Genomic DNA, 144,179 nt, shown 5'->3' on the forward strand with positions numbered 1-144,179 from the left:
AAAAAAGTTATTATGATTGTGCAATTTTTTTGGCAATTTCCTTGCATTGATTATATAATAAAAAGTGAAAATTTAAAAGAATATAAAAATATTGAAAATAAAAATAGTAAAAATAGGTGCCTTTTTCTCATGAAAGTTGCCTTATACATATACTTGTACCTTCTCTCTATTAAAAGAATATTCCAAGTAAACTGAACTTATTTTATTGACATACAGCCGTTCATAAGGATTAAACACGTACATCTCCCAAAACTTAGTTTTCTTCTTACAAATACAACATTTCTATAAATGCCAAAATATAGATGCATGTATATCTATATGAATATAGAGATATCTGTGTGATCAGCGGCTTGAGACAGTATTAAAGTTCAAGAAAAGAATGACAAAAATAAAGCAGTTTTAAAGCTATATAAAAGCAGAATTAAATTTTAAGAAATGGTATCTTCTTTAGAGTTTAGGTCTTTGTTACTCCTTTAAAGTTTTAGAAATTACATTCAAACTTAATAAAAAAAAATTAAAACTTTGAAATGAAACAACTGAAATTTGAAATAAAATGTGACAATCGTTTTCTAGTCCTTTAATAGTTTCTAAAGAAATTCGAAACTAGTAGTACGTTTGTGAGAAATTTAGATTATATCGATAAGTGAAATCATTGGTAACTACTGACATGCAGCTGATAATTAGTAAGTGTGTCAGTAGTCTGATAGAAAAGTTAAGTAATTTAGGACGAGGTGGAGGAATTTTGAAATAATTATAGCTAACAAGTTTTTAAAAAAGTAATGTTTAGTCTATTATTTTGTAGTATTTTATATCAATTGGAAAGAAATATGAATCTTTAAAACTACATCTGAGTAAACTAGTAATCTGTGTAATTAGTTCAAGTGACGACAGACGATATTTTTCAGTATTTGTATAAGCGGCTGATAAATATAGATAGATAAATAATAAATAATCAATTATTAATCTAAGTATTTTGTAAGACTGTGTGTGTTTGTGTGTGAGCTTACTAATATTAGTTAGTTAAGTGTATAATTTTTTACTCAATCAATTTTCCAGTTATGTGTTTATATTTTATTTTGATTCATCATAAAAAGTAGTAATTAGCTAATTTATTAAGTAAGTAGGTAAGTAGAAGTAAATAAGTAATGATACTATATTTTGGTGAGAAAGTAAGACAGATCTTCCTGAATCAATTAATCAATCGGGCTCGTAAGTTTTTCATTGAAAGACACGTTTTGCTTATTTTAGGGATTATACTGTTAAATTTACGCGTTGACGCTTCTGTTACTAGAAGTTGTTGGAGAAAACATACGACTTCTTTACACGACGTCCCTGAGTGCTCCCTACTGATTACAATACCAGCATAGAAATTATTTTATTGAGACAAATGCTAGACTGACTTTTTATAAACTTATAAAGGTTAATAGATTCACGTCATATACGTTAATAAAGTAGTTTTTCCAATACTTTATTTTCTAACTTTGATTTTCCTTATTTTGTTACCTTCATGGTTTTTAAATGTTGTTTAGCATTCGTTTATTTTGTAGGTTCATGCGTTTTGGACAAAGTATGTATTTGGCTCTTTTTATATATTACGATGAAACATTCTAGATTTCAATGATATTAGGGTGGAGTGGGAGCTTTTTTGTTAAAAAAACCAAACATTATTATCACTGGCTTTGCAAAAAAATGTTTGTTTCAAAGGTTTGTAGTATATTTTTCTACGTGATATAAAGTGACGACAAACTGATTCCCGAGTGCTGGTTATGACTGCGTGAACCAACATTCCCTCGGTACATGTATGTCCGTATTCTTAAATTTGAGTTTGAAATATATAACAAAGAAAATTTTACTTAATAAAATTGAATTATATAACAATAGATAATAAAATGTCGTGTAGATTTAAATCTGCATATTTTCTTATGTCAAGGAATTTTAATGTTAATTGATAAGGGGTTTCAACACTTCTTGTATTATCAAAGACTTTTGAAAGACCACACGGTAGAATAATAACCACATTCAGATGTTAAGATGTGTTAATTGATTTAAGAATGGAAGCGTTCTTAGACTGAATTCATAAATCAGTTTTAGTATTCACATTTTATGTTTTAAGTTGACTGTTTTGTGGGATTTTTCGATGCAACGAACCTTCCAATTAGGTGTTTAAGTATATTTTAAGCAAAAGTGAAAATAAGAAAGTATTTGTCAATACTGATGTACCTATGCTGACATTGAATGCTTTAAAACATTTGTGTACAAATAAGGAAAACACACAGAGTCCGAAGAAGCACCAGGGGTTGAGAATTGCAGCGGCCGAATAGCGAATACTGAGTATCTGTGTTTGAACGGCTTTTGACTAAAAAATACTTTATGAAACACAAAATAATATGATAAGAACTACACATTTAAGCAAATGTTAATTATTGCTAAATTATTCATGTCCGACGAAATTGAAAAAGAAATTCCCTGAAGACCTTTGCAAAATGCCTGTTCATTGCTGTGGTTTCACATACAGATGGGAAACTTGAATTGGAAATTCTAGCATACTCTTACAGAAAATTAAGTCTCTATAACAAAATAAGGCAAACTCTTATAGGCAATAGAGTCTCAATAACATAACAGGACATACTTAATAGACAATAGTCTCAATGACATAACAGGACATACTCCTATAGACAATAGTCTCAATAACATAACAGGGTGTACTCTTAATATCGATAGAGTCTCAATAAAATAACAGGACATACTCTAATAGACAATAGTCTCAATAAGTATACAGGGCATACTCTTATAGACAATAGTCTCAATGACATAACAGGGCATTCTCCTATAGACAATAGTCTCAATAACATAACAGGACATACTCCTGTAGACAATAGTCTCAATAACTGATGTTGCTGAAAATAAGACAAACAAGGATGGACAAAAGGGTACTTAGATATTCGTTGAGGAGACTTCAAATCCGATTCCTCATATATGAATTCAGTGTTTGTTTTTCGTTAGGTTTTTTAAGTTCATACTTTGTATCAAAGGTCCAGTATCGATTAATTAATTGACGAAACGTTTGTTAGAATCAATTTGGTTTCCTAGGATATAATTGTTATTTTTCAAAAAATTTATAGGTGTTTCTATTTTTAGAGACTACGTAATGAGATCCAATTATGATAGATCAAATCTTGTCGATTGAAATCAAAAGATTTTAAAGATTTTATTTGAAGGGTTTCCAAGGAAATGTCAAAAAATTATTTTCTATTAATTGATTTTTCAGTTATATTCAAAGCCTATTTACTGTGAACTAGATAATTTAATGTTTAAGTGACAACTTGATGATTAACATACAGCTCATTTTTTATTCATATTGCAAAAAAAAAATTGATTTGTCATTCAATGCATACCAAAACTAACCATTTAAAATCCAATTGTTTACTGAGACATGACATTGTACATTTATTCACTCCGTCCTTAAGTTTCACACAGATTTGTTTAGTTCATGATATATAATTTCAATTTTGTGCATTAAATTTCTATATTATAACTATATGAAAGGCAAGCTTTGATTTGTGAAATTTACACATTTTCCAGAACTTTTATTATTATCATCAGTTTTTACAATTTAGTGCATGTTAATCATATTATCGCATTGTTCTATTCTTATTCATTGTAATTCTTTGGACAGGTGCCAAATGCTAAAACTAGAATTTTAATAAAGGGACCTAGACACGATTTGAGCTCAAAATTGTGTTTGTAATATTTTATTTTTAAAATATAATTTGATAAAATTTGAATACTAGTATTAGAAGTCAAGTTCCAAGCTAGATACAGTCAAGAAATCATTGTTGTGTATACGAAGCTCGAGTGTTATATAAGTGTAAAGGAAAGAAATTGCCATTTATATGCCAATATGACTCGTGGCAAACAAGGGGACAGATTCAATGCCTTCATTATTATAATGATAACAAAAGAAAGTAACATTTGATTGAAACTTATACCAATACAATACATATGTAAACAATAACAAGACTCGAGCTTTGTTTGCAAAACAAAGAATTTCAAACTTTGTGTCTAGCTTGTAACTTGGTATTTGACATTCAAATTTTGACGATGCATTAAAATTACTCATATTTACAAAACGGGATCGCGGAATTAAGTACTCGCGTAATATAAGGAATTTACAAAATTAAAAATGGAAAAATAAAAAGAATAGTTTGAGCTCATATTGGGTCTATGTCCCTTTAAACATGTAGGAAACGTCTTCACATAAAATGTACAGTTTAATTATATTAACATCAGATGCATATGCATGTGCATACAGTAAATATAACATTTCCTCTCGGAGACTGTACATGTAGGCAACATGGTTTCATTATTTGTCTGAAGTGAAAAAAATACTTTCACATTTGTAAATGTTTTTCATAACATTTCATTGAAAATGACAGTCTAAACTCGATATTTTAACATGTTTCTCTGAAGATGATGTTACGTTAGATCTTTTTCTTGGCTAATCTTATTTGGTAACACAAAAGGAATTTATATGATACTAAATTTCAGAGCTGTAGGCCTCTCTTACTACAACTCCTGACCATACCATAGTCTAACTTTGATTATTTTCACTGATGTGGATTTCAAACAAAACTGAAGCAAAAACTATGCACATTTAATTCTTTATAATATGTACCTATATGTATAATATGTAGAATGAAAGTTTCATTTTTGAAATGCTGGAACAAGTGGATCCTCACCCACACACTTCATTCTCCAACCAATGTTAATGAGTCCATTCGAAGGAGGGGGAGGGGTACGTTATTTTTGTTGTATGCATGGTTTGTATCATTTTGATTTTGGTGAGGCGGGGTTTATTTTTGTTTTTGAAAGTTTTTTAAAAAACTTTATCAATTATTATTTTATTTCGGGAGGGGTACATTTTTGTCTCTATGTGATTTTTCTACTTCATTTACGAACGTGATTAAGGCGGTGATTTGGTGATTCTTCTCGTATAAATTACACGTCTTTCTTTTTAATATTAATGAGGAAGACCTTTGCTCTTTAGTTCATAAACACATTACAATGTATATATTTATAATAAAAAAGGGGAGCTATGCAAATTTGAATAACTGGAATTTGAGATTTTCCTTTCGGAATTTTAAGAAAAATTATATCATTCTATAGCTGTGTACACCAAAGAATACAGTATATATATGGGTTTTTTTAAGTTCTTGTCTGCTTGTTTAGATTCTTGATGAATAAAAATATTTTCATTCGATATAAATATATGATATTATAATTTCACACCCCCCCCCCTCTACTTGAACTGATATGAATGGATTGCATTTCACGTGTATTTAATGCTTTGATTCAATCCACTCCAGAATTACGCGGCAGTGGTGAATAAGAGCTTACTGAGGAATGATCGGGGGTGGGGGATACCAATCCCTGGAATTACACACACATCTTCATTAAATATTCATATGAATTATGACGTATGTAAATGGAACCAGATCGACGTCCTCAGATTTTTTTCAACTCTCAAGGTTTTGTAACCTTAAATGGATCCATCAAGTTTATTTACTGGCATTTTATCGAAGATGCATTTCTTCTCTGAGTAACTGAAATAATGCTAAATAGTTTGTTTTTACTTCAGAAAAACAATTCCATGATATTAGTGACTAATATTATAAACAATGTTAAAGGTACCAGTGATCTAGTTGTGATTAGGAGTCATAAAACATATGTGATACATATATGGCAACGGGGGGGGGGGGGGGGGGGGGGGGGTGTTGCAACAGAACCTTTCTCTTATATTCATACACATGTATATGGTAAAAAATAAAAGTAAAATAATTTATATAAGATGGATGACGAATGGATTTGAAATTTGAGGTTCGACAAGGTATAAAGCTTTCTATTTTTACTTATATTCATTATTATCTATTGATCCATTTTTGCGGAGGCTTGTATTGTTATTTTGGGGTAGGTCTGGTCCGTCCATTTTGAAAATTTGAAAAGGATGTTACGTGCGTGTTTTTATGTATAAGTGAAATTACTTTGCATGATTTTAGAAGAGCACTCTCCAGAGGACGTGTAACCACATGGTACCTACATGTAGTATACATTCCTGGTTATATATGAGGGTTCTGACTTCTCGGGGCCCTACATGTGATTTATGTGAACCCAGTGTCTTTGATAAATACTTGAGATGTTTTTCCACGTGCTTTGCACGTCAGGCCCTGAGTATGATAAATCAATAAAATGATCGAGCATGTATATTCTGGGAATCCGGGCTGTTCCAGTCACCCAAGTGTGTGTAAGGTTAATAAAGCTCTGCCCTAATTGTTTGGTTTTTATAAATACATTTTTTTAAATTAGACTTGTTAGAAAGTACTCAGGCATTACTCAGGGTCGGACCCAACACATTAAACAAGGAATGTTTTCGTTCAGGCAGTACTCGCAGTAGGTTCCCCATGGGATCAGAGCCAAACTCCATGGCGAGCTAAACATTTAAAAATTTATACGTATATATATACCGTGTCTTTTTATTTAACTTTTTATATATGCGAAAAGATCTAATGCCAAAACTTCCGCATAAGAAATTAATTAATTCATAGGACCATGTCATCGTGCCTTCAAATTTTAAGAAAAATGTTTGCTGCGAGATAACCGTAAACCCCCCCCCCCCCACCCCACCCCACCCCACCCCGTGTCTGCGCTGCGGAAGGGGGGGGGGGGGTTCTCCCCAACCCCACCCCACCCCCCTTCTAAGTAGACAGTAGACCACTACATGCGTGGCTCCAAAACATATTTCTAGGGATGTCCGATATTTCAGTTTCCGGGGGTGGTTAGGTACGAATAAAAAAGGGACGAATTAACTTCACACATGAGAGGCAAAGTGAAAGTAGGACAGGGATATGTCCAGTTTGGTTGCGTTTGTTCTCAGCATATTTTCTGAGGACGACAGGGACCATTCTGACACGTGTAACGGTACTCATCGAGTGTGGGGGAAAACCACCAGGTACGTGCATTTAAATCTGTACGTGCTGCTTGCCGGATAAATCCAGTCTTTCTACGCGGTCCTAGCCGAACTAGGTTACCACTGTATCAGGTTATTGTTACTGGTGCAAAGCGGGGCAATGTTTTTGTTTTAATGTAAATATATCAGTACAATTTAGGCTCATGATGTGTAGTTTTTGTGCTATCTTTCACGTGAAATTAGATGCATAGTTACAATGTTACAGGTACAATGCGTAAGCGGACAACACAGGTACATGTATAGGTTTCTTTGTGCAGATTACAAAGCTAGATCAGTATGGCTAAAAAGTATGTAATTGTATCCTTACTGTTCTATAAACTTGGTTAAGGGAAACTTGATTATATGTCTGTAAATGTTTGGTTGAGGTTTGTACCGAAAAAATTTATAGGCCTTGCGCAGTTAAAAGCACACAGCCTCTTTATGGAAAGCATTGTTACTAATCGATGGCATGGAAATTTGTTTATGCAAATCAATCAATCTGGATGTCAGTGTGCTTTGTATAGTGGATTATTTTTATTGCTCCAATTTTAAGAAATAATTTGTTTTTACCATTCTTTTGAATATTTATGCTGAAATAGTAATTTGTTAATGAATTTAAATTTAAAAATTCAGCGAAGAAGTGTCAAAATAGAAATGTAAGTTTGCTGAATTGCGGTTATGTTTCCGTGTAAGAATTAAGTGCACTGTAAAATAAATGTCACTTGGGCCTTGCTTTATAATGTATTCAGAAGTTGTTTATTTGGTGAGAGAAGTTAAAACCTGTGTAATGGATCAACCATCACAACGCTTAGCAAGAATTACTATGTACCATATCGCCATTGGTTTGTTTTAATTAATCATGATTAGTATATATATTTTCATTGGTGTGTATTTTGAAGATTTGAAATTTCCACAACCAATAGGCTAATTGGAAAGTACATTCAAGAGACCATGATAATCATTCATCACTGGTTAAACCTTGTCTGACATTTCTGGGCTCTTCTCCACTGGGGTCTGATATTTTTGTGTTTGATCTTTGAAACCCAAAGTGGTTAACATGCATAAAAAACCGATGTGGATACAATGTTTTTAATCAACATACATAGCAGTACCTGTTGTTTAGTTGTTCCACAAAAGACAGATGAAAAGATTTCAGGCAATGAATTCCAAACACTCTGTGGTTCTTGATTTATTGTAGGGATCTCTTGCGTGTCTTCAACAAATTCCAAGATGGCAATGAGCGACTTCCAATCCATCTTATCCGCGATGTGTTCAACAGCATTGGCCTGTATCCATCCAACTCTCAAGGTAACACCGCCTGACCACTGACTCAGAATCAGAAGGTGCTGAGTGGGAATCTGATGGATGTCCTCTCGGCGCATTGTCAGCTTTCATCCCCGTCCACAGACCGCAGCGCAGACCTCATTATCATACGCCCCAGTCCTACAGCTTTTTGCCTTAGGCTTAGATTTATCATAAAACTAACAAGCAAAACAGCCTTCACCTCATCTATATACATGCATTATTTTTTACCTGGTACTTAAATTTTACACAAGATTAGATATTGCAGCAAATTTTTATGAAATATGATATAAGAGTGCTGCCCTATTAAGTACGTATTATTCTATATTCCTGGAGTTTTTGCAGTGTTTTCCTAGTGTAATACCAACACATATCTGCAATTCAAATGTCGGGTCAGTTGTTGATAGATTTATGACAGTGTAGGTTGTATGTCGTTGGTGAGAAGAATTACGAAGACAAGGTAGGGGAGAGGGTTGTTTACGTGGAAGGTCAGAGGTCAGCAAGGTTAAAAGAGGCCAAAGCACCTTAAACTCTCCATCAACCGAACCCATAAATGTCAATACGTCAATTCAATAATACTTTTTGATATGAGGAATTTTTTTGTCTATATCCCTACCATCTAATGCCGTGGCATTTATCATGGTAGCAAGATTGTCAAACAACTATGTTTTCTACACTTTGTTAAGTGATGGAAAAATATCTTAGTACCTGTGTACCTATAGAATGTTTGTAGGGAGAAAATTGAATGCACTTTAGAATATGCTCTTTACATTGATAAATGTCTTGTTTAAAGCTCAGTAAAAGATAGTGAAGTAAGTATTTAATGGGATGTTTGTTTGATCGTTGAGACCAACAGAAGTATTTATAGAAGGCATTCCTTCTCAGCACTGCTCGAAATCTTGTCTGTTATGAATCCCTTTTTATTTACATTTGTATAAACTGTGTAGGAGCCTTCATACTGCAGTTCGTAAGAACCAGGGTGGATGTCACCTGTCACCTTGACTTAGTTTTGGAGGAAAATCACCATTTTCATGTTCATTTAAAACCTTTAGCTCACTGACATAATGTTTAACTAATTTTATTTTATGATTTATTACAAATTTAGCATTTACATATAATAAATACATTGAATGTTGACTAAACACATTTCACTAGCTGTGTGTGATACGTTGGTTGCAATAGCACTTGCTAGAACACATATTCAATGACTAAAACTTAAAAGACCTGCACCAATTTTTGTTACAAAAATTCTGTCACAAAATCAGAAACCATTCCTGCTTGAGTTTACTTCGAAATGTTTTGTCTGAGCATTGAAGCTTGTTACATGTATTTAAAAGTCACTAGCACATTTACAATGTTCTTATAAGGACTATTAATTTTACATCATGAATTTGCTCACTACTGTTTTAGAGCCAGTTAATGGTGTTAACTTTAACTTGTTGGATATGTTATTGATCTGTCCAAGACCAGTTGTTGGGTTGTATGTGATCTGTGTGGGGCCACTGAAAGGGTTTACTTTGTTTGGGGGCATTTATTGAAGTTAGCTATAAGGTTTACAAGTCCGAGATTTGTCTCGGAGCCTCTCACTTGTGTTGGCGGCGAACAGCCAGGTATAAAATGATCTGCGGTGTGGTCGACATGTGATAATTTTACACGATGGAAAAATCTACGGTAGGTCCCAACGATGAACAGGTCTGCGGGGTTTTTATGTTTTCTTATTCTTACAGGTGCTTTTAATCAGGCTTTCAATGAATTGTAAAATAGCTGTTTAATATTTCGTAATGATGCAAATGAACAATGGAATTAAAAAACTTTTAAATGTGTATTCGAGCTATAAATAACTCTAGAAATTTATTAGAATGATCGTAAATTTTTTAGTCAAGAGAGTTGTAAATGCTGTAATTTAGTAGTAAAATTGTGATAAGAGGAGAAGTGGACTATAATATTTTATGAATTCTATAACTGCTCTGATTAGTTACCATAGTCATTAAGAATTACAATACTTACTGTTGGTCAATTAGACCATTCTCCAACCATCTCAGTCGTGGGATTGGATGCTAAGAATAACTGCAGAGTTACCTGTGAAAGGTAAAAAAGATTTTGACAGGTGCTTGTCTCATTGAGAATGCAGGAATTTGGAATCACTTATCGTGTCAGAGTTCTACGTGATAATGCTATTACAACTGGTGTTAGACCCACTTTCTTGGTATAAATTCCCCGCCGGCCTGCTTGTACAGTAAATCTGTACAGACGGGCATGACTGCAGGTAGGGGCCTGGTCAGAGCCCACTGTTTTTGTTATTGTTTTTGTTATGTATCCCGACATTGTACCTGTACGTGTTTTTGTTTGTGTTTTTCAGTCTTTGAGATGGTGCAGTGTGCAGTAGAGTATGGCAGCCCCTGTGAGCCAGATCACATAACATTCGGCGAGTTCAGTATACTGGTCACTGAGCTCCAGAACTACTACAGCAAAAGGTGGGTTTATAGGAGGGGATCTGGCTTTATCAAAAAGAGACTGAAGGTGGGACTTAAAAGCAAAAAAAAAAATAAATAAAAGTGGGGCTATAGCAAAAAAATATCAGAGAGGGGATTATAAAGCATGCTCAGTTTAATGCAAACAGTTTTAAAGATTAAAAGCATAGTAATTATATCATACAGAATATAAAATTTTATTTTATAATAAAGTTTATAATGGAGATCAGAAGACAAAACTTATTTACATAATATTTTTGAATAATTTCAAAATACAAATACAGTTTATTTTAGAAGCGCTACTCGTACCATGCATCAGAAACTGTTATAATGGGGTGCAGATAAATGCTGTCATCTCATTTTTCTGTTTTCTTTCATTTTTTTTCTTATTTATTCATTATGAAGTGCAAATAATATTTTGATTTCTGACATTGCTTTGAGTCTTAATTTTTTATAATAGTGTAATTTAAGTACACAGCTATTTGCACTTTGTATAATTCACCCGAAAGGATTTCATGTGTATTCTGACGCTGAAACTTTCATCCACAAAGTAAAAAGCTTGTCCCCATAAATACCTTGAGTAGAAAATGTGACATGTCGACGTAATTTGTCATTAATCAAGAAGGAGGCAGCATTTTTATGTGGTTAAATTAATCTATCGCTGTGTGACATCAAGAATCAACCATGTGTCACAGAATATGTTTATATATATCGTCCCTCTTACTCTCACTGTCATAATACTGGAAACTCGCGAACTGTAACAATGGTTCACATAAAGTCTTTGTAAGTACTGTGTTTGTCTTGAAACGTAAATTTCTTAATTATTTTGTTTACTCTTTCAAAACAAATTATGAAATAACTGGGAATAAGTGTTGAAAATTTAATATTTAATTGTAATTCATGAGAACTTATTAAGATTTTTGTTTTCACTTTTGGTGTACTGGTAGTTTGAATAAATCAATAAGATAGTAATATTGTTTTAATGTTTTAAAATTATATATAGGCTGGACTAAATTTTAAATCTAACAATGTTTTATCAAACAATATATCTTTTTTGACATTTAATCTTGTAAATAGGGTCACAAGTGAAGGTGACTACGAAATCAAAATTAAACAGACATTGTGTAATTAACAAAGGCAGATAAGGGTGATATCACTATGCATGATATAGAGCATGAAACATGCGTGGCCGCTGAACTTTATAAAGCCAGTGAAAATGACATGATTACTTTATGTCAGGGTTGGCCCATTGGCGAGTGTGTACCCAGATTACACAGTTTGTTTGTCCCCAGCGTTTAAACTGGTGCTCCTATCTTTCAGACTCACAGCTCCCGTCCCTAAATCTCTGTACAAGGAGAAGTCGAGGGATACGATGGAATGCTCAAAGTGGAAACGAAAAGGTCAGCAAATTATTTTGTAGCACTGCACAGTCTCTTGTCAGACGTGCTAATTTATCTTTTATGGTTTGAAGTTTTGTCAATCTAGTTTGATTTTGAATTTTAAGTTAATTGTTAAGTGATAGTTTGTTACTAAAGGAAGGGAAATAAAAAAAAGTTTAAATTTAAAAAATCTTCCAACCTATTTTGGAACAATGATAGGAGAACTGAGAATACATTATATTCCTATAGGCCAACGATTGTCTTATAGTTATTCAGTTTTTCTTCCTCTATAAACTTCATTTCTTCCCTGTGTAAATTAAATACTCTGACAGTATGAATTGTTTGATCCAATGGATAGTATCTCTGTTGTTTTCTCTGATCCCCTTTTATTGATTTAGTTTGTGTTATCATTGATCCTCCCCTGTTTTTCTCAGATCCCCCTGTTAATATGGCGATCGTTTGTTTCAGTGTTTCTTGGTGGTTCCTGTAACCCCACGACATGGAGGCAGGAGGCTGCCATTCCATTCTATAAGAAAAAAGGAATTACATTTTATAATCCAGTAAGTAAATTTACCTCCTTCTTTTAAGAAATAGAGTTAATGAAATTAATTGAGGTCAATGATTTTAGAAAGGAGTTTTCCGCATAAATGTTCACATTTTCTCAAACTGTAGTATGTACATGGCATGGTCATGTTTATGGAGGCAAACAAGGAAATGTTAAATGAAAATTGTGAAACATTTGTAACACTTGTGGGAATATTTGGGACAATTTAAATCTTGATATTTAAGCTAAATCCTGTTATATTCACGTTAGACCCTGTAACTGTGCCATTATGGGGATTTCCAACAGAGTACTTTAGTGTTTTTTGAGTTGTACTCCTACAATTTAGTCAAAGAAGCCTGTCGTTAGGTTTTATTATTATCCAGTGTTTTGGTTGAGAAGTGACCTCGTGTCACATTCCTTACCATGCAGTGTTAAATCACAATTCAACTAGCCCCTCACCAACATGGACGGAATACTAATGTCAAAAAATAAGGAAACGTTCAGGGCTTATTTTCTCTTGACAGTAAAAAAATAAAAATCTAGCACTTGTTTATTGGTAGATGAACTCAATCTAAATTACAAATGAATTTTCAAATGAATTCAAAGCAAATGCAAATTTAATCTTGAAATCTTGAATTGTTTAATTTGGTATTCAGAAAATACAATTTTTTTAATTGGAATTTGACCTTAGGTTCATTCACTTCATATATATCTCAAAATTTATTGTAAACTTTCATTAATTTCTTTCCATTGTTTTTAACTATCATTGTTCTTCATTGTTAAACTTGCATGAAATTTTAAGCTTAAAACATTGTGTATGTTGTTACTCAATTAAAACACTGCTTTTTAACCATTATGATCTTTTTTTGCGTTTTATTTTAAGTTTTATGAATTTTTTCTGCTTCTAGCAAGTTCAAACATGGCGCCCAGAGCTAATGGAGTTAGAAGCTCAAGCTAAAGAGGTGAGTAAGGGGACAATATTGTACAATACACCTTTAAACAAATATGAAATATTAAAGCACTAAACTTCAATAAGCAAGGGAAATCTTAACCACTGCAAATTTATCATGGTTCACGATCATATAGACATTAAATACAGTAATAATTTTTGAAAAATGGTTTTATTTATACATCTGGTATATACCAATCCTTTATAATGACATTTATTTAAACTGATGAAGTTGCGTGATTTTTTTGTCATTGGGTCATCTGACTTTGTGAATAGATTCATTCAAATTTTGATTCATGAATTTAACCATAGTGCACAATTATCATTTATCAATGAAGTCACAAATTCTTGATATCCTAAGAAAAACTCATTCATAAAGTTCGTGTGGCCATTTGTATGTACTTGTGAAGGAAATATTAATTAATTCACAAGCATGCAAGTGATGATAGATTTCTGAGAAGGGTTCAAATTAATAAAGAAAGTTGATAAGGAAGTTTAAAATTGAAGCCTGATTGATATGTACAGACCCTCAAGAGTTAATCAATGAATTTTTATGTTGACCCCAGGGTCACACATGCATAATAAGATGGGAGCACAGTAGGGCTTTTATTCCCAGCTGTATCGTAGCAGCTAGCTGACCTGACAGGGCGAGGATTTCATGGAATTTATCGTCTTTTGTTTTCAGAGCGCTGAACTGCTACTGTTTGTGATTGACAACAGAACAAGGGCCGTGTCTTCCATGATTGAGACGGCATACTTAACTGGTAAGGATTCATTGTGTAGTTCAGCAAACACCTGTATTTGTATAGCTCTATTCTCCCTCTATGTGATGTTTCAAACCCATTATTTTAAATTCATCACCACTACAACTGTCAAAACCACCAAGTGACCCAAAAAGGTGAAATATTTAAGAACTTAGCGTTTAGTAAGAAAATAAATGTTTAGAATAAGGGCCTGCAAAGAAAATACATGTAATCATTCACTCTGCAGGCACCAGTAGAAGTTTTATACGAGACTGTAAAGCTATTAGAAGGGTGTTAAAATATTGTTGTTGTTTTGAGTTGATGACTGTTTTTTTGTATCTTAACAACCTTTTTCTAATTTTGTCAGCACGTGGCAGACAGGTGATAACTGTGATGGATGATTACAATTCTACAGAGGTCTACTTTCACCGAGAAAAGGTCACCTCAAAGTAAGGACATTTATACGTTACAGTCGGCCACTTAGATAATTCTTACCTAGGGGCTTTCCTTACCTAGGGGTTTTCCATGATACTTGAAACCTTTTACGTATAGGTTTTTTTAATGAAGGTTTCAATTTTCTATATGCAACCTATAGCTAGTTTTTCCATGTATTATTTCTAATTTTGGAAACACCGTCCCAGATTTTATACTCTTTCTTATTGCACTATTAATAATAAATCAAAATTGTGAATTATTTATGAGACTAATGAATAATTTATTAAAGATATCAAAAAGAAAATTGACAGGTGTTTCAATCATTGGAGAAATATTAATTCTCCAAAGCGATACATCGTTTTTTAATATTGCGTGTCATATAACTTAAAAGAAAAATCAGTAAAAGATTGATAGAAACACACCATGACTTTCATATTTGTTATAATATATGCGTGTCATAACAGATCGATCGTTGTTTGTTTTAGAGAGCTTGACGACATAATGAGAGGGCGACAAATTCTTGTGGATCTGATCGAGAGAAATGCCCTCCCCGTCTTCAAGGACATTAACACGGCCCTGAAGTGTTCAGCACATGTGTTACAAAAGGTACGCAGCACTCGTTTTTTGTCAGTGTCAAACAACTTGTTAAACCTGTACTGCAAATAGCTGAGACAATTAATTATGTAATTATGCACTGTTTTGTAATTTACAAACTTTATTTTCTATTTTTAGAATGTTCCTGTTTCTGAGCTTGGAAAAGAACAGGGGGCAGTCCCAACCAAATATGGCTTCCTTAAAGTGGGAGAAATTCTCTTGTGAGTAAAAAACAACATCTTCAGTACCCACTGATCTAAAGTTTGTTTTAGATTCTTAATCTTTTGTGTATACAACGTTATAACTGATTCTTTTTTTGTTTATGACAGACAACTTAGAGAAGCTTTCAACTCCATGAATACCTCCAATGATGGTAGACTCAGTCTCTCAGATGTAAGTAAAAAAAAGTACCCTCAGAGAATTATTGTAGTTATTTGAGAAACAGAAACTGAACAATTATCTCAATTAGAATTCTATCTATCATAATGACAATTTTTAATCAGTGGGAATGGTGTTTTATATCAGTGTCTTTTCCTGACAGATTTGCCTGGCTCACCGTAGCTGTATGGGCTACACCCTGGATGTAAACTGGCTCAGGAAGTGTGGCCACTGGGACGACAATGACACCTATAGCTTCGAGGAATTCTGCTGCATCCTTGCCGAGTACCACTCCCAGAAAAAGTCAGTCTGGAAGAGGCTCCTAGACATAGCCAGGAATGTGCTTCCATCAGGTAGAGACCCCGGACCTTCTCTGTTAAAGATTTGTAGATGTAGCCTGAGAGTCATTGATTGGGATAGAGAGGCAATTTGCTTATGTTGAAATTCTCTTGCTGTTTTAGGTGTGTCCCATAATTCCATGTTTGACTGCAACAAAGAATATGATTCGACCTTTGACATTTACTTGGGAGGAAGCTGTGGGGATTCGGAATGGAGAGATAACATCGCCATCCCCATGATAAGGTAAATTATAAACTTTATTGATTAAGATTTATATTAATTAATCAGGCCTGAATTACATAACTTGTTTTTGTTGTGGTCGTTTAGAACACGTGTTTACTTTAATACTTATGAATATTAATGTCAACAATTGCATCATCCATGATGATTAATGAATTGATGAAAATAACTTTTTATTTTGTGTTCACAGGAAGTACGGTTTGTCTTACACCAATCCAAATGTGCGTACTGAGTGGAAATACAAGTTCATCCCGATGCAGGTCGCAAACCGCGAAAAGTGTCGGGTTCTTCTGTACGTCATCACAGGAAAAACACGCTCCCTGTCCTCCATGATTGAGGTAAGCCAAAAAACTGGATCAAACGCTTTTGTAAAAGATCATTGGTAATGTTCTCAGTGAAATAATTTAAATAAGTGATTCGAAGTTTCCATTAAATTTTTTTTTTTTTTTCTAGGCTGGGTATTACATTGGGAAAGGTTGTAAGGTTGTTCTCTGTGTCCAGAAGATGGTGCCCGATACGTACATAGGAGGAGAAAAGGTAACAGTTGTCTCCCTATAATGATTTACATAAACTTATCAGCTGTCTAGATAAACTACTTTCACTGTCATTACTTATCTATGTAAACATATTGATGTAAATAAGATAATGAATGTAAATATGATAATCAGTTGTTATGACGAGATTAAGCTTCGCTATCTACTGGGGGTGAAGGTAAATGAAAGTGACTGATTGACTCTTACTTATCTACAGATAACCAAGGCGGCCGCTGATGACTACAATAGAGGGCGCTCCTATTTGATCGACCTCGCCAGTCGGGAGGGCGTCCAGCTGTTTGAGGACATCGGCGAAGCTGTGGAGTGTGCCATAGACAGTTTACCTGAGAGGTGCTCCGTCACACCTGTGTCCCGAGCGGGCACCCCTCAGAAAATCTCCCGCCCGAACACCCCTGTAAAAATGCGTAATCCCACATTGTAGAGACTTGTATAATCTTCGATTCCCCACCCCAGGGATCAACCCCTCATTCCGTGAGTGTATAACACTCTGTCGCCGCTGCTTCTGCGGCCATCTTGTTGTAACCCACGTAGCTTACGGCGCATGGAGCACTTCTGAACCAGACAAAGGACTAAAACTGTCGTTGTGTATACCAGAAGTCAGTGCCAGCTGCATGAATGTTTCTCTATCGGTTCTTCTCTGATTGGACTATCACATCTCATGATGTCCAGTAGAAACGAGACTAAATCTACCTCTCTCTCTCTCACAGTCTTATCTGTTACTAAGTAGGGAAAACAGAAATATAGAGAATCATTAAAGGGAAGCTACTCTTGGTATAGAAGTAGGTAATAAACTTGTTGATTTCTACAGTAGATGTAGACTGTCCATTCTATAAATCCACTAACAAAACGGGTCTTTGTATTTTAGTGTTTCTTTGTCAGCTCTTGTTTCATTTCTGTTATTTCAGGCAAAATTGTAAGGAACCATTTTTTGTTTTTCTTTCTTTTATTCTTTATATCATTTTATCTTGCTCAGGAAGTGACTTATGTTTTACTGTACGTTGTGTTGATAGAATAAAAAGCTATTTTGATTTACTCATCCATTTTGTTTTTGATTTGTAATATAACTCAGAAGGTACCGGAAGTGATCAAATAAAGAGAATTTGATCACATTTCCATACCTCCCCCAACACAATATATAATACAATAGCTAACGAGGTGATTGTGATTGGAATACAATAGACAAAGCCTCTAGTCAGTGACACACTTAGTCAGATAATGTATTCACCACTCCAAAGTCTTCCTCGCTGTTTAACCGATTTGCAGACATTTAGTGACGTTTCACTTTATGGTGGGTTGTTTTGCATATCATTGTATCTTAATGAAGATTTTGAAAAGATTAACAGATATTCAATTATGAAATAGAAATCAATTGATTACTATGCTTTATCAATTATGAAGAAATGTGGTAAAGAAAAATAGGAAATGACATGATTTTTGACAGGTCATAAATGCTTTTTTTTTTATTTCTTTAGTGCTCTCTTGTTGCTAAATGGCTTTGGTTTTTTGTTAATACAAAGAATCGTAAGATTTTCAAATAAACTTAAACGGAAGAAGTTAATGTGCATCACTCGCGTTCAACAATAGTATAAAGAACAAAGGGCAAAGTACAACGCCCTGTTTAACCCCACCGATGTTTAACCAATGGTGACCACGCTTATGGAGGGTTCTGGTTCTATGACGACTTGATCAGCTGACTTGAATGAATTGATAAAAAGTAATTTGTGGTAGCATGATAAAAACAAGTTTAACAATCCTACCGATGAAAAAATATGATTATATATTAAATTTTTATTTAAATTTCGTTGAACCAAATTGAAAGTTATATCTGTAAGGCATAGAATGTTTATGTGTAAGCATATATCATAACAAAATGTACAATTGTTAACCTCAACTGTCGATAGGCAATCAATCAATATTGATAACCATTCACTGATTACTGAATATTTAGGTTTAAAATATTATCCATATATAGATATAGTATAGAACAAACCGCTCATCGCATGAAATTATTAAAGGGGGCAAAAGTCATATTTTATAGCGTCACAATGATCGCTCATTATCATCATTATTACGCACAGTAAAAACAAACTTACGTAAATACATATATAAGAAATCATTTTAGGTTTTTCAAATGTAAATTTTAAAAAAAAGAGTTTTATTTCTTAAGTCCTAACTATGATCTTTTATAATGGACTAATGTTACCAGTTTTACCATTCCCCTGCTGTCATTTCTCATGATACGATAAAACTTACTGTATTCTTAAAATTTTACTTAATTCTTTATTGAAGTGTTGTTATTTTTGTAAAGACTCTTGCTTCCCCCTTCCTCGTGATATTTTTTTGATTTCGTTAGGTTGGTGGAATTTTTGAATACTTGGAAAATCTTTGATGTTACACTAGTGTTCTATGGGCAACTTCGTGACACTTCAAAAGTTTTGTGATTTTTTTTCTTTCTTTTTTTTAATTTTAGTTTTAAAAAACAGTTGGAGAATGAAAAAGCAAGTTGGAGAATATGATATGTTTCCCAAAGTAAAGATGTTTCCACAAATAATACAACTCTTAAAAAAAATTAACGCTAAACTACATGTATTAAAAAAGTCTAGATCGAAAGATTAGTAATGACTAGTTAATCCCAACATCAGCAAGAAATTCGCTCTAATTTTCTAAGCAGTTGTAAGTTTATCTAATTAGTGATAACCAATATCAGTCAAATGATGGCAGCGAATAGTCATTTGTTATCAGTGTCTACATGTAGTAACTAATTCAAATAGTCATTGGTTATCAGAGTGTACGTGTAGTAACTAATACAAATAGTCATTGGTAATCAGTGTCTACATGTACTGTAAATAGTCATTGGTTATCAGTGCCTACATGTAGTAACTAATGCCAATAGTAATTGGTTATCAGTATCTACACGTAGTAACTAATGCAAATAGTCATTGGTTATCAGTATCTACACGTAGTAACTAATGCCAATAGTGATTGGTTATCAGTATCTACACGTAGTAACTAATGCAAATAGTGATTGGTTATCAGTATCTACACGTAGTAACTAATGCCAATAGTAATTGGTTATCAGTATCTACACGTAGTAACTAATGCAAATAGTCATTGGTTATCAGTATCTACACGTAGTAACTAATGCCAATAGTAATTGGTTATCAGTATCTACACGTAGTAACTAATGCAAATAGTCATTGGTTATCAGTATCTACACGTAGTAACTAATGCAAATAGTCATTGGTTATCAGTATCTACACGTAGTAACTAATGCCAATAGTAATTGGTTATCAGTATCTACACGTAGTAACTAATGCAAATAGTCATTGGTTATCAGTATCTACACGTAGTAACTAATGCCAATAGTAATTGGTTATCAGTATTTACACGTAGTAACTAATTCAAATAGTCATTGGTTATCAGTATCTACACGTAGTAACGAATGCAAATAGTGATTGGTTATCAGAGTGTACGTGAAGTCACTAATTCAAATAGTAATTGGTTATCAGTGCCTACATGTAGTAACTAATACAAATAGTCATTGGTTATCAGTATCTACACGTTGTAACAAATGCAAATAGTCGTTGGTTATCAGTATCTACACGTAGTAACTAATTCAAATAGTCGTTGGTTATCAGTATCTACACGTTGTAACAAATGCAAATAGTCGTTGGTTATCAGTATCTACACGTAGTAACTAATGCAGATAGTCATAGGTTATCAGTATCTACATGTATTAACTAATGCAAATAGCCATTGGTTATCAGTATCTACTCGTAGTAACTAATACAAATAGCCATTGGTTATCAGTATCTACTCGTTGTAACAAATGCAAATAGTCATTGGTTATCAGTATCTACTCATAGTACCTAATGCAGATAGTCATAGGTTATTAGTATCTACACGTAGTAACTAATGCAAATAGTAATTGGTCATCAGTGCCTACATGTAGTAACTAATACAAATAGTCGTTGGTTATCAGTATCTACACGTAGTAACTAATGCAAATAGTCGTTGGTTATCAGTATCTACACGTAGTAACTAATGCAGATAGTCATAGGTTATCAGTATCTACATGTATTAACTAATGCAAATAGCCATTGGTTATCAGTATCTACTCGTAGTAACTAATGCAAATAGCCATTGGTTATCAGTATCTACTCGTAGTAACTAATACAAATAGCCATTGGTTATCAGTATCTACTCGTAGTAACTAATACAAATAGCCATTGGTTATCAGTATCTACTCGTAGTAACTAATACAAATAGCCATTGGTTATCAGTGCCTACATGTAGTAACTAATACAAATAGTCATTGGTTATCAGTATCTACACGTTGTAACTAATACAAATAGCCATTGGTTATCAGTATCTACACGTTGTAACTAATACAAATAGTGATTGGTTATCAGTGCCTACATGTAGTAACTAATGCAAATAGTCATTGGTTATCAGTATCTACTCGTAGTAACTAATACAAATAGCCATTGGTTATCAGTATCTACTCGTAGTAACTAATACAAATAGCCATTGGTTATCAGTATCTACTCGTAGTAACTAATACAAATAGCCATTGGTTATCAGTGCCTACATGTAGTAACTAATACAAATAGCCATTGGTTATCAGTATCTACACGTTGTAACTAATACAAATAGCCATTGGTTATCAGTATCTACTCGTAGTAACTAATACAAATAGCCATTGGTTATCAGTGCCTACATGTAGTAACTAATACAAATAGTCATTGGTTATCAGTATCTACACGTTGTAACTAATACAAATAGCCATTGGTTATCAGTATCTACTCGTAGTAACTAATACAAATAGCCATTGGTTATCAGTGCCTACATGTAGTAACTAATTCAAATAGCCATTGGTTATCAGTATCTACTCGTAGTAACTAATACAAATAGCCATTGGCTATCAGTATCTACTCGTTGTAACGAATGCAAATAGTCATTGGTTATCAGTATCTACTCGTAGTACCTAATGCAGATAGTCATAGGTTATTAGTATCTACACGTAGTAACGAATGCAAATAGTGATTAGTTATCAGTATCTAACGTAGCAATTAATGCAAATAGTCATTAGTTATTTGTATATGCGCGTATATTGAAAATAGTCTTGGTCATCAATATCTTCGTGTAGTAACTTATGCAAGTAGTAATTGATTATCAGTATCAACACGTAGTAACTAATGCTTTGTTAATTCGGATAGCAGTTATTTTTTTGTCTTAATTCTCTAGGCAAGTGTTCCGTATAAATTGTCCATAGCGTTCGTTGACTTCTGTAACTCACACATCCTCAAATTTTGTTAAGTTGTAATTAGAATGATCCAGAATAGTCTTGAAAACCAATTGCTGGAGAGGACAACTGTCAAACAAGTCTTTAAATGACCAGGAAACAAGATACACAAACTATTAAATTACTGAAATCATGGTACACCATAAAGCCGTGAGATCACGAGTGTAACTCTCCGTCATCATTATGATTTACACATAAATTATTAACCATCCCTTTCAAAATAGCATTTGTTTTCAAAATTGCTTAAAGTGCACCATTGTAAAAATGCTTGCCTATTTAACTTCTGATTTTAACGTTTTATTTAGAGCATCGTTAATGCTCTCTTGCATGACAGGTGATGTCTCCTTTATTGTTAATTAATTATTGCACACTAATAATGATATACAGTTTTTTTACGACTTGTAGATGTCTACCGAATATGATCACATGAAAAATACTACATGGATGGTTTGATAAATTGTATGATAATTTCGTACACCAGTTTTAAAAAATACTATTCAGAAACTATAGATAATACTATACTTAAAATACCGGGTATATACTCGCCTATCAGTTTGCTCGCCTTGGTTGGTAGGTCGGTTGTCTTTTTTTAGCTTGATTCCAAAAGGTTTTGCAGCCGATCCGATTATACGTCGGTACCAAAATTGTTTAACGGTCAATAGTAAACCAAAAAGAAAATCTTATAGGCGAATAATAATTAAAGGTTAGTATATATTTAAATAAAAAATGCTTTCTTTGGTGATTCATGAGGGATATCAGAGTTATGACTATTGCTGCGCAGGTGAGCGATTTGGACCCTGAGCCTCTTGTTTAGTTTTGTAAACAAGACTAAAGCCTTGTTTTTGTTTACAAGTTATCTAGCATATAAACAGAGTTAAACAGTTTATCTTGTTTGTATAGCGTCTATTGTTTATAGTTTTTTTCTTTAAAATACATCATTTGTAAACAAAAAACAAATGGCACGAACTTTTTACGTCAAGCATTATAAATAAAAAAGATTATTCATTTTAGATGTTTTAAACACCCTTGAAAAAATCATAAGTTTTCCATCTAGCTCAAATCCCGTCTATTTAACATTTAAGAATAAACTATCGAGTGGATATAGATTCTTGGTTCTGATCACATTTCCCAACTGTAATTACTCCATTCTTGGAATATAATTATATACTAAGAAATACAACTCCGGATGTAACTCTCTAACGAAAACTGGTGATTGGCACATGTACATGATTATTAGGAGAGAAATTGTAACTTTGAATAACTTAATATATAATAACATTGATTTGAATGACAAATGAAGGATCATATTAGACTTTGCTACAGTGCGTCTTCTGACGCTTTAAGGTTACCGACTCTGTACGTCACTGTTCACATGCATATATATGCGTTTCTATTGGCATGCCTGTGCTAATTAGGCAATGTTCATTAATTCCATTATGAGGTACCATTAATTTGCATTTCTTACATCTTATGTGTGACGATTTTATTCCATTTTATTTCCATTTGCACATGAACCACCATGACATCTTTTAAACTGGGGCACCTTATCATGCCGATATCAGATATGGTATGTATCTGTTCTCTTATTTTTATTTGAATATGTATGATTGTGTACATTGATGTTAACAGCAGCAGTATGTTGGATGCTAAATGCTATTATTATACTTTCATGTTAAATACTGAAATCTGATTGGTTTAGACGCAGTTGATAATCCGTTCTATTACCCTCAGCGTTAGCAACACACTTAGCAATTGGTAACACAACGAATTGTTACATGCGCGTAAATTATGCGCGTACGATTCGCCGTGGAATTCATTTCATTTCTATATAAAAGCAGTAAAAAAATCTCTAATATTAAGACATTCAGCATAATAAAACAAATAGTGCCTGTTTAGGAGGGTAACAGTTGAAACAGCTTCGCGTCGGTTGACAATGGTTTCCTCATGGTGTCAATTTCAACTGTTACCCTCCCAAACAGACACTATTTATATAGGGGTATCCGTTGCAACGGAAACAGAGATCAAAGACGAAAACGCAAATCATATCTACCTTAAAATATTGAACATGACAAACTTTAACTAAGTGAAGCAAAAATCCAAAACTTTCAGCTTTACAATTTGAACATTTTCCTGTATCTTGTCATAAAGCTCTTCATCTCAAGGAGATTAATAAAGCCTAAAAATGGCCACGGCAATCCAGCCCTTTTAATAAAATTAATGTTTAAGATTTCACAAGAAAACCAATATATTTAATGTGCAAGTAATCGGGTCATCCAGGAATTTCTACATATAATAAATCTGTCTAAATAAGTCCTCTCTCTCTCTCTCTCTCTCTCTCTCTCTCTCTCTCTCTCTCTCTCTCTCTCTCTCTCTCTCTCTCCTAGCATGTATACAATTTATATCGACATTTCATTTCTATATAGATATACTCCCTAGATATTTCTACCCAAACTGATATTCCCTTATCAAAGGATTGTTTTAAGAAATTCAAATAAAGATAAAAAAATATATATCTATAAAATTTTACTAATACTGAACTGTTGCTTAACGTTTAAATAAAAAGTAAAATATAATTTTGATTTCCGTTGGTTCTGACTTGACTTATTCTACTGGTGACACTAGTTAATAAATTTGCAGCAATTGTCTGAGATATGAACTTGTTCGTGAGACCCCCGTCTCGGCGTGAGGTGACTTATTAAGACACGAGGATGTACTCCATGCTAAGCCGTCCCAGCCAGAGCTATATTGATCCCGAGGATTCCACCCGACACTACACACTAAATTATCTAGTTCACAAAGCTCCGGTAATCCCTTCGGAAGGCTCCGGACTTTTTGACACACTCGGCATTAAGACAGGTGCGCTGAGTTGGCGGTGTCGGAACTAAATTGGCAGAACCATGGGCAGTAGTGATCTTACACGCTTTAAGTAAACATGGCAGTGCAGTAATTTCGACTCTTGGGTGCAAAGCCACATGCCACCTACCGAAATGTCTATGCACAATTGAGATTTAATTAAATGTGTTTTTTTTGTTCGCTTCAATATCGAAACCGCTTACGATAAATTTGCCGGATCACTGTCAGATCTAGTTACAGGGGGAAGCTAATTCGAGGAGGAAGGGAGACTGCACTGGGATTGGTCTGATCCGGGTAAGTCAGAAAGTAAAGTTTTACAGAATGTATCGAGGACTCGGGAGTTGAGGTAAGTCCAGAATTCACGGGAATACTGGTGATATAGCTATGATCATTAATATTAACATTAATGACCATGGTAAAATCCACCGACTCTCGGGATTGACTATAGGTAATACACGTATTACGCCCTGAACCTTAACATTATCGGGACCCTCAGTTCCTGGCTCGGGACAATGAGTGGAAAATTGGCAGTCGATCTGCCTCATCTTACGGTCAGTTCATTCATAGAATGAGGAATATTTGAACATCATTTACATCAACCTAATTTCATTTTAGAATGTGATTACCTTCACTCAATTGACTAGCAGCATTGTATACATGTATATGCAAGTTCTATCAAATGACAATTGTAATAATTTATCCGAAAACGTTATTTTGGGCGTACTTCGGTTTACGCAACAGCACGACTTGTAGATAAAGCCAGATAGCTTGGAATTACATTTCTATAGTTTATGTATTGATTCGAAAAATTCAAAGTCGAATGAAAAAAAAAACATCTTTGTAAGTAGAGCGTTTTGTAAATGTTTCAGAATCAATATATGAATTACAAGGGTTCTCCATCAACCCTGTATAATGTCCGGTGTTTTTGATCTTTTAGAATGCTCCTTCCCCTAGAATCTCGGGTATTGTTACTTCGATTTCGATTTCGTTTAATTATTTTATAGATCCTCCAGTTCGTGTCCGCGTCCTTTAATTACGCGCTTGTTTGTCCTCGAAATTATAAAAGAAGTTCAAACAATACAAAACACTCGAACAGAAATAAAACTTTTGCAGTTTAAAGATTTAGAATCACTGAAGATAAATCAGCACGTTCCTGGGTCGTTAAATACAATGGAATGACTTCTTTTCTGCTGACAATCCCTCAGAGAGAACGACTGCCTTTTGTCATCGAGGGCCACAACTCAATGACGGCAGTATACCCCGGGATTAACGGTCATATATATACGGCAAGATTTCGGGATTTATGTCCTGTACATTCCAAGGTATCCGGTATCAGTCTCAGATGGATGATTTAAGTTATTGGAAAAACGGGTATCCTGAATTATAAGATTTGACCCCGTTCCAATTATTCCTGATGTAAAACATAAGAATGAAGTAAACTTTGATATAAAAATAAGATTTAAGGCTATTGATGGGTCATCCCAGGTCGTGTTTCTCTTTATTCTTTTTGTTGAAGCTTGTTGTGACAATATTTACAAGTTAAACAACCGAAAGGTTTGAAAACACCTATTCAGAATGTAGGTTTTATGTAATTACACCTGTAACTGCCATGCAAGTGCTCTTACAAGCGAATACCGTACAATTGGATACAAACAGCTTGACACAGATTCCTAAGAAAAACATCCAAAGCCCAGTAAAACAGCAGGGAAGATTTGTTTACAATGCAATAAAAGGGGGGTTCCAATCGTTTAAATGCCATTTATGTTTTATAATTTTTTGGCAGTGAATAGAAACACATTAAAGTGTCTGTTATTAAAATATCAGATTCGCATAAAATTGTGGGACCATCGAGGAAATAATCTGTCTGTTTGATTAGCATTTCTTTACAGTTAGAAAAGAGGTTTAATGTCTTGTATCAGAATTTTATAAACATGCAACAACGTGTTGGTTTAGAGAAATTCACGCTAATGGAGGATACATTAGCGGCTTTCGTGCCTCTATACCATTACCTGATACTCCAACTTCACACAGTTTAATTACAAGGGTGTGTTTGTGCTAAATTTTTCCACTAGTGTCACTTGGAAGTAACGAGGTAAGTTGAAAGATTCTGTTCAAAAACCAAACGATTTAATTTATGTTTATTTTCATCAAAACTAAAATATAAAATTTTCCAGTAATTAACATTTCAATCAAAAGATGATAAAAGATAACGCTTCCTGTTTATTTACATTTAACTTTTAACCGAAGAATGAATATTGAAATTTTGGACTTATTGCGTTTGAATCATATTTAAAATAATACAAACAGATTAAAATGAAAATAAAGCACATGTAATGATAAACTTTAACTTATTTATCAAGACATATATGTGCAGTTGATTGTTAGGCATCATATATATAATTTTTTTAGCTTTTTCAAACGAATTTTTTTTGGTCGTTTTGGGTTATTTTACCGTATAAATAATAGTAATTACTTTAACAGTAGAGTGGACAGCTTTAGTAGATTCCTACTGTCTGAAACCTATTTTGAATGGTCTTTATCACTTAAGCAATTCTCGTTCTATCGTGTACCCTTGTACACAGAGTTGTCATTGAGAGCTTTTTTCATAATCTGACATGGCCTTGGATTATCTTATTTGTCTCATGTCTACTGACGTAATCAGTAATTACGCTAATCCCTTTCAAAAACATGTAAACGAAAACAGCTTAATTGGTCATTTAACGATTCGAAATTCAATAAACAAGATTTGTGCACGCTCTTACGTCTCATTTCAGGAGAGTTAAAGCTTACCCTACACCGTAAATCTACACCGCAGATCATTCCCTTACAGAGCAGTAATGGACACCGGCCGTCTGGGGGATGTCCGGCGGCACGAAAACAAAAACCGGAAGTTCATGTGCATCCTTAATCACATGGTCAAATCAAGATGGGACATAGTTGCCGATAGCTTAAATCGAGAACAAAACGAGATGGGCGTGAAACTGGAAAAGGCGGGAACTCTGTGGCGCCGGAAGCACGTGCAGCAGAGAGTTCTGCAGCAGTGTCTGAAGATGAGGCGGGAAAGCTTGGTCAACAGCAGCGCGTGCCGATACGGCTCCTATGGCGGGAAACCGTTGTACGCATTCTCAAGAGAAATGGATAAGTTTATAACGGACAATCACCCGAAAAAACGGCGGCAGCGAAAAGTGAAACAAGCACTGCTGGAGAGTATCGAACACGGCAAAATCCTGCCTCCAGACGAGATCCCAAAGAGAATGGACAAATTCTTCAGCAGTTGGAAGGAAAAGAAAGCTCAGGAATCTTCGAAACACACGAACTTTTTGTTGAACTTAGAGACTGGAGGAAAGACGTTCAAAAACAAATCAATTCCTCCCATTCGTGGTCTTGTTAATAACTTTCACAAGTTTACACTTGACGACGAAGAAGAGGGTGATGTCAAAAATAAGGAGAATGATGTGGAAAACAAGGATGTTGTTTTGCTTGAACCAGAGGGTAAGGAGAAAGTGGAATTAAACAAAAAAGACGGAACAAGCAGTGACAAGCGGAGGGTGTTAAAACTACCACCCGTCCAAACCTCAAAAGCCATGATCTCAATGTCTCACGCATAAAATGATCGGATCAGTTCCAGATTTACGCAACAATTTCTGATATATTTGTGATATTTTATATTTATCATGTTTTAACAACGATTTATTAATACTTTTGACGTTTGACATTATGTTTGATTTCAAAATGTATTCCACGATATTATCATGCTGTAATACGACAAAATCATTGGTGCTATGTTTCATGAAAGAAAAATTTGGTTTTTATACCCATTGTTAAGTTTTTATCTAAAAACAAATGGTCATCACTTAACACGTAAGTTATATTAAAACACAATTGAAATACTTTAGTAACGTTTTGTTCTTCATAGTAAAAATAATAAATCGTACTTTAACTTTGACAATATTAAGAACTGAATCCTGTTTTGTTTTACTCTGAATATCTTTACACAAATTTACTTTCACCGCAACTTCAGTTCGAAAAAAATTATCACTTTTACTTCAAATTAACATCCGTGTTCTTGTAAATGATCACTGATGTATTAACAACCGCAGCCTTAGTTACTGGACATTTTGGTCAAAAATCCACTTGAACACGTGGAAATAATATCCAAAAGTAAAATTCACTGTCTATTTAGATCGAGAGACAACTGCAACTTTCTGGAACTTGTAATCACATATAAGCAGTGACACCGGTAGACGATGGATGATTCCACACTCGTAATTCTTAATACAGACCAATGCATTGAAATTCATTGAATGATAACATCTTTGTTGTTAGCGATCACTACTCAGTTCTAAACTTTGCGTGTTTGATCGAAAATAAAGCGTGCATGTATATAAAAAGGAAGAGTGAACTTAAGCAAAATCATAATTGGCGTTCCGAATGGATTTATAATTTCAAGTAAAAGAAAAATGTCATCAAGTTTCTCTGATATAGTTATGTTCCTTGATGAGCTGTTTACACTGGGAGCAAGGTGTGGCCGACTTGGTGACATCACTTCCTGTCGACCGTGACGACCTGTCCGACCGACGACTCGCAAGTCGCATCGTGAACATGCTGCTAAAGGACATGAGAGTTTTCCCGTGGTAAAGTGGATGATACCGCTTAGACATCGGCACACCGAATCTCTCACAGGAACAACTTATCTCTGGAAGACGAAAAGCCGACTTCCGGTTCCGCCTCATCGATTTCCGGATGTTGCTGGACACCGTGGGCTGTAGAAGTCTCATGTCAATTTCGTGGACATTAGTTTGTGAACGAGATAGCGGTGGCATGTCATTGAATATGTCACTAATTTTTCGTGCACATCCCTGCCTTTTGAACCTGGTGTCGTCTTGTACCCGGGAAACCACCTCGTTAACCTCGTCGGAAGTATACTCTCGGAAAGCGGGGGCGGCCGGGAATTTCTTCACGCGGTTTTTGGAATACTTTAGGAAATCCACTAGTGTTCCAGGAAGCTGGGAGCGATGGAAATCTGTCTTTATTCCAGCTCCATTCCTGGGCCCACTGTAAAGATATTTCACATCGTTATCCCGGATGTAACGCGGCGTTGTGTGGAAGGCCATCTTGAGCTGTAGAACATCATCCAAGTACCCGAAACATGGCGATTGTGTTCATCATCACATTAATATAAAAAATCCGGGGAAGTTTACACCCACAAAGCACGAGGCAAATGAACGGAATCTTGTTAATTACACTGCCCATTAATTAAATAACAAGCACCAATACAATGTTAATTGTTTTGGAATTCTTCAAACTTCACTCTACATAGGCACTTGGACTATATCATCATTAAAGATCTGACAGCTCAGATGGGGGCATGCTTGTATTTTGGCGAGGCGTTTTATTTCTTAATTAATAAGGACCCGCACATAGACAATTAAAAGGCCCCGATATCTGTGTCAAGAACAAATGATTGTTCTAAAATCTGTTCGATCAAAGCAGCGACTAGATAATCAGACATTTTATTTCAACAAGAAACTGACTATAAGTCCTATATTTGATGCTGCATCAGTGTTTATCTTTTGACTACTTCATTCTGCATTTCACTGCATTAAGACTTAATTCTACTTCTTCAATATACAGTTTTTGCTTAAATACTTTTATCAATACGCATAATTTAACAAATTTTCACGTTGTTGTTGGTTTTTTTTTTGTCTTTATGTTTGTTTGTTGCTTTTTGGTGTATGTTTGTTGGATTTGGTTTAGCTTACTTTGGGTTTTTTTTAAATTTTATTTTGGGGGTGGGGGTGGGGTGGGTGGGGTATTATATAAATAGTGTCTGATTGGGAGGGTACTCAGTCACAGATGAAATTGACATCCCCGAGAAAACCAATGACAAACGACGCGAAACGATAATATCCCTGTTGGGATACATGTAGTATTGAACTGCATAATACACAAGGTTTCTGGGTGGATTACACGAGGTCAGCAGTTTAAGCTTTTTTATGGCAGGTTAATTAATTAAATACTTCGATGGTTTTTAGTGAACTAATTTTTAGTTAACGCTGTAAATGATCGGAAGGGTTTTTGACAAAGTTTCATCTATAACAAAAGTCCGGTAACTCTTGATTGTGATAGTTGTACATCCAGTGTATATGTATTGGAAATCTGCGACATTCAATTCCCTATAGATACACTTGCTTATTCTTGCGCCATGAGCACAAATATAGAAGTCACTACGCGTTTTAAATGCATTATTGAAATATTAGATGAACAAAATAAACATGATATTTATCGTTAAACGTAATGGACTATATTAGAGTTGAGCAAGTCTGTGGAATGTATTTTTTTTTTAAATTTTAAAGACTAAGAAATAAATTTATTTTTTTCAAAAATTCTCTAATGGTTATTGATAATTGTCAAAATAGCACGGACGCCAGAACCTCGGACAGACTGTTGACAATGATGCGAAGATATACTAACTGCTGCGCATGCCCCAACGGTCGCACAGTAAACCGATGTTGTTTATAAATATGCGCCATCGCAATCTACTCTATCATAATTTTTATACCGCAGCAACACTTAATGCAATGCAGATTAACCGAATACAATTAAAGGTATCACCACTATCAATTGCAACGTTACTTCACATTGAATATACAGATGTTGCGTCTTTACAAAATACTGTATTTACTGTATCAATTTTTTTTATTGCATTTGATATAATCCTTTTAAGTACACTGCATTTTATGCATACCATAATCTATGTGATTCATAACATTTCACTGCATCGATTCGTCTTACAATGTCTTCATACGTGTAATATTACCACAGTATTTTTGATGCATCCAGAGTTAACCTCTATAGATTCGCTCCCTACTGCAGAGTTGGTTGAGTTTCCTGAAATTCAAGTTTTATCTATACATTTCAAAAATTGAATCTTTTCATTTTACACTTGTATCTCGAGAAAAACATTTTTTGTGCAATGTCGAATAAAATATTAAATTCATTAAAATGTGTTTTATTTAAAACGCCGATTTGCCTCGCTGACATCCCTTTAAAAACATCTTATTTACAAGTTTTTATTTATTTTGATTCTATATATATATAAGAAATAAATATTCACGATTTTGATCCTTTGTCAAACAATGTGATCGAGATGAAGAAATTCGAGTACACGGGATTTTTTTTTGTGCAAACACGTTGTTTGTACACGCATAAATGTTCAATTTTTTTCTACTGACAAGGTGTGCTATATTACACGGGTAAAAATAAATATGTCGGTACCCAGGTACACTCAGTAATCAGAGTCATTAATTGTATTGCTTGGTCAAACCCGATTTGTTTGTTTTATGAATGGCCGTGTTGTAATCTTACAAAGCTATCTCTTTGACTGCGATCAAAGTTGTTGATATATAGTGTTAAACGATGAATTGGTTTTTAAATTTAGTAAAAAGACAAACCAGTCGCGCTACTATTTGCCTGCCTTTCAGAGCGAGAAACATTCTCTCCTCTCTTGTACTTCCTCCTATATATTATCCATGTGATTCGTGAATGGGGTATATTTAATGTAGGCCCATGGCGTTTTCTTTGACATACAGTAACATCTTGGGCAGCAGCTTGAAGAACATCTACAGTGGCGACCCAGCCACGGGAACCATCACGAGATCTGTCTCCAGTGACCCCCCACCGGTGAGTAAGGAGGATCAGTGTATCTCCCCCTCGGAACGGTTCCAGATCCGCCAGTCCCAGTATTGGTCCAGGTGGAACTCCCCTCTCCCACGGGCACCTGCTTACAGGTCTCTCCCACAAAGTGACGTCAGCCGGATAGTGGACAGGCTCGCCACCCCCATCAATAGGGACGCGGGCAACAAATTTACGGCGGCCCCCACCCCACGCTCCAAACAGTCTAAGACTTCTAGGAAGTTTGAACGTTCAACTGTGACGTCACAGCTACCGACTGTGTCCAGCGTGATCCGACAGAAGATCCGGGAGGGATACAGAAGCGGCAATCCTCCGGATATCCGGCATTCCTGTGATAGATTTGGAACTAAGGTTTCCCAGCGGTATGCACGCCCTAGATATTCTCTGTCCCTGGAGTCGGACCAGACGACCTCGCCCAGATAAGATGTGGGTGTAGCATCGGTGATTGAAGTGAGGCATAGTCCTGTATTGTGAATTGTTCTCAGTGAATTCTCGTTGATATCAATGGAAAAGGAACGAATCTGCGATAGTGTGATAATTCAACATACCATAAGATGAATTAAAAAGGTTTGATATTGTGTTCCTACACAATATGTAATCATCACCAAATAATGTCAAATAAATGCAATGAAAGACATTCACCTGAATTTATTTCTTATTATCTATAATAGTTTTTGAAATTAACAATTTACATGTACTTCGATGTTACTATTGATTAATGAAAATGAATGAAATTTCACGGGAGTTGTCGTAAGAAAGAAATTCCAATTCTAATGGATTGACAATGTCAATAAGCCATAACCTCTTCTATTTGCATATGTAAATCTGTCGCGCCGCTGATGATTTGGGTAAACATTGAAAAATCTCCCTATTTATGTATTCTTAGTGACCACTGATATACCATGAACATTAGAATTGCATGGAACCAGAATTTTTTCCAGAGGCGGGAGGGTATTTCGGATAGTTTTTTTTTTTTTTTTTTGGGGGGGGGGGTAACTTTACTGTGGGAATTCGATGTTTGAATTTTCAAGGGAGAAGGGTCCGTACACCCTACTCCCACTAAACTAAAGATCCACGGAAGTTGTACGCTTCTTTCCTAGATTTAAATCTACTAATATATTTATTCTTTAGTTATGATTTTTAATGGCCAGTCGGAATATAAAACAACTTAGATTGTTCCAGTTTTTTAGGTTGAATTTTGGTAATTGTTAAAATAGGAAAGTTAAACATACGGTGATATTTAAAATCAATCAATTGAAATTAAATTGAAAGTTATGCTTATTCAATTGAAAATAATAGAAAAAAAAAACAATAGTATAAAAATTGTAATGCTCATTTAAAGTCGTAAATGAAACCATTAAAAACATTTTTGTATATTTTTGACATTATTTTTTTTACTGCAAGTCCTGTTCTTGAATTTTATTTATTTACTTATTATTATTATTATTATTATTTTTTTTTTTTTGGGGGGGGGGGGATTACAGGCTTTAAATGATGACGCGTAAGCGCCATTTTCCCTTACCAAAGCCATAAAACTAAAAACCGTTCCATACATGTATAGTGTATTAATTTTGAATGCAAACACAGTACAGAAAAGTTATAACTTTGCACATATGACTGCATGAAAATAAAAAGATACATATTCATGCGCACTCGAACTGTACTCATCCTCGTCAAATTAAAAAAAAAATGAAAGACGTTTGGTACCTAAAGATTAAGGAAGGTAAAAGAATTCACTCAGTGCAACATAAGGTTTTTGTACACTATGAAAGAGGTGCGTGACTTACTTTGATAGTATTTTTTCTTCACTTGCATATCTTATCTATGTGCATTGTATATGTGCAACTACATGAATTTTATCAGATATATATGGCAAACTGAGTTTCGTTATCTTGATATGTGTTGAATATTCAACACAATAAAACATTCTTTAGTTGCTAAGACGTTCCTTCTTAACACAAATTCCTCATTAGAGGACCAGTAACTTCCGCGACAAGATGGCCGACCACATGGTCGTCCGTTTGACTGCATGCTTTTTCTGGATGTTTCCTCTTGCTCTCGAAGCTAAATTAACTTACATAGCTATACGACTTCCTCTAAAGGTAAGTGCGTTTATTTCATTACATCTCTTTGACCATAGAGGTCAACTTAGATTTTGGATTTTATAAATCATGACGAAAGAAACGAAAGAAATGTTTACCAGTAATGAAACAGTTGCACCTTTTGTAGTCAGTTGGATCGTCCTAATAAATTAGGATGTTTCTAGCGAAAGCCTTAGTCCTCACCCTTGGAAAAGTATCACACTACTTATAACGAATCATCAAACTGTCAAGATTTGTATATTTTGTTCACTGATCAAACTGAAGAGAATTTACAATGTATTAGACCCGTGAGCTTATCGTCTTTGTGGACAGGGTGAACAAGCCGCCCCCGGAGCTCCTTGGCCGTTACCGAGAACCTGGACCAAAAGTACCACACGACTGATGGTGGATCCTACAAACTTCCGGTTTGCGTCATCTATGACGTATTGTGACATTGTGACATCAGCATTTGATCGCTATTATAGAATACTCCAATTGGAAAAGGCATCCTCGCTGTCAGGACTGGGACAGGTTATAACGTCACTGAGTGTAGATGTCTCTAACAAAACATGTCCGGGATACCCCGATCCTAACATGGACGAATCGTGTGAGTAGTCTAGGAAACGGAACAACTTAGTCGTAAGTACGTACAATACAAAATGGATATCACCTTTTCTTTTATTGTTTTATTTTTTCAGACAACCTAACGATTGGCACAACATCTCGTTTGACCTCAGCCACTGTGTGGGGCGCACTAAGAGGTAACCGCTTTAGTCTGTGTAACATTGAAACTAAAGCTAAAAAATTCTAAACATGTAGGGACTGCGATCAGGATTTTATCTATAATGGCTAATATTAATATTTAGTACACTGTTAATGTCAATTAGATCAAGAATCGGAGTTATCATAAATATAAACAAAATTATCAAGAAAGGAATTCTTCTTGAATTTGATGATACGTCAAACCTTGACATTACATACATTGCTGTTTTGATACAAAAGGTCAAATTAATGTACGTTTTCTTACCAACAGGTTTAGAAACATTCAGCCAGCTGATTTACAAAGACGAACAGGAACAACAGGTACGTCATCTGTCAAATGACATCATCTGCGTGTCCCAAAATTGCCCAATAAACAGATTTATATATTTTCAAATTTAAAGTAAATTTTAAATATTTTGATCAAATGTTTCCCTTTTCCTGCAACCGTGTTTATGTTTGGTAATGTTTTCATTTTCTGACGATATTGCAGCCTCAGTTTGTTATCTTAATTTCCTTTCTTGACAGCTATTTGTAAACAAAACACAGATCATTGACCAGCCTCGGTTTCACTACCGTGGAATCATGTTAGACACTGCTAGACATTTTCTTCCGATGCCGATTCTCTTAAAGAACCTGGTGAGTATGAAATAACTTATCGAACTTTTTGAATGCAATAGAATTCATTGTCATACATGAGTACATGAGTTAATATTTTTAGGATGCAATGGCGTACAACAAATTCAACGTGTTCCATTGGCATATAGTGGATGACCAGTCATTTCCGTACGAAAGTGTGGAATTTCCGAAGTTGACAGAAAAGGTAAGTATGAAAAGTCTACAAATGGTACTTTTGTATATGTCCAATCCTGTCATATATGAGCCGTTTTTTTATTTGCATGTTTCAGGGAGCGTATGGTCCGAAGCTTATTTACACGCAGGAAAATGTAAAGCATGTGATTGACGAGGCTAGGTTACGGGGAATCAGGGTCATTCCTGAGTTTGACACTCCTGGACACACACAATCATGGGGAAAAGCGTTCAGATGTACGCAGATTTTTTTTAAAGTTTCAGAAGCATTTTAATATCCACCTAATTTCAAAATAACACCAACCCGATTTACCGCCTTTCAGCTCTATTGACGCCATGTTGGGAGGACGGCAAGCCGGGAGTTGCTAAGCCGAACTTTCATGGAGCGTACGAAATAATGGATCCCTCAAGGGACTCGACCTTTACTTTCATGGAGAAATTCATTGGGGAGGTTGTCAAGGTTTTCCCCGACCAATATCTCCATTTAGGAATGGATGAATCCTACCCGGCATGCTGGTAAATCCAATATTTGTTTGGTTTTATTGTTCAAAGCATATTGAGTTATGTTTGAAAGAATTACAATTAATAATATAATTTAAAACTATCTATTGTAAAAATTCTACTCTTATCTTCTCAGCAATTGGAGTAAATAAAATTAAAATAAAGCATTAAAAGTTATCATATGAAATATCATTTCCTTTCGGAATTTATGACAAACCATTTTGTAATACTGTTGCTTTAAACAAAGCATTTATATGTATGTACAAGCTTTTTTCTTCCAAAATATGAATAACAGAAGTTTGAACACCACAACTTTCTGTCATTGAAGTACATGTACCGAATAACTGTGTTACTTTACAAATCTTTGTTTCCGAAAAAAAAAATTAATTTGCAGCCAATAAAAAGGTAGCCATTTGTAAACATAAGTTTTAGTTTTATATCGCAATTTGTTTTCCAGGAAATCGAGTCCAAACATTACATCGTTCATGAAGGAGAACAACATCAGTACATACGTCCAGCTGATGGAGTTATACGTCACCAAGGTGCTTGATATCGTGGAGAGGACCAACAAAAGCTACGTCATCTGGCAGGACCCCATAGAAGACGGGACTAAGGTCAGCTGACTGTGCGTCACTTCCTGTTTCAGAAGACGGTTGTTCCAAATAAATTCGGTCGCAAAATTAATCGTGGCTTATTCTGAATTATATTCTTCTCAAATTTTAAATTGCTTTATTTACGTCTGGATAATTGACGGTCTTATTGATTATCTTGATTATCCAGCGTATTTAACTATCTATTCGATTGAACTAAGTATATTTCTCGTCACTAAAACTAAAGGCTGCAAATACATATATACATGAGTAACTTAAGGGAGGGGGCAAGAGGGATGTGCGCTGCTTCTTTCATTTTTTAGCGAAACGTTTTTCCTATAGTCCTAAATTTTAAAAAAAAAGCATTAAAAGAAACTGGTCTTCCACTTTATAAAAAGAGAAAAACGATGCATGCTACTTGCCAGAAATTTGAGGTTTACGTAACTGCTGTTTTACAGGCTAAGCCTGACACTATTGTTGAAGTGTGGCGGGGAAACTCCACCGTCCCCTGGCAGCACTACATGACCCGGATCGCCAGTCAGGGCTACAAGACCATTCTCTCCTCCTGCTGGTACCTCAACTATATCAGCTACGGTCAGGACTGGAGAAAGTACTACAAGTGCGAACCCCAAAACTTTACAGGTGAATGTGATGAGGCGTTACTGGTAAAACGTATTGTTTTAATGGCCGTAATGGTCGTAAGTGTATTTCCTACATCACTAAAAAGGAAGTAGATGTCTACTTGAAGAAATACCCCCCCCCCCCCCCCCGAAAAAGAAAATCATATCTTACGTGACTGCTTCGACCAATCCGATGCTCTTTTTCTGCAATCATTAAAATGCGTTTTAATAAAATACATTGTACTCAGGTAGCGCTGAACAACACAGCAATGTGATCGGAGGAGAGGCGTGTGTGTGGGCGGAGTACATCGACGGCACCAACATCCTGTCCACCCTCTGGTAAACACCACAATGTTTATCTTTAACATATCCTGCACTTATTAAATACTGGAATGTGAAGAAACCTGTCCACGATAAGTTATTGGTCACAACAGTAGTTTTATGTAATTATTTTTAACCAAGGCCACGTGCGTCGGCTGTAGCAGAACGATTGTGGAGTAGCCGTGACGTCACAGACGTGGAGAGCGCGAAATTCAGGTTGGATCAGCAGAGATGTCGAATGGTGAAGTAAGAAATTAAAAGTCTTTTTCATCAATGGATGGCCATTGTGAGCAGCTTTTTACACAAATTTACAAATTTTGTAGGTTTTTAATAGAAAACTGCGTAGTTTCGAATTATTTTTCCGAGCAGAATTTAACAGATATCTCAATGACAAAATTCATTCCAGTGAGAGTTATAACTTTTATCAGATGGTCAAAGTTCCTCAATAGACATTGTGTACACATTTTTGAGGACTTATTGTACCACCTCTCTTCCGTAGACGGGGAATTCCCGCCAAGCCGATTCTGGACGGCTACTGTGGAGATTATGAATTCGGATTTCCGGAGAGTATGGGGATCTACAAACAGGAGACACAAGAGGAGCATCCCAATACATCGGCCGGTTCACCTGTCTGGTCGAGCTCCTCCTTAACGTTTACTCTTTTGCTGATTTTGGCACAGAAAATAGTCCGCATATTTTATCATTTGTAGAAATACCTGGTAACATATAACATGTAACACTGTACATCAATAACAATACATTTTCATAACATATAACCAATGTTTACCTCAAGCTCAGTCAGCATTTCTACAGTATTTAATTTTTAATGATGTTCTACTAGTATCTACCCAAAGGAAAAGGGTATTTTTTTAATCACAAGGCAAATGACGTTCAAAGATGATCGACAAAGCATCGCTAAATGGAAATGACTTCTGCCTACATGTACATCAATTTGGTCAATATATGCACAATATTAATTTTATTTTCTTGGTCTAATTTGATGTATAGATCTATTGATTTGATTACAATTTGTGTCGCACAAAGTTGATTTCATTTCATTTTAGTTCTTATCAAAGGGCAGATCACTCTATCTGCAGTAGTGGGTCGTGTTTTTATTCTACAGGTTGTACATATATAAGGAAGGTAGACCTGCATATATTTGAGTTGAAAATGATAAATCAAAATAAAAAAAATAAAGTAAAGAAAAGACGACTAGTTTGTCGATATTTTTTGTTTAGCCGTTTCATGTGTTTAATATAATTGTTCATATAACGGAACAAGTCATGTTCATCATGAGGAAGAAAGAACGCATTTTTTTTCTTCAATAAAATAGTCTATATTTGAAAAAATATCTATATTGAAATATATTGTATTGAATAGGAATGTTAAATAATAATTTTATCAGAGAATTAATGGTATTTTACCGGGATTTCTTTTTTATTTTGAGTGCGCATTTTAAATTATCATTTTTTAAAATAAATCTGCGATCATTATTAAGTCAAGAAATTGTATTGAAATTCTTTATACATATTGTAAATTGCGTATGTTTACATGTAGACATTTTTGCTGTTTAATTATTGTTTATAAGTTTAACATAAAGGTAATAATAAATCTAAAATACCTGCCATCTTTCAGACAGTACATCACGTGCGTACCGAATAAATCTACCTGGGTGGCGCAGTGATAGCACACCTGGGTAGAGATACCTGTACAAATAGCCATTACTTAGTTGTATCCATTTAAAACCTTTTTTTATCTTGTTAGGCGTATCAATTTGTTAATATTCCTGAGTTGGCGAAATTCTAGAATTCTTCCCTTCCTCTATGTGTACCGAAGACATTGCCTTATTTTTATATATCAAACATCGTTAATCTATCATTAATTGATGTTCTAATTCATCATAATTTTGTCGGCTATTTGTAAGCCATCTTGTTTTATGCAGACTTTTTATTGACCAGTGACAACACAGTTACTCTTTCTACACCTGTAATTGTTCCAGGTATACAGGTATCTCCAGGTATACATAGGTACACAGACAGGTTCATATGCCTAATCTATCTCAGAAAATCTGTTTTAAAATTTGAAGAAAATCAATCATATCATATAGATAAATAAATATACAATGTACTTTGTCTATGTCTGGAAGCACCAACAAACTTAAAATTGAAATAATTGTTTAAGAAAAAAAATCACAAAGTATTGAAAACCAAGAAAAATGCGATCTACTATATACCAGTATTTGTCATTTGGTCAGCTTAAGGAATGTACAAGTTTTGTATAGATAGTTCGACTGTGAATGCCTCCCATCAGACAAGCCCTGATTAAATGTTGATGATTCCGGTGACATTTATCGGGCGGTGATTGAGATTTTAGAGTTAGGTATCAAATCCTGGGCAGAAATATTGACCAGTGCAAATGACCACAATAAAACCGCGCCGCTTGATCTCACCTGGACAGGTATCAAGGTCGGCGAGAGAGAGAGTGATCCCGAATTAATGGATGTTTATTTCAATATGGAGACTATATTTAACACCATTATTACAAATTTATTCACATGGTCATACCAGAAAACAATCATATTTTATTTCGATTGATAGATCGGAAACACGTATATATACCTAAAATATACTTACACAATGAATAAACAGACAAACAGGGGGACTAGGTAGATGCCCTATTGTTCAAGTTACATGGCTTTTTCCAAACCACATCATGATTAGGCCGGTGTATGTATTTTATACATGTATAAACATTGTTATATAAGAATCGTTTCTTTTTTCAAGCTATCAATTCAAATTATGTTTAAGATATGCTGTATCTTGTGCTATTAACGAATGCTTTGTCATCATGACTTTTAAAGAAATGAATGCTAACACAAAGAAACAAGTCCCAATGTTGATACTTAAAATCACAACTGGTCTTCGTATGGATAATATCATATAAATCCATTTCACAATGTTGTTCCTTGCCGGAATAAAATGGGTCTGGTTCTGATATTAGTTCGTGTAGTTCCGATGGGTTGACTCTCCATTAGGATGGGTATACCCGCCGGAGATTGGTTACTGAACATGTTAACTCCTAGATTCTGTCCCCGATTCCTCAGTATAGAGAGTCCTGTGTTAGGCGAACGGAATGGAATGGCCTGTCTATTAGTTTGTGGAACCATTAGGTTACTGGCCTGCACAGTGGTAAATTCCTCCGGAATTCTCGTCTCTATCGAGTTGATCATATTCAGCGCGCCCCCTGGTGGATCTGAAAACACGGAGAAACCGGAGTTCAGGTCTTGTTGTGTTTCGCGGAATGCCGGAAGAAGTCGATTATTGACGAACTGAGAGTTGCCGTTTCTGAGAACGCTGTTGCCGTCTTGACCTCTGGCTGTGGAGATAATTCTATCGTTCCCAAGCTGGGGATCTCTAAGTATAAACACAGTGTTATCGTTTCCATTTGTTTCCGTCGGTCGCTCCTGAAAAACGGGAAGGTTTCCAATAAAACGTGGTTCCGGCGGGAAAAAGTCACCTCCGTCGTCGCGCGGCGTCTCCACGAATGTTCCGTTCTCTAGAATCCTCTGTACGCTTCGGTTGGTGAATCGCGGGATAAGGGATCGGACGGTTTGCCGCGTTCTTGGAAACCAGCAGTAACTTCCGGTGAAGCTGTGGCAGCAGATTTGTGGTGCGTCACATCCGGCATCATCAAAACAGTCGACAGAAAACTGCTGAATCATGTTGACCCGAGGGTCAGGGCAGGTGCCCTCTCTAGGAAGGTCAAACACTGAAACCAGAACAAAGGACAGATAAAACAGTAAACCACCCTGTGTCTGACACAACACAGTAAAATGATACGAATCTGGTGATCTTAAAGAATAGGTGCTAACTGTGTGGCAGTTACAGTTAGTATCCCTCATAGCTTCCGATTACATATTGATGTTAAATGAAATGGGAAGAACAATTACAAAGTGTCTGAGTGTAGGACTAGTTGCTGTCCTCATAAGAGAGAGATGGGTACTGAAAACTTGTTAACAGTTCTTCCCAATCTGTATACAAGTAGAATTTACCATTGACACACGATGGCTCCTTCAGAAAACATGGACCTGACTCCCTACAGTTCTGATAGGAAAGGTCGCAGGTCTCCCCGAAATTACACTCCACGATCTGGGAATACACATACAATGAACATCTTAATTTACATGTAATCATTTTTATAATATCTCATGCAGAATCTTTTTGGTGCATTTTATAATAAATGAATATGATATGATTTTGTAAAAATCTTGTCTAAAAGATCATCACAAAAAACATCTTGTGTAAAGGTTTGCCTCGTTTTTAATTTATCCTGAGAAAGGTTTGTTGAAAAGCTCCATTTGTCAGAACTTGTGCTCAAACACAATGCATATTAAGGTATATATACAATAAAATATTATGTTCAAATTAAACCAAGCCCAATTTATAATTCGCCCAATGACAATAAGGACTAATGCCATGGGACGATAATTTTCCTCATACAGTATATCGAGGTTTTATTAGAATCCATAGGTTTACCATGGTCTGTCCCAGGTAAATTTCCGATCTTGAGAGTCAAGACTGATATAATATTCTTCATCGAATGTTTTATACGTTTGGTTTCATTGGTATAATCATTGATGTATAGATTTTTATCGGTGTTAAAGTTAACTTTACGATTGCAAAGAACATTTCAATTTTGCAGGTATGGTCTCGTGCATTTCACTGATACTAAATTAGGCTTGATAGCTCAAATGCAAAATATACCCCTTCCTATAAAAAGGGTGATATATATAAAGTGTTGACTATGAAAAGAAAAAAAATACTTACAGAACATGAATGACGGCGAACAACATTTATCCATGGATTTCGAAAACGGATTTGCGCATCACTTATTTGAATTAAACCAATAATCTACAAAATTAATTAGAAAACAAATTATGATTTCAATTCAAATTATAGAATTTAATTGTAAACGACGATTAATATAATTTTCCATTATAGAATAGTAACCTACCCACAAGCACCGACAGAAAACACCAAACCCCATCTTATTACACTCTGGTCTCCCACATGAACATCGTTGGCGCTCCGTCCGCTAGCGACGTGAATGTCGAGCCCGATGTCTATAAATGTTCCTGATATAACAGGATAATAAAACGGCCGGTGGACTGGGGGGAGTTCACTTGGTCTGTCTGGGGCGACCAATCACTTCCTCGTTACAGATCACAGGGAACCTTACATCGATGCTTGTTCCTTGCATTCTTACATGATATACAGGTTGCGACGACATTTCAATTTTTATTTGACTGAACTTAAAACGAATTGATAAACACAGCTCGACCATGTTTTTATTTTCCTGTCAATTTGTGATTGATTTAATTCCATGTTTTTTTTTTGCGATTAATTCATTTCAAACTATCATTTTTTTTTTTACCGCATTGGTTTTTATTTACTTCAACCAGAAGCAGATATTCACTTCATTTTTTCATATCATTGCTTTACTTAAACAATATATATTTGTATTTTCATAAAATAAAGAACAAACTTTTTGCCTGTCTTTATTTGGTAAAGTCGTTTCTGCAGTTAAGAGGGCTCGATAGTCGAGGCCATTTTTTGGTTTCTTTTAAAAGAAGAGCTCCGCAAAAAATGGAGGAAAAATCTCCAAATGTCAAAGGTTAGATTTATGGATTTTTATCATATACTTCATAGCTTAAAAACTCGTATGAAGCACTGACGGTTTATCTGTTGACAATCCACTCTCCTTCAATTGTACTTATGTATAGAGTTTCTACAATGGAATAATTTAGCTAAATATGTTTGCAGAATGTCCAATACACAGATGGGTATATCAGGTTTTCACACAATGATATTTGTGTATTTGAATCGTAATGCGTGTCAACACGTGTATCACCAATGACCCAAAAGCACTAATTGAACATAACGTTTGTGAACCGAAATGAGGACATAGGTTTTGAATTAAACTGACCTAGAGAGCATCATCGCTGGCTAATTACGGCAGGGCCCGGGGTCATGAACCGATGAATCGGATTACATCTAGTGGCGACATAACAATAAATTATCAATTAAACTCGGAATCTCTCTATTTACAACATGACAACACAAATACTAATTAATGTTCTAGCGACACCTTGGTATCCATTAAATGGACGAGGATTCCAAGAATGACAACTCGGGAAGAACGAAGCAAATCGGAGACCACGCTCTTTATCCCTCTTACCATTTGCCTGCGTTATAGAACGTCAGTAAAGTAACAGTCTACGAATTGTGTATGTTAATCAAGAGTATAGATGTGATATCAGGGGTGATCTCAACAGCGTGATGTAATGCATGTCCTGTTCAAACGAAGTGTTTGTAATCAACTGTAGAAATATGTAAAATGAATACTGTTTTCCTCAAAACTGATTGTAAATATGTTTGTATTTATTTTTCTCCTATTGTTTTTTGCAATTTAGTTTCATATTAAACAACATAATACCCTCCAATAATGTGGAGGAAAATAAAGAATATCTTACCTTATCTTAACTTATGACCTTTTTGTGTTTGTTTGGATTTCTTTGAATGCGGTTTTCAAAGAAACTCAGTATGCCTAAAATATTTCATAAATACAGTTATTTCTGCTCTTGCTCTATATCAAGTTTAATATTCGGATTGCATGACCGTGGTTTATTCTGTATTTGAACAATGATAAGATTTAAACTCTATACTTACACACAATCTAAAAGTTAGATTCAATAGATACAATTACCATAATTGACAATTGATTTAAACTCTATACTTACACACAATCTAAAAGTTACATTCAAAAGATACAAATTACCATAACTGTCATTCTGTAAAAAGGAAATTACGCTTATGATAGTATATATTCCAAAGAAAAATAATGTGTTTTGTCAAAAGTTTCGCAGTTGCTAACATCCTTTAAATTTTTTAATAAAGGGCCATTGTTCCAAATTTTAATGTTTGAAACGAATTTATTTTTCTACGGTGAGAAAATGCGACGGTCAACGAGGGTAAGTTGACGCCGTGGGTCGTGGTTTGTCAGAATATTGTCTGTTTCTACTTTAGGTGATTTGTTTACAAATTAAGTATGACGTACAAATTCACGTTCATTCATTCAAACATATGGTACATGTACATGAGGACAATACTGCAATATTATAATATAAATATGAATTATGCTAGCTGCAGGTCTGTAGCTTCCGGTCTGAAATAAAATCGGATGGAGGTCGTCCATCCGAAATTTTCAGACCGGGAGCTACAGACCTGCAGCTAGGATTATGCCAGAAATATAGACAAATGCATCAATTGGTAATAATCGGATAATGAACACAGTTAAGTAAAGAAGGGAGATACTATCACGCATATAGGCGCGTACGTGCATACTATTTCATCTTCACTCGAGCGCGCAATTCAAGTTGGATCAAGATAAGCTCTGTTTGCGTTATTTTTAAAAATGAATATTGCGTGTGTGTTGCAATCTACTTCCATAAAGTATTAATAGAATAATTACTGACTGTGACGTCAATTAAGAACTGAAGCAATTTATTTTTTGCAACGAAAGCATACATTATCCGAAATATTATAACCCCGTCTAAGGGAGGCAAAATGTATTTATTCAGATCGTTAAAATTGTGTTTTATCAAAGCAGAAAAATAATTGAAATTCGATGCTTCTTACTGGGTTTAAAATCAGTGTACAAACATGAGAAGAACTCGTGACAATTGAATAATAGCGGCTCGCTCGATTCTATGATCAATGAATTGATCTCCAACACTGCAAAGAATTATTGGAAGAATGGCAGGTTGAAACCATTGTTTATTTTGTTTAAGTGCACCAGCTCAATGTGTTTTTAGGCCAATGTTATCATCATGATTGTAAACTTTTGATAGCTTTTATCTGATAATAAAAACAACATTTATCACGAAATATGCAATATTTGATTCTAGATAAGGGAATAGATATCATGATTGTTCAAAGCAGATTAGGATTATCCTCACAGAATTACACGTATGACTTACAGTATAATGAAGAATTCTAACAGTAATATCTAAATGGTAATAGAATCTTAGTTTCTCTGCTTAATTAAAAGCTTTATAATTTACAAAGTTTTATATTTCAAAATTTCACTGATAAAATATAGAAACGACTAGAGTTTTTTAAAAAAAAAGGATGAGACACTCAGATTCAAATACATTGAACCCCAAACCCAAAGAAATCATGACTTGAAAAATGAAATTTCACAAACTGATGTAGACCAAAAGGTATTAGACGTTTAAGAATACTCAAAGGCTACTCTCGGCATTTTTGTGAGGTTGATATTTATGGACGAATCTGCATGGAAGAGTTGAATTGTGTATTGTCATGCCTCATCTGTATAATTATGTAAACGTTGTTAATTGAAAGATAGAGCACAATATTTCTTCTTGTTTAGGAACATTTTTGAGAAGTAAAATCTACCGACGTGTATTAAAAATTTAATTTGCAGATTCTATCTGTTTTTAATCATTAATGGAACATACATGTAAAAATGCTCGTCTCCGTTTATGAGTTAAACCATATGATGATTCTCCGATGGTTCATGTGGAAGTTGCACAAAAATACTTATCTGGCGTTAGCAGGTTATGTAAATTTGTCTGCAATGATCGCTACCTTTAGGTACCAATCAACCAGCAAAGGAAGCATTTTATTTCTTATATCTGCATATTTCCCTGAACCTCTCTTCAATTATCCATATAACGGGAGTAAATGAAGGTGACCTTCAGGGTCTTGTCGATAAGTACGCTGGAAAGAAAAGTTCAAAGAATGTGTGTATTCATCCGTGGATAAACTGATTGAAACTACGTGGTGAGACTCTGATTTAGTTTGTAAGTGGCTGTTTTTGGACACAATGAATTTTCTTGACATTTCTTCTTTTCATCCTGTCCTACAGCTTTTTCATTGATTTCTAACCAGATTCGTTTATTTGATTAACGTGTAATCGTTTTTAGCATATATTTATCTTTTGAATAACGAAAAAAGAAGATTTTTACCTCTACATTATGGTAGTCAACTTAAAAGTACATTGAATAGATTGTAATTTCAATTGAAGGCTTTATTAAATAATCATAATTTGCCCTTGGAATTAACTAAAATAGTGCTAATTTGATCCCAAGTTAACATTGGAGTTCAAGGGGGAAAATAAATTAAAATCTTATAATCTTTTAAATGTCTTTAAGTACAAGTTATCTTACAAATCTCCTGATCAAAAGTTGCATTAGCCTTTACTTTAAAAAAATGTCAAAACCCACTCAAAAATGACCGTATACATTTTAAGAAATTAACTTTTTCTTAATGTTTTGATTGAGAGCGGACATGACATTCTACATTCTCCAGAAACTGTTTGTCATTCTGATGTGATATGGTTCAGATCAATCAAAACTGTTTAATTCACATCAGATATACACGTACTACCTTTAAAATTAAAGAAAAAAATACTGAGCTGATTAATATAATGGTATTTATGCTGAAATAGATAAATATAACAAGGGCTTGTAAAAAAATGTCTATATGAATGCTTCTAAAAACTTTGACTGTACTTTTAAAGACTTCTTACCAATCCACTACATGTATTTGAATGTACAGATCTTTTCTCTCTAATCAACACCTATATCTGTACCAATAATTGATACATTGGAATTAAACCACAATATTTATAGTTGAGACTTTCCTGGGTTACGAGATTTTACTTCACACCTTTGTTTTGTGAACGATCCTAACAAAGTAGATATGTGGTAACTCTCTTAGTACTTTTGTAGTGCCAGTAGAATCTGTACCTTGTCTCAATACTTTTGTAGTGCCAGAACGTCGTAACTATATTAGTATCCTACGTAACGATGAACATAACCAAACAGGAACGGTCTTTGATGGCACAATTTAGATGTGGAATCCTTCTTCTCAGAGTCGAAACTGGTCGTTATCGAAATGAACCTCTTCAAGAACGTTATTGTGTTCTGTGTAAAAGCAATTCAATTGAAGATGAAAAACATTTTATTTTTCAATGCAAATTCTACGAAAATAATAGAAACTCTTTCTTTCACAGTATAAACTTAGATACAAACCTAGATGAAACTGTCAACTTAAATATCATTATGGGAAAAAATCAAAGTCAAACTGCCGAATATCTCAATTTGATTTATTCAGTTAGACAAAGTTATCTGTACAAATCAAAGTAAACTCATGCGCTCAATCAAATGTATATACTATATTTGTATATTCTTTTGTATATTCTTGTAGATTTCAAAGTGACACATAGGTCCAAAGGGCCGGGTATAATTCGATGATGTATAATATTGTATTGCAGTATACCTATGACACACACATTTCACTATAATAAAATATTTACTTACTTAGTACTTTTGTAGTGCCAGTACAATCTGTACCTTATCTCAGTACTTTTGTAGTGCCAGTACGTCGAAACTCTTTTAGTATTTTGGTAACGCCCTTACTATCTGTACCTTACCTACACGCTCTTCGAATTATAACTCATTGTCCAAGAAATCAAAATTTCTCGAAATATTTCGTAATTTGACAAACACAGATTTCTACAGTTCTTGTGCATTCAACATTTACGTAATTTCTTTGAGAAATAATTTATGAAACAATTAAAGACTCAAAAAACCATATTTTTCATTCATTAACATCTGATTTTATTATGTCTAAGCGATGTCATCCCTAATAGCTTTGCAAATATGGTTATGGGGGACTGAGTACGACATGATGAGAAGTTATAATAGGATGTGCTGAACCAATATGTGTTCTATTTCCTATGACGTTATGTGTTGATACATGTTTTTATTAAATTAATTATACAAAAGTGTAAAATAGAAAATCAACTCTATATCAAAAGAGATCTAGAGAAATGGGAATAAAAATTAATTTGAAAAAAACAATTTCGAGAATATTAACTTGCTTTGCTATGGTAACGAGGTCAGGGGTTAAGTAAATATACTTTGAACAAAAGTAATTTTAAACACGTCGTCGTGCTGTAATTTTCACAGAATAAAGCTATTAGTTAATGCTTATTTTAGATATATCTACAAGTTCAAGTATCTGTCGAAAGTCGACAAAGGAACTTGATTGCAACATCCCATCCTATTTCTACAACCTTTAACTTTGGAATACCTGCAAGAACATGCATAGAACAAACTCACCTGAGTAATGACGTTATCGAATCGAGTTCATATGCACCAGTACTTTCGACATCTGTTAAGTTAAAAGTCGAGCAAATTATAAAGTCATTAATAAAATGTTTTGGTCACGGTGTTTTGAATATTAGCAATCTTCCTTTATTTTCAGATGTAATCTTTTGGCATTTAAAGAAATTTACTACCATCGTTGCAAATGTTGAACAGGAAAATTTGCCCTTTTTTACACCGGCCTCATACCCAAGTCATGCACGCATATGATTTGAATTTTAACTAAATTAAATGCTGAAAAATGTAATTACACAGAACCTTGGTTTGAACATATTTTATTGTATATATAATATACAAAGGGTTCGACCACAAGTTCTTGCAACTTACTAGGTTCTCACCCAATTACAAGTAATTTGCAATTGTCATAAAACATGGTACAGGTATATACACATATATTGAAAAAAAAATGGTAAAGAACAAAATAGTATACTTATGTAAATCTGCGAGAATTGATTATAAAGTTCTGCACAGCTGTGAAAATTCTAACATTAGTTTTATAATCTAGGTTGTCATTACCCCATAGCAAAGTACAGAACCTTCACAAATGATGTTCAAAAGACTTATTTACAGACACTACCATAATCAATAGATGTTTTCATTTTTATACATGATTTTATTAATGCAATATAAGGTATAAAAAGAAAAAGAAGAAAATCCTGCAATTTCGAATTCATGTCAAAAGAAATGTAGAAAAATTGGAATAAAAATAATTCAAGAACAAAAAAACAATTAAGAGAAAAGGCCAGGGGTAAAGAGTATAGTAAATATACTTTGGTTAACTGCAGTATCTGTGAACGCTCTGTCATGTTGTAACTTCTATAGAATAAAAAAGTTAAATAAATACGAGGTTCACACATCTCAAAAAGTTCTCGTCTCTGTTAAAAATCGACAAAAGAATACGGATTGCAACATTCCATCTTATTTACATAACCATACATGCAAGAACATGCATGAGGAAATCTCACCTGTAAAAGGTATCATTAAAATGCTTGTTGAAAGCAGATTTTCTCAGCTTTTGTCATACGAATCCCAAAAACTCTGTTTTAAAAACATTTTATTGAAAGGGCTATTTCGAAGCATGTTTTTTTTTATTGTTTAGGAATTCCATTGAATATGACAATGTAACAAACACATTAGCTTTAATGATCTACAAGTAACATTAACAGACTATAATTAAACACCTAATTGTCTACGCATTTTTCCTATTTTTTCCCCGATTATGACAAAGAGCACACGGTGGGTGTGACCGGTCAGCAGAGGATGCCTATTCCTCTTATGCACCTGATCCTACTTCTATCTATTTGGAGGTCCGTGTTGCTCTGCTTTGAATTTGTATTTCGTTATATGGATTTTTTAGATGGTTGACGGTTTGTTATTGTCATTTTGTTCATGTAGAACTTGCAAATAACACAAGAGCTACTGTACTTATAAATATTAGTTCATTGACCTCATGTACCGTTCCATGGAATAAACTGAATTGAAAATTGAGTTCACCAGTTCTATCATTATGCAGTGATTGCTACCTTCATAACCCTACAAAATTACCAAGAAGCGTCGATACTCCAGGGTCTCAAGGACTGAAAACAATACTTAAGAGTCATTAAAAAATAATGCGTTAATGGGTCTAATTGATGAAATTTGTCATACAGTTCATAACTGTATGACGTGATTAATAGAAAAATGAATTATTTCTAATCAGAACAAAGCAAGTACAAAATGAAATATCAGGGACTGAAATTGTTAGCTTGTTTGAAATGACGGCTAAATTTCGAAACATACCACTCTGCAGATCTGACCATTGCGTAACTCTATCTTGTAAGGATATCTAATACATAGGTCTTCTTGCTTTTTAGAAGACACAATATAAAACAGAAGTGGGTATTTTTCAATAATTTCAATTAAAACGATACAATCAATCGCTTCTATCCTATCTGCACGAGTATCCTTAACCTTATGCACGGATGACCTTTATGAAAGAACTTCATGACTGAGTACGTAATCTTACGCACGCCGTCCATTGTAACATGGTTCTGTCCCGGTACAATGGTTTGTCTACCAGGTTATCCTATATCGACATCGTGCATTAATTTATTTAACATTGTATATATTCTTCTTTTTATAAAAAAAAAATATTTTCAACTACCGAGTATAATTCCCTTTATTTTTTTAGGGAAACTTAAAATTAATTCATAGCTCAATAGAAACAGCCAGGATGGAATCTAAACGCCCCGTTTATCCATTGGTCGAAACATGCAACCACGGACTTCACGAAATAACCATGAAGATGTCAGACTCAAATTCCCATAGGAGACGATTTCTTTAAGCTAATGTAATGATGTATATTAAGAACAATTTAGTGGATTTTAATTAATTTTTACAACCAGTTTACTGATTTGTTTACAGGAAGATGTAAAAATGAACAAAAAACGTGTTTTTTTAATGATTTGGTTATGAAGGTAGCTATCATTGCAGAATAAGCTTTTATTATTGTAATTTGAATAAATTATAGAAAATAAAATTAAAATAATATATAATTGTAACTGATGCTACAAATACAATACTGCCCAACAGTACTTTTTTTTATATTCTTCAGTATTAGTATCCTTTCGCACGGCATTCGCATTGCACTTAAATACACAAAGAAAATAATTCCAAAAAAATTAAAAAGCAGTTGGTCCTCTTAAATTCATTTATGGTAAATAGGTTTTAATATGTTCCTTCAAAGCTGGACAGATCATAATATAGTGATATTCATCGTTATTTTTACATCAATTACGAAATCCTACTTGGTTTAAATAAGCATCGTCTGTATAATTATCGCAAGACTAACTTGACGAATAATGGCTATTTTTAGCTTTTCGTAATTTTGGGTAATTGTAGTGTAAATCGTGACAGTGTGGTTACCCCACAGCAAACGGTAGTCTCGGAGACCCGTCCCTTCTTTCCCATGCCTCATACCCTACTGAAGCAGACAGAAATGGTAATTAAAAGTGCTGAAAGATGCAATATGTCAAAACAGTGCAGTTTAAAAATGATAGAGAGTCAATAAAATTAAATATCATCTTTTCAAAAAAGTTTCAGTGATTAAATGTATTACGGAAAGTTGATTTTTGTTGCTTCATGGTATAAAGTCCAGTAAAAATTAGATGAGTTTTTTGTTTTCTACATTTAGGTATTGCCATACCTAGATGGTTTGGGTGTAATGACGAAATTTACAGCAATTATTATTTTTCAAACTACTGTTGGATATACAACTGGGTTTAGCAATAAAAATAAATTGGCCAATACCGCTTTGACAAGCTCGGTAAAATTGCTTCGATAGAATCAATTTCATTATTTTGATAGTATAGATTAATTGAAGAAAACGATATATAGAAAAGTGAAGTTCAGTTGAATGAGCACCAACAATGGTGTACATTTCAGTGGATGCAAAGAATATGCATACGATAGAAAGATAGGCCATTGTCCTTCATTGATAGGATCTATCTTTAAACCATGCCGTGGTCCCCCAAGCAGAACTGGTATTGATTTGAGTTATTCAGGGTTCACTTTGCTTTTAGGAGTAAACTGCGCTGGTCGCAGTTAAAAGAAGAAGAATGACGACGCAGAGATACCTAATAGTCGCCGCAACACGTGAGTTTTGGCATACAGAAAATTTGAATGACTTGTTTTTAGTTAATAACGTTTAATTTTTTTTTTACCTGGGAACACCATTCCACACGTATGTGTGGTGCACTGTTACGGTATCCTAGTGTTGTTTACTACAGGTCTTCTAGACACAGGCATTTGTTTCTGTAATTAACCTCTACCCGAAAAGTATGATCATACTCTTTGGGGATAAACTTCACTGCAGAAACAAGGGCTTGTGGATAAAGAATTATGAATTGCAGATGAAAGCATAAAATGTTAAATGTTAAATGGATAAAAATAGAGAAATAAAATTAACTTAAAAAAGTGCCTTCCCACAGATGTTTATTCAAAAATAAAATTTTATTTTATTTCATAACACCAAATATTTTCTTTAAATAAACATTTGTAGGCAGACAATAATCATAGCATTTGTTATGATAACAAAGATAGCTTTGTTATCATAACAAATGCTATGATTATTACATAATTATTACTAATGCATTTGTTTACAAATAAATTATTTGCTGTCATAAACAATATTATTTGCTAGAATTACAAGAAAATTATGTTTGTTGAGAACAGTAAATTTCATTAAATTTGGGTTTAAAAATACATCTTTTAAGGAAAAAAATTGCACCTATCGTCTCGACAAATCTCATAATATTTATTTTCATATGAATGTACTACCCTGCCATATATGTTTTCTAGTAAAACATAGTATATTTCATTTTTACAAGCGAAACACGTCCCTAATTCTTATACCGGTAGTCTTACACAAAATGGAACTAATTTTTGTCATTGTACACTATTTCTAACCCCCCTTAAGACATAATCATATGCAGACTATGCCATACCTCTATTTGATATCACACTGTCCCATTTTTAAAAAAAAATTGATCCTTTATGTTTTTACCAATATAGATTAAATTATCAATATTGTCATCTAAATAAATCTTCAACTTTCTACAAGTTTAAAGGGTTTTACATCTGCAGTAAAACCACTTACCACTTGTAATATCGTCTTTGTTGTAAAAATAAATATTTGACAAAAACAGATAATCGATGGGAATCTTCATGTCTGATCTTCTTTTAGAATAAATCGATTTATATGAGACTCAATTTTTGGTATCGGTTTCGGCAATCGAAGATAAATCCTAATCTATAGTGAAAACAATCGTTACCTAAAAATTATATTTTGCCTAGCATTTTAGAATTTATTTAATCTACTTTTAAACATGCTAAACTAAAATAAATAAATAAATTGATTAAATACAAACAATTTATCATCTAACTTAATCAGAGGACAGAATTCTCTATTGTTAAATCTTTATACAGAATGCGCATTTAATGGAAATATTTAAATCACCTTTCCCGTGATATTAAAGATTCAAATATTTTTTTTAAAAGGAACTTGTTTTAAATTGACTTATTCAATATTTTTGCTAGAATTACTATATATTTGAATGAATAGTACTAAGTAGATGTGAATAGTTGGACTTAAATGATGATTATTTTTGCCTGATGATATACCAGATAAAACCAACAATTTTATATCAGCAATTCAAGCGTATTTTCAATAAGATCATATAGGAAATTGCATACTCTGGTAACTTGCAAAAATGCCTGGTAAGGTACCCTAATTTTTTGCAAGAAAGCTAGTCAAAGTAGTACACAGGCAATTGCGCCTCACGTGAAATTCACGTTAATTTCATGTGATAATCACGTGAAATTTTCACGTGAAATTCGTGTGAAAAGAGTACTCACATGAATTTCACCTGAATTTTTTCACTTGAATTTCACGAGAAAGGGATTTCACGTTAAAATTGTGTGAAAATTATGTGAACTTTCAGATGAATTTCACGTGAAGTTATTCACGTGAAATTCACATGAAAAATTTCACGTGAATTTCACCTCACACGAATTTCACCTCACACGAATTTCACGTGATTTTTCGGATGAAACTTCACGTGAATTTAACGTGAGCCACAATTGGCTGTGTTCATATAGTAAATCAATGACAAATTCCTGGAAAAGGTTTAAAAATTGAGAAACGGGTCGTCTAACCTTAAAAAGTATTACTATAGAACAGTTCAATTTGCGAATACAAAATCTCCAACAAAACGTCATTTCTATTAATGGAATAGAACTTGGTCACGCTGCATGTTTTTCAACAAAAAATGTTCTGTGTTGTTTTTACAATATTTGTTGTAATACATATTACGCAATGGGAAATATTTAAGAGACAATACCAAACATTAGCTTACTCTAAGAAATCATACACACGTTGATTATTAGGAAGATCGAAAAAAGAACTCATATATTGTTACGTTTGAAGAAATGATCATAAAAGGTGGGAGTTAAAAATTAAGATTATACCAGTGTCTTAAAAACACTCGTCCTAAACACAACACGGTTTTTTAAATATTTTACCAAAAGTTATGTCTTACGAAATATAATCTTACTTGGCATGAGAGAAACGCCGGGTAAAAGAAAACTTATCAAGGTGACCTCTTGTAGGAAAAAATGTCAATATGTTTATAACATTCAAAACTCTTTTCCGTTTCGTTATGACGTAAATTGATAATGCTTCATTTTAACACTTCATCGATTATAACAAGACTGTATCTTTATATAATTAGGTTTTTTTTTTCATTTCAGGCCTTTAGAAATCTAAATGTGTAAAGTTATTTGATATTTTCCTATATATTATTTATAATAATGTAAAACGAGAACCTTTGGTATCAACTAAAATATATTCACAGAAAAAGTAAGGATGATTTATGTAGATAAATTGTTACATTGTCTTGGTTGTCAAAAACCTTTTAAGTGTTGCACTAGAGCATCCCTCAGTGGATTAAGATCAGCATCATATAGTCATTTCGAAATCAATATGGATTGGCAAAAGCTCAACAGTCATAATATTGACAAGGCTTCCATAGTTTTCGTGTATTGATTTTCATGGCGATAACTGAAAAATAAAAGACATCGAAATAATTGATAGCGAGATGGATAATTCTTTCAATTATCAGAAAAATCTAATTTGAATGCCATGTAATATCGTACAATTGGCCTGGTGACCTCATTTTCATTTAGACCCATCCTATAGATATCTTGGTAATGGGGCCTTCCACCTTACCCGTGACTTGTCGTGTTTTAAAACATTTCGCAATCCTGAATTCTAGCCTTGTGTTCAATAACAGCCCTTTATTTATGTATGACTGCATTGACTAGATCAAAAGAAAAACAAACTAAAATACACCATCATTAATTAAAGCGCCGAGATCGTGGATTTATTTTTTATTTTGCAATGGAAAAATCGCATAATGATTCTTAACGGTAATTTCAAAATATACAGTTTTTGACACTATTTATCCAACTAACTGTAAAGAAAATTGTAACTTTTATCATACCTTGTTCTTTTATTAAATCATACCCTTTTAAAAGGATATTCAGTGTATTGATAGGAATTACGCAATATGTATATTTGGGGTCAAAAAATAGTGGCACAATTAGATATTATCACTGTAATTGATAATTAATACTATACGGTTATTATGTAACTGATAATCAATATCAATACGGTTTTTGTGTAACTGATACTCAATAAAACATGGTAATTGTGCAATTCATAGTCAATACAACACGATAATTGTGCAATTGATAATCAATACAATATGGTTACTATACAATTGATAATCAATACAATACAGTTACTATACAATTTATAATCCATACAACATTGTGCAATTGATGATCAATACAATACAGTTATTATGCAATTGATGATCAATACAATACAGTTATTGTGCAATTGATAACCAAGACAACGTGGCTATTGTAAAATCATTATCAATACAATACAGTTATTGTGCAATTGATAACCAAGACAACGTGGCTATTGTAAAATCATTATCAATACAATACAGTTATTGTACAATTGACAATCAAGACAACACGGTTGTTGTGCAATTGATAGTCAATACAACACGGTTATTATACAATTTATAATCAATAAAACATGGTAGTTGTGCAATACGGATATTATACAACTCATTTTAAATACAATACGGTAATTGTACAATTGATAATCAATACAACATGGTTATTATACAACTCATTATCAATACTATACGATAATTGTACAATTGATAATCATTACGACATGGTTATTATACAACTCATTTTAAATACAATACGGTAATTGTACAATTGATAATCAATACAACATGGTTATTATACAACTCATTATCAATACTATACGATAATTGTACAATTGATAATCATTACGACATGGTTATTATACAACTCATTTTAAATACAATACGGTAATTGTACAATTGATAATCAATACAACATGGTTATTATACAACTCATTATCAATACTATACGATAATTGTACAATTGATAATCAATACAACATGGTTATCATACAACTCATTATCAATACTATACGATAATTGTACAATTGATAATCAATACAACATGGTTATTATACAACTCATTATCAATACTATACGATAATTGTACAATTGATAATCAATACAACATGGTTATTATACAACTCATTATCAATACTATACGATAATTGTACAATTGATAATCAATACAACATGGTTATTATACAACTCATTATCAATACTATACGATAATTGTACAATTGATAATCAATACAACATGGTTATTATACAACTCATTTTAAATACAATACGATAATTGTACAATTGATAATCAATACAACATGGTTATTATACAACTCATTATCAATACTATACGATAATTGTACAATTGATAATCAATACAACATGGTTATTATACAACTCATTTTAAATACAATACGATAATTGTACAATTGATAATCAATACAACATGGTTATTATACAACTCATTATCAATACTATACGATAATTGTACAATTGATAATCAATACAACATGGTTATTATACAACTCATTATCAATACTATACGATAATTGTACAATTGATAATCAATACGACATGGTTATCATACAACTCATTATCAATACTATACGATAATTGTACAATTGATAATCATTACGACATGGTTATCATACAACTCATTATCAATACAATACGATAATTGTACAATTGATAATCAATACAACATGGTTATCATACAACTCATTATCAATACAATACGATAATTGTACAATTGATTATCAATACAACATGGTTATCATACAACTCATTATCAATACTATACGATAATTGTACAATTGATAATCAATACGACATGGTTATTATACAACTCATTATCAATACTATACAGTTAATGTCCATAGTGTGCAACTGATAATCAAGACAACACGGTTGTTGTGCAATATTGATAGTCAATACAACACGATTAAAATACAATTCATAATTAATACAATACAGTTATTGTGCAATTCATAATCAATACAAAACGGTTATTTTGTAACTGATAATCAATACAACATGGTAATTGTGCATTTTTTAAAATCCGGAATGATGAAACAAAATCAAAGGGAACATGAAAAGGTTAATGGATTCACATAGCTCTTGTATCACCAAGATTGAATATTTATCAGCTAGAACATATGTATAAATATATTGTTTTAAAGTATGCATAGATTATTAAAAGCCAAAACTAAATTTAAGCAAGATGTTTACTTTAAATAAAAAAGAAATGGTGATATTTCTGTCCAAAATACCAAAGAAGCTGTCCATTCAAGAACGAAGGTCCAGAAGGGGGTGGCAAATTCTTTTTTATAACATGAATGTGTAATAGAAGAATAGATCTTAATCAGAAAATAATTATTTTCTTCTTAGTATTGATAAAATGGGCATATAAAATTGAAGAAAATTACACAATTACACAATTTTCGGTTAGTACCTTTTCGTGAAACAAAGTAATATACAAATTGCAGTAAGCGGCACAAAGCTTATATTGATGATCAAGATGATTAATCTTATTTCCTATGTAGTTTGTAACACGAGATTTGATAAGCTAACAAGCCGGGTGTAAATTTTCGTACACCGGACTTGAGCCGGGTGTAAATAAAATGTGACGTCACAATGCAATTCTTGTTAACTTTACAAGTGCACCTATAAATCTTTGCGCAAAATAATGTAACGTTTAATGATGTAAATCAATAAATTATTTGTTAAAATCCCTCTTTCTTAATATTTTATTGGTATGAATAAATGGTTTTAGGCATAATTCCAATTCATATTAATTGATCGTCAAGTTGCAAAGCACTAGTAAAACAATATAATATCAAAATTTGTTAAACATAGGAAATAATTTCGTTATCAAGATCCAATCAAGAGTGTACTAGGATTAACTCCGGGTTGTATTCCATACACCATGAGGCCGCAGGCGGAAAGGTGTATGGAATACATCCCGGGGCAAATCCCCGTAACCCTTAATTAGACCTGGTTAACTAATATTATCAGTTGGGGAATAATCCACTAAACAGAATCCTATTTACATGTAAGAAAATATCAAATATTATACTCTTTTATCAAATATCAAATTTAGATCTATGTATCATTTTTGTGGTTCTGTTTAAATGTTAAAAGACAGAGAATTACAGGGACTAAATATTATACATTCCTTTCAAGAAAATAAATGCAAATTGTGTCAAAAGAAAAAAAAGGTTTGATTTCTATTTGTTTACACAATTGAAACGGGAAAAGTTTTTTTTCTACCTATTATGAACAACTCATTTTGCTTTAAATAAGATTAATCGATTTATAATTTCCCTATGTTATTTCAGTACTTGCAGGCTTAAACGTACTGACAGCTCAGTTACCACCTAAACCTGCCGATGCCTGTAGTAAGTACACAATACCAAAGATATATAAAAAAAAAACATTTTAAGAACGCAAATGATTCAAATACAGTAAAAAAGATATATAGCTTGGATAAAAGATGACGGAAAATTCTCCATTTAGTAAGCACTTCCCGTGTCTGTTACTGTGGACTGGGTTTTTTTTTTAGAGTTCGATAATATGACAACTGGCCTGCCTTGTGCCAAGGAGTGTCCGTGCTACAAGGATAGAGCACCGGGGGATTGTTTGTCTTTTGACGAGTTTGGAGCTTCACTAATTTGCGTCAACATCGAATCCAATGCAACTTTGGCCGCAGCATTGAATGAGACAAATGATGCCAAAGGTACACAAGATAACTGCAAACCACAAATATGAAACAATGAACAAACCATACATTGATCAGTAAAGAAAGAAAAAAGAAATGCATTTAATGATGAAATTTATTGACTTTTCAGTATTCGAGCCGTCATCTGTGATAGGCACCTGTTCCCGCTACGCTAAATACCTGGACACCTGGGCAAAACTGACCGATGCCATGAAGCAGAAAATCATCGCCTTCTTCTCCGACCCTACAGACACCAGTATCACGTATCAAGATGTCGACAAAATGCCAATCCAAGCCTTTGCTGCTATCAACGTAAGATTTAATTTCATACAAACAAACGCATGCGCGCCGGTATCAATCTCTATTTTAAAAGTCTTCGATAAAATTTTTAGAAAACCTTGTGGCGTAGTATTCTAATGAATGCACCAGACAGACTGAAGTTGTCCATTCAAATGAAAATCATGATGAGCAATGATTGCGAGGTCCACAGCATGCTCAAAGGTCTCAATTTTACAGATTTGTATAAGGTAAGATTTTTCACTTATATCACATACGATTTTTTTTCAAAGCAGGTTCATCTTTTATTTTTATAATTAATCGCAAATGTTGCTATTACAGATTAGTGAATCCAAATATGAAGTAGACTCTTCCATCTTTGAAGAAGACTTCTGTAAGGCTATTCTGCGCAACTGTTCTAAGGTGACTCCAGACATGTGGCTGTTCCTTAATATCAGCGCCCCCAACTGCTTTATCTACATCACACCAGAATGCTTTGGAATCAAAGACTTTGGAAATCACAGCTCATATGATTACTGGAGTATGCTTCTTCCTTATTATGATAATTATATCTATATTGAATACTTCATGATTACACGTTCTCCTTTGATATGCCTCTTAATGTATCCATATATGACTGCTATCTAAATGACATCGCTTACATTCGATTTTCTTTCAATAGATTACGATAAACAAGGCAACAGCTCCGGACTGCCTTGCCCTCGTGAATGTCCATGTTATCGGGGGGAACTTGCTGCTGGTGATCAGTTGGCTTATGACAGTTATGGGATCCCACTGCCATGTGCGAAGATAGACATGAACACCACCCTGTCAACAGCCAGGAATGAAACCTCAATGGCAATGGGTATGGCAGGCAATCATTAACTATATGGTGTTCAATTTATCAATACATTTTCATCGAACAAATCAGGTGGCAATTTTCTTTGGTAATTCATCAGTTAAATTTAATTTTTAATTTACCATCCCACATGCCTTTATTTGCAATTCAAAAGATTAAGATCAAACGGCGATTAATTTAGCATCGGTTTTATGTCCTCTGACACCTTTTATTTTCTACTTGATTTCGCAGTATTCGAGGCTTCCTCTGTGATGGGCACCTGTTCCCGCCTCGCCAAGTACCTTGACACATGGGCAAGACTGACCGATGCCATGAAGCAGAAAATCATCGCCTTCTTCTCCGACCCCACAGACACCAGTATCACGTATCAAGATGTCGACAAAATGCCAATCCAAGCCTTTGCTGCTATCAACGTAATCTCTATTTTAATAATATATTAAATAAGCACGATAGATTTTTTCTTTAACACAACTTTAAATGTACTTTGTTTCTCATTCCAGAAAACCTTGTGGCATGGTATTCTAATGAATGCACCAGACAGACTGAAGTTGTCCATTCAAATGAAAATCATGATGAGCAATGATTGTGAGGTCCACAGCATGCTCAAAGGCCTCAATTTTACAGATTTGTATAAGGTAAGATTTTTCACTTATATCACATACGATTTTTTTTTCAAAGCAGGTTCATCTTTTATTTTTATAATTAATCGCAAATGTTGCTATTACAGATTAGTGAATCCAAATATGAAGTAGACTCTTCCATCTTTGAAGAAGACTTCTGTAAGGCTATTCTGCGCAACTGTTCTAAGGTGACTTTAGACATGTGGCTGTTCCTTAATATCAGCGCCCCCAACTGCTTTATCTACATCACACCAGAATGCTTTGGAATCAAAGACTTTGGAAATCACAGCTCATATGATTACTGGAGTATGCTTCTTCCTTATTATGATAATTATATCTATATTGAATACTTCATGATTACACGTTCTCCTTTGATATGCCTCTTAATGTATTTATATATGATTGCTATCTAAATGACATCGCTTACATTCGATTTTCTTTCAATAGATTACGATAAACAAGGCAACAGCTCCGGACTGCCTTGCCCTCGTGAATGTCCATGTTATCGGGGGGAACTTGCTGCTGGTGATCAGTTGGCTTATGACAGTTATGGGATCCCACTGCCATGTGCGAAGATAGACATGAACACCACCCTGTCAACAGCCAGGAATGAAACCTCAATGGCAATGGGTATGGCAGGCAATCATTAACTATATGGTGTTCAATTTATCAATACATTTTCATCGAACAAATCAGGTGGCAATTTTCTTTGGTAATTCATCAGTTAAATTTAATTTTTAATTTACCATCCCACATGCCTTTATTTGCAATTCAAAAGATTAAGATCAAACGGCGATTAATTTAGCATCGGTTTTATGTCCTCTGACACCTTTTATTTTCTACTTGATTTCGCAGTATTCGAGGCTTCCTCTGTGATGGGCACCTGTTCCCGCCTCGCCAAGTACCTTGACACATGGGCAAGACTGACCGATGCCATGAAGCAGAAAATCATCGCCTTCTTCTCCGACCCCACAGACACCAGTATCACGTATCAAGATGTCGACAAAATGCCAATCCAAGCCTTTGCTGCTATCAACGTAATCTCTATTTTAATAATATATTAAATAAGCACGATAGATTTTTTCTTTAACACAACTTTAAATGTACTTTGTTTCTCATTCCAGAAAACCTTGTGGCATGGTATTCTAATGAATGCACCAGACAGACTGAAGTTTTCCATTCAAATGAAGATCATGATGAGCAATGACTGTGAGGTCCACAGCATGCTCAAAGGTCTCAATTTTACAGATTTGTATAAGGTACGTTTGTCCACTTATATAACATACGATTTTTTTTCAAAGCAGGTTCATCTTTTATTTTTATAATTAATCGCAAATGTTGCTATTACAGATTAGTGAATCTAAAGGTGAAGTAGACTCTTCCATCTTTCAAGAAGACTTCTGTAAGGCTATTCTGCGCAACTGTTCTAAGGTGACTTTAGACATGTGGCTGTTCCTAAATATTAGTGCCCCCAACTGCTTTATCTACATCACACCAGAATGCTTTGGGATCAAAGACTTTGGAAATCACAGCTCATATGATTACTGGAGTATGTTTCTTCCTTATTATGATAGTTTTATATTGTATTGAATATTTTATCACTATACGCTCTCCTTTGATATGCCACTTAATATATCCATATATGATTTAAATGATATTGCTTACATAAGATCTTCTTTCAATAGATTACGGCAACAGCTCCGGACTGCCTTGCCCTCGTGAATGTCCATGTTACCGGGGGGAACTTGCTGCTGGTGATCAGTTGGCCTATGACAGTTATGGGATCCCACTACCCTGTCCGAAGATAGACACGAACATCACCCTGTTAACAGCAAGGAGTGAGACCTCAATGGCAATGGGTATGGCAGGCAATCATTAAATATATGGTGTTCAATTTATCAATACATTTTCATCGAATAATTCAGGTGGCAATTTTCTTTGGTAATTCATCAGTTAAATAAAATCCTTAGTTTACCATCCCACATCCTTTTTTATTCAAAAGATCAAACGGCGATTAATCTTGCATCGCTTTTGTTATGACAGAGGTTAAGCATTTGAACGTGTACGTGTACGAGTACGTGTAACTAGGAGAATCCCCTAATTTTATGTGTATTACGTCATTATTTCTGCATAACACGTCATTCTACATGTTGTACAAAACGTGTAAAATCAAACTTTCCCGGAGGTGAATACTTGTAGCATTTTTCAAAATATAGACTTTGTGTATATGAAAAGTTGTTTTATGTAATGAAGACGATGTGTTGAGCACGACTCTGCTTTTCCTTTCATCAAATTCATAGAAGTATTGCATAATCAGTAAGAGAAAACTAACATGTTAAAAATGTTAAATCTAATTCTTTTACACATTCATTTACAAGTACAATTTATTTAACATAAGCAAAAATCAGTTCGTGTTCCTAAAATCAGTACATGTTAACATATTTGTACCCCTAGATGTACACGTTCAAATGCTAAACCCTTCTAATCTCTCTGACACCTTTTGTCTTGTACTTGATTTTGCAGTATTTGAGGTTTCTTCTGTGATGGGCACCTGTTCCCGCCTCGCCAAGTACCTTGAAGCATGGGCAAGACTGACCGATGTCATGAAGCAGAAAATCATCGCCTTCTTCTCCGACCCTACCGACACAAGTATCACGTATCAAGATGTCGACAAAATGCCCATCCAAGCCTTTGCTGCTATCAACGTAAGTTTAATTTCATTCAATCAAACGATCAGGTACCGGCGTCAAACTCCATCTTCATAGTCTTTGATTTAAATTTTAGAAAACCTTGTGGCGCGGTATTCTAATGAATGCACCAGACAGACTGAAGTTGTCCATTCAAATGAAGATCATGATGAGCAATGACTGTGAGGTCCACAGCATGCTCAAAGGCCTCAATTTTACAGATTTGTATAAGGTGGGTAGTGTGTATTCTCACATATTTCATTGACTTGATCGTGTAGCTGCTTATTACAAATTTGACCAAATGTTGCTATTACAGATAAGTGAATCTAAAGGTGAAATAGACTCTACCATTTTCCAAGAAGGCTTCTGTAAGGCTATTCTTCGCAACTGCTCCAAGCTGACTCCAGACATGTGGATGTTCCTCAATGCATCTGCCTATAGTTGCCTGCCTTATGTACCTCCAGACTGTGCACAACCACAAGACATGTTTTCATCATTAAGGAATTCCACAGATTTTAGTCGACCGCCTATGAGTACCGACGGAATGTCCCGTAGTTCTCCATTGCCCATGTTCTCTGGAAGTCCCACATTCCCTCCAAGGTCTTCTGACGTAATTTCGCGTAGTTCTCCTCTACCAATGATATCGGGTAGCACTCCATTCCGTACAATGTCTTCTGACGGAATACCGCGTAGTTCACCATTACCAATGATATCGGGTAGCACTCCATTCCGTACAATGTCTTCTGACGGAATACCGCGTAGTTCACCATTACCAATGATATCGGGTAGCACTCCATTCCGTACAATGTCTTCTGACGGAATACCGCGTAGTTCACCATTACCAATGATATCGGGTAGCACGCCATTCCGTTCAATGTCTTCTGACGGTATGTTATCGAGGACTGGTCCTATGCTCACAAGTCCACAAGGACCTCTACCTTCAGATAGCCCTCGTCCTACAGACCTGATGATGACCAGTTCTCCAATGCCTAGTGGAAGTCTTTCACCTCCTCGTGAAATCGTGGGCTCGAATACAGGGGAGATCCCACCTGCGGACTACTCTGTGGTTATGTACAGTGGATGTGGTAAGTGGAATTTCTCCATTGTTTTCGTTTGGTTTATGTTCTTATTTACCCGGTATTAGAGTTACTGCAATCTTTTGTTTTTGACAGATGCTGGTGCGGAAGGTCTGAGGTGTCCCAGTAACTGTTCAGACTGCTACCAGGGCAAATTGGCCACTGACTGTTATTCTTATGACAAGTATGGCAACTTTTTAGGTTGTCGGACATTTGCTGGAAATGCTACTTTGATGAGAGCTCTAAATGATACCACAGTCGCAAAAGGTATGTCTTTTGCCTCATTTGTAAGTGCAACTTTCATATGTTGATGAATCCGAATTTCCTTTAATACTGTTTAAGTTATCTAACGAAACAATTTTACTTCTTCCTATAGTTTTTAACGCAACTGCAGAAATTGGAACATGCTCTAGACTTAAAAAGTACTTGCGTAAATGGATCAGTCTTGACAGCGCTACGAGGGATAAAAGTATCCAGTTCTTGAAAGACCCAAAGTCCGTGTCAGACGAGGACGTAGTTGACAAGATCCCGGTGGAAGTCTTTGCAGTTGCAAATGTATTAAAAATCATTTATTACCATCGTTTTCAATTTTTAGTCAACAGTGGATGTGCAATAATTCTGAATTGTAAAGAATGTACATTCATAACTAAAAAGTAAAACAAATAGATAAATCCTTGAAAAATAAATGCAATTCATTATAATAATACCCCTGGGAGAATCATTAAAAAAACTTGAATTGCTTGTAATTTCCAACCGGTGTTCGAATTGTTCTTTTTTGTAGAGAACCTTGCTTGACAATGTAACACAGGAAGCGTCAATCAAACAAAAGCTTTACCTAGCAACGACATCTTACCTGTCAAGAAGTTGTGAAATCCAGGACCATCTCAAGTCATTCGACCTAGAACAATCATACAAGGTAAGTACTTTACTTGTCTTATTGAAGGAAACCTTTGCAATAGATTACCGGTAACTTCACGCTATGAGTTTAAAATGTTTGGTATTTTTCTAGGATGCGTTACAAGCGGGTAACGTAGACGCCAGCTACTTCAATACGTCTTTGTGTAAAGCATATATGGCAGGCAAATGCGACATCTCCATGAGTAAATGGCGGTTTGCTTTAGACAATGCCCAAGAATGTGTTTTGGATAAAGCAGTATGTCTGAAAGATGTAAAAGACGCAACACTCGACAGTCTCTTCACGTAAGCTTAACAATTGTCTGTATGTCTTCTTGTCTTAAGAATACACAATGATCATCACCATCTTCATCATCATTATCATCTGAATCAATATTATGCAAAATTATTACTTCCTAACAGACAAAAAAATCCTCTTTCAGGGTCACCTCAATAAAACAACTGTGTAACAGGACTGACGTAGAAGCCACAGCCCAGGACCTCTTTAGGAGGCGCATGAACTCCTACCTCGGCAATAAGACCACATTTGCATGTGATGCCGATTTTCTGCAAGTCATGAAAGTCTGTTCATTGGACCCCAAGTTTGTGATCAAGTTCTGCGATCAAGCAAAGGTTCTACTATATCTACTTTATTCTCTCTCTCTCTCTCTCTCTCTCTCTCATTTTTCTCTATTGCACTAACAACTAACAATCTCTTATATTACATGTATGACCGATATTCTTCAGATCCCCATGTTTTCACCGTCAGAAGAGCACGCTGACGAATGGAACATTCTCAAAGCAGAGGCTCTACAGAGCGCAAACACTGACTTCTCATCGCTAGACAAAGCAACCCTTGTATCGTTAGTATTGTCGCTATTTAAAAGAAACATCTTATATATTTATGTTTGAAAATTAAATGTTGATTGACGATATGATGGCATACTTAGTATAAGGCTTTGCTCATTTTTGATAAAAACTAACTAATTTATGGTCACGTACTATTACAATGAACACCCACCTCATTGTCTGTTAAACGGTTCATACTTCTTAATGCTGTGTTACCCGGTAAATCAAATTTATAAATAAGAAATGACTTTGCTTTTTCATTATTTGTAAATAAAAAAGCAGTACAACATTACATCATAATACAATAATTGGGTTTAGATAAGATTATACAGATGTCATTTTATCTCCTAAAGGTACTTACCCATTTCCAAATCGCTAATGAAGACTCTCGATAAAAGTACTCTGGATAAGGTCAAGGAGGCCGTATGTACTGATGACGTATTGGCAGGCGTAACGTTTAGCGAGGATGACGTAAGTCACGTCACGTGATAATTCTCATTGGTTGAATGTAATTGTCTCAAACGTGTTTAATTTCAGACACATTAAAGAGTTTTTATTTTGAAAAGAAAAAAAACTTTCAGTAAAGGGAGAACTGATTTTGCTGTGACTGAAAAAAAATTAAGGAGAAATAAAATAAGAGAGGATGTTGAGTACCGGTATATCATGTTTAAGTGCTGTGCTCTTTATAGATACGTGATGTTCTGGATGTATTGCTCACGAAAGGAGTCTTAAACAAAACTACCGACAAAGCTTGTTTAGTGAAATATGCTCCAATGGAAGTAGCAGACTTAATGGATGCGACTGATTTAAGGAATAACTATGACAACGGGAATCTGAATGTCACAAAGCTCACTCAAACTCAGGTAAATTGCGGTGCATAAATTAAAATTGTACTCAATCTCGGATATTTAAGAACATATAAAGGCATACGTGTGGATATCCATGGGTTTGTTTTAAAGTAAGAAAAAAATAATTAAAATTTATATTTTAAAACTATTTTCCAAAAATGTATTCACAGGAAAATAAAATTCAACAGAATTTTCTCAAACTTTGATTAAAATCGTTACTTAGACGTAGCCCATAGCTCAGGTTGATCTTCCTGCCATAAATAAGCTAAAGCTATAGATGTTAATGTCTTAAAAACATACGTGACACCATTCTTCATCTATACATATCAGGAATGCTATAGGAAATCACAAGTAAGGAAAATTAGATCAACCTCTAACAATTGTTGCTAAAATATTTTTCTCTTACTTTCAGTCAAAAGAAATTTGGGAGATGGTCAAAACAGAGGTATGTAAAATGATAAAAATTAATATTCCTATTAGGATCAGAGAATAGAGTAGTGATTTTGTATTTTACTAATTTTCTGTTAATTATTTTCATCATATAGTTGACCTCTGACACTAAAATCAAGGAGAACGCCGAATTAATTATTCGTCACGGTCCCAGCACGTTGGACTCGCTGGGTATCCCACTGACGAAAGACACAGCAAAGACGATCCTAAATGCCGTCAAAAACACCGACAATATCAACCCTGCCGTCAAAACGTCCGCCATGATGGCGGTAAGACATTAGTAACCTGTTACTAAAAATAGTGTCAAAAACGAAAATGGTTAAAGTTATACTTAAATCGCATTACCTTTGGTAACACAAACCACATTGTATGAGTAATGTATTCTAGTTTGTATTGAAAAAGAACATTTTGCACCTAGAAAGCTGCCATTTCTTTCAGGAAGTATATGTATAAATAGTTACTGTGACTATCACAAATTCACTGGTATTATCCAATTTATGATTAAACATTTCAATTATCGTTACTTCCCTATTTAATCCCATCGATAATATGTATCCAATAACTTACCTGTGTGATTTCGTTGATTGACCTGAATTGTTCTTTATAGTCTTACGATGACTCGGACCCCGCAGAATCATTGAAGATGATCATGTCTGCATCGTCTGAGGAAATGTTGAGCTTTTTTCCCATTAAGAAAATAATGAGCATTGCTCCAGCTAGCCTCACGGCCTTATGTGGTTCAGCCTTGACTGCAGATATTCCAAAAAAGCTGGTGAGTAATTTTTTTTATTAATAACAGAATCACTCAATCAATTTAACGAGGCCGAGTACAGAACGAGTACGCACGCTTTTGCGCAGCGTTTCATTTGTATTGTGACGTCATCTTTTTGCTTGGTTGACGCCATGGCGTGATAGTTTCAACTGCAGATATTCAGCGAAAATTGTTGAAAATATCTCGTTTGATGCGTAAAGATAATGTTATATTGTGGAATAAACATAAATGTCTCGAAGTATAAGCTATATTTGGGCTCGGGTCGAAATCGTAAAGAGGGTTCAGCAAGCCTAGTCCTCTGTCACGTTTTCTTAACCTGCCTAAATATAGCTTAATTCATATATTTCAAGACAGTAACCATGTATTTTATATAAATGACCCTTAATATGTGATGTTATATATTTATTTATTACTTAAATATGTCTGAATGTTTTAATAATACAATAAAGATCACCATTTCCCCCTTTGTCAAATATAAAATAGCCATAATCTGACAAATCTGGGAAATTGGGCATACAAATAACAACTTTGATAAGAGCCCTGGAACAAACCAGGAGGTAATAGGTTTTTTTTATTTGACCATTTGATGCCTTTTAGCAATAACTTTAATATGTAGAACAGAAAAAGAAATCCCTAGGGCAGAAGTTTTTAAAAAATGTAAAAAATGTGCAAAACTGATACATTTCAAGCAAAATCCCATAGGGTCCTATGTTAAAAATTATCATACTTTGAGATGACCCCTTAAACAAACGGTGTGGTAAATGTCTTATTTTTCTATCTTAAAATAATAAATATATCAGTACAAATTCATGTAAAAAATTTCATTCAAAAATCTAGGGCAGAACAAATTAGACCCGGCCTCGTTAATGACATAATCCACGGATCTCCATTAAAATAAAACAGATCAAAACCCTTCGTGAACGAATAGTCCGTTTACTAACTTAATTCGTTATTAATTATTTATATTTTAATCATCGATATTAGCAAATTAGGGTTAAATATTTTCAGACAAAAGCCTATATGATACAAAATGTTTACTTTGAGTTAAATTGCTGATATTATTAAAGCCAAATAAGAACATATGGCTATACAAGAATTAATGCATATTGCCAAAAAATTTGATTAAGTTGTCTAATAACCAAATCATTTCGTAATGAAGTAAGAGAAATTTGATATCAATGAACCCAGTAACACTTAGAACCTTATTATCAAGACCTTGAACTTTCGGTTGGACGTAGCTATTTATTTTTTGCGTCAAAACAAGTTAAAAATGACGTGGTTTCAAGCAAAATATGCACCGATTGCGTAGTCTTAGCTCAAAAGCCAGACAAATGTTGATTTCAAAGAGCCATGGCTGAGTGGCCAGCAATGAAATAGACAGACCTACGTCACATTGCTGTTTGACACAAGATCCAAAGTCCAAGCTCTTGTTAAAATGGTTCAAAACCAAAGATACCTGCCTCTTTTCTTTTGTACGTGGTTTATTCTTGTTAGTGTGTCTTGCTTCCAAAACAATATCTCTGCAATGAAGTAAGGGGGAATTAACATTCAAGAAACTAGGAGTGATACATGTACTCATGATCTACCTGACTCTTTACGTCGTCTATATGTTGCAGGGTAAAGCCCTGATGAACAAGTGCCAGGACGCAGGGACACAGCTGGATCTGTCCACCGTCACCAATCTCCTCCCTATCATTGGATCAGCCCCCAAGGAACGCTTCGATGCCATCGACACCAACAGCGCCGACTGTGCCTCCATCCTGTCCAAGATCGCCGAGTCTACATCTATCACGGCCGAGAAGGTACAGACAAACACAGTAACATCAACCAAAATTATTGTAGGATTATTGCCTACAGCGTGGTCGCCTCCTCATCGATCAAATATGTGTTATAAACTATTACTATACTATAGTTCCATGTTAAATACTGAAATCTGATTGGTTTAGACGCATTTGGTAATCCGTTCTATTACCCTCAGCGTTAGCAACACACTTGGCAACGGGTAAAACAACGAATTGTTACATGTGCGTAAATTATGCGCGTACGGTTCGACATAGAATTCACTTTATTTCTGTTTAAACACAGTAAAATTTTCTTTAAAATTAAGACATTTAGTATAATAAAATAAATAGTGCCTGTTTGGGAGGGTAAGTTTGAAATTGACATCCCTCGAAAACCATTGTCAACCGACGCGAACTCTTCACATTTGTTACATATAATGAATTGGGATTTATTTTGAATTGCACGTTACTCTGTACCTAAAATAAAATAAATATAATTTGCCCTATATCCCGACATAAAAGTGAGGGCAAAACAGTGCCAACAAATGTCATAATGATAAACAAAATTACCACCGATACAATCTTTCTTCTCAGTCAGTACCAGTTACCATCCACTCACAAGCACCTGACGTCGTTTAATATTAAATCCTAATCTTCATTTACCATTGTTTTGTTTTACCTGTAGTATGAGTACGTGTGCCAGAAGTTGCACACCTGTGTGTCCTCCTCCAATCTGGACCTGTCGGACGCATCCACACTCTCGGGCAACGCTCTGGCCTGCTTTAAGTAACTATTCATTTTGTCTTCCCAATGACTAATTTCAACATTTGTTTTTACTCCAACTGCATGTAAGCAAAAGTTTCATCATTTTGTATCTGTAAAAAGGTTGCAGTTTTTAAATACAAAATTCTCAGATTATCACATTATGTTTTTACTTGCTCCATGATCTTATACTTCTATCAGGAAAACATTTCCTCTTTTTGTTTGAATTGCCTTTTACGTGTGGATTGCATTTTCTGTGTTTCAACTTGACAGCAAAACCATGTTAAAGACTCTTGGAGGGAGCTGTTCAGACATCACCACAAAGATTTGCTCAGCTGACTTCTCCATCATGGACGGTAAATCAAGAAAAACAGACATCAAAGAGTACGCTTTGGAATGTGTAAGTATTGGATACCAAATTTAGCCTCACTGAAAAGAATTTTTCTATTTTTATGAAAGGATGAAAGCTGACAATTTTCTTTTCATATCTTTACTGTAATCTTTAATCTTTTTCGATGATGAAAATTTTATTTACAAATTTTTTTTTAATGAACTCTGTAGCTAAGCGTGTCTAGCACCCTCACTGAGTCCTCCATCGACAGCCTCGGGGACTGTGTGGAGCTGCTGGGAAGCACCGAGATTTCTAAGATGGACAAGTCTGCGACCAAGGCCGTCATCAAAGCTCTGTCTGGGAGTGGGGACAGGTTCACGTGCTGGACGATGGCTGAGAAATTCATGGCTAGATACTCAGCAGTGTAAGGCATTATGAAAGTGTTTTACTAATTTTTTTCATGTAAAAAACTTTTAAAATATTTTTAACTATGTGTGAAATTAGGAATATGGCATGAGCACGCGTTTAAAAGAAGAGAGCGTAAAATGACATCAACTGTAGTGTCCTTCTGACATATTTTAATTTTAGCAATAAAAAGTATAGTCATAGCAATATTTTATTGCTCAAATTAAAATATGTCAGAAGCACAGTAGCGCAATTAAAATACAACATTCAAAACAATTATCAGTGATTATAAAACTACTAGAAATAAATAATTCGTATTGATTAGATTTAGCTTTAGAGAAATACTAGACCATATTCGCCATACATCTTTCAACAATTATTTTCATATCATTACAATAATCATCATGTGATTGTCAATGATGTCAAGGGGACACTTGATATGACGTCAGAAGAACAGAATAATCTATAACAACCTTTTTTTGCTGGTTTCAGAAAAGGGAGCGACATCATATCGGTCACAGATATCATGGGCACATTCAACGATTGGACCGTTGGTCTACAAACCGCTGATTTCTCAAGCCTGGTAAGAACCACTTCCTGGAATTTGTTAAGAGGGCGGGATGGTAACGGCCATTTTAAGGCCATATTTACCTCCTTTTAGTTTAAATGAAAAGCGTAGTAAAAAAACATAGGAAAATATTAAAATTTTAAGTCAAAACACTTTTGGTTTTCTTTAGAAAATAAAAACAATATCAGTCAAAATATCCTTTATGGCAGTTTCGATGAGTATTTTTGTTCTTGTTTTACAGTATGTATATGACCGTTCAAGAAGCTTTCTTGTCATGTGGCATTATTTAATTTTCAGTCTGGTCTCTGCGACACCATATCTGCCATCGGTAAAAGCTTTAAGAAGAGGGGCGCCTTGAAACGCAAACTGAAGAAGGCTGGCCTTTTGACGGAGTGTAGCGAGGACTATGACGCCATCAGAACAGAGATCAAAGGTTACATCAGTGCCGCTCTCCAGGCCTGCTCCGCCTCCAGGCGCAGGAAGAGGACCACAGGTAAGGGATGTACATGTAGCTATTGGTTGCTGGACGCCACAGGTAAGGGATGTACATGTAGCTATTGGTTGCTGGACGCCACAGGTAAGGGATGTACATGTAGCTATTGGTTGCTGGACGCCACAACTTTTGTGTCATGTTAGAAGTAGGTCTGTTTTGTGACCGTAGGACAACTTTGCAAGATTTGGTGGTATCTCTGTGTTAATTTTGCTGACAAATCATATGGAATATATTAATGCAAAAGATGATGATAGCCAGTTGTATACATCATAGTAATAGAATATACTAGCTGTATATCGCATTCAATAAATTTATCATACAATTAAAAATATATCGTCATAATATAACGTCGACTGTCCTTGTTTTAATGTCTTCTCGCCTCTGTCATAAACAAGTATGATATAAAGCCGCATTTTACCATACGAACGTTTTTCCAGCCTCCATCACGTGTGCACAGTTGACTAGCATGGGAACCTCGATGCTGAGTTCACTGACCACATCCCAGCTGTCCGGAATCCAGGACACAGACTTCACCCAGTGCGCCAGTCTGCTGGGGAGTCCCACTGACTACAGTACAGAGCAAAAACAGGCCCTGGCTACAGTCGCCAAGCGAGCCACGGTAAGTGCCGCTTCTTCAGAGTGCAACTGTCTGGCAAACATATACTTGAATGATGTACATACGTATATAAGGCAAATCATTAAATTTAAGTAGGTGTTTTTTTTCCTAAAATATGAGTTTTATTTGCAAAGACAAAGCATACTCGAGTAATGTATGAAGTGTCATGTTGGATGCTTCATTAATTTATAAGTGTGTACAATACTTGTTAAATTCACTCTACTTAAAAGCGGTATACTGTTTCGAATTTATTTGAAATGTTTGCAGTAGACATTTTGATAGCGAGTATTTACCTTACAGGTGTACGGTGCCCCTAGCACTTGGTCATCGGCCACCATTCAGAGCCTCGGTTCTATTAACCAGGGACTGACCTCCACAGAGCACGACACAATGACCTTCACCTATGACGACATCGCTCAGCTTGGCGCGTTCTCAGAGTGGGAAGATACTCAGGTGAGATATAAACCAACAAATGATACACAGTAACACTTTTGGTTATGGTTTTAAACGTGTAAATTACATGCAAAAATAAAAAAAAAACAAAAAAACACTGAATAGTACAACAGACAACAACTCTTTTTGGTTTGAAGCAAACACTGTTGAATTGAAGAATATATTTGTACTTGTCTTAAAAAAGTGAGTCAAAGCGGATTGCAAGCAAATATGTCAGGAAAAAACAATGCAAATAAGTGTAACAGTCCTCGCACATAATAAATAAGTCAAGACTGTTGAGGGTTCGACTTGGCTTTATGTATTAAGAATTTTGACCCTGTAACAATTGCATAACATATATCAGGCATAAAATAACATAAAATAGACATGTTTATTATAGAATTTCTGATATACAATATCAACATTATCAATAATAATTAAATCAATTACAAGGGAGATAACTTTATATTACGTGCATATATTGTATACAAATATAAGCCTCCCAATATAAGACAATTACACAAAATATACTAATCATACCATTCTGTTGGAAAGGGCCTTTATCAAAAATCTTATTATTGCCATATGATGTAATGTCATATGAATCTGTAAATTTAGATATGATAAATACCTTGTTTTTGTAATAAAACAATATTAAAGGTGGTTGTTATCTCTTGAATCAATATGGCATATTTGAATTTTTCGATATATGCAGCTTAAGCGGGTGCAAAAATTCCACCTTGGCACTGGCATAATTATCCGGCACCGTGTAATTTACATATAAAATATCTTAGTGAGACAAGGTATTGTTTGCTTATTACATGTAACTTTATCTTTGATGTCTTACTTTATTCAGAAGAAATATGTGATAAGGAAATTATCTACTGCAGAATTACTAGGTAAACATTTTAATAAATAAATTAGATATATTGTTACTAGTATTAATAATAAACATATTAACTTACCAATACAGAGGAAATGTCAATTTTATATCAGTATAAGGTTTTTGTCAGGTCTGTCATAAATATACTTTGACTGCCCAAATCAAGATCATGACAAAGAGTAACCAAAATCTAAGAACTTTTGGAGGGAAAACCTTGCTAACCAATCCAAACACAGAATAGAAACTAAAACACCAACACGATTAAAAGACATATCTAATATTTGGCCATTACTTAATTATATACCTCAGACAGTTTCACTGACCAGCCAAGCACTATGCTTGACTGCATACTAATTGCTTAAGTAATATCAAAGACTACCTGATGTAGGTATAAATCTATTTAAATAACAACCTTGACTATGCAAGATATAATACACAGCATAATTATATTACTAGAATACATTATAATAACAATACACTTATCATATATATATATTATATAAAATGATTCTGCCACATAAGCAGAGGGGTTTTATCCCAAACTTATCAAAGATGTTTATGTACGTTTAGATTTTTGAACATTTATTTATAGGTCTATATGAAATCTTGTTTTCATATACTTTTTTCGACATATGAATTTATGTTGTTTTAGAAAACCACCATTTTCAGTAAATGGACAAAATCAAGTTCCATTTCAACGATCACATCATCTGAACTTCGTTCCCTGGGTCACATGACTTGCGCCATGACAACAAGTCAGATACAGCAAATTACCACGAGCGTTTACGAGTAAGTATTTGCTTCTTCATTACTAAAACACAAATGAATTTCAACTTTGTCATAACTATTTGATGATTAAGTATTTAGTTCTTCGTAATTAAAACATGTTAGTATCCACTGTGTCAAAGCACAGACAAAGAAAGTTTTAACTTCGTGAAAACTCAAACATAGATATTAATTAACTTCGTCACAGCTGAAAAATAAGTAAAATCATATCAACTTCGTCATGACACGGAAATAAGTACATGTAAGTATCTAATTCGTATATCTCAGACATAAATAAGTAATCACTTCGTCATAACTTAGAGTTTAAGTCTGTAAGGACCCCCCCCCCCCCACCCGTCACAATTCAAGTTTGAATTAAAATCCAGTATGTCATGATTCAGAAGGAGTCCATATTGACAACCGGTAGTTACGTAAGTAATTGAAGGTAAACGGTTTATGTTGGCCAAAGGATGGTACTCTCTAAGTCTTCTTTTATCTGACTTATTGTACTGAATCCTTTAAAAGCAAAATGTTTATTATTAAAAGGACACTCTTTGTAACCCAGTTTCCCATTTTCCACAATTTTCAGAGATTCCGCTGATAAAGTTGGTGAAGTGACAAGCTGTAGCGCCACACAGATGGTAGAATTCGTCAACCACGCCAAGACCGCGTACGGATCTACTGTCTCTAACTGGACCACGGTTCAAATCACCAACGTGGGAGTTCACATCGGTACCGAGACTTTTTTATACCATTGGGAAGGGGGGTAGGGCTGCTGAATCTAAGTTTGATCTTATAGAGGGTTGATTAAATGGTGTAGCAACATGTACCACATATGTATACTCCCTAACTAAGCCCACAAATACAATGATTATTGTGCATGAGATTTTCTGTTTACTCCGCTAGGTGGCCTGAGCAAGACAGAGATCGCCACGCTGACCGACACACAGATAGACGAGATCTTGGCCTCCCACATCACTCTTATTCCGTCCTCCGTATTCTCTGTGAGTAACCCCTTCCTACATGCTCAGGTGTCTTTCCAATCAATACATCACACTTGATTCACATTATTGTTTTGTTTGTGTCTGGTTTACATATCGCTTTCTGTTCAGGGCTTCACTGCCACACAGCTGAGGAATCTCAGCCCTGCTCAGGCCCAGGCCTCAACCACCACCCAGAGATCCACCCTCAGCGCCTCACAGATCTCGGCGCTGGAGGCTGCCGCGGGAGTATCATATACCAGCTCTAGCGGAGGTATATAATGATAATTGTAATTAGGTGATATAAAAGGGTCAAAAGTGTCCTTCATAATCATGATGAAATTTTTTTAGGAGAGAATCCGGTATTTTACATATAGATGACTAAGGTATACATTTTGTTTTCCAGTGGAGCGTTCGGTCCAAGTGTCATGGCTGGTTTTAGCTTTGACAGTGGTACTGAAGCTGAGCCTGTAATGGGGAGACAACCCATGTAGTAGTGAAACCAAAGAGAGACAACTGTGATATTAATGTTATAGACTAGACACCCGTGATTTTTTTTTTTACTTAAATTATAATTGTTGTAAATTCGTCATTTTAAATCTAAATAAATTACAGACGGTGTCGGCATGATGCATTGTGTTTTAACCGCTGGCGGTTGAAGCTCAAATGATTGCTGTATACTAGATGTCGCTTCGTTAAAAAAATAAATTCCAGAATTTAAGTAATTTCTTGCGTTTTGCTACTGATTACAATGTGAGACTTACATCAAGTTGATGACAATTGTATCCCAATCAGTAAGCATACGTGATGTAACAGTAGTTTCTGTGTCAATGATACAGTTGTTAGGTAAAAACAGCAGTAAAGAAATGACAGCACAATTTCTATAGTATACCGTCCAAAATTTGTCTAAGCATAGCATGTACCTGTTTCTCTGTCATTGAGCCCACAACTGTTGAAAAATAAAATATTTTTAATTATGGTTCTTTGTACTTATTGATTTTAGTCTTCGTCGTTATTAATATATGATAATTTCAACCAACCAATTGCATTGTAAATGCTTTTTGATGTAAGTTAATGTAATTTTACTTTACAATTGGGAATTAATGTACATCAAAAATTTATTTTAAATCTAATCAATAAACAGTACGGAATGGTAAAACTGAGAAATGAATGGCTTTACATTTTTGGGAGTTGATTTTAATGTCAGTTACTCAGACAAACCGATAAATCGAAAGTGAAACAGTGTTTGGACCTCGGCACAAATCATTGCTGCTGACAAGACTTAGTTCCTGAAAATAATCGATAAATTCGATGTAATGTATGCTAAAGCATTGTTTTTCAAGGAAACTTATTTATAAATACCTTGAAAATAGTCAGATTGTAAATGGTACGAACAATTTAAATATTTTTTGTAGTCGTATGTATTCCTACGCCAGAGTTCAATATATAGTCTCGTTCAACTCGACGCTCGGCTGTCTCCGTAAATCCTTGTCGGAGATTTACGGTGTCAGCCGAGCGTTTGGTTGAACGAGACTAGAGTTCAATATTGCTTGGATCCATACAATTTTCGAAAAATATTTCTGTTACTGATACATAGTTTGATCGAATTAAGTTTTATCTTTAAATATTATTTAACATGATTCATATGGGGGTTTCTCGACATTCTTGTCGAAAAAGTCCAAAAATTCATATTATAAAAATGTGCGTAATTCAAATTAGAAACTACATGTACTTGTCATGCAAAATAACATATCATTGATTTTGAAATAACTAAACATCGACAAAATCAACTCCCGTCAGTTCTTCAGGACTTTGATTTTACATTTGGTGTATGAATAAAGAGTACATGTAAGAACATGGCACAAAAATCCAACGTTCTTTTATCATTTATCTTTTATCTACTTAATGAGATATTTCCACTTTTTAGCTCACCTGAACCGAAGGTTCAAGTGAGCTTTTCTGATCACCCGTTGTCCGTCGTCCGTCCGTCCGTCCGTCCGTCTGTCCGTCCGTCTGTAAACTTTTCACATTTTCAACTTCTCAAAAACCACTGGGCCAAATTTAACCAAATTTGGTACAAAGCATCCTTATGGAAAGGGGGTTATAAATTGTTAAAATAAAGGGCAAAGCCCTTTTCAAAAGGGAGATAATTGCGAAACAGTAGGTTTAGGGTGCATGTCTTTAAAAATCTTCTTCTCAAGAACCACGGCACCAGAAATGCCAATATTTACACAAAAGCTTGTATATATAGTGAAGATTCTAAATTGTAAAAATCGTGACCCTCGGACCAAAACTGGGGCCCCAGGCGGGGTTCAAAGTTTAACATAGAAATACATAGGAAAATGTTTTAAAAATCTTCTTCTCAAGAACCACTGCACCAGAAATGCCAATATTTACACAAAAGCTTTTATATATAGTGAAGATTCTAAATTGTAAAAATGGTGACCCTCGGACCAAAACTGGGGCCCCAGGCGGGGTTCAAAGTTTAACATAGAACAACATATGGAAAATGTTTAAAAAATGTTCTTCTCAAGAACCACTGCACCAGAAATGCCAATATTTACACAAAAACTTGTATATATAGTAAAGATTCTAAATTGTAAAAATCGTGACCCTCGGACCAAAACTGGGGCCCCAGGCGGGGTTCAAAGTTTAACATAGAAATACATAGGAAAATTTTTTAAAAATCTTCTTCTCAAGAACCACTGCACCAGAAATGCCAATATTTACATAAAAGCTTGTATACATAGTGAAGATTCTAAATTGTAAAAATCGTGACCCTCGGACCAAAACTGGGGCCCCAGGCGGGGTTCAAAGTTTAACATAGAAATACATAGGAAAATGTTAAAAAATCTTCTTCTCAAGAACCACTGCACCAGAAATGCCAATATTTACACAAAAGCTTGTATATATAGTGAAGATTTAAAATTGTAAAAATCGTGCCCCTCGGACCAAGACTGGGGCCCCAGGCGGGGTTCAAAGTTTAACATAGAAATACCTTAGGAAAATGTTTAAAAAATCTTCTTCTCAAGAACCACTGCACCAGAAATGCCAATATTTACACAAAAGCTTGTATGTATAATGAAGATTCTAAATTGTAGAAATCGTGACCCTCGGACCAAGACTGGGGCCCCAGGCGGGGTTCAAAGTTTAACATAGAACTACATATGAAAAATGTTTAAAAATTTTCTTCTCAAGAACCACTTCACCAAAAATGCCAATACATACACAAAAGGTTGTATACATAGTGAAGATTGTAAAAATCGTGACCCCCAAACAAAAAGTGGGGCCCCAGTAGGGGTTTAGATTTTAACATATGTAGGAAAATGTTTTAAAATCTTCTTCTCAAGAACTATAGTGCAACTGTTTGGGATATTACTATGCATACATGTACATCCTTAAATAATGTAGATTCAAAAAATTGTAACTCCCGGACAATTGATGGGCACCAAGAAGGGTTCAAAATTTAAACATTTTAAAAAACATAAAGGAAAAGTTTAAAAATTTTCTTCTCAAGAACTACAATGTTTTAGTTTGTGGAATTTCTATGCATGCATCCTTCGCTTATGTAGATTCCTAATTGGTAAAATCGTGACCCCCGGACCAATACTGGGGCCCCAAGATGGGGTCAAAATTTATTAAAGAAATATAAAGGTAACATGTTAAAAAATCTTCTTCTCGAGAACTACAATGCTTCAATTTGTGAGATTACTATCATGCATACAACCTTGGATAATGAAGGTTCGACAGTTTAAAAATAGTGACCCCTGGACTAATACTAGAGACCCAAGATGGGTTTAAAGTTAAATGTAGAAGTACCGGTATATATGGAAAATGTTTAAAAATCTTCTTTTCGAGAACTACAATGCATCAATTTGTCAGATAACTACGTCAGCACCCTCAAGTAGTGTAGATTCGAAATTATAAAAGCCGTGATCTCAATCTAATACTGGGGCCCCCAAGAGGTGTTCAAAGTTTAGCATAGAAATATAGAGGGAAAATGTTGAAAAATCTTTTTCTAGGGAACTATAATGCTTCAGCTTGTGAGATAACTAGGCAAGAATCCTTAAATAATGTAGATTCCAAATAATTAAAACTTTAGCACTGGACTAATACTGTGGCCCCAAGAGGGGTTCAAAGTTTAACATAGAAAGATATATTGAAAATGTTTTTAAAAAGTTTTTCTCGAGAACTATAATGCTACAGTTTGTGAGATTACTATGCAAGAATCCTCAAATTGTGTAAACTCCAATGTAGTGGAACCAAGAGTTATCTTTCTTGTGTTCTGTACAGTCTGAGAGTTATTCCTCTTGAAGTGGAACTCTGCTATGTTCAGTTTTTCAGGTTGTGTACGTGTGGTCCCACCGCAGTGCTTCACATTTTCATTCCTATGTTACTATTTATGTTGTTCAAGCCAACCATAAACCTCGGACCATAACTGGGTCCCCAGAAAGGGGTTCAATGTTTAAAATAGAAAAAGCATATGCTACGAAATGTAATGTTACAAGGAACTGCTGTTCAGGTGAGCGATGTGGCCCATGGGCCTCTTGTTTATCTTCTCATTACATATACATGCTTCTGTTTTTCCTATTCATATAGCTGTAGTCTAAGCTCTTCCATTACTTATATACCTACATTCCTTTCTCTACATTTTTATCAGATTTTTGCTAATCATACATCTCGCTTCCTTTTCTGTCAACTCGGAGTACAACCATGTCACTGAAGAACCAACGACAATATTACAATAGTTTGGAAAAATAGGTGGGTGCATTTGTTTAAACTGAGTCGACCAACTTCTTACAACAAGAAAAGAGTAATAACATAAAAATACTTTCTCTAAAATATTTGAAGACCTTGAGATCAATGTTATATAAGATCACGCGACTAACTTCAGGCCACCGTCTCAAGCCACTATTACGAGTACACATAAATCTCTCCCAGATGAAAAAGGTAGAGGATTGGGCATAAAAACCATGGTTTGCTAGGATGTCTAAGTCACCAAGATTAAAGAATGGTTGTCTTATTGGTGTTAGTCTCACTTACCCCAGACTCTTACTCTCAAGACTTGACTCGTACGAAAGTCTCTCACACAAGTCAAGTCTCGAGGGCAAGAGTCTAGGGTAAGCAAGACTAAGCTCCTGGAAGTGAGACTTTAGAGAGATTGATCCTGAAGATTTAATGCTTTATGGTTCTGACATATTTAAAGATAATTTAAAGGGGCATGGTCACGATTATGGTCAAATTCAATTTTACTGTTTTTATTATTTACGATGCTTTAGGAATGTATTTCTAATGATCATGTGAAATTTGAGAGTCAGGCGTAGAGTTTTTAGCCAGATCCAAGGCTCACAATTCTTTGTCATGTAAACAATGCTCGTGCCCTGTTTTTGTTTACATATGTTCAACATACCAGTAAAAAATCATTTTCAAGCTGATTTGTCTATCTTCTTATTCATTTTAAGAATAAATAAAGAGTTTCTAACGTTTAACACTCATTTTAGGGTATAAAAATGGTATTTTTACTTCAACATTCAAAATGTAAACAAAATTTTTGTTGTTCTTTTTCATTTTAATCTTAAATAAACAGTTTCTACCGTTTAAAACAATCATTTCAGGTCTAAAACTGGAATTTAACTTCAACATTCAAAATGTAAACAAAAGCTTTGTTTACATAGCAAAGAACTGTAAGCTCTGTAACTCGTTTATAACTTAACAGGTGATACTCAAATTTTAGTTGCCTATTAAAAATGCCTTACTGAACAATTGTAAACATTAAAATCGGACAAATAATTTTTGACCAAAATCGTGACCATGCCCCTTTAACAAACTGAACAAAAACCACTTCTTTCTATCACTGTTTATTTCATTCGTGTCTTATCTTGAACACAAATAAATTTTATTACATAAAATGGCTAATTTTTCACTTGCAGAACAAACAATAGAATGAGAAAAACCATTTTGAGAGTGAAACTCTTTGGAAAAAGAAAACTAAGTGACAACAAAATTGTTCTTAAAATTTCATTTCTTGGATACATACAATGTACTTTAATTTAGTAACATCATTTATTGAAAAAAACACCAAGGACCCCCCTTGAATTGTTCTAGTATGCCCTCACACTTGTTGCTAGCCTTAGCACCACCTGTAGCTGGCGTGTTGCTAGGAGTAGTCATCTTCGTTGCTGTCAGGTTGCTGTGGCAGCTGAAGCTGCTGTTGCTGCAAAGCTTGCTGGGTCTGGAGCCATTGCTGCTGCTCTAAAAGAGCCTGTTCTTGTTTGGCCTGAAACCATGGGAACAAAAGGATAAAAACATTATTTACATATGTATATACATGTAGGTGTAAAAACATTATTTAAATATGTATATACACGTAGGTGTAAAAACAATATTTAAATATGTATATACATGTAGGAGTAAAAACATAATTTAAATATGTATATACATGTAGGTGTAAAAACATTATTTACATATATCTATACATGTAGGTGTAAAAACATCTAATAAATATTACAAATAGCATTTTTTATACATGTATATTTGTGGGCTGAAAGTTTTTTTAACAGGTTCAATTGCAATGTCATTTTGTGAAAACACTACAAGTATAAATTATATGTATAAAAAACAGAGATCCCAGATTCCATAATTTGTTAAGGCTATACTATTTATGAATGAAGGATACCTACAAAATCCATGAAAATTGCCCTGTCATAATTCCTAATAAGGTACATATATACACATCCCTATAGTCAGAGAAATGTTAATTTTCTGTCTGTTTACATACTTTGGGAAAGCAAAAAACTTATAGGTTCTAAAGAATAAAGATAGGAATTACAAATATGTCTGGATGAAAGAGTAAAGAACAAAAGAAAAGAATCTTTAAAAAAACAATATTAATTCATATGCTATTCAAGTCATTTTAACCAAAGATACATGTCAGTGAGAACTTTTGAGACTCTACATAAGATACAGACCTTGGCAAACAGTTCCTGCTGTTGTCGGAGCAGCTCTTCCTCGGGAATTCCTAGATTTTCCAGGCGGGAACTTCCTCGTCTTTTCTTGGCAGCTACAGCTTTTGTCTCTTCCAAAACTGCTTCAGCGTCTTCTTTGTAATTCCCAAACCCAAGGTGATCAAGTGCTTAAACCAAGTTTGAATAATTTTAGAAGCAAAATGAGTAGCATTGCAGTGTATAAACATGAAATTCGGGTACAATATTTAGATTTTATTACCAGGTACATCCAATATGGGGCAATAAGAAATCAAGAAAAAAATTATCATTTTTGTTTTCAGTTGTTTCTGAGCTTCACTTACAAATTATAATAATAGTAACATTGAAAATAATTGTTAAGTATTAAAATGAAGATCATAAATAATGATAAATTATGGTTGTATAGATTAGAATAGAACTCTTCAAATCATTTATACAGGTGAATGTTTGGGTTCATTTGCCAAAAGAGCAAATGTAACTTAAAGGTATATACATGTATATCCCTGACTAATGACATGTAATGTTTCGATTTAGCAATTCACATTTGAAGTCACTGTAGAATGTGTAGTATGGTAGAGGTTTATAATGAGATGCTTTAGCTTGGATTCGGATGCAGAAGCTTTTACCAAAAGAAAACATTCGGTAAGAGATAACAGCATTATCAGGGATCAATACTGTTAATATATTTTGATTGGCTGTTCGTTCGCTCTAAAACGCGTTCGCCCTTGACGCCGTTCGCTCTAGTTTTCGTTCGCCCTAGGTCCGTTCGCTCTTGACGCCGTTCGCACTGTGTCCGTTCGCCTTAATTTCATAAAGGATTAATTAATTTATATATTTTTGTGTATTCTGGTCAATTTAACCATTTTGAAAGATACATTTATAATTAATGAAAACAATTCCGACCTTTCTACTTCTACATAATAATCACCATGGTTGACAGTAGTTTAAAAAAGATAGAATAGGTGATAATCATCTGCTAGGCTTCTGAATGAGCCAATTAAAGTCTCAAATTTTTTAATTGTTTAAAAACACCAAGCGAATCATTCTAAAAACAAGAAGACGGTTATCGACAATGTACGGCAATAAAATCTTACAATTAACGTATACCAGTAACGTCATTTTTGATGAAGGAAAAACATATTATATACCAATAATCAATAAAAGTTAACAAGTTTTAAGTTAAACGTAAATGAAATAATTTATAATATTGTTTATTCATAAACAAGGAGCGATCAAGGTTAAAGGCGAACGATTATTTGGGCGAACGATAATTAGAGCGAAGGGACCTAGAGCGAACGGACTATGGCGAACATGTGGATAGGGCGAACGCACCCGATACCGTTAATATATAGGTCCCTGGCATTACACAACATTTCTTTCTTTACCTGCAATGATGTGTTCGGGGGAAATTGTTTTCTTGCTTTGCTTGTTGCAGATTTCATTTGCCTCAGAAGAAACTAAGTGAATAAACTCAGTGCAGCAGTTAAGGATAAGTTCGCGGGCGTCGTTTGCCACGCGTATGTTTGGTATGAGTTCCTTTATCATTTTGTTCAGAGCTGCACGGGGGATGCTCAGTTCATCTTCATCCTTATTCTCTGTCGACATTTTATCCATAATGAAAGTTGTGTTTGATCACTCGTTTACATCCTTAAAATATCTATGAATGAACAAAAAAAAAATAAGCATACATAAATGATTATATATCAAATTTGTAGTGTTTGTTATTTCTTTTTATACGCAGCCCGAAATTTCTCGACATTGTTGTCAGTATCTTTATTTTTTGCTCACTCTTTAAGTATTGTAATCAAACAATTTGTGAAGCCATGATAGATTTTTACTCCTACATTGTCTTAACATTATTTACTATCTGAATACACTTTTGCTAGTACTTACAGGGAAATAGTTTACCACATCTCTAAACTAAAAAAAATATTCACAGCTTTGGTCCAATCGTAACTACTCGGCCATTTCCGTCACTGCAACCAACGGAAAAGGGCGAGCGTGATCCGAATGAGCTTGGTCATCTTGTTGAATACCGATCCCGACGTTAAAATAAATAATTTTAAAAGTAATTTAAATCAAAGCATAATAAAGCATGATATAGGCGCATCTGTTTCAATGACCGTTTAGATATTTATCTAAATTTTAAACTGGTGCATTTAAAAATAATAATAGATGAGCCAAATACTGAATTGTTAATAAAAACATTAAATCTTTTTATTAACGACTTTCAAGAGGGCCATGGATCGACAGGACTCATCCGATCGCCGATTTTGATTTGTGTGTCGTCTGTTCACACAATAGACAATGTTGTCCGTTGTGTGATTTTACGCATTTTATTTTTTACCGAATTAGTCGCTGGGTCATTTCAACCAAACTTGATGCAAAGCATAAATAGATCGAACTTGTTTTCATGTTTGTACCATCGTGACTTCTAAGGACAAAAAAGTGGGGTCACAAGGGGTTAGTGGCGTTATGAAGTGTTACAAAACATCTCGTTGAATTTTAATAAAATGGACACAATTACATGTAACTCATTCAAACAAGGAAGTATGGAGCGCTTTCTATTAAATTCAAACCGCGATTCCTTGGGGTCAGAAAGAATTGAGCAACAAAGGAATCCAAACATTGAAACATATATATTTTTAACATATGGGAGACTGTACAAAAAATTCTGAAGAAAATGGAGCCACTATTATTTGTAAAACTAATACGGAGCATGTAGCTGGGGAGTTTGACACACTTCTAAGTTGATTTTATATAATCGTATTCCGCATAGAATTGCTGTAGTTATCTTGCAAAGAAAAATACAGCAAAAATTATTGAAAAATAAAATGAATGCGAAAAACTCAAAGAATCATTTTCTATTCTCTCACGATTACCCAGAGAGAGAGAAAGAGAGAGAGAGAGAGAGAGAGAGAGAGAGAGAGAGAGAGAGAGAGAGAGAGAGAGAGAGAGAGATTTCATTTATTTATTCATTCCTGGTACAAAAAAATGCACGGAAACCCCTTGAAAAAAAAAGTGAAAGGATATCACATGTCTTCATGCAGGTATGTAAATTTGATCTGGAAGCAAATAAGTATATGACACAGTTTCAGTTTCAATTTATTCATAAATAATTCATGTGGATCAGCATGGTCACTATTATAAGGGAATGTTCCAATTTTTAAAAATAAAGGAAAGTATTGTCTAAAAGCATAATAAAGTTATTGCTTTTATTATAATTTGCGAGTAAATAAAGCAATATTGAGCTTATAGTTTGCAAAAATGCATAACAAGGCTTCGGTATAGAATTGATTCCCACCTGTCCACCCGCACCCCCACCCTCGGCCAACCAGGCACAATAAAACATGCGTGAAACCAGAAAATTATTTCAAAGGGGGAGGGGGTCCGACTGTTATTTGCGTTTCCGAGGCATTTTTTTGTAATTCTTTATTGCAAATTAAATTTATAGTAATTTGAATTTTGCAGGGGTGGGGGTTTGGACCCCCGACACCCCTCTAGATCTGCGCATGTTAAAATATTATATAAGCTGGTAGCTGGTAAACATGCATTTAATTTTTGTAGATCTAGAAAGGAAGAAAGGAATTATAACCCCACTAAAAATCATATGAACAGCCCAAACATTTCCTTATGGCTTTTGACGTAATCCTACGCGTGTCTTCAGGGGTTTTAATATGTTTTTGTTTGTGCGCAGTGTTCGTTTCGGATTTCCGCAATGTAAACATTATTCGTAACAGGGAATTTCAGTATCAAGGATTTTCAGTATAAAATATATATCCTCAACCAAAAAAAAATGTATGTCTAAAAAAAAACAATTAGGCACCGTGCCTAGATCTACTCACATAATTACGAGATACATTTGATTTATTATTTTTTTTCTTTTGGACGATTCAACTAATGTTTTCTTAACACTTCAGATCGACACAGTTTAAGTGAACTTTGCAATTCTTTTATTTCTTTTCATTTTTTTTTAATTCACAATAAAAAGTACAAACACTTGGGTTTTACTTTAGAAAAGGCAAAAACATCTGTTGACTAAGATCTATATATGGAAATGTTTAAAATCATGTATATTTTGTATACATCCGGGCGGTAGTGATATTTCACGTGACACTTTAATTATTTCTACAGTTTAGTTCGTATGATTGGAAAATATAGATGGAGCATGGGACTGATTATTAATTGTCAGCTGTACAAGTACTATCAGATAAGAGACGGAAGAACAATTAAACTGTACACTAAGTGACAAGCCTACTACTGTCTAAATAAACACTAAATAATTCAACCAGGCGATCCTATTTATATATGTAGGCCTACTTTAAAAATACATACAGTGCATTTGTGTCAGACTTATGTGTCATATAAACAGATCTCTTGAGCAATCCAAAGGTAACACTCTCTCTCTCTCTCTCTCTCTCTCTCTCTCTCTCTCTCTCTCCTCTCTCTCTCTCTCTCTCTCTCTCAAAATATTTCTAAATCGGGCTCGATATCCCTTCCGTTCACAAGAAAACAAATATTTATATATAAATCGGACTCTTAAATATTCTTACCCGGAACAATTAACGAGTCAATCTGTGTAATTATGGCGTGATATTTTATATATAAATGGTTTTCCCTGTTTAGTAGCTGGATTTAGTTTCTATTACCTACAGGTTCGAATGTAACGAAATCTAAAAATAACCACACGTTGATGGCACTTAATCCGTTAATGTTTTCTAATCCCGATGGATCGGAAGTGTGACATGTACAGTCTCCACAAGGAGTGAGGGGTGAGTATATAGGCTTTGTACAGTTTATATACCCGGCAATCTTAATGAATTATGTTAATGACTGGCCATTATCTGACTCATGTAAAAACATCCACAATCGATGTTGACTGAGATCAGGCGGGGAACAACCTAAAGCTACCTTTGACACCTCGGTACTTTTGTTTTGAAAACAAATTGTATGTCATTTCATTGAACAAGATAATGGTAGATAGAACGTACTATTCAAAATAGAATATGAAAGCGTGACTTTATTGATGACTATTATCAATTATTTACTGATTCCAATGGAAACTACATCACTGGTATCCCCCACCCGCCCCCTCATGTGAAAACTGCATATGTATGTGCACTGTGCATCGCGTCGAAAATGCGTTTCGCTATATTTTTTTTTTTGTATATCATGAAGGCTAGGCAGCTTAATTAAATCAGCACGCCGTAACACACTGCACTTCAATGGTATAGGGTAATGTAACAGTATGCATGAATGTTTACACACAAATCAAAGCAATGAGCGGCTGTAAACAAGGAAGGTTCCACGTGAATTGACTGTCCTCACATTGCTGAGAGATCGGATAGAGGCCGCTTCGGGAAGTCCGAGAGGTCGCACGACCCCACACTGAATTAATTAACCAAAGGAATCTAGATATATGTCAATTTGTTAGTGTTAAAAAGTCTAAAAAGTTTACTGCTCTGTGTTTATGATAAAATTAAAATATTGCTTGAGAGATCTTCGATCGCAAGACGATCAGGTGTCTGCTTTCTTTTATATGACAGTGTATGCTCGACAATTCTAATATATATACTAAATAAAAAAGTAAGATAAAGAGTGTTTCGACAAATCGATCGATCGATCGTTGGTATTGGGAACAATCGATTATTCTACACAAGAGTCGTTTATTGTGCACAAGAGAGCAGTGCATTATATAAGGATAATATCAGAGGGCTAGTTTCTTTTTTTTATAGCCTAGAGTGTGTCCGTAGTGGAAAAAACCAGCATAAAATATTTCTATATATTTTGTAGCTGTAGGTCTAACTCCCGGTCTAAAAAAAATTCGGATGGACGACGAAATTTTTGAATATTTCATATTATGGGTGCATAAGTAAGTATTTATCAATGCCCCTCTCTCACTAGTGCAGCAGGATTAAATGAACGTTTCTTATTAATTTGTCTGTCGTATCTTTTCTCGTTTCTTCCATTGCTCTTTTTTTCATCAGTCGTACAGACCATGGGTTTCCGACAATGCTTTATCTCTAATTACTGAGACATTTTCAACGAAACTTGGTAGAAGTATCCATCAAATAACGAAAGGACAACGCGTCTTTTTAGGAATATAATAGTTAGAATGAACGAATCGTGAATTGTTTTTATTAAAACTCTTCACTAGAAATTTTTACAAGTCTTCTTTTCCAAGAAATATGTGTTGTCGTAATTTTTTAACCTATTAATATGAAAAATATGTCTACTTTCTGTAGAAGTGATAATCAAACAGGGGTTTCCGTTATATCGGTAATTCATCGTGTCATAGCAACTTTCATACCCGACTTAAAATCAGTATTCATTGCATTTTGCCTACAAGGGTTTACAGTTGCATCGACAATGACGAGGTCTAGGATCCATAATACATGTAGATAATATGTACATGATATTTTCATCCTGATGCGAGTCGTTTCTTTTCTGTTGTTTTGTAGGACTAGACCGACGCAATGTACCTGTACCTGAGACACGGGGACTCGCTGGAGCTACTGTCTGGGGTGGTGCTGAAGGATGGGTACCGCCCAGTGGTTGGGGACGTGGGAAACGATCTACAGCTAGAGCCCGCCATCTGGTTCAAATCCCTCATCATCGACGCCATCTTGATTGACTGTGATCGTCGCCAAGTTCGATGGAGTCGTGTTCGAGTGAAACCAGGTGACCGCATCAGTGAAGAAATCGAGGACTTGTCCATTCTGTGTGAACCCGACAATGTCATTAAAGCTAAAAACTTTGAAGCGTCGGTTTTTGAAGACTATGATTACAGTGAATTAGACCCAAAAGCTCAGGAAATATTTGAAGCCACAAGACAGTTGTTAATCAGCATGAGAAAGAGAGAACTGAGCAATGAACAATATAAGACTGAATTGTTGCGGTTACTCCATTGTTATATCATGCCATCTATCTCGTTAACAGCAGACGACATAACTAATCTCCATAATGCCCTCGCCAGGGTTCAAAACCAACTTCAAAGCATCGACAAGATTATATTGAAGAAAGACAAAGCTGTGCAGTTGACGGAATCTTCGATGTCCAAACAACGGAAGGCAATTCTGGAGAACGAAGATTTCACAAGTGTAGTGCATATACTTTCATGTAATCCCAAATTTCTTCATGCGTTTGAAAAACACATAGGAAAAGATGTCGAAGATGCCTGGCAGGAATTTGAGATAATTCAAAGGAAAGTCAATGAGTTGAAGCTGAGAAATTCTACTTCAGAAGAACTTGGTCTGGTCCGGAAGGAACGGGATGAAAGTTATCAGAAATGGGAAAAAACAAAACTGGTTCAAGAAACCATAAAACAAGCAAAACAAAGGCCAACAAAGTCAAAACGATCGTCAAAAGTGGACACAACAAACGTCTTCCAAAAGGTGTACATCGAGATAAACGAACGTTTACAAGAAGAAAAGGAGGAAATACATCGACTTTGCTTACATAAGGTCCAAATTTCCTCAGTTCGAGAGGCTATTGAGCTAGCCTTGGATGATTTGAAGACGGAAAGACAGACTTTTGGTTGGCAGATGAAATCTGATGGAACAGCCGAACATGATACTGACGTCATTGGGATGAACTGCAAGCCAAAGGACTGGTACACGCTAGAAGAGACGATCTCTTCCATTTTAGCAGACGTCACCAATGACGTCACTCAACGACATATTCGCTTCTGCTCGGGTATACACGATAAAATTGCTTCAGCCTTGAAAGAAAGTGAACTTTTCCAAGATCAAACAAGCTCAAACGATGATGAATATCTAGTCATAGAAGTCCATGAAGACCTTCTAGCGTCAGGAGAACGAAGCCGAGATCGGCGATCAAGGATTGGGCGCTCTACAGTGGACATCCCAGAAGATGAAGAACACGTTCCTAGAAGACAAGAAACAGTTTTTCAGTCACTTATTGACACCATTAAAAGAGAGGTAAACGATCATTTGTTGAGTACGGTTGAACTCCTTTCGCAAGTCATCCCTGAAAACAGCCGTCATGGGGCGGCAAAATTAAATATCAGCGGAAAAATAGCCATTTGTTACCATAACCACCTCAGTCACAAAATCATGGAACCCTTAGAATCGTTGTATGATAAAACGTACGGTAGAATATGTGTTAATGTGTTCAACAAAACCAAGGATATGTCTTTCGAGGAGTTAGGTATTGACGAACCGTGGATACGCTGTCTGAATGACCCTTCCGCTTCCGTTCACGTTACAGAAGTCAAACGTCCGACCGAAACTGTGTCCATGGCGAGTGTGCATTCTATCACTTCCGGGCTGAGTCTCTTGTCAATTGGGAAGATGCCAATCGATGAACTCTACCGTCGTGCGAAGAGAGAGTGCGGGGAACTTGACGATTGCCCGGAGTTCGAGGTGTGTGTGCATCCCAGTCCAGGGGAGGACACGGAGCTGACCCACCCGAAAGGTATGGTTGACGAATCGCCACCCAAAACCAACGGCGACTTTCAGACGCCTTTCAATGTGGGTCCTCCATCTTATGAGGAGTCGACGAACTTACCGCCGTCTTACGGGGAACATTGCACCTCCGTAAAAACCCCGGAGGTCCAAGAAGGAGGAAGTCTGTACGACATTCTACAGCCTGGACTAGATTTGGTTCACTCCCTTGTGAGGGAAACCACCATTACTGGGAAACTGAAGATGATCACCAAAACTTACCGCTTTGTCGGGAACCAGGTGTCGGCTCTGAAGTCTGCAGCCTCGCTTCAGGATTTCATGGGCTGCTGTGACGAACTACTCACTTTACTTATCGTTTTGCTCACGTACCTTGATGAACGTGATTTCAAACGTCTTTTTATTCAGATGTACTTGGTGGTGGACTTTAAGCCGCAGTGCATGCTGGGAGGCGTTCATGACTGTTCGCTGACCAACTTCTTTGCGGCGTTTCAGTACCTACAGGACAGACTAGTCATGCATAACGTGAGACAGAGCAAGAATGAAATTATCGAGTTAGACTGAACAAACGTTTTACATATTTTGTCAAGAACAAAGTGAGGTTGACGATCAAATTGTTTGTGTTCTTGTTTTACTTGGGTTGTCTCTCTACATCCTTGTTTTTGATAGTTGTGATATCATAATGTTTTTGCATAATGATTGAATTTTTGAGATTTATTTGGTATATCTGCATAATAGATCATATTTTAGCTATGTTTATAGAGTCTAACCTATTCTATTTTTCCAACCCATTTTAGACGAAAAATATGTGCTCAAACAGAAACAAAATACGATTTACTGAATCTAGGATCATTGTTACAGAGATCATATCGATCATACTTTGGATACTTTACTAGACTTTGTGAATAATCATAACGAACAAAAGTTTTACATGCTACAACAACAGGTGGTCCATGTACATGTTCACCCCAATGGACAGATATACTACATAATATAATAATCTAGATTTTTCCTGTGCCAAACTGATATACGCTTTTTATTCAAGTAAAGTTCTGCTTTCATATTATGCTAATTAAAAGATGAATGAATTTTTTATCTTGATTTTTCTTCATTCAGGTGTTTTGTTGAATAAAATAATTTTCAATGATATTTCGCAGATCTTTCTTAACGAAAAAAGAATGACAATGCACTTTAAGTCTTCCTATTTCATCTGTATATGCAAAGACATGATTTAGTTTAAAAAGATCGAATGACAAGAACTTCAGCCCATTCTCCAGGAAGCTTATCATAAATTATTTTGGGGAAAAGAAGAAAACATTCTTTTAGTTCATCTATAGTTGTCAATTATTCTTTAAAATAACGGTCATTTGAAAGTCACGTGACGTTTAGCCTTTGGACGTGTTTGTTCCACGCTCATTGTTTTTAACAAAGTTTAAATGCTTTTTGGCTTAATACTAGATTAGTTGTATATTTTTTTCTTTATTGTCATTAGTTTTTTTCTTTTTTAATTGAATTTACTTAGATCGTGTTTTTAAAACCTACATTCTGTTTGCAGTGATTTGTGAGTAGTATTCAACGTTTAAGGTCAGACGACACGTTCCTCGAGAATCTTTTTTGTATCTCCTCGTAATGAAGAGTTCCAACAAAAAATATTAATTTTATAATTACTTTAAAAATGATCAAAATTTACTTGGATTTGGTTATATGTCTAGATGGTTGAGTGGTTAAAACCGTAGCCGCTTACTGCCAGCAGCGTATAGGTTCTAAAGGTCGTGAGTTCAAAGCGCCGCCCCGGCGGAGATATAGTTATAATATTGTGAGTTTCGCTCTGCTGTAGGTTTATTTATTTTTATATCAGCAATTCAAGTGTATTTTCAAGAAGATTATATAGGAAATTGCATACTCTAGTATTTTGCAGAAATGCCTGGTGAGGTACCCTAATTTTTTGCAAGAAAGCTTGTCAAAGTAGTAGTAAACCATTAACAAATTCCTGGAAAAAGTTATCTAAAATTGAGGAACGTGTCGTCTGACCTTAAATGCTTTGATATTTTGCTCTCTGAGCATCGAACTGAACTCCTATTTATTACGTTCCTCTCATTGTGTAATTCTTTTACGGTGAGAACAATTCCTATTCAAAGCACCACTGCGAATGTCATTGTTATTTAAATTTAGATCGCATGGTTTTATTTTTACAGATTTCCAGTCAAAATCGCAGGGAAAAGGTGCTTCGTGGTTATTGTCCTTTTTTCGAATCATGGTTCTTGTAATTGAAAAAAGATTTTACTTTGTTAAATCTTCCTGAATAAGTGGAAAAAGAAGGAACCAACCAACACAAACGAGAAAAAGGAAAGAAAAACAGAGAGAGTATAACACCTTTATTTGAATATGTTAAGTTGCCTCTAGGGAAAATTTTTGGATCCGCGCCTGACCTAGTCAAAGCATCAATTATGAAACAGACTATATATATTATACCGAATGTTGCTTAATTTTTACATAATAAACTGAGGTTTAATTAATATTCAAGGGTATAAATTTTCGTGGATATATAGAACATCACAGTTTTAAGGAGGCTTAAAGGGACTTGGACACGATTTTAGCTCAAAATTAAAAATTTTATTTTTCTAATTTTAATGTTTAAAATGGTTAATATGGGTACTTTTAATGCTTTGTCAAAAATTTGAATGTTAAATATTGAGTTATAAGCAAGATACAGAGTTTGAAAATCTCTGTTTTGTAAATAAAGCCCGAGCTTTGTTATGGTTTACATATGTGTTTTATTCTCAATCAAATGTCATATTATCTATGAACACATTGGACTAGTTTACCTTGTTTCCCCACGACTTATTTGCTAAAAACATGTTAATTTCATATTTTACATTATTTGTAAACAAATATAAGACTCGAGCTTTGTTTACTAACAATGATTTTTTCCTCTATATCTCTCTTATAACATGACTCTTAACATTCAAATTTTAATCAATCATTCAAAATGAGCAAGTAAACCATTTTATACATAAAAAGAAAAAGAAAATTAGTTTATTATTAGTTTTTTATTAGTTTGTATACAAAGCAGACACATATGCTTGAAATAACATACTAGATGCATAAAACAACTTGGACTCGTCTTGATGCAAGTCTCGTGAACTGTACTGCAGGCACCTCTGCATTTAATACAGACTTTACAATTATAAAGAAAACATTTCGAACATATTTTCAGAGATGTAAAGGGAAACTATTAAACGGTCGGAATGCTGTCCAATGAAATTTGGAGCTATTCAATCCAATCTAATTTAAGAACAAAAACTTCAATTAAATCAAATAAATGATGCTAATCCAATATCAGATTACTAGTATGAACTATCTGTGACAATAGGGAAAGGTGTATCCTATACACTCATTAAAACTTTTAAGTGTTCACTCTGATAAATAAAATAATTTGAAAATTACGAAATAAAATATAAAATTTTCAACTTTTCGTAACTGATATGTCTTTTCATCGATAGCAAGGATAAAATAAGACAACAAATATTGAAATCACTTACCTGTGACGAAACGTCAAAAAATTAAATGTGTGTATTTCTGCCCGTGTTCAATATGATTGGCAATTTTAATGTGATTGATATTAGCCTTTGATGATAGTTTGGAAAGAAAAAAATTACCATGGCCAAAATGATCATTAAAAAAAGTCGTTGGAATATTGATGTCCGCATTGTTTCCACGACACATTGTACTCATCCAATTTGCTGTTTATTTTTTACTCGACTTTGTTTTTAAATATTAAGCTATCAAAAGGAACGTTATTTTGGTATCATTTTTCTCTTCCAATGGTGTAACGTCATTTCCATCGGCAACTTAAACAATCCAAAAGCCCTCACAGGATGAACCACTGCCATTCAGTCAACTGAATGTTAACTGAAAGCTCTGGAAAGGTGACTGAATGACACAGCTATGCCATTCAGTTACCGTTCAGTCACATTTCAGTTAACTGAATGGCAGAGGTTCATCCTATGCCTTAGCGAAATTAAACCAAACCGGATGTGTATATGATACTAGTATTTAGCAAAGGTCAAGGTATTGGGTCTCAACCAAAGGTCACGGTCAATGCATTGTTCTTACCTATTTGAAAGTTCAGTGGAAATAGTCACCTCGACGACAAGACAAATAAATGTCCTTATTTCATATTGTTATTACATTATACTGGGTGAACACTTGAAGTTATGTTGAGTTCATACGTACATATACGATGATTTCTAAGCGTCTGACCTGGATAGAGATGAAATAGTGAATACACCTCACTGCTTGTCTGGGCAAAAGAATCTAGGGTAAACCTTGGCCCAGGTAGCTGCAGGTCTGCCGCCCTGAAAAAATTCGGATGGACGACCTGGGAGCTACAGTGTCTCCAATTGTAAAAATCTGCAATTTTGAAAAAATGCTTAGATTTTGGACCGATTTACCTTATTTTTGAACTCATTTATACAAATATTCGATTTCAAAAGATTCCTCAGACTTTTTACTACAACTATCATCACTATACCTGCTCCTGATATATCCGCGGTCGGTTTGCGTGTTTAAGAGAAAGTCTGAGGCAAGTGATAACGATACATGTCTCTGTACTAAATTGGCTGAAGAATTTAATTATAATTTTCAGAATTCGTATAAAAATAAGAATAATCAGTCCAAAACTAGCGCAGTTTTGTGCGCCATAAATTGCAAATTTTTATTTTGGGAGGTACATAGCTCCCAGGTTGTCCATCCCAATTTTTTCAGACCGGGAGCTACAGACCTACAGCTATGGCTAACGTTGCTGCATCTCATTCTCATGACAATTTGTTTAAATGATTCTGAAGAAATATTGACATGTCAGAGAACATTTTGAATTGTTTTATTGATATACATATTTACTCGATTTTTTACTATCTTTCCATAATTAACCAATATGGCTTGGTTTAACCACAAAAAATACAAAAGGTAAACTGTAAGGTATAAAACGAAATTAATTTTACAGTTGGACAAATGATACAAAAATTGTTGAATCAAGAAAAGCATTTTGGGGGAAAATATTTTTAATACCATAATATTAAGAATGGAAAATCTATAAATATTGTTTTTTCTGACTTGTCATTAACAAGAGGCCTATCTATTTTGATCTATTTTGTTTTCAAAAAGGGTTGAGTATCAATATTATTTTTATACGATGACCAATGATGGCCGAAAAGCACTGGTCAATTTCAAAATTGGTGTTATTTCTTATTACTTAGCGAATGTTTGTGCGCTAAACAAGAATAGCCAGATCGATCTCTGCTCGTTTCCAATGAATGTTAGTGAAAATGTTATCTTAATTTTGGTTTCGCCATCCAATGGATCGGTCACACCGTTAAACATCTTAAAAATTATAGCGTATACTTATACAAAGTATACTGTTTCCTGTCTAGTGCAATATATACCGAAATCCACCTTCCTGTGTAAAATAAACTTAAATGATGTTAAACTGAGAGTATAGAAACGAGGCTTAATGGTAACATGTATATATATGAAAATCAGTGAAAATTTAAATTTCAGTAAGGGGTTTTGTAAGCTAAATAAAGCTTATTCAGCTTGTATGGCAACCTTTTTTGTTCCTCAAAGTAAACTCGATCATCAAACGATGCACTAACGATGTATTTGCCCTTTAATGCTAATATGTTTCAAATTCTGACCGCTCAAAGGGCTAAGCCAATAATTATCACATTTTCACTTACAGATTCATAGGAAACGTGAACAGTAAGTGGAATTCACTTATGTGTTTTTATGTGTATTTCGTCCCTTAAAATATAAAGTATTAATATTTGTACTAAATATAGAAATAACAGTGAGAGAAACATTATCATTTCTATATAATAGACCAAACAAATATTTTTAGACGATTTAATAGCCCTCTAGGCCCCTCATTTGAAGTGTCAGCTCCTTTGCCTTGCATGATGTCAAATGAAAAATCTTGTAATACGGAAACATTTCGTATTATAAGCTGATCTAAATGATGTTACCTAAAAAAGAATACTTTGGGGGCCGACCCTTTATCGCCTTTTTTAGGACGTTTCACAGATTAATAAAGGTTGTTTGCAACCAACCGGAAGACGTTGTAGATATTAAACTGAAAATAAAAAAAAATTGTCATACAAGGCATTCTAAGATAACGGTAGACATTGTTTGGATACATTTTGATATTTTTCAAAGATAAAGCAGCTTTTTAGCAAAACTCATAGAGTAAACCTCTCAAAAATTGGGCATGTCCAGATCGGTTGCTAGAGAAGATTTTAGATTTTCAGTTAATTGGGATGCTGGGTTAAAGATTTGTCTGATAATTGTATATTCAAAATTTGATATGCTAAGGTATTGACAGTCTGATCTAAAAAAAAAATCGTGCTAATTTTTATGTTACATAAGATGTACCCGCTGAATGTATTGACAAATCAATATGTTATTTTAATGTTGGTATGGGAGATTATCGATGCATTGTGTGGGAACATCCTCAGAAGGTAAGTTTAATGATTAGTGTTCAAAAAGGTGTCCTAAGTAAAATAGCAGATAATACGCTTTATATTTTGTTTAAAATATAAAATTAAAAAACGTTAGTCAAATTTATAAATGACTGTTTTTTGCAGATATGTGCAGATGGCTAAGATGAGGGTTTTTATGGTATTAATTTGTCATCGTTATCGTTTGTGGGGTTACGTTTTACTTTGACTTCATCGGAAAAAAGGTTTAAACCCACTTTAAAGCGAGCTCTGCTGTATGTACACTGTAGACACATTTTTACCATACTTTAGGAAGTATCTATCAAAGAAGGGCGGACTGCGCCCTTTTTATATGGAGACATTATAACATGTTTTACGATGCAACTGTTTGGGTGAGCGCAGCAGGACGGACTTGTATCATGGTCAACAATGTCACCCATTATCAATTGACTTAAGAGAAAGGTTGAGAGAGAGAGAGAGAGAGAGAGAGAGAGAGAGAGAGAGAGAGAGAGAATGTTTCTTAGTCTTAAAAAGATCTAACAAAACACATATATATTCTACAGATTTGCTCCACACCAAAACCGAGCTTTACATTTGAGAGAACTGATCAGTGTGATTGACATTTGTAATTTGCATGTCTTTAATTTGATCAAATCTGTGAACGTTACATTTCATTTTTCTTTTGTTCCTTTTTTGTTTTCTGATTCTTTATTCGCTGGTTCATAGGTTTTGTTTTCTAATATACATGTAATAGTAATTTGTTTCTTTTTGCATGCTAAATATACGTTCTATTTATGCCCCCTCTCCCCAAACTTGTAGGTGTATAGTTTCTTTTTTTTTTAATTTAATGGCTTGACAATTTAAATATCTTTATAGATATTTAACTGTTATATTTTTTCTCTTCATTTCTTTAAGGAATGAATTCAATATTTTTCGCGGTTTATAAAAAAGCGTAAACTGCCCCAAACCATTTTATATCGTATAAAACTAAAAAATATTGAATTCATTCGCGGTTTATAAAAAAGCATAAACTGTCCCAAACCATTTTATATCGTATAAAACTAAAAAATATTGAATTCATTCCTTATAATTTAATATTTTTTCTATCAATTGTAGATAGAAACAGTCATTTAACATTTAAAATGACATCAAATTGTACAAAATTCAAACATAACGTCAGGCGGATTAATACATTTTTGACGTTAGTCTTACTATGACGTAGGCAACATTCTTTTTACAATATAAAATTATTTTTTAGCAAATCAGAAAGCGCGTTACAACCAGAATTAAATTATTTTCATTTAATACAAAATGACGAGACTGTAAGATTGATATCAATAATATGTTAGGTTTCTTCCCAACTTATACTAACTGTACTGGTATGTGCAAAATTAGCTTTGATCGATATGGCAATAGTGTATTGTGGTTTGGAGCAGATCGTGACCTTCCCTTTTCATCCAAGCGATACACTGGAAATGTTTTTATCGAACCGACCGAATCTTGTCAACTGATGCACCCCCATGCCATGTTTATCAGATCACGATGCAACAGCTGTGGCAAAACTAGAAACAGTTGTAAAACGTAAGATCTATCGATGGAAGAAAACTGTTAAAAAAATGAAGTCAGAATTCAATGAATGAATGAACTAGTTTTTTTAACAACTGTGATTTTTCATTGTCAAAAGAAGGAATATGGAACAACATAATTACCACACTCAACAACATCCTTGAATCATCCGTACAACCAAAGATGACAAGCAGCAGGTTTAAACAACAATGGATAAACCGTGGTATTTGCCACTGAGAAAGAAGAAATAATTCAACAAGGCAAAATCAACGAAAAATTCTAAGGATATAAGAAGTTACCATTATCTAAAAGCTCAGACCAGAGATGCATGCAAGAAAGCATAAAACGAATATACTAGTACTAGTATAAACCATTTCATCATACTGTACATCCAATCCAAAGCAATTCTGGGGATTCATCACCAGCAAGAACAAGAATCGTATCGGGATAGCACTATTAAAAGCAAGCGACGGACGTATTCAGACAATACATCTAAGGCTACAATCCTTAAGAAACAGTTTTCTTCGTTCAGTTTTAACGAACCAGTGAACAACATAAAATCCATGGGTCTAAAACACATCCTGCAATGTATTGTATAAATATCTCAGAGGCTGGTGTAAATAAGCTAATTCAAAGTCTGCAAACCCTTCAAGGGGCATGGTCACGATTTTGGTCAATTTTTTTTTTTCGATATTAATGTTTACAATGCTTCAGTGAGGCATTTTTAATAGGCAACCAAAATTTGAGTGTCATTTGTTGAGTTATAAGCGAGTTACAGAGCTTACAATTCCTCGCTATGTAAACAAAGCGTTTGTTTACATTTTGAATGTTGAAGTGAAAATTCCAGTTTTAAACCTCAAATAAATGATTTAATCGTTAGGAACTGTTTATTTATGCTTAAAATGAATAAGAAAAGTCTTATTTGCAATCTTTCGTCTCCCAGCACTGAAAGTGTGCATGCTATATCTTTCGAAATGATATTATCAACAAATACCGATTTCTGATAAGGTTCAAAATATTATCAAACCAATAAAATTTCATGCAAATCAGTCGAGCCATTTCCAAGAAAACTTTTGCACAACCTTGGCTACAAGAGAAAAAGACGTATAGAAAAACGATAACGTCTTCCGTTAAAACGGGAGACCTTAAATATAGTTATAATTCCTCTTTTCATGAGCAACCAGCATAACCAACTTCAATCAGTATTCATTGCCTGCATTTTGCCATTAAGGGTAAATAGATTTATCGTCATATCGTTATTATTTTAATTCTGATATTAGTCGTTATTACTTTTAATCTTTTCAGGACTAGGCTGTTGTCATGTACCTGTATTTGAGACATGTGGAGCCTGTCATGAGAATTGGGTAAAGATTGAAACACCATAAAACATGCAAAAAAAGTCAATACAGTTGTTAGAAGCCGATACTACGAACGACTGCCATAAGATTTACATCGAAATTAACGAACAGCTACAAGAAGAAATGGAAGAATTACATCGGCTCTGCTTGCATAAAGCCAAGATTTCCTCGGTTCGACAGGCTATCAAACAAGCCTTAGATGACTTGAAAACAGATTGCCAGACTTTTGGTTGGCAGATAAAATCTGATGGAACAGCAGAACACGATACTGACGTCATAGGGATGAACTGCAAACCAAAGGACTGGTACACGCTAGAGGAGACAATCTTTTCCACTTTAGCAGACATCACCAATGAGGTCACAAAACGACATTTTCGTTTCTGTTCTGGTATACACGATAAAATTGCTGCAGTCTTGAAAGAAATTGAAGATTTTCAAGATCAAACAAGCTCTAATAATATCAAATATCTACATGAAGAAGTCCTTCAAGCTTCCGGAGATAGGATTGGGCACTGTACAGTGGACATCTCAGAAGATGAAAAAAAAAACGTTCCTAGAAGACAAGAGACAGTTTTTCAGTCTCTTATAGACGCAATAAAACGAGAGGTGAATGATCATTTGTTGAGTACGGTTAAACTTCTTTCGCTATCTATCTCTGCAAACAGCTGTCATGGAACCGCCAAATCATGAAGATGAAGGTTTTTCTGATGACATATTTGCAAATGTTTGCTCTGTTAACGCGATGGCAGTCTGATACCAAGAATTTCTTGTTTTGTTTTTTGTTTTATTTTTTTGTTTTTTGTTATATAAAATGAACATATCGAGTGCTTTGACAAATCAATATGTAATTTTAACATTGATATGTGGGACAACCGATTATCATGCACAAAATCGCATAGCATTGTGTTTATATCAAACTTATATAAGACTATCCTCCGTATATATGTGCAGAGGCTCAGGTGAGGGCTTCATGAAATCAAAGTACTGATTTACTGACGGGAGTTGATTTTATCGATTATTATTTATCTTAAAATCATCGATATTTAATTTGCTTGTAGTAATTAGTAAGTAGTAATTATAACCTGTATTTGAAATACGCCCATTTTTATAATATGAATTCTCGGACTTTTCCGACAAGAATTTCGAGAAAACCCCTATGAATCATGTTGTGTAATATTTAAAAATAGAATTGATTTCATCAAATTATGTATCGGTATTAGAAATTTTTCAAAAATTGTATGGGTCCAACCAATAATGAACTTTAGTCTCGTTCAATCAAATGCTCGGCTATCTCCGTTAATCTCCGACAAGTAAGAGATGCCAGGTCACGTGATAGCTTGATGATGGGACCTCTAAATACTCTAGAGAGTGACTCTCTGCTTGTCGGAGACGTTCGGAGACAGTCGATGGTTGAACGAGACTATATTGAACTCTGGCGTAGGAATACATACGACTGCTACGACTGCAAAAAACTTCTTCTAAATTGTTCGTACTATTTAAAATCTGACTATTTCCAAGGTCTTTATAAATAAGTTTCCTTTTAAAAATGTTTCAGCGTACATTACATCGAATTTATCGATTATTTTCAAGACCTAAGTATTGTCAGCGGTGATAGTAACTGCATGGGAGAGTTGATTAAAATCAACTCCCAAAAATGACAATAACAAACCGTCAACCATCTCAAAAATCCATAAAAAGAAATACAAATTCAAAGCAGAGCAACAAAGACCTCAAAAAAGAAAGAGGTAGGATAAGGTGCCTAGGAAGAGTGAGCATCCTCTGCTTACCGATCGCACCCGCCGTATTTTTTTTTTTTTGTTGTAATAATTGTGTTGAATTTTCGTCCGTGGCGATATATATGACCCCGTCCAAAGAAGTTTTAAATCACAGTCAAATTGTTTTACTGTAGGTTTCCTGAAATGCTCTTGATAAAATCACCAATACAACTTGGTAATACCGGTAGTATCTATCAAAGAATTTGGTTTGTTTAGGTTACCTTTATGCTGTATATTACAAAGCTAAATTCGACCACGTAACAATGATATGAAAGTTTAAAAAACTTTTAATTTTTTCCAGGAAAGTAATGCATTCTTTTGAATGTCAATATATCAAGTGATATTGACAGCTAATTGATTATCTTATTATACAAAACTGGGTGGAAGGTCAAGACTTGTTATATTTTTTCGAGAGGGAAAGGCTATACGTATATAACTGGTTTGTACATGTACGTCACAATGCACTAACGTCAAAAATGTACTAATGCGCTTGACGTTACGTTTAAATTTTGAACTGATTAATATCATTTTTTGGTTTAAAAGTAAAGCACACTCCATTTGTACAGTGAATTACAAAAAGTTAAATCATAAGGAATAAACTCCATATCGATCCAAGTGATACTCGTATAACCTGGGTTGGAGTGATTTGCGCTTTTTAGCTCACCTGAGCTGAAAGCTCAAGTGAGCTATTCTGATCACATTTTGTCCGTCGTCCGTCTGTCCGTCCGTCTGTCTGTCTGTCCGTCTGTAAACTTTTCACATTTTGAACTTCTTCTCTAAAACCACTTAACCAAATTCAACCAAATTTGGCTCAAAGCATTCATATGGAAAGATGAATATAAATTGCAGAAATGAAAGAAACATTTCATTGAAAGCGGAGAAAACCTCAAAACTGTAAAAAAAAAAAAAAAAGCAAAAAAAAAAAGAAGGGGGTGTATTTTAAAAAATCTTTTTCTCAAGAACTACTGAGGCAAATTCAACATAATTTAGCATGAATAATGCTTATGGGAAGGAAAATATAAATTGCAAAAATTAAGTTCTAATTCTGTTTCAGATCTGAGTTATTACAAAAATAATAATAAAGGAAAGACGTGTTTCAATCAGTTTAATAGCTTTGGGCTCGGCATCCGGTAAAATGGGTAGGCAAGACTTGGCCTGGGCAAAACAAAAGATTGGCAGTTATTAATCTGCTTATCTCATTAAAATTTCAGGACATTTGATGGACCAGTATATTTGTATTCGCTGTAAATATTGCTGCAAAATAGTGCGTATTTGGAATTTACGATTGCCGATCTGCCCCGGCTTTTAATTTGCCACGGCCCGGGTTTGCATACCCATTTTACCAAGACTCGTATTCCATAATTCTAAAACGAGGTTTTTGTTTAAAGCAGCCATGACATTATATGATAAACGGGTCGATCTGACAATGATGAATTAGTTTGTTGTGCAACAGTTCGTGTACGAGGGGAATCTTTGAAACATGCAAAATTTATTGGTGCCGATTTTGTGAAGTAAATTGAGGCTAAATATTTCAATGCGTTGACAGTTTTCACACATGACGGTGGTTTAAGCTTGTGATTTTCGTTTCGTTTTCATTTATGCTTTGCGTTAACCTGGGAACTGTCGCTTGTATTTCCTGATTTTTACGCATCAAATCAAACAGAGACTTCGGTAAATCAAACAGTTTACTGTTTACCTGAGCAAATTAAGCAACATCTGATGTATTAAGAAAGAACTAAAATGCAATTCATTCAGGCTATCGGTAATTCGGTATCATCTTTTGCGTAATGGTAGAATAATGCAATATGTTTTGTTGAGATGCTCGGCATTTTCTCGAATTTATTCAGTTTAGAGTTTAATATCGCTGACGGAAATATGTAGGTATATACATGTATATGATTCATGTATATGATTCATTTTGAAAAATAAATTGTGTTCTTTATTTGTTATAGTGCATGTTTCTTGTGTTTAATCGTTGACAATTTCTATTTACTTACCAAATTTGAGTGTTACGCTTCGAATTATAAGCAAGATACAGATATTTGCTCACAATTCTATGTTTGTACACAGATCTGAGGCCATTCATTTTTTTCCATTTTAAATGCCGAATAGGAAATACCAAGTTAAAAATCTTAAGCTGCATGAATGTAATAAACTCATGTGAACAAAAAATGACTCAAACCTAGCAAAATGTTGAGCTCATCTTGCTTATAATTCTACAATTGACGCTGAAATTTTGGTTGATCATTAGAAATTCTATATGATTAAGAGTATGTTAAATACTTGTACACAAAAAAAATAAAGAATGATATGCTGTATATAACTACTCTCTGGGGCCCCCTCTTTATACAATGAATAATGTGAAATGTGAGTAAATAAAAACGACATCGTTAAAACAGTTTCCATAATTCTGACACATTTCTGTTGCGGGGATAAAAGAATTATCGCTATTCCTAAGAAAATATTACAGCGGAAAATTATCCTGGTTTGTAGCCATTTGTTATTTTTGAATAAAAATGAAAATAATGGGTGGGCAATAGTAAATTAGAGTGATGTGCCTGTCAATATGGTAACATTGATTTTTATAGCTCTTTAAAATGTCACGTGACAACATTTTTCATTCCAGTGTATTCATCAATCAAGTGTGAGTAAAGTTATAAAAGTCACGAGTTTACGCGAAGTAAACAAGAGTCATTTAATTATAATGGTGAAGACAAATTAAGTGTTGAATATATTTAATTTGAGAAATTGAGCGCACTGAGGTGCAATTTTCTTCTTCACATATATACATGTAGGATTTTGTTAATAAAATAAAATAACTATTATATTTAAAAAAAAAAATACAATAACTAGTAAGTAGTTGAGGAAGAAAATGTAACTATATGCTCTCATATATTTTGATCGCTTTATTAAGTGGGGGAGGGGGAGCAGAACGAAAATACAGGGAATTAGAAGTTATATAACAGTGTATTCCTACCAAATATTTAGTTCTATATCTTGCGTAGGATTTTCTATTCTGTGTAAAAACAGTATTTCATGAAGGTACAATGTCAAAGATTACGTGTATGCAAAAATAAGTGTAAAATTCGAATACTTTACAATATTTATTTTTTTGTTATTCTACCGAGGGCCATATGGCACAATATCTTTTGAACGCCCATTGTTGCTCAGGTGAGCAATGTGGCCCCTTGGGCCTCTTGTTTATATACGCAGTTAAAATAAACAGTTGCATACTCTCTTACTATAGTCTGTCCAAAGGTATTGCTTCCATCGCTTTTTGGTGATTTTTATTAAAAATACACATACATGTGTAAGAACCCGGAACAGAGTATAGTCTACTACTTGAGAAAGAGGAAAAACATTTTTTTTCAAAACGAGGGCAACGCGAGAGTCGACAAAGTTGTTCTCAGCTGAACACCCCACCAGAATAGGAGTGCGGTATGTCGGACATTATACCAGAGAGGAAAATACCAACAACTGGCTAGGAAATGGACTGATATAACATCGAAATCTTAGTACTGAGTGAAGTTGGATGGAATACCTTAGGGGTGACCATCTTATCATCTGGACATACCATCGTTTATTCAGGCAACCCCATGCAAAGATGATTTTTACGATAATGGAGTGAAATTTATGCTAATGCTTACCAAGAAAGCAGCAAGAGCCTCACTGGAATGGAATCCTGTGTCATCAAGGATAATTTTAGCAAGATTTGAGACCAAGTGCAAGAAAACAACTATCATCCAAGTATATGCAAACAACCCAGATGAGAATGAGAAGGAAGATTTTTATTCTTCCATACAGACAGTTGTCAACGATGTACCAAAACGAGATATCCTTCAAGTGACAGGCGACCTGATTTTGTTTCGCTTCTCCCCGGGTCTTGTCAATTTTCTTATAGTCTGATGTCAGTACTCTACGCCAGGTGTTCTTTGGTCTTCCTTGCTTTCCTTATATTCCACGCTTGGTGTGCTTGTTCTTAATGCCCTGCTTCTCTTGTTTGCAAAAGCTTGTTGTGCCTTCCCTCTTCCTACCTTGTAACCCACGCTGTTTTGGAAAAATTTACCGCTGAGATACTAATACCTTCGAGAGATTCGTCTATATCTTCAACAGAAGCGATTATATTTGGTGAACTATGGTCTAATGTGGGTTTTTTTATTTCGTCGATAAGCATCCGGGTTCCATTATACTTTTGTAGTTTTTATCAAAGTGCTTTGGGGTTTATTATGCTCTTAATTGTTATTTTCTTTTGTTTTTACTGTGAGGTAAATGGGCACATGGTCAGAATACAAATTAAAGTCACAAATACAATAGTTACAGGTTTCATTTCGTATGAAAAAATCTTCTCTGCGTTGACTTTGGTAGCAAGGGACAGTTTTTGATAAAGTAAGTAAGGGACAGTTTCGGGAAAAGTACCCGACCCGTCAATATTTTTGCAAAATTGAGAGTTGCTGTACAGCGTTGCTAAAATTCATGAAAATGATTTTTCATGATTATCATTAGTTAGAGGGATGTCTCTTGTTGAATAGATATGCAATATGAAGGCCCCATATGTTAGGTACATGAGAATCAGAAGTAAAATGCGAAAACTGCGGTTATGAATGTTGTGTGACTTTACACAGTAAAATTGCAAGTTACAGACGGGAGGGTAATTAACACGAAAAGTAGGTGGATGAGACATTGTAAACTCTACACCGTTAAGTTTCTGACATGTGATGGTGCAACATCTATACAGTTCGGAAGGTCAACCCTTTGCAGGGAGTTAGCTTGGGGGGGGGGGGGGGGGGAGGGGGGTCTAAACAGTTGAAAAATCATGAAAAATTAGCAAACTATGAAAGGGTCAAAATCTCATGAAAACCAGTATGTAGAGAATTTTACAGGTTTTGACTAGTAATTGTCTTCAGAAATTGGTAACTGGCCTTATAAAGAGTTAATTAAAGGTATTTGTGCTGAATGGGAACTGAGGAAATTCTAGTTACAGAGTTCCGAAGACACGCATCCCCCGGCTACATTGAACCGTCCCGTGCCACCTTTGTTACAACGCACTATGAAAAATTACGCTCTTTGAAAAAATATTTCAAAGTGCGTTATTTTTGGACCAAGTCAACGCACTATGAATTTTCTTTTTTTTTTTTTTCAAAGTGCGTTTATATCGTCGATATTAACGCACTTTGAAAAAAATTGTTCAGGGTTTGGTCGAAATAATATATAATTTTAGATAAGCTGATAAACAATTTCTCGATTAGAATTTTTTTTCCTTTTCTCATAAGCTTGCGTTGTTTTACAATTAACAAAAAGAACAACTCGGGAGAATCTAATTATCCAAATATGACATGAACTGCATCGCTTAGCAAATGCATTGGTACATTGTGCTATGTAAAAAAAAAATTATCTAATTCATTTATTGATAATAAAGATAATGTATAATATATTTCAACTGTCTTCCATTGCATGTTCTTATAAACAAACGTAATGTGAAAAAAAGAATAAATTAGTTAAGGTTATAAAGAAAACATGTAATGTAATGAAATTTTAGAGAATCAGCGTGAGAAAAAAACCACGCTCTATTGCTTAATGTTTGTCAATATATATGTATTTTTTTTTTAATGATGTGATTTATTTGATTTGAATTATAAAAGAGGGCCTATGTTGAAAACTTATAGAACCTTTAACATACCATTGGAGAAATTATTGTTTGTCCAGCTCGTTTTTTTTCAATATCAATGTACTTAATTTACAACAATGCGTATTTATTTTTCCAATTTTATACATTTACTCTAAGTTGCTGAGTATCATATATGTTTTGGAATGAAGAAGGAGGAGATGGGGACCTTCTTTTTGTAATCAATGAAATAAAGTACTGGTAATTGACCTGTATCTTTGGTTAACCCATACCTTCACCCTTATCCCCGTTTCTAAAGACAGTAAATTAGATTCATAAATGTTAACAAATCATCAAACTATCAACAAATTAGGAATTTTATTGCAGAATTTTGATTTATACAATTTTTTTTTCAAAGTGCGTTAAGTGTCTCGATGCTAAGAAATGTTGATGTACATTCATCACGCACTTTGAAATTTTTTTTCAAATTGGGTTAACTGGGCCCAGAATTTAACGCACTTTGAAAAAAAAAATCAAAGTGCGTTGATTTTGCCCAAAATTTAACGCACTTTGAAAAATAATTTATAAAGTGCGTAATTTTTTCAAAGTGCGTTGCCAAACACCTTACATAAAGAGATAAGGACAAGCCCATGGGAGTTGATAGTATTATTATTTTCTGTTCTGCGTTTTGTGACTTCTTTATCTGGGATATATATAAATATGGACACCTAATAAAGGATTCTGTGAAGTGCTTTTTAAAATTGATTCAAAAAAATATGTTGCAATTCCAAATCTGCCATATGGAATATTGATAATGAGCGTTTTGACAAATCAATATTTAATTTGATCGTTGGCACATGAAACAATCAATTATTCTGCACAAGATTGCAGTGCATTGTATGGAGGCATCCTTATAAGGTTAGTTTCACGTTTATTACTTGTAACATTCTCATAAGTAAATAGCAGAAAATATTTCTTTATATTTTGTTAAAAGTTTTAAATCATAAGTGCATTAGTTTAATTTATTAACTAATCTTTTCTGCTCACATTTTCTTCCCCATATGTTTACAAAATAATGTCTAAAAAGGGAAAATCACGTAAAATAACACTATCTTTTCTACAATTTTTAAGCCTTATCGAGCTTTAATGCATATTTTGCTAGAAAAATATATCTAAATACATATTTACAATCTCTTGTCTCCTATTCATGAATTTTTGAACTACAACCAAAAATTCTTTTATTTATGTTTAGCGCATTTAAATTAGATCTTATAATCATAAAGTAATTAATGTGGGTTATTGTTTTCCATATATTATATAAGATCATGTCGATATGTAATCTATATTTAGCATAACAAAGTGTAAAATTTATGTTCGATTGAAATTTTCTGACTCTTGTTGATTTAATTCGATTTTCCTTTGTTTAAAACATAAGCAGACGACTGTTTTTATTCAGAATAAATTAAAAAAACATATAAAAGTTACAAGGGGCTACATTGTATTTGTGACAATGAAAATTCTTACTCAGCGAGGTAAAAAATTCAACTCAGCTGAGAATCGACTAAGTTTGTTTTAAAAAATGCAATTTCAGAAATATATCAGCTGAGTAAATTCTCAGGATTTGAGTTTTAACTTAGGTAAAAAAATAAGTTTTTTGTTAAATCAGAGCCTGAAAACTTCATGCAAATCGGCGAAACATTTCCCTTTAAAATAAACAACTTGCACAAAATTGCTTAGAAGAAATCAATACAAATAAATAACAATAATCTCTTCCGTTTGAAACGAATAGGGTCTTTCCAACGGAAAACCCTATTGTTTTTGTTAGGTTTCTTTTTCTCTATTTTTCACTATTATTAAGGTCTTCCGTTTTCCAAAGTAAGTCTTACGTTGACACGTTCAGATTTTTTTTGGGTTAAGTTGTTCTTTAAATCGTTAAGGTTTTTGTTAATTCATACCCAGAATCATTCAGACTTTGTTAAGTTGTACCAAAAATTATTCGATTTTTTGTTGGTGTTAAAGTTACCCTTGTAATTGGTTGAAGAACTCTGCTTCTAGCAGGAACATCTAGTTTACTCTCGACATTTGTTAATTCGTACCCATAATCATTCAGATTTTGTTAAGTCGTACCAAGAATTATTCGATTTTTTGTTGGTGTTAAAGTTACCCCTGTAATTGGTTGAAGAACTCTGCTTCTAGCAGGAACATCGAGTTTACTCTCGACATTAACGGAAAACCCTTTCGTTGCTTTGCAACGAGCTTTGTCCAGTTATTATTTTTTCTTACAAAAGTTGTGCACGCGATTTCTCCAAAATGGCTCGGGCTATTTTCAAGAAACTTTCAGATTTAATAGATATTGATCTGAAATTAGTATATATATTTTTTTTATTTTGATGGCGTCATTTCCGTTTCAGAGATATTGACGTTCTAGCGATTTCTAGAGGGTCAGCTTGTCCATCGAACTCCTTCTAAACGATAAAAGATATCAAATTCAAATTTTCTGGAATTGTCGACGAATGATTGTAGTTTTTCATAAAGTGAATCTTTTATGTCTGGCACAAAAGGCGCCAAAGCTCGTCTGGATCCGAAAATTGAGATATAAAAAATGTAGTGATTTTTCTTGGTTTTGTTTAAGTATCTCTTTTCTCAAAAATGTTTTGTTATAACATGTAGAGCAACTAAAATTTATTTTTAAAAGAGCTTTTTTGACATCAAGAAATAGGGGCTGGCCCCTCAAATTAGGGGTCAAAAGGCCTCTAAAATCTCTCTTACATAGCACTTTACTAAGAAATATTTAGTATTATGTTCAAGAAGCAAAAATGTTCATCTAACAGTTATTTAACTATACTTTAAAAAAAAAAAATCATGCATTACGTAATTAGGGATTTTAAGGGGCCAGAAGTCCAAAATATCGGTCACATATATCACAAAAAGGACAACTATTTTGGAAAGCAATGTAGAATAAAAGATGCTTTGAATGCTTTTCTAAATAATATTCAACCATCAAAAAATCGTTTTGTTGCCCCTATAAGGAGATAAGGGGTCGGCCCCTTAAACGTTCTTTTCCAGATTAATCAAGAACGGTAACGAATTTCTAAACAGTTGTTGATAAAAAAAAATGTTTAATTTCATGAGACCTTTCATCTGACATCAAGAAAAAGGGGCTGGGCCCTCAGATTAGGGGTCAAAAGGTCTCTTAAGTCTCTCTTATATGGCACATTACTGACAAATATTTTGTAATATGTTTAAGAAGGCAAAATGTTCGTCTAACAGTTATTCAACTATACATTGTAAAAAAAATTCATGCATTACGTAATTAGGGATTTTAAGGGGCCAGAAGTCCATAATATCGGTCACATATATCACAAAAAGAACAACTTTTTTGGAAAGCAATGTAGAATAAAAGATGCTTAGAATGCTTATCTAAATGATATCAATTCATCAAAAAATCGTTTTGTTGCCCCTATAAGGAGATAAGGGGTCGGCCCCTTAAAAGTTCCCCTCCAGATTACTCAAGAACGGTAACATATTTGTAAACAGTTGTTGATTAAAAAATGTTTAATTTCATGAGACCTTTCATTTGACATCAAGAAAAAAGGGCTGGCCCCTCAAATTAGGGGTCAAAAGGTCTCTGAAAACTGTCATCCATAGCTCTTTACTGAGAAATATTTTGTAATATGTTTAATAAGCAAAAATGTTCATCTTATAGGTATTCAACTTTACATTGTATTAAAAAAATGTTATGCGTTACGTAATTAAGGATTTTAAGGGCCAGAAGTCCAAAATATCGATCACATATCACAAAAAGGACAAATATTTTTAAAAGCAATATACAATAAAATATGCTTAGAATGCTTATCTAAACAATATTCAACCATCAAAATTTCGTTCCGTGGTCCAAATAAGGAAATAACGGGTTGGCCTCTAAAACGTTCTTTTCCAGATAGCTAAAGAACGGTACCGAATTTCTTAACACTTGTTGTACAAAATATGTTTGATATCAAAAGACCTTTTATTTAACATCAAGAAAAAGGGGCTAGCCCCTAAATTTAGAGACCAAAAGGACTCTGAAGTCTTTCATTCATAGCAATTTACTGAGAAATATTTTGTAATATGTTAAGAAACAAAATTGTTTATCTGACAGTTATGCATCCATTTATGATAAAAGGTTTCCCATTAGTTAGGTAATTAGGAATTTTAAGGGGCTAGGAAACTTTTGATATTTAAGGGGCTAAAAATCTTTTGACAATCACGTTTAATTGTGAAATATTTTGTAATACGTAGAAACAATTATGTTTATCGAAACATTATAAACCTATAAATGACAATTGTTTACTCCTTTGTTACGTAATTAGGGATTTTAAGGGGGCCAGAAGATAGAAATTTTGATCTTCAATATCTCAAAATAAAGACAAATTTCGAAAAGTAAAATTGAACAAATCATGCTTAAAAATAATGTGCTTAAGTAACAACCATCATTTCTTTTTGTTAACCGGTCCCTAAAAGTAGTTATAGGGTCGGCCCCTAAAATGATCTTTTCAAGATATCTCGAGAACGGTATATAATTTCTTAAAACTTGTTGAACAAAATGTGTTTGACATGACATGAGCTTTCTTTTGACATCAAGAAAAAGGGGCTGCCCCTTCAAATTCAAGATCCAAATGGGTATAAAATCCTTCATCTATCGCACTTTAGACCCCCCCCCCCCACGTATTTCCTGATATGTTTCGTTAATGGAGATCAAAGGCAATTTCATTTCCTCTTCTGAAAATCGGACGGAAGACCTCCTCATTGCTCGCAACGTGATCGTGTCTAGTTATTATTCTTTCTTTTTTTTTTAACATTTTCAAAACTCAAATATATAAAATATACTACATCATATTTTAATAAAAATTTCACGAATAATACAAAATACCAAGGTCTTTTATCACGTACATTTTTGTTGATGACGTCACTTCCGGTTGGCCGTTATGTTCGTTTTCCTATTTTTAAAAAGTGATTTTGTTCTCCACTTTTCTGAAAAACGATTAAAGATAGAACCTTGTAATTTTCAGGAATAATATATTTTCGAATTCTTAGTGCCGATCAGGTAAAACAATGATCGTCCGTCACTTCCGAACCGTTCAAGCAGCATTTTTAGAAAATTGTGTTTTAAGAAATATTCAGATTAAAAAATTTACAATTTCTCAGAATATGTTTTAAACTTATCAAGTTTTAATATGAGCAGGTTGTCCGTCACTTCCAGTCGTCAGCGGAAGTGATTCAAAAATTTCGATTTTTGGATTTTTAAAGCATATAAGTTTTGTAGACATTGTTGTACTGAATACAAAACTAAAAACCGTTTTAAAATCAGACAACGCATTGCAGAGATATTGCAGTTTTAAAGTGACCTTTTTCGGAAATCTTAATATCGCAGTGTAGGTCCAAAAATGTCAACATTTTGATTTAACCCTATCATTTATTCATAATCAAATGGAAGGCACACTCGTTGCTCGCAACGAGATCGTGTCTAGTTTTTCCTATTATTTATTTGATGATCATATGACAACTTATGACTGTTATTTATCAATCAAAATACCATGTTATATGAATAAGTACCCTATATGCAAATCTACATTTATTCTTCAATATGATGTCATATTGAAAAACTTGTTGAAATATTAAGGCAACAGTGCTTTAAAATTTGTTCGCTTATTAGCTTTTTTCTCACTGGATCTTAATTTTTTCATCCATTTTACTGTTTCATTTTACTATTGTCAGGAGATGTTGAATTGAACCCAGGTCCTGTATATGAATATGTACTTGACATTATTCACCTGAATATAAGAAGCATAAGACACAAACTTGATATTTTAAACACATTTTTGCACGATTTTGACATTGCATGCTTCACTGAAACTCATCTAGATGACAGCACTTTAGACTTGGAATTGGAACCTGATGGTTTTAATTCATTTTACTTTAAGGAAAATAATAAGCTCTATTGGAAACTCATGAAAGACACATTTAAAACCAAATCAAGTTCAGATTTTCCATCTTTACAACATGTCTCCGACAAAGGAGAACAATTTGTAGCCTTTTCAGATTTAGACAAAGTGGAGCTGCTTAACAATTGTTTCTCATCTGTTTGTAATGTGCATGACACAGGCCATGTGTTTCTGTCAATGTATTCACTCTGTAATAATAAATTATCAGATATTGTTATTAATGAAGAAGAAATTATAGATATCATTTCAATTCTGCCAACCATCAAAGCTATTGGGCCTGACAATATTAGTCACAAAATGCTAAAACTCACAAAATTTACTATTTACAAGCCCTTGTGTCTTTTATTTAATAGGTCATTGTCTGAAAATAAGTTTCCAGATAATTGGAAACTTGCTCATGTTATTCCATTGTTTAAGAAGGATGATCCTTCTGTAGCCTCTAATTACAGACCTGTGTCATTTTTAAGCTGTGTTAGTAAATTAATGGAACGTATAATTTTCAAAGCATGTGTACAATTTTTTTCATTGCAATAACTTGTTTATAAATACTAAGCTGGTTTTCTTCCCGGCCACTCAACTGTGTACTAGTAAATTGAAACATATCACAATAGTGTAAAAGGTATTGATGACGGGAAATCATGTTGTATAGTTTTTTGTGACTTATCAAAAGCATTTGATAGAGTTTGGCACAAAGGTCTCCTTTCTAAATTAGAAACCTACGGAATATCCGGCAACGTTTCACAATGGTTTACAAGTTTCTTATGTAATAGAAGTCAAAAAGTAATGTACAAAGATGTTTTATCATCTAATACTTGCATACAATCGGGTGTACCGCAAGGTTTAGTGTTAGGACCTTTGCTTTTTTTGATATATGTTTATGATGTCTCACACAATATGTTATCATTTTGTCGACTTTTCGCAGATGACAACTGTATCCAATATGCATTGCATGATTTATCTAGCATTGAACACAATATCAATCATGATTTATACATTTTGGAACAGTGGTCTAGTCGATGGTTACTTAAATTCAATCAAAACAAAACTAAGGCTGTCTTTTTACTACAAAATCTAGCTACGAACTACCCGAAATATTTTTTCAGCATTGTAAGTCAGAATATATCGCAACACACAAACTCTTTAGGTTTACATCTAGCAAGCGATCTTAAATGGCCTGAGCACATTAATATAAAAGTAAACAGAGCACACAAAAAATTAGGTCTCTTGAAAAAACTTAAATTTAGTCTTGAAAAAACCAGTCTTTCCAAAATGTATATTAACTTTGTAAGGCCTATTCTCGAATATGCCTCAGTTGTTTGGAATGGCTGTAGTCAATATGACACTGACAAATTAGATAAAGTTCAAATATATGCTGCCCGCATTGTTACAGGGTTACCAATTATCACATCAAAAACATCCTAATATTTTGAAACGGGCTGGGAAACTCTTTCTGCTAGAAGAATTTAGTCTAAACTTACCACTATGTACAAGATCCACAACAAGTGTGTACCTGAATATTTATCTCAGATCATCCCTAATACCAGGAGTAACGATTCTGCATATTGAACTAGGAACATTGAAAATTATAGTGTACCTAGGTGTAGAACTGAATTATCTAAGAAATCATTTGTACCGGACACTATTCAATTTTGGAATACCTTAAGTATGGGAGAAAGAAATGAAACTTCTATACAAAGGATTGGGAATTCATTATATAAATCTAAAAACATAGCGAAAGCTCCCTCTTTTTACACATGGTAAGCGCAAGCTAAACATAATACATACCAAGCAAAGACACGGTTGCATGCTCAATTATGATTTACATAAAATAAATATTATAGAAAGCGGTAATTGTCGGTGTGGATCACCCGAAGATGCTTACCATTTTTTCTTCAAATGCAAAAATTATACTTAAACTAGAAATAATTTTTTTCTTAACCTGCTACAACTAGATCATTTTCATATAATTAATACTCATCTTTTATTACGGGGCGATGAGTCATTATCCCTTGATATTAACAAGCAATTATTCTCATTAGTTCAATTGTACACCAACGAAACTGGTAGATTTGTTTGAGGTCTCCGATCCATATTAGGATCAAATTCTTCCAGCCTTGAATATCTATCATGTATTTAATACTTTGATATTTATTTAAAGCATTTAAGAGAAGAAAAAGATTTACCGAGAGAAATTTTCAAATATATCATTTATTAAGCAGTAATTAATTAATGAAGATTGCATTAAGGTCTCTAGAGACAAGCACATTTTTTAAAGTCAAAAAGTAATTACTAGGAATATCAAAAAATGCTTTGGTGGAAAGATATATTTTATCATTAGGAATACAAAAATTATTGAAAATAAATTTTATACCGTGTAGATTTTTTTTAGAATTATTTTTAAGGAATAAAAGCAAAGGGGGACATCTCTTCAAAAAAGGAAAAGGTCATTAATTAGGACACATTCCACTCTTACATATTGATACTTAAATATGAAATTCATGTCCAAGTATACTGAGTATTAAGCCCATACATATCTGTAATAAACCCAGATTCATTGAATCTGAGGCTATTATGGATCGGATACCTTAATAACAACTCTATATCATGCAATAACAGTTTTATATAATTTTTCTATTTAATAGTAAAGACATATTAAGTTGTCAGATCTTGTGTCCAAACCAATTGTATATGTATCTTATATATTATATATGTATACACTAAAATATGTTCAATTCAAATCAAAAACTTAAATAAGTTTTTAATTCCTCTTTTTATGATTAGTGTCACTAAGTGTGTCATGTAGTTAAGGAATCAAATCCACAGTGCACTGCATGAAGTGTGACCGCTTAATGTTTAGATAACATTTGAGGAGGCTCGATGGTCAAAATATGAGCCATCAGATCTACCTAAAATTTTAGGATATGATTTGTTTATATATAATTACCTATAAACGATTATTAACCACAGAAAAAAATCCTCGAAGAAGGTGTTGCAGTTCCTATGCTAATTTTCCGTAAAGGAGTTGCAGATAAAATAGAAAATTCAAAGTTACAGAATTCGATGTAAATCGTTTTTCATGCAACGTTGTACATAAAGCAGTGTAGAATTTTATTTGGAAAGTTTGTAGTGACTTTTTTAAGACCATGAAATAAATTTGAAAATGGTTACACAGACAAATGTGGCAGAATTCACGCTATATAAAAAGAGGAATCCTCATCATTGTGAAAAAATGCCTCCTTGAAACAAGATTAATTCAATCATAACGTTTAGAGTACGACAATTTCTTGAAAACTGCCATTTCCGATTTTCGTTTCAAGGAGGCTTATTTAAATAAACCTTACGTTTGGAAAAAATCATTAATACTTTTGAAATCTAAAAACGACGTATTAAATTTTCCCTGCATAAATCATGTCTACATTAGTCGAGTGGTAACGCAGTAAGAAGAGACTAAAACCGTGTCTTATATTTTTGACTGGGTTCGAATCCCGAAAAAGTTGGAATTTTTTTTTTTAATTTTATTTCTTTTAATCGCATGGAAAGGTAATGTATAGAAATAATTTAAGAATGTCAGAATAAAGTTATTTAAACTCTTGTTAATGTAATATTTTGCTTGCCTGCTTATTTTTTTTAACATTACTGTGTGAAGTCCCAGTTATAAACTTGAAAAAGAGATTTTAAAACAGTGTACATGTATGCATCAATGTAGAAAGTTGATTTTTCACCCTTTGGTGAAATAAACGGGTTATGCTGATTTTAAAGATACATGTACTGCAGGTTGTTAAAAGCAAACGAAATCATTTTAGAAAGTTTGAATCGAAGATGAAGTAATAGATTACTGAAAATACATGTATGCACGGAAAAGTTTGTATTTTTTTACTAGACTTAGCGTATTGTAGATACTATAGAAACATAGGATGATTATAATCACAACTCTGACGGTTTTGAAGAGCCAGAATAAGATGTATTCATGTATCCCAAGAATGATATTTTAAACACGCTGGGCAGTAGATATCAAATTGAGATATGTAAACATTTGAATACAGAAAACATGTACATGTATATGGTCATCTTTCTAATTGTATTTGGTGGCTGCCGTGTTCGATAGAAATGCGCGTAAAATGTTTGTTTATTTTGCCTCCGTACGGAACATACCCGCTATGTAAATATAGTCGTCTACGTAATGGGTTTATATTCAGATGTGGCTCTCTCAAATGAAAGCGAAACGGATATTTAAAGGTCCTTTCCACGTTAGGGAATTGTCCCACTGTTTTGCAACATCTTCTTCGTAATTTTATAAATTTTGGTTTCTTCCTATATTTTTATATGGACATCTTCTTTTAAAGGAGACCAATACAGTCTAAAAATGGCCACGTCCTTAAAACAAATACATAGTCCAAAAACAATTCATTCAAATCGTGAAGCAAGGTTCCTTTAAATCTCTATGCATTTTGTCAATAATTTTAATTATCCAATGTTAACCTTATTATCAAATTGTAATTTGCAAGAAATCAATAATACAAATGATTATGTTGCCTAAAAGTGCAAGATCTCACACAAACTTGTTTAACTTCGAGAAAAAAAATTCGTTTACACGGTTTAAAGACTGATCTCTCCATATTGCTTATAATTTGAGATTTGAATCTGAATAAACAGCAGAAATTTTAAAAATGTTATTAAGGTTGAAATGTGAAGTCTAACATTTTCAATTCATTCATAATGAAATACCCCTTTAACTCTAAACCAAATCAACCTAAGGAGGTTAATTTGAAAAATTAAAATATCGATTATTAATCAATTACATGTTCTAAAGTCATCGATTGCAATCAATTACAAGACAAAAATGAGTGCAATCGATTAATACACATTGTGCCGGATGATTATGCCCGTGCCAAGATGGCATTTTTACACCCGCTTAAGAGACAGTTTCGGAAAAAACCATACTTACAATATGATAGACCATTGTCTAGAAAGTATATAACCACTTTTGTTTTTAGTGTGTTACACCTGACAGGTGAGATATTTACCTTTAAAAATTAATACGGAAAATGATAATTCCCATAGGAGAAATGATTTTCCTACAGGAAATATTGACAATCCTATATGATTTTCTAAAAATCCTAGAGAAATTATATTTCCTGTAGAAGAATGGTATTTTCTGTGGGAATTTGATTCAGACAGGCAGTTTTCCTATAGGAAACTAATATCTCCTATCGGATTTTATCAAATCCTATCGGAATTGAAATTCCTATAGGAAATTCTTGTATTCCAATAGGAAATTTCAAATTTCCTATAGGAATATTGTTTTTCCTATGGGAAAAATTATTTTCCTGTAGGAATTTATTTTTGAAAGGTAAATATCTCACCTGACAGGTGAGTTTCGATGATAACAAAGGTGGTGTAAACTCTTTAAGCATTGATCTATCATGTGGCGTATTTGAATTTTTCGATATACATGTATGCAGCTTAGACGGGTGCAAAAATGTCACCTTGGCACTGGCATAATTATCCGGCACAGTGTTAATAATCAATTACACAAAATATCCCTATGTAATTGACTATTAATCCAATACATGTTTAAGTAATATTCATTGTCTGTATTTTGCCATTAAAGGTCAATAGATTTATCGTGAATATTAAGATTTCAGGTCCATTACAGATGTGTACATATTATTTTTTTTTATTCTAGTCGCTGATACTTTGATATTTTTTTCAAAACTAGGAGGGCGTCATGTACCTGTACTTAAGACACGGGGACTCGCTGGAGCTACTGTCGGGTGTGGTGCTGAAGGATTGGTACCGCCCAGTGGTGGGGGACGTGGGAAACGATCTACAGCTTGAGCCCGCCATCTGGTTCAAATCCCTCATAATCGACGCCATCTTGATTGACTGTGATCGCCGACAAGTTCGATGGAGTCGAGTTCGAATGCCTCCATCTGACCGCGTCGGAGAAGAAAATGAGGAAGTCGTCTATCTACGTGATCCCGACAGCGTCATCAAAGCTAAAAACTTCGTCGAAGCATCGGTTTTTGAAGACTTTGATTACAGTGAATTAGACCAAAAAGCTCAGGAAATATTTGAAGCTACAAGGCAGTTGTTAATAAGAATGAGAAAAAGAGAATTGAGCAATGAGCAATACAAGACTGAATTGTTTCGGTTACTCCATCGCTACATTATGCCATCTATCTTGCTTACAGTTCAGGACATACCTATTCTCAATAACGCCTTTGTCAGAGTTAAAATGCAACTCAAAAGGATCGATAAAATTATTATGGAGAAAGACAAGGCTGTGCAGTTAAAGAAATCCTCCTTAGCCAAAAAGCAAAAGGAAATTCTGGAGAACGAAGATTTTACAAATGAGACGCACATACTTTCATGCACTTCCAAATTTCTTCAAGTGTTCGAAAAACACATAGGAAAAGATGTCGAAGATGCATGGCAGGAATTAGAGGTAATCCAAAGTAAAGTAGATGACTTGAAACTGAGGAATCCTACGATTGATGAACTTGGTCTGGTCCGGAAGGAACGAGATGCCTGTTATGAAAAATGGGAAAAAATTAAATTCATTCAGGAGACCATAAAACAAACAACAAAGTCAAAACGGTCATCAGAAGCCGACACATCGAGCAAGCTCCATAAGATTTACATCGAGATAAACAAAAGTGTAGAAGAAGAAATGCAAAAAAAACACCAGTTATGCGTGCATGAGGCCCAAATTACCTCAGTTCGAAAGGCAATTAGACAAGCCTTGGATGACTTGAAGACATATGGCCAGACTGTCGGTTGGCAGATGAAATCTGACGGAACGGTAGAACACGATACTGACGTCATGGGGATGAACTGCAAGCCAAAGGACTGGTACACGCTAGAAGAGAAAATCTCCTCCATTCTAGCAGACGTCAACAAAGACATCACTGAACAACATATTCGTTTCTGCTCAGGTGTATACGACAAGATTACTGCAGCCTTGAAAGAAAATGAACTTTTTCAAAATCAAACAAGCTCCAATGAAGACGAAGGGACAGTTTTTCAATCACTCGTAGACGCAATTAAACAAGAGGTAAACGATCATTTGTTAACAACTGTAAAACTCCTCTCGCGAGTTATCCATGAAGAAAGTCGTTATGATGCCACTCAGTCAAACACCACTGAGAAAATAGCTATCTGTTACCATAATCTTCTATGTAACAAAATCATAGAACCTTTAGAATCCTTGTATGAGAAAAAGTACGACAGAATCTGTGTTTATGTGTTCAACAAAACCAAGGACATGTCATTTGAGGAGTTAGAAATTGACGAGCCATGGATTGTGCAATGTTTAACTTTTGGTCTGAGTCTCCTGTCGATCGGTAAGAAGCCTATCGATGAACTGCGAGAATTCGGGGAACTAGACGACTGTCCTACATCTGAAGTGTACTTGCAACCAAGTCAATGGAAGGATACCCAGCTGTCGCATCCGAAGAGTGTTGTTGAAGATTCCCAGTCGGAGACCAACGATGACTATCAGTCTCCTCCGTCCTATGTGGAGTCGATAAATATACTGCCATCTTATGGAGAACACTGCAGCAGCGTACAAACCCCGGAAGTCCAGGAAGGGAAAAGCCTGTACGACATTTTACAACCTGGACTAGATTTGATTCACACCCTTGTGCGGGAAACCACCATTACTGGGAAACTGAAGATGATCACTAAAACTTACCGCTTTGTTGGTAACCAAGTTTCGGCTCTGAAGTCTGCAGCCTCGCTTCAGGATTTCATGGGCTCCTATGACGAACTCCTCACGTTACTTTTCTTGTTGCTTACGTACCTTGATGAACGGGATTTCAAACGTCTTTTTATTCAGATGTACTTGTTGGTGGACTTCAAGCCGCAGTTCATGCTGGGAGGCGTTCATGACTGTTCGCTGACCAACTTTTGTGTGGCGTTTCAGTACCTACGGAACAGACTAGTCATGCATAAAGTGAGACGAAGCAAGAATGAGAAATGCGACCTAGACTGAACAAACGTTTTATTTTACATATCCTGCCAAGAATTAACAGAGTGATGTTGACGATCAAATTGTATGTGCGTTCTTGTTGTTTTTCTTGGGTTGTCTCTCTACATCCTTGTTTTGAGTATTGTACTTGCATAATGCTTCAATTTTTGGGATTTCGGTATACCTGTATACTGTAGTATATTTTTATCTATTTTATAGAGTCTATCCTTTTCTGCTTTTTCAGTTCATTTAGACGACAAATATATGCCAAACACACAAACAGACTACTATTAACTGTATCTAAAACCACTGTTCCATTCAGAGATCATATCGATCGTACTTTGGATACTTTACTAGTCTTTGTGAGTAATCATAACGAACAAAAGTTTTACATGATACAGCAACATATGGTCCGTTTACATGTACACCCCAATGGACAGATATACTACATAATACAATGATCTAGATTTTTCCTGTGCCAAACCGATATACGCTTTTTATTCAAGTAAAGTTCTGCTTTCATATTATGCTTATTAAAAGATGAATGAATTTTTTATCTTGGTGTTTCTTCATACGGGTGTTTTGTTGAGTAAAATAATTTTCAATCATATTTCGCAGATCTTTCTTAATGAAAAAGAGAATGACAATGCACCTATGCGAAGACATGATTGAGTATAAATAGATTGATTGACAAGAACTTCAGCCCATTCTCCAGGATGCTAATCATAAATTATTTTTGGAAAAGGGAAGAAAACATTCTTTTAGTTCATATATGTGTGTCAATCAATTATTTCACTAAAATAACGAACACCGTCATTTGAAAGTCTTGTGACTTGTTTGTTCCACGCTCATTTGTAACAACGTTTCAATGGTTTTTGACTTAATAATTAAATGCATTAGTTTTATATTTTGTACTTTTATTGTTATTGATTTTTTTATTAGATTAACGTAGATCGGGGATCTGTGTGCAGGGATTTGGGAGTAGTATTTAACGTTCAAATAACGTACTCTCCAAGCATCGCATTGATTTTCTATTCATTACGTACCACTCATTGCGTATTTTTTACGGTTAGAACAATTCCTATCTAAAGCATTACTGCGAATGTTATTGTCATTTAAATTTAGATCACATGGTTTTATTTTTACAGATTCACAGTCAAAATCGCGGGAAAAAAGTGTTTCGTGGTTATAGTCCTTTTTTCAAATTATAGTTCTTGTAACTGAATTAAATTTTTATTTTGTTAAAACTTCCTAGAATAAATAAATTGGGAAAAGAAGGAATCAACCAACATAACCGAGAAAAACAAAAGAAAAACAGAGCGAGTATAACATCTTTATTTGAATATGTTAAGTTGCCGCTATGGAAAAAATTTGGATCCGCTTCTGACCTAGTCAAAGCATCAATTATGAAACAGATTATGTACTTTATACCGAATATCGCTTACATTTCAAACGATAAACTACGTTTAATGCTTTGTCAGAATTTGAAATGTCAAATATTGAGTTATAAGCAAGATACAGAGTTTGAAAATCTTTGTTTTGTAAACAAAGCCCGAGCTTTGTTATGGTTTACATATGTGTTTTATTGGCAAAAGTCTCCATCAATTGTTGCTTTTTTCTGTATATCATATTATATATGAACACATTGAATCAGTTTACCTTGTTTGCCACAAGTCATTTGCTTAAAAAAAAGCTAATTTCATACTATACATTATTTGTAAACATATATAAGACTAGAGCTTTGTTTACTTAACAATGGTTTCTTTCCTCTGTATCTCTCTTACAATTTGACGTTTAACATTCAAATTTTGTTCAATCATATAAAATAAGCAAGTAAACCATTTTATACATAAATTAAAATAAAAAGAAAATTAGTTATTATTTGTTTTTTATTAGTTTGTATACAAAGCAGACACATATTCATGGTTTAGAAGCACTGAATAACATACTAAATGCATCAGCCTTTTTAACAAAACTCATAGATTAAACCTCTCAAAAGTTGGTTAATACGTATGTCCAGATCGGATGCATGCAGAAGATTTTAGATTTTCAGTTAATTGAGATGCAGGGTTAAAGATTTGTCTGATAATTGTATGTTCAAAATTTGTTATGCTAAGGTATTGACAGTCTGATCTAAAAAATTATGCTGAATTTTATGTTACATAAGATGTACCTGCTGAATGTATTGACAAATAAATATGTTATTTTAATGTTGGTATGGGGGACAATCGATTATTCTGCAAATATATTGCATTGCATTGTGTGGGAACATCCTCAGAAGGTAAGTATAATGATTAGTGTTCAAAAAAGTGTCCTGATTAAAATAATATGCTTTATATTTTGTTTTAAATTCAAAATTAAAAAACGTAAGTCTTTATAGATGACTGTTTTTCCGCACATATGTGCAGATGGCTATGATGAGGGGTTTTTTGGTATCGATTTGTCCTCGTTATCGTCCGTGGGGTTAAGTTTTACTTTGACTTCATCGGAAAAAGTTTTAAACCCACTTGAAAGCGAGCTCTACTCTAGGTAGAGACATTTTTACCATACTTTAGGTAGTATCTATCAAAGAAGGACGGACTTTGCCAATTTTATATAGAGACATTATAACATGTTTTACGGTGCAACTGTTTGGGTGAGCGCAGCAGGACGGACTTGCATCATGATCAACAATGTCACCCATTATCAATTGACTTAAGAGAATGCTTGAGAGAGAGAAAGAGAGAGAATGTTTCCAAGTCTTAAATTATCTAACAAAATACATATATATTCTACAGATTTCCTCAGCACTAAAACCGACCTTTACATTTGAGAGAACTGATCAGTGTGTTTGACATACTAGTATGTAATGTTGCATGTCTTTAATTTGATCAAATCTGTGAACGTTGAATTTTATTTTCCTTTTGTTTCTTTTTTCTTTTCTGATTTTTTATTCACTGCTTCATAGGTTTTGTCTTCTAATATACATGTACTAGTAATTTATTTATTTTTGCATGCTAAATATACGTTCTATTTATGCCCCCTCTCCCCAAACTTGTAGGTGTATAGTTTCCCTTTTTTTTTTATTTAATGGCTTGACGATTTAAATATCTTTATAAATATTCAACTGTTATATTTTTTCTCTTCATTTCTTTTCATTCATTACAAAATGACGAGACTGTAACATTGATATCAATAATATGTTTGGTTTCTTCCCAACTTATACTAACTGTACTGATATGTGCAAAATTAGCTTGGATCGATATGACAATAGTGTATTGTGTCTTAGAGCAGATTGTGACCTTCCCTTTTCGTCTAAGCGATACACTGGATATATTTTTATCGAACAGACCGAATCTCGTCAACTAAATCACCCCAATACCATGTTAAACAGATCACGATGCAACAGCTGTGGCAAAACTAGAAACACATGTAAAACGTAAGATCTACCCATGGAAGAAAACTGTTAAAAAATGATGAAGTCAGAATTCAATGACTAAAAAAACCTATTTTTTTCAACAACTGTGATTTTTCATTGTCAAAAGAAGGAATATGGAACAACATAATTACCACACTCAACAACATCCTTGAATCATCCGTACAACCAAAGATGACAAGCAGCAGGTTTAAACAACAATGGATAAACCGTGGTATTTGCCACTGAGAACGAAGAAATAATTCAACAAGGCAAAATCAACGAAAAATTCTAAGGATATAAGAAGATACCGTTATCTAAAAGCTCAAACCAGAGATCCATGCAAGAAAGCATAAAACGAATATACTAGTACTAGTATAAAGAACACCATTTCATCATACTGTACATCCAATCCAAAGCAATTCTGGGGATTCATCAACAATCAACAGCAAGAACAAGAATCGTATCCGGATAGCACTATTAAAAGCAAGCGACGGACGTATTCAGACAATACATCTAAGGCTACAATCCTTAAGAAACAGTTTTCTTCGTTCAGTTTTAACGAACCACTGAACAACATAAAATCCATGGGTCTAAAACACATCCTGCAATGTATTGTATAAATATCTCAGAGGCTGGTGTAAATAAGCTAATTCAAAGTCTGCAAACCCTTAAAGGGGCATGGTCACGATTTTGGTCAATTTTTTTTTCGATATTTATGTTTACAATGCTTCAGTGAGGCATTTTTAATAGGCAACCAAAATTTGAGTGACATTTGTTGAGTTATAAGAGAGTTACAGAGCTTACAATTCCTCGCTATGTAAACAATGCGTTTGTTTACATTTTGAATGTTGAAGTGAAAATTCCAGTTTTAAACCTCAAATAAATGAGTAAATCGTTAGGAACTGTTTATTTATGCTTAAAATGAATAAGAAAAGTCTTATTTGCAATCTTTCGTCTCCCAGCACTGAAAGTGTGCATGCTATATCTTTCGAAATGATATTATCAACAAACAACGATTTCTGATAAGGTTCAAAATATTATCAAACCAATAAAATTTCATGCAAATCAGTCGAGCCATTTCCAAGAAAACTTTTGCACAACCTTGGATACAAGAGAAGAAGACGTATAGAAAAACGATAACGTCTTCCGTTAAAACGGGAGACCTTAAATATAGTTATGATTCCTCTTTTCATGAGCAACCAGCATAACCAACTTCAATCAGTATTTATTGCCTGCATTTTGCCATTAAGGGTAAATAGATTTATCGTCATATCGTTATTATTTTAATTCTGATATTAGTCGTTATTACTTTTAATCTTTTCAGGACTAGGCTGTTGTCATGTACCTGTATTTGAGACATGTGGAGCCTGTCATGAGAATTGGGTAAAGATTAAAACACCATAAAACATGCAAAAAAGTCAATACAGTTGTTAGAAGCCGATACTACGAACGACTGCCATAAGATTTACATCGAAATTAACGAACAGCTACAAGATGAAATAGAAGAATTACATTGGCTCTGCTTGCATAAAGCAAATATTTCCTCGGTTCGAGAGGCTATCAAACAAGCCTTAGATGACTTGAAAACAGATGGCCAGACTTTTGGTTGGCAGATAAAATCTGATGGAACAGCAGAACACGATATTGACGTCATAGGGATGAACTGCAAACCAAAGGAATGGTACACGCTAGAGGAGACAATCTTTTCCACTTTAGCAGACATCACCAATGAGGTCACAAAACGAAATTTTCGTTTCTGTTCTGGTATACACGATAAAATTGCTGCAGTCTTGAAAGAAATTGAAGATTTTCAAGATCAAACAAGCTCTAATAATATCAAATATCTACATGATGAAGTCCTTCAAGCTTCCAGAGATAGGATTGGGCACTGTACAGTGGACATCTCAGAAGATGAAAAAAAAAACGATCCGAGAAAACAAGAAACCGTTTTTCAGTCTCCTACAGATGCAATAAAACGAGAGGTGAATGATCATTTGTTGAGTACGGTTGAACTTCTTTCGCTAGCTATCTCTGAAAACAGCTGCCATGGAACCGCCAAATCAAAAAGCGGAAAGATAGCTATTTACTATCATAATATCTTATGTCACAAAATCATGGAACCCTGAGAATCGTTGTATGATAAAACGTACGGTAGAATATGTGTTAATGTGTTCAGCAAAACTAAGGACATGTCTTTCGAGGAGTGAGGTATTGACGAACCATGGATACGCTGTCTGAATGACCCTTCCGCTTCCGTTCATGTCACATGAGTCAAACATCCGGTAGAAAGTGTGCATTCTATCACTTCCGGTCTGAGTCAACAATCGATTGATAAGAGAGAATGTGAGGAACTAGACGACTGTCGGGAATTCGAGGTGCGCGTGCACCCCAGTCCAGCTAATGATACAAAGCTGGCACATCAAAAAGGTACAGGTATGGTCGACGACTTGCCATCTGAAAACAACAGCGACAATCAGACGCTTTTGAACGTGGTTTCTCCGTCTAATGAGGAGCCGAATAATTTACCGCCATCTTGCAGGGACACTGCACTAGCGCAAAAACCCCGGAGGTCCAAGAAGGAGGAAGTCTGTACGACATTCTACAGCCTGGACTAGATTTGGTTCACACCCTTGTGCGGGAAACCACCATTACTGGGAAACTGAAGATGATCACCAAAACTTACCGCTTTGTGGGGAACCAGGTGTCGGCACTGAAGTCTGCAGCCTCGCTTCAGGATTTCATGGGCTGCTGTGACAAACTACTCACTTAACTTATCGTTTTGCTCACGTACCTTGATGAACGGGATTTCAAACGTCTTTTTATTCAGATGTACTTGGTGGTGGACTTTAAGCCGCAGTACATGCTGGGAGGCGTTCATGACTGTTCGCTGACCAACGTCTTTGCGGCGTTTCAGTACCTACAGGACAGACTAGTCATGCATAACGTGAGACAGAGCAAGAATGAAATTATTGAGTTAGACTGAACAAACGTTTTACAAATTTTGTCAAGAACAAAGTGAGGTTGACGATCAAATTGTTTGTGTTCTTGTTTTACTTGGGTTGTCTCTCTACATCCTTGTTTTTGATAGTTGTGATATCATAATGTTTTTGCATAATGATTGAATTTTTGAGATTCATTTGGTATATCTGCTTAATATATCATATTTTAGCTATGTTTATAGAGTCTAATAGAGTCTATCCTATTCTATTTTTCCAACCCATTTTTGACGACAAATATGTGCTCAAACAGAAAAACAGACCTCGATTAACTGTATCTAGGACCACTGTTACATTCAGAGATCATATCGATCATACTTTGGATACTTTACTTGTCTTTGTGAATAATCATAACGAACAAAAGTTTTACATGATACAACAACAGGTGGTCCATGTACATGTTCACCCCAATGGACAGATATACTATATAATACAATAATCTAGATTTTTTCCTGTGCCAAACCGATATACGCTTTTTATTCAAGGAAAGTTCTGCTTTCATATTATGCTTATTAAAAGATGAATGAATTTTTTATTTTGATTTTTATTTATTCGGGTGTTTTGTTGAGTTAAATAATTTTCAATGATATTTCGCAGATCTTTCTTAACGAAAAAAGAATGACAATGCACTTTTAAGTCTTCCTATTTCATCTGTATATGCAAAGACATGGTTAAATTTAAAAAAAATCGAATGACAAGAACTTCAGTCCATTCTCCAGGAAGCTTATCATAAATTATTTTGGGGGAAAGGAAGAAAACATTCTTTTAGTTCATCTATAGTTGTCAATTATTCTCTAAATTAACGGACAGCGTCATTTGAAAGTCACGTGACGTTTAGCCTTGTGGACGTGTATGTTTCACGCTCATTGTTTTTAACAAAGTTTAAATGCTTTTTGGCTTAATACTGGATTAGTTGTATATTTTTTTCTTTTATTGTCATTAGTTTTTTCATTTTTTATTGAAGTTACTTAGATCGTGTTTTTAAAACCTACATTCTGTGTGCAGTGATTTATGAGTAGTATTGAACGTTCAAATGCTTTGATATTTTGCTCTCTGAGCATCGAACTGAACTCCTATTTATTACGTTCCTCTCATTGTGTATTTATTTTACGGTGAGAACAATTCCTATTCAAAGCACCACTGCGAATGTCATTGTTATTTAAATTTTGATCACATGATCTTATTTTTACAGATTCGCAGTCAAAATCGCAGGGAAAAGGTGCTTCGTAGTTTTTTCGTAGTCCTTTTTTCGAATCATGGTTCGTGTAATTGAATAAAGATTTTAATTTGTTAAATCTTCCTAGAATGAATAAGGGGGGACAGAGGGAATCAACCAACACAAACGAGAAAAAGGAAAGAAAAACAGAGATAGTATAACACCTTTATTTGAATATGTTAAGTTGCCTCTAGGGAAAATTTTTCGATCCGCGCCTGACCTAGTGAAAGCATCAATTAGGAAACAGACTATACTATTTTATACCGAATGTCGCTTAAATTTTATGCAATATATTAAGTTTCTATTTGAAAGTTCAGTAGAAATCAGTCACCCCAACGACAAGACAAATAAATGTTCTTATTTCATATTATAAATACATTAAACTGGCTGAACACTTTAAAGTTTTGTTTAGTGTACATATATTCAATGCATACAAAACAATAGGGGTATGTAGTGGGTTTACGTCAAATCGACCAAGAGCAAAACTCTACAGGAAGGTTTTGAAGGTTGAAACATATATGACACTAAGACCTGTCCGCATATACCAATGAGCTTTCTAAACAGGAACTCAAAATTACGGTTTAACGTCCACCAGTTTTGATGCCGATGAAATTTTTAAAAAATCAGTCCTAGTTTTACCTGACGTATTTTGAATCTGAAAAGATAGATCTAATGCCAAACTCGATAAGGTATTTTTTTCCGAGAGGCTCTGTGTACTGCGAAAATCTTTGATGATTTCTAGGCGTGTGACTTGGATAGAGATGAAATAATAAATACACCTCACTGCATGGCTGGGCAAAAGCTGCTAGGCCTGGGCAAAAGAAATTCGGGTAGACCCTGGCTATCGTAGCTGCAGGTCTGCAGCTCCAGGTCTGATAAAATTCAGATGGACGACTTGTGGGCTACAAGCCTCCCATTGTGAAAATCTGCAATTTACGGCGCACAAAAGTTACGCTAGTTCTTTTGACTGATTAACCTTATTTTTGAACTCATTCTTTACAAATATTCGATTCCAACAAAATCATGAAACATTTTACTACAAATATCATCACTTTACTTGCTTCTGATATTCTTTTAAACACCATCATAAGCCCTGCAAAATAAAGTTAACATACTATAATTTCCGAGGTCGGATTGCGTGTGTAAGAGAAAATCTTCGGCAAGTGATAGACGATATCTGTAGTAATTTGGCTGAAGAATTTAATGGTACTAATTTTTTCCACATAATTCTTGTAAAAATAAGGTTAATCAGTCAAACACTAGCGCAGCTTTGTGCGCAATAAATTGCAGCTTTTAACTTTGGGAGATATGTCGCTCCCAGATCGTCCATCCGAATTTTTTTCAGACCGGGAGATACAGACTAACATTTGTGGCTAACGTTGCTGCATCTCATTTACACGATAGTTTGTTTAAATGATTCCTTCAAGAAAAATCGACATGTCAAAGAACATTTTCTTGAATTGTTTTATAGATATACATATTTACTCGATTTTTGACTATCGTACCATAATTTACCAATATATCTTTGTTTTAATCACAAAAAATACAAGAGATAAAACTCAAAGGTATAACACGAAATCAAATTCACAATTTGATAAATGATACAAAATTGTTGAATCAAGAAAAGCATTTTGTTTGGAAAAAGTTTTTTTAATACCGCAATATTTTGAATGGAAAATCTACTTATTGTTTTTTCTGACTTGTCTTTAAAAAGAGGCCTATCTAATTTGTATTTTAAAAAGGGTTGTGTATCGATATTACTTTCATACGATGACCAAAGAAGTTTTAAACCCACAGTCAAAATGTTTTACTGTAGGTTTCCTGAAATGCTCTTGATAAAATCACCAATACAACTAGGTAATACCGGTAGTATCTATCAAAGAATTTTGTTTGTTTAGGTTACCTTTATGCTGTATATTACAAAGCTAAATTCGACCACGTAACAATGATATAAAATTTTAAAAAACTTAATTTTTTCCAGGAAAGTAATGCATCCTTTTGAATGTCAATATATCAAGTGATATTGACAGCTAATTTATTATCTTATTATACAAAATTGGGTGGAAGGTCAACACTTGTTATATTTTTACGAGAGGGAAAGGCTATACAAAGTTAAATAATAAGGAATGAACTCCATATCGATCCAAGTGATGCTCGAATAACCTGGGTTGGAGTGATTTACGCTTTTTTATATACGCAGTTAAAATAAGCAGTTGCATACTCTCTTACCAGAGTCTGTCCAAAGGTATTGCTTCCATCGCCTTTTGGTGATTTTTATTAAAAATACACATACATGTGTAAGAACCCGGAACAGAGTATAGTCTACTACTTGAGAAAGAGGAAAAACATTTTTTTCAAAACGAGGGTAACGCGAGAGCCGACAAAGTTGTTCTCAGCTAAACACTAAATACCAACAACTGGCTAGGAAATGGACTGATATAACATTGAAATCTTAGTACTGAGTGAAGTTGGATGGAATACCTTAGGGGTGACCATCTTATGATCTGGACACACCATCGTTTATTCAGGCAACCCCATGCAAAGATAATTTTTACGATAATGGAGTGAAATGTATGCTAATGCTTACCAAGAAAGCAGCAAGAGCCTTACTGGAATGGAATCCTGTGTCATCAAGGATAATTTTTGCAAGATTTGAGACCAAGTGCAAGAAAACAACTATCATCCAAGTATATGCAAACAACCCAGATGAGAATGAGAAGGAAGATTTTTATTCTTCCATCCAGACAGTTGTCAACGATGTACCAAAACGAGATATCCTTCAAGTGACAGGCGACCTGATTTTGTTTCGCTTCTCCCCGGGTCTTGTCAATTTTCTTCAAGTCTGGTGTCAGTACTCTACGCCAGGTGTTCTTTGGTCTTCCTTGCTTTCCTTGGATTCCACGCTTGGTGTGCTTGTTCTTAATGCCCTGCTTCTCTTGTTTGCAAAAGCTTGTTGTGCCTTCCCTCTTCTTACCTTGTAACCCACGCTGTTTTGGTTACAGGTTATTATCTTTTTCTAAGGACGCACTGAAAGTGTTTAAAATTGTCGTTGAAACATTTACCGCTGAGATACTAATACCTTCGAGAGATTCGTCTATATCTTCAACAGAAGCGATTATATTTGGTGAACTATGGTCTAATGGGTTTTTTTTATTTCGTCGATAAGCATCCGGATTCCATTATACTTTTGTAGTTTTTATCAAAGTGCTTTGGGGTTTATTATGCTCTTAATTGTTATTTTCTTTTGTTTTTACTGTGAGGTAAATGGGCACATGGTCAGAATACAAATTAAAGTCACAAATACAATAGTTACAGGTTTCATTTCGTATGAAAAAATCTTCTCTGCGTTGACTTTGGTAGCAAGGATCAGTTTTTGATAAAGTAAGTAAGGGACAGTTTCGGGAAAAGTACCCGACCCGTCAATATTTTTGCAAAATTGAGAGTTGCTGTACAGCGTTGCTTAAATTCATGAAAATGATTTTTCATGATTATCATTAGTTAGAGGGATGTCTCTTGTTGAATAGATATGCAATACGAAGGCCCCATATGTTAGGTACATGAGAATCAGAAGTAAAATGCGAAAACTGCGGTTATGAATGTTGTGTGACTTTACACAGTAAAATTGCAAGTTACAGACGGGAGGGTAATTAACACGAAAAGTAGGTGGATGAGACATTGTTAACTCTACACCGTTAAGTTTCTGACTTGTGATGGTGCAACATCCATACAGTTCGGAAGGTCAACCCTTTGCAGGGAATTAGCTTGGGGGGGGGGGGGGGGGGAGGGGGGAGGTAGGGAGTCTAAACAGCTGAAAAATCATGAAAAATTAGCAAACTATGAAAGGGTCAAAATCTCATGAAAACCAGTATGTAGAGAATTTTACAGGTTTTGACTAGTTATTATCTTCAGAAATTGGTAACTGGCCTTATAAAGAGTAAATTAAAGGTATGTGTGCTGAATGGGAACTGAGGTAATTCTAGTTACAGAGTTCCGAAGACACGCATCCCCTGGCTACATTGAACCGTCCCGTGCCACCTTTGTTACAACGCACTATGAAAAATTACGCTCTTTGAAAAAATATTTCAAAGTGCGTTCATTTTTGGGAGTTGATTTTAATCAACTCTCCTATGCAGTAACACAGACAAACCGAAAGTGAAACAGTACTTGGACCTCAGCACAAATCAATGCCTTTGACAAGACTTAGTTCTTGAAAATAATTGATGAATTCGATGTAATGTATGCTAAAGCATTGTTTTTCAAGGAAACTCTTTTATAAATACCATGAAAATAGTCAGATTTGAAATGGTACGAACAATTTAAATATTTGTTGTATTCGTATGTATTCCTACGCCAGAGTTCAATATAGTCTCGCTCAACTCGACGCTCGGCTGTCTCCGTAAATCCTTGTCGGAGATTTACGGTGTCAGCCGAGCATTTGGTTGAACGAGACTAGAGTTCAATATTGCTTGGATCCATACAATTTTCGAGAAATATTTCTATCACGGATACATAGTTTGATTCAATTAATTTTATCTTTAAATATTTGTTAACATTATTCATAGTTTCTCGACATTCTTGTCGAAAAAGTCCAAAAATTCAAATTATAAAAATGTGCGTAATTCAAATTAGAAACTACCTGTACTTGTCATGCAAAATAACATATCATTGATTTTAAAATAAAAAACATCGACAAAATCAACTCCCATCAGTTCTTCAGTATTTTGATTGGACCAAGTCAACGCACTATGAATTTTCTTTTTTTTTCAAAGTGCGTTTATATCGTCGATATTAACGCACTTTGAAAAAAATTGTTCAGGGTTTGCTCGAAATAATATATAATTTTAGATAAGCTGATAAACAATTTCTCGATTAGAATTTTTTTTTCCTTTTCTCATAAGCTTGCGTTGTTTTACAATTAACAAAAAGAACAACTCGGGAAAATCTAATTATCCAAATATGACATGAACTGCATCGCTTAGCAAATGCATTGGTACATTGTGCTATGTAAAAAAAAATTATCTAATTCATTTATTGATAATAAAGATAATGTATAACATATTTCAACTGTCTTCTATTGCATGTTCTTATAAACAAACGTAATGTGAGAAAAAGGATAAATTAGTTATGGTTATAAAGAAAACATGCAATATAATGAAATTTTAGAGAATCAGCGTGAGAAAAAAACCACGCTCTATTGCTTAACGTTTGTCAATATATATGTATTTTTTTTTATAATGATGTGATTTATTTGATTTGAATTATAAAAGAGGGCCTATGTTGAAAACGTATAGACCCTTTAACATACCATTGGAGAAATTATTGTTTGTCCAGCTCGGTTTTTTTTTTCAATATCAATGTACTTAATTTACAACAACGCGTTTTTATTTTTCCAATTTTATACATTTACTCTAAGTTGCTGAGTATCATATATGTTTTGGAATGAAGAAGGAGGAGATGGGGACCTTCTTTATGTAATCAATGAAATAAAGTACTGGTAATTGACCTGTATCTTTGGTTAACCCATACCTTCACCCTTATCCCCGTTTCTAAAGACAGTAAATTAGATTCATAAATGTTAACAAATCATCAAACTATCAACAAATTAGGGATTTTATTGCAGAATTTTGATTTATACAATTTTTTTTTTCAAAGTGCGTTAAGTGTCTCGATGCTAAAAAATGTTGATGTACATTCATCACGCACTTTGAATTTTTTTTTCAAATTGGGTTAACTGGGCCCAGAATTTAACGCACTTTGAAAAAAAAATCATTTATAAAGTGCGTAATTTTTTCAAAGTGCGTTGCCAAACACCTTACATAAAGAGATAAGGACAAGCCCATGGGAGTTGATAGTATTATTATCTTCTGTTCTGCGTTTTGTGACTTCTTTATCTGGGATATATATAAATATGGACACCTAATAAAGGATTCTGTGAAGTGCTTTTTAAAATTGATTCAATAAAATATGTTGCAATTCCAAATCTGCAATATGGTTTATTGATAATGAGCGTTTTGACAAATCAATATCTAATTTGATCGTTGGCACATGAAACAATCAATTATTCTGCACAAGATTGCAGTGCATTGTATGGAGGCATCCTTATAAGGTTAGTTTCACGTTTATTACTTCTAACATTATCATAAGTAAATAGCAGAAAATATTTCTTTATATTTTGTTAAAAGTTTTAAATCATAAGTGCGTTAGTTTAATTTATTAACTAATCTTTTCTGCTCACATTTTCTTCCCCATATGTTTACAAAATAATGTCTAAAAAGGGAAAATCACGTAAAATAACACTATCTTTTCTACAATTTTTAAGCCTTATCGAGCTTTAATGCATATTTTGCTAGAAAAATATATCTAAATACATATTTACAATCTCTTGTCTCCTATTCATGAATTTTTGAACTACAACCAAAAATTCTTTTATTTATGTTCAGCGCATTTAAAATTAGATCTTATAATCATAAAGTAATTAATGTGGGTTATTGTTTTCTATATATTATATAAGATCATGTCAATATGTAATCTATATTTAGCATAACAATGTGTAAAATTCATGTTCGATTGAAATTTTCTGACTCTTGTTGATTTAATTCGATTTTCCTTTGTTTAAAACATAAGCAGACGACTGTTTTTATTGAGAATAAATAAAAAAAAACATATAAAAGTTACAAGGGGCTACATTGTATTTGTGACAATAAAAATTCTTACTCAGCGAGGTAAAAAATTCAACTCAGCTGAGAATTGACTAAGTTTGTTTTAAAAAATGCAATTTCAGAAATATATCAGCTGAGTAAATTCTCAGGATTTTAGTTTTAACTTAGGTAAAAAAAATAAGTTTTTTGTTAAATCAGAGCCTGAAAACTTCATGCAAATCGGCGAAACATTTCCCTTTAAAATAAACCACTTGCACAAAATTGCTTAGAAGAAATCAATACAAATAAATACAATAATCTCTTCCGTTTGAAACGAATAGGGTCTTTCCAACGGAAGACCCTCTTGTTTTTGTTAGGTTTCTTTTTCTCTATTTTTCACTATTATTAAGGTCTTCCGTTTTCCAAAGTAGGTCTTACGTTGACACGTTCAGATTTTTTTTTGTTAAGTTGTTCTTTAAATCGTTAAGGTTTTTGTTAATTTGTACCCAGAATCATTCAGATTTTGTTAAGTCGTACCAAGAATTATTTGATTTTTTGTTGGTGTTAAAGTTACCCTTGTAATTGGTTGAAGAACTCTGCTTCTAGCAGGAACATCTAGTTTACTCTCGACATTTGTTAATTCGTACCCAGAATCATTCAGATTTTGTTAAGTCGTACCAAGAACTATTCGAGTTTTTGTTGGTGTTAAAGTTACAATTACAAGGGTAACTTTGCTTCTAGCAGGAACATCTAGTTTACTCTCGACATTAACGGAAAACCCTCTCGTTGCTTTGCAACGAGCTTTGTCCAGTTATTATTTTTTCTTACAAAAGTTGTGCACGCGATTTCTCCGAAATGGCTCGGGCTATTTCAAGAAACTTTCAAATCTAATAGATATTGATCTGAAATTAATATATATATTTTTTATTTTGATGGCGTCATTTCCGTTTCAGAGATATTGACGTTCTAGCGATTTCTAGAGGGTCAGCTTGTCCATCGAACTCCTCCTAAACGATAAAAGATATCAAATTCAAATTTCCTGGAATTGTAGACGAATGATTGTAGTTTTGCATAAAGTGAATCATTTATGTCTGGCACAAAAGGCGCCAAAGCTCGCCTGGATCCGGAATTTGAGATATAAAAAAGGTAGTGATTTTTCTTGGTTTTGTTTAAGTATCTCTTTTCTCAAAAATTGATGTCAAAAAGAGCTTTTTTTGACATCAAGAAATAGGGGCTGGCCCCTCAAATAAAGGGTCAAAAGGCCTCTAAAGTCTCTCTTACATAGCACTTTACTAAGAAATATTTAGTAATATGTTCAAGAAGCAAAAATGTTCATCTAACAGTTATTTAACTATACTTTTAAAAGAAATTCATGCATTACGTAATTAGGGATTTTTAGGGGCCAGAAGTCCAAAATATCGGTCACATATATCACAAAAAGGACAACTATTTTGGAAAGCAATGTAGAATAAAAGATGCTTAGAATGCTTATCTAAATAATATTCAACCATCAAAAAATCGTTTTGTTGCCCCTATAAGGAGATAAGGGGTCGGCCCCTTAAACGTTCTTTTCCAGATTAATCAAGAACGGTAACGAATTTCTAAACAGTTGTTGATAAAAAAATATTTAATTTCATGAGACCTTTCATCTGACATCAATAAAAAGGTGCTGGCCCCTCAAATAAGGGGTCAAAAGGTCTCTTAAGTCTCTCTTATATGGCACTTTACTGACAAATATTTTGTAATATGTTTAAGAAGCAAAAATGTTCGTCTAACAGTTATTCAACTATGCATTGTAAAAAAAATTCTCGATTACGTAATTAGGGATTTTAAGGGGCCAGAAGTCCAAAATATCGGTCACATATATCACAAAAAGGACAACTATTTTGGAAAGCAATGTAGAATAAAAGATGCTTAGAATGCTTATCTAAATGATATTCAATCATCAAAAAATCGTTTTGTTGCCCCTATAAGGAGATCAGGGGTCGGCCCCTTAAAAGTTCCCCTCCAGATTACTCAAGAACGGTAACATATTTGTAAACAGATGTTGATTAAAAAATGTTTAATTTCATGAGACCTTTCATTTGACATCAAGAAAAAAGGTCTGGTCCCTCAAATTAGGGGTCAAAAGGTCTCTGAAATCTGTCATCCATAGCTCTTTACTGAGAAATATTTTGTAATATGTTTAATAAGCAAAAATGTTTTATAGGTATTCAACTTTACATTGTATTAAAAAAATGTTATGCGTTACGTAATTAAGGATTTTAAGGGGCCAGAAGTCCAAAATATCGATCACATATCACAAAAAGGACAAATATTTTTAAAAGCAATATAGAATAAAATATGCTTAGAATGCTTATCTAAACAATATTCAACCATCAAAATTTCGTTCCGTGGTCCAAATAAGGAAATAACGGGTTGGCCTCTAAAACGTTCTTTTCCATATAGCTAAAGAACGGTACCGAATTTCTTAACACTTGTTGTACAAAATATGTTTGATGTCAAAAGACCTTTTATTTAACATCAAGAAAAAGGGGCTAGCCCCTAAATTTAGGGACCAAAAGGACTCTGAAGTCTTTCATCCATCGCACTTTACTGAGAAATATTTTGTAATATGTTAAGAAACAAAATTGTTTATCTTCAGTTATGCATCCATTTATGATAAAAGGTTTCCCATTAGTTAGGTAATTAGGGATTTTAAGGGGCTAGAAAACTTTAGATATTTAAGGGGCTAAAAATCTTTTGACAATCACTTTTAATTGTGAAATATTTTGTAATACATAGAAACAATTATGTTTATCGAAACATTATAAACCTATAAATGACAATTGTTTTCTCCTTTGTTACGTAATTAGGGATTTTAAGGGGGCCAGAAGATAGAAATTTTGATCTTCAATATCTCAAAATAAAGACAAATTTCGAAAAGTAAAATTGAACAAATCATACTTAAAAATAATGTGCTTAAGTAACAACCATCATTTCTTTTTGTTAACCGGTCCCTAAAAGTAGTTATAGGGTCGGCCCCTTAAATGATCTTTTCAAGATATCTCGAGAACGGTATATAATTTCTTAAAACTTGTTGAACAAAATGTGTTTGACATGACATGAGCTTTCTTTTGACATCAAGAAAAAGGGGCTGCCCCTTCAAATTCAAGATCCAAATGGGTATATAATCCTTCATCTATCGCACTTTAGATCCCCCCACGTATTTCCTGATATGTTTCGTTAATGGAGATCAAAGGCAATTTCATTTCCTCTTCTGAAAATCGGACGGAAGACCTCCTCATTTCGGTTGTTACAGTTATCACGTTATACAAAAAGAGGAATCCTCATCGTTTTAAAAAAAAATGCCTTCTTGAAACAAGATTAACTCAATCTTAACGTTTAGAATACGAACATTTCTTGAAAACTGCCATTTCCGATTTTCGTTTCAAGGAGGCTTATTTTTAATATATCTGACGTTTGGAAAAAATCATTAATACCTTTGAAATCTAAAAACGACGTATTAAATTTTCCCTCCATAAATCATGTCTACATTAGTCGAGTAGTAACGCAGTTAGAAGAGTCTAAAAACCGTGTCTTATATATATTATTGACTGGGTTCGAATTCCGAAAAAGTTGGAATTTTTATTTTTATTTTATTTCTTTTAATCGCATGGAAAGGTAATGTATAGAGATAATTTAAGAATGTTAGAATAAAGTTATTTAAACTCTTGTTAATGTAATATTTTGCTTGTCTGTTTATTCTTTTTAACATTACTGTGTGAAGTCCCTGTTATAAACTTGAAAAAGAGAATTTAAAACAGTGTACTTGTATGCATCAATGTAGAAAGTTGATTTTTCACCCTTTTGATGAAATAAACGGGTATGCTGATTACAAAGATACATGTACAGGTTGTTAAAAGCAAATAAAATCATTTTAGAAAGTTTGAATCGGTGATGAAGCAATAGATTACGGAAAATACATGTATGTGCGGAAAAATTTGTACTTTTTTACTAGACTTGGCGTATTTTAGATACTATAGAAACATAGGATGATTATAATTACAACTCTGACGGTTTTGAAGAGCCAGAATAAGATGTATTCATGTATCCCAAGAATGATATTTTAAACACGCTGGGCAGTAGATATCAAATTGAGATATGTAAACTTTTGAATACATAAAACATGTACATGTATGTGGTCATCTTTCTAACTGTATTTGGTGGCTGCCGTGTTCGATAGAAATGCGCGTAAAATGTTTGTTTATTTTGCCTCCGTACGGAACATACCCGCTATGTTAATATAGTCGTCTACGTAATGGCTCTCAAGCGAAACGTATATTTAAAGGTCCTTTCCACGTTAAGGAATAGTCCCACTGTTTTGCAACACCTTCTTTGTAATTTTATAAATTTTGGTTTCTTCCTATATTTTTATATGGACCTCTTCTTCTAAAGGAGATCAATACAGTCTAAAAATGGCCACGTCCATAAAACAAATACATGCTCCAAAATCAATTCATTCAAATCGAGAAGCAAGGTTCCCTTAAATTTCTATGCATTTTGCCAATAATTTTAATTATCCAATTTTAACCTTATTTTCAAATTGTAATTTGCAAGAAATCAATAAAGCAAAATGATTATGTTGCCTAAAAGTGCAAGATCTCACACAAACTTGTTAACTTCGAGGAAAAAAAACCTCGTTTACACGGTTTAAGGACTGATCTCTCCATATTGCTTATAATTTGAGATTTGAATCTGAATAAACAATTTTAAAAAGAAAATTTTAAAAATGTTATTAAGGTTGAAATGTGAAGTCTAAAATTTTCAATTCATTCATAATGAAATACCTCTTTAACTCTAAACCAAATCAACCTAAAGAGGTTAATTTGAAAAAAAATGACAAAAATGAGTGCAATCGATTAATACACATTGTGCCGAATGGTTATGCCAGTGCCAAGGTGACATTTTAAAGAGACAGTTTCGGAAAAAAAAATCCTACTTACAATATGATAGGCCATTGTCTAGAAAGTATATAACCACTTTTGTTTTTAGTGTGTTACACCTGACAGGTGAGATATTTACCTTTAAAAATTAATATCCCATAGGAGAAATGATTTTCATACAGGAAATATTGACAATCCTGTATGATTTTCTAAAAATCCTAGAGAATTTATATTTCCTGTAGAAGAATGGTATTTTCTGTGGGAATTTGATTCAGACAGGCAGTTTTCCTAAAGGAAACTAATATCTCCTATCAGATTTTATCAAAACCTATCGGAATTGAAATTCCTATAGGAAATTCTTGTATTCCAATAGGAAATTTCAAATTTCCTGTAGGAATATTGTTTTTCCTATGGGAAAAATTATTTTCCTGTAGGAATTTATTTTTGAAAGGTAAATGTCTCACCTGACAGGTGAGTTTCGATGATAACAAAGGTGGTGTAAACTCTTTAGGCATTGATCTATCATGTGGCGTTTTGAATTTTTCGATATACATGTATGCTTAGACGGGTGCAAAAATGCCACCTTGGCACTGGCATAATTATCCGGCACAGTGTTATAATCAATTGCACAAAATATCCCTATGTAATTGACTATTAATCCATTACATAATAAAGTAATATTCATTGTCTGTATTTTGCCATTAAGGGTCATCCATTACAGATGTACATATTAATTTTTATTTGATTTTAGTCGTTGGTACTTTGATATTTTTTTTCCAAATTAGGAGGGCGTCATGAACCTGTACTTAAGACACGGGGACTCGCTGGAGCTACTGTCGGGCGTGGTGCTGAAGGATGGGTACCGCCCAGTGGTAGGGGACGTGGGAAACGATCTACAGCTAGAGCCCGCCATCTGGTTCAAATCCCTCATAATCGACGCCATCTTGATTGACTGTGATCGCCGACACGTTCGATGGAGTCGAGTTCGAATGCCTCCATGTGACCGCGTCGGAGAA

The 144,179-nt window shown here is 34.2% G+C and overlaps 9 protein-coding genes across 19 annotated transcripts in view; 7 read left to right on the forward strand and 2 right to left on the reverse strand.

The window, feature by feature from the left end:
- Positions 1-6,853: 6,853 nt before the first annotated feature.
- Positions 6,854-17,963, forward strand: LOC105348459 (uncharacterized). Of its 4 annotated transcripts, none has more exons than XM_011457879.4 (16): positions 6,854-7,006; positions 8,202-8,311; positions 10,665-10,779; positions 12,097-12,176; positions 12,624-12,715; positions 13,608-13,661; positions 14,334-14,412; positions 14,759-14,840; positions 15,312-15,432; positions 15,559-15,641; positions 15,750-15,813; positions 15,962-16,151; positions 16,260-16,380; positions 16,568-16,715; positions 16,831-16,914; positions 17,128-17,963. In XM_011457879.4, exons 1-16 carry the CDS (start codon positions 6,903-6,905, stop codon positions 17,350-17,352), a joined length of 1,752 nt encoding a protein of 583 aa, XP_011456181.3. In that variant the 5' UTR covers positions 6,854-6,902; the 3' UTR covers positions 17,353-17,963. The 4 variants fall into 4 exon arrangements, with proteins under 4 accessions (XP_011456181.3, XP_065933636.1, XP_011456183.3 ...); XM_066077564.1 differs by lacking the exon at positions 6,854-7,006 and adding an exon at positions 7,206-7,255; XM_011457881.4 differs by lacking the exons at positions 6,854-7,006; positions 8,202-8,311 and adding an exon at positions 9,861-9,976.
- A 5,821-nt stretch (positions 17,964-23,784) lies between these two features.
- On the forward strand, positions 23,785-28,901 carry LOC105348456 (uncharacterized). Of its 5 annotated transcripts, XM_066077566.1 has the most exons (3): positions 24,978-25,435; positions 26,203-26,411; positions 27,864-28,901. In XM_066077566.1, the coding sequence occupies exon 3, from the start codon at positions 27,927-27,929 to the stop codon at positions 28,695-28,697; it is 771 nt and encodes a 256-aa protein (XP_065933638.1). In that variant the 5' UTR covers positions 24,978-25,435; positions 26,203-26,411; positions 27,864-27,926; the 3' UTR covers positions 28,698-28,901. The 5 variants fall into 5 exon arrangements, with proteins under 5 accessions (XP_065933639.1, XP_065933638.1, XP_011456177.3 ...); XM_066077567.1 differs by lacking the exons at positions 24,978-25,435; positions 26,203-26,411 and adding an exon at positions 23,785-23,803; XM_011457875.4 differs by lacking the exon at positions 26,203-26,411 and having other exon boundaries at positions 24,979-25,435.
- Positions 28,902-34,664: 5,763 nt separating this feature from the next.
- Positions 34,665-40,017, forward strand: LOC105348455 (beta-hexosaminidase subunit alpha). The gene is made up of 13 exons (XM_034447490.2): positions 34,665-34,886; positions 35,199-35,472; positions 35,564-35,626; positions 35,899-35,948; positions 36,153-36,263; positions 36,346-36,447; positions 36,533-36,671; positions 36,758-36,950; positions 37,393-37,549; positions 37,984-38,167; positions 38,394-38,484; positions 38,608-38,712; positions 38,966-40,017. The coding sequence occupies exons 1-13, from the start codon at positions 34,782-34,784 to the stop codon at positions 39,174-39,176; spliced, it is 1,785 nt and encodes a 594-aa protein (XP_034303381.2). The 5' UTR covers positions 34,665-34,781; the 3' UTR covers positions 39,177-40,017.
- Positions 40,018-40,830: 813 nt separating this feature from the next.
- LOC105332559 (uncharacterized) lies at positions 40,831-45,237 on the reverse strand. The gene is made up of 4 exons (XM_011435189.4): positions 43,480-45,237; positions 43,293-43,376; positions 42,518-42,614; positions 40,831-42,234 (listed from the first exon to the last, which is right to left on the reverse strand). Exons 1-4 carry the CDS (start codon positions 43,510-43,512, stop codon positions 41,417-41,419), a joined length of 1,032 nt encoding a protein of 343 aa, XP_011433491.1. The 5' UTR covers positions 43,513-45,237; the 3' UTR covers positions 40,831-41,416.
- A 7,972-nt stretch (positions 45,238-53,209) lies between these two features.
- LOC105348454 (serine-rich adhesin for platelets) lies at positions 53,210-78,813 on the forward strand. Of its 2 annotated transcripts, XM_066077572.1 has the most exons (42): positions 53,210-53,353; positions 60,108-60,167; positions 60,332-60,505; positions 60,618-60,799; positions 60,880-61,014; positions 61,106-61,304; positions 61,446-61,628; positions 61,854-62,035; positions 62,123-62,257; positions 62,350-62,548; positions 62,690-62,872; positions 63,098-63,279; positions 63,367-63,501; positions 63,593-63,791; positions 63,928-64,101; positions 64,766-64,947; positions 65,027-65,161; positions 65,246-66,014; positions 66,102-66,272; positions 66,382-66,560; positions 66,787-66,921; positions 67,015-67,205; positions 67,343-67,532; positions 67,647-67,762; positions 68,102-68,219; positions 68,438-68,611; positions 69,009-69,041; positions 69,142-69,315; positions 69,654-69,818; positions 71,435-71,620; positions 72,285-72,385; positions 72,635-72,761; positions 72,923-73,116; positions 73,590-73,680; positions 73,963-74,158; positions 74,596-74,777; positions 75,075-75,227; positions 76,742-76,878; positions 77,444-77,586; positions 77,761-77,858; positions 77,967-78,108; positions 78,241-78,813. In XM_066077572.1, the coding sequence occupies exons 1-42, from the start codon at positions 53,317-53,319 to the stop codon at positions 78,306-78,308; spliced, it is 6,909 nt and encodes a 2,302-aa protein (XP_065933644.1). In that variant the 5' UTR covers positions 53,210-53,316; the 3' UTR covers positions 78,309-78,813. The 2 variants fall into 2 exon arrangements, with proteins under 2 accessions (XP_065933644.1, XP_065933645.1); XM_066077573.1 differs by lacking the exons at positions 62,350-62,548; positions 62,690-62,872; positions 63,098-63,279; positions 63,367-63,501.
- A 5,091-nt stretch (positions 78,814-83,904) lies between these two features.
- Positions 83,905-86,865, reverse strand: LOC105348452 (protein Dr1). The gene is made up of 4 exons (XM_011457868.4): positions 86,711-86,865; positions 86,203-86,474; positions 84,803-84,966; positions 83,905-84,111 (listed from the first exon to the last, which is right to left on the reverse strand). Exons 2-4 carry the CDS (start codon positions 86,429-86,431, stop codon positions 83,992-83,994), a joined length of 513 nt encoding a protein of 170 aa, XP_011456170.1. The 5' UTR covers positions 86,432-86,474; positions 86,711-86,865; the 3' UTR covers positions 83,905-83,991.
- Positions 86,866-89,055: 2,190 nt separating this feature from the next.
- Positions 89,056-94,333, forward strand: LOC105348451 (centromere-associated protein E). Of its 3 annotated transcripts, XM_011457867.4 has the most exons (3): positions 89,056-89,209; positions 89,473-89,589; positions 91,279-94,333. In XM_011457867.4, the coding sequence occupies exon 3, from the start codon at positions 91,294-91,296 to the stop codon at positions 93,802-93,804; it is 2,511 nt and encodes an 836-aa protein (XP_011456169.3). In that variant the 5' UTR covers positions 89,056-89,209; positions 89,473-89,589; positions 91,279-91,293; the 3' UTR covers positions 93,805-94,333. The 3 variants fall into 3 exon arrangements, with proteins under 3 accessions (XP_011456169.3, XP_034303389.2, XP_065933640.1); XM_034447498.2 differs by lacking the exon at positions 89,473-89,589 and having other exon boundaries at positions 89,189-89,209; XM_066077568.1 differs by lacking the exons at positions 89,056-89,209; positions 89,473-89,589 and adding an exon at positions 90,544-90,689.
- Positions 94,334-121,747: 27,414 nt separating this feature from the next.
- On the forward strand, positions 121,748-124,831 carry LOC136272593 (putative leucine-rich repeat-containing protein DDB_G0290503). The gene has a single exon (XM_066074343.1). The coding sequence runs from the start codon at positions 121,748-121,750 to the stop codon at positions 124,013-124,015; it is 2,268 nt and encodes a 755-aa protein (XP_065930415.1). The 3' UTR covers positions 124,016-124,831.
- A 19,125-nt stretch (positions 124,832-143,956) lies between these two features.
- The window catches only part of LOC136272594 (uncharacterized protein MAL8P1.12-like), a 2,413-nt gene continuing 2,190 nt past the window's right edge, over positions 143,957-144,179 (forward strand). Inside the window, exon 1 of the mRNA XM_066074344.1 lies at positions 143,957-144,179. This exon is cut by the window's right edge and continues 2,190 nt beyond it. Within this exon, the coding sequence (XP_065930416.1) occupies positions 143,958-144,179 (222 nt within the window). The 5' untranslated portion in view covers position 143,957.

The sequence above is a fragment of the Magallana gigas genome, chromosome 2 (assembly GCF_963853765.1).
Source record: "Magallana gigas chromosome 2, xbMagGiga1.1, whole genome shotgun sequence".
In the NCBI taxonomy this organism is placed as follows: Eukaryota; Metazoa; Mollusca; class Bivalvia; order Ostreida; family Ostreidae; genus Magallana; species Magallana gigas.

Bases quoted from the DNA above. Each gene is read 5' to 3' on its own strand.
- LOC105332559 (XM_011435189.4), bottom strand. From the start codon at position 43,512: ATGGGGTTTGGTGTTTTCTGTCGGTGCTTGTGG. The intron at 43,377-43,479 runs GTAGGTTACTAT...TTAATTTTGTAG, and splicing joins TTTTCTGTCGGTGCTTGTGG to ATTATTGGTTTAATTCAAAT. The intron at 42,615-43,292 runs GTAAGTATTTTT...GTGTATTCCCAG, and splicing joins TTCGCCGTCATTCATGTTCT to ATCGTGGAGTGTAATTTCGG.
- LOC105348459 (XM_011457879.4), top strand. From the start codon at position 6,903: ATGTCCAGTTTGGTTGCGTTTGTTCTCAGCATATTTTCTGAGGACGAC. The intron at 13,662-14,333 runs GTGAGTAAGGGG...TTTTGTTTTCAG, and splicing joins TAGAAGCTCAAGCTAAAGAG to AGCGCTGAACTGCTACTGTT. The intron at 15,433-15,558 runs GTACGCAGCACT...TTCTATTTTTAG, and splicing joins CAGCACATGTGTTACAAAAG to AATGTTCCTGTTTCTGAGCT.
- LOC105348455 (XM_034447490.2), top strand. From the start codon at position 34,782: ATGGCCGACCACATGGTCGTCCGTTTGACTGCATGCTTTTTCTGGATG. The intron at 35,473-35,563 runs GTGAGTAGTCTA...TTATTTTTTCAG, and splicing joins TCCTAACATGGACGAATCGT to ACAACCTAACGATTGGCACA. The intron at 38,713-38,965 runs GTAAGAAATTAA...TCTCTTCCGTAG, and splicing joins CAGAGATGTCGAATGGTGAA to ACGGGGAATTCCCGCCAAGC.
- LOC105348452 (XM_011457868.4), bottom strand. From the start codon at position 86,431: ATGGATAAAATGTCGACAGAGAATAAGGATGAAGATGAACTGAGCATC. The intron at 84,967-86,202 runs GTAAAGAAAGAA...ACTTGGTTTAAG, and splicing joins CCCCGAACACATCATTGCAG to CACTTGATCACCTTGGGTTT. The intron at 84,112-84,802 runs GTCTGTATCTTA...CCATGGTTTCAG, and splicing joins AGCAGGAACTGTTTGCCAAG to GCCAAACAAGAACAGGCTCT.
- LOC105348454 (XM_066077572.1), top strand. From the start codon at position 53,317: ATGACGACGCAGAGATACCTAATAGTCGCCGCAACAC. The intron at 68,220-68,437 runs GTAAGTCACGTC...TGCTCTTTATAG, and splicing joins TAACGTTTAGCGAGGATGAC to ATACGTGATGTTCTGGATGT. The intron at 73,117-73,589 runs GTAAGGCATTAT...TGCTGGTTTCAG, and splicing joins ATGGCTAGATACTCAGCAGT to AAAAGGGAGCGACATCATAT.
- LOC105348451 (XM_011457867.4), top strand. From the start codon at position 91,294: ATGTACCTGTACCTGAGACACGGGGACTCGCTGGAGCTACTGTCTGGG.
- LOC136272593 (XM_066074343.1), top strand. From the start codon at position 121,748: ATGTACCTGTACTTAAGACACGGGGACTCGCTGGAGCTACTGTCGGGT.
- LOC105348456 (XM_066077567.1), top strand. From the start codon at position 27,927: ATGGACACCGGCCGTCTGGGGGATGTCCGGCGGCACGAAAACAAAAAC.